We start from the raw sequence: 144179 nt of genomic DNA, 5'->3' as shown, positions 1-144179 counted from the left end.
GTAATCGGTTTTACGTCTTCTTCTTAAGTTCATCCTGAGTCTGTCCGACATTGTATTGGATAGAAACTTTGTAGTATCTAGAATGTGCTCATTAGTATTGGAATTAACAAACGAAATCGGAACAGACTCACCTGGAATTGCATACAATCAGCATGTTGGTTTTGTACTGAAATCATTAATATCTAGAATTTGAACACTATCCTCCCCCACGAAATAATGTTGGATCTTTATATCCCCAAGTTATGAATAATGTGACTTCGTCTAAAACATATTTCTCACATTGATTGGAGTATACATTGGAAGTGAATTTGTGATAAGGATTAACAGCAATTGATGTGAAATAATCTGAATTGTAATCAGAATGGAGCTCATTTAATACTCGTGCTTCGCATTGAACAAGCTTCCCACAAGAAACAAATGAATTATGGGGACAAATAATATTTGGTATGACATCAAGACTTGACTCTTCTGGAATAGTTTCCTCGAATTCATTAAGAATGTCATTGAAGATTAAAGGATCATTAGAAAAATCAGCATCTATCAAAAATACATCAGGTTTTCGATCATAATTATGTTCACTCAACATATTTTCTTCAGATTTGTAAGAAATTTCATCAGAAATATATGAATCATTAGGAAAAGCCATATTTGGTACAATGACATGAGAAATCTGATAAATCGATTGGTTAGAAACTGTTGTTTCGCAAGAATTCTGAATTTCATTTAACTCTGAACTACTTTGTGACTCTACATTGTCTGTTGTAATCGTTGACAAAGACAAATCATCATTATAAATACTCGACTCAGTAGAATCAGAATTACAAGTCTTAATCCCAAGCTGCCAACTTTGGGGAAAATTTGGTCCATTTTGGGGAAATTTCGGGGAGATTTTGGGGAAGCCGCTATAGTGAATTTTGGGGAAATTTAGGGAAATGAGACGAAAAACCCAAAATTTCCCCGACCTGGGAAATCCCCAAAGTGAACTGAAGTTATTGGGAATACAACTGACTACTGAATTTTGGTAAGTAGTATAAAACAATATACAAAAGAACAAAGAAACTACGGTTACGTCTGATAAAGCCTGCGAAGCCAGGTGAAAGGGAAACGGACACGATAAAAGTTATATCACTTTGGGGGTGGTTTACAACCGACAACTCTTTGTCTACTATCTGTTTGTTGATGTATTAAAACAAGACCTGAAATTCGATAGACTATCCCTCACCAAAAGTCTGTATTGAATTAAAATGTAAATTTATTTATTCAAATTTACTACTTTGAGGCTTATTTATATTATGTAGATGAAATGTTAGTGTGCAAAAATGCGCTACGAACATTTTGAGGATTTTTCCCAAAATTTCCCCAAAGCTGGCAGCTTGGGATATTAGTTGCAATAAGATGAACATAAGTATTACAGACTGACTGAATATGTCCAATATCACCACATTTAAAGCACTTGGAATTACGAAATTTGCATGAATTAAAAGAGTGGAACTTGCCACAGGACAAACACTGACTAAACTTGTGCCCATCTTCGTGAAATGCATTGCAACTCCTCAATGAATTGTCTGCATAATCTTGAGTATGAACTGGGTTGGGATGACGTAAGGTAGTGGAATTTTTATATCCTCATGAATCATTTTACGAAATCTTCCTCCTTTACTGCGTTCGAAATTTGTATACTTAACATAGTCTAGCAGCAGTTCCTTGAGAGTTGTATAGGGAAGCGAAATGGGCTTTTCTGGTAATGCCAGAGTTTTCATTAGGCTATATGCTTCTTTTCCGATGAATGTGAGGAAGTGTGCCACAATATTAACATCCTCATCGTCTTCCTTGTTCATAGCCCAGATTTCGAACCTTGCCAAGCTGCCAGCTTTGGGGAAATTTTGTGGAAGCCGCTATAGTAAATTTTGGGGAAATGAGACGAAAAATTCAAAATTTCCCCAAAACATTAGGGAAGGTTTTTCACTTGGGGTTTTCCCTGAATGTCCCCAAAATTTCCCCAAAATTGGCCAAATTTTCCCCAAAGTTGGCAGCTTGGGTTTCAAAGTAATCTTCAAAAGCTTCCGAAGTTGAATGAATATCTAACTTTTCCATTACAGGCTCCATCGAGACGCCAATATAACGCTTTGAATTATTTGAATTATAGCACGAACTAAGAGTCCCAGAATTAACGCAATTGAATTAAGAAGTGAGACACAAGCACAAACGAATGTATTGTATTTGGAATTCGAAATCAAGCATTCAACAAGTACAAACGTATCATTAGTTCATTCAAACACCACATCCGCCACAGCTTAAATAGGAGTAAAAGTATTTGTAATCGGTTTTACGTCTTCTTCTTAAGTTCATCCTGAGTCTGTCCGACATTGTATTGGATAGAAACTTTGTAGTATCTAGAATGTGCTCATTAGTATTGGAATTAACAAACGAAATCGGAACAGACTCACCTGGAATTGCATACAATCAGCATGTTGGTTTTGTACTGAAATCATTAATATCTAGAATTTGAACACTATCCTCCCCACGAAATAATGTTGGATCTTTATATCCCCAAGTTATGAATAATGTGACTTCGTCTAAAACATATTTCTCACATTGATTGGAGTATACATTGGAAGTGAATTTGTGATAAGGATTAACAGCAATTGATGTGAAATAATCTGAATTGTAATCAGAATGGAGCTCATTTAATACTCGTGCTTCGCATTGAACAAGCTTCCCACAAGAAACAAATGAATTATGGGGACAAATAATATTTGGTATGACATCAAGACTTGACTCTTCTGGAATAGTTTCCTCGAATTCATTAAGAATGTCATTGAAGATTAAAGGATCATTAGAAAAATCAGCATCTATCAAAAATACATCAGGTTTTCGATCATAATTATGTTCACTCAACATATTTTCTTCAGATTTGTAAGAAATTTCATCAGAAATATATGAATCATTAGGAAAAGCCATATTTGGTACAATGACATGAGAAATCTGATAAATCGATTGGTTAGAAACTGTTGTTTCGCAAGAATTCTGAATTTCATTTAACTCTGAACTACTTTGTGACTCTACATTGTCTGTTGTAATCGTTGACAAAGACAAATCATCATTATAAATACTCGACTCAGTAGAATCAGAATTACAAGTCTTAATCCCAAGCTGCCAACTTTGGGGAAAATTTGGTCCATTTTGGGGAAATTTCGGGGAGATTTTGGGGAAGCCGCTATAGTGAATTTTGGGGAAATTTAGGGAAATGAGACGAAAAACCCAAAATTTCCCCCGACCTGGGAAATCCCCAAAGTGAACTGAAGTTATTGGGAATACAACTGACTACTGAATTTTGGTAAGTAGTATAAAACAATATACAAAAGAACAAAGAAACTACGGTTACGTCTGATAAAGCCTGCGAAGCCAGGTGAAAGGGAAACGGACACGATAAAAGTTATATCACTTTGGGGGTGGTTTACAACCGACAACTCTTTGTCTACTATCTGTTTGTTGATGTATTAAAACAAGACCTGAAATTCGATAGACTATCCCTCACCAAAAGTCTGTATTGAATTAAAATGTAAATTTATTTATTCAAATTTACTACTTTGAGGCTTATTTATATTATGTAGATGAAATGTTAGTGTGCAAAAATGCGCTACGAACATTTTGAGGATTTTTCCCAAAATTTCCCCAAAGCTGGCAGCTTGGGATATTAGTTGCAATAAGATGAACATAAGTATTACAGACTGACTGAATATGTCCAATATCACCACATTTAAAGCACTTGGAATTACGAAATTTGCATGAATTAAAAGAGTGGAACTTGCCACAGGACAAACACTGACTAAACTTGTGCCCATCTTCGTGAAATGCATTGCAACTCCTCAATGAATTGTCTGCATAATCTTGAGTATGAACTGGGTTGGGATGACGTAAGGTAGTGGAATTTTTATATCCTCATGAATCATTTTACGAAATCTTCCTCCTTTACTGCGTTCGAAATTTGTATACTTAACATAGTCTAGCAGCAGTTCCTTGAGAGTTGTATAGGGAAGCGAAATGGGCTTTTCTGGTAATGCCAGAGTTTTCATTAGGCTATATGCTTCTTTTCCGATGAATGTGAGGAAGTGTGCCACAATATTAACATCCTCATCGTCTTCCTTGTTCATAGCCCAGATTTCGAACCTTGCCAAGCTGCCAGCTTTGGGGAAATTTTGTGGAAGCCGCTATAGTAAATTTTGGGGAAATGAGACGAAAAATTCAAAATTTCCCCAAAACATTAGGAAGGTTTTTCACTTGGGGTTTTCCCTGAATGTCCCCAAAATTTCCCCAAAATTGGCCAAATTTTCCCCAAAGTTGGCAGCTTGGGTTTCAAAGTAATCTTCAAAAGCTTCCGAAGTTGAATGAATATCTAACTTTTCCATTACAGGCTCCATCGAGACGCCAATATAACGCTTTGAATTATTTGAATTATAGCACGAACTAAGAGTCCCAGAATTAACGCAATTGAATTAAGAAGTGAGACACAAGCACAAACGAATGTATTGTATTTGGAATTCGAAATCAAGCATTCAACAAGTACAAACGTATCATTAGTTCATTCAAACACCACATCCGCCACAGCTTAAATAGGAGTAAAAGTATTTGTAATCGGTTTTACGTCTTCTTCTTAAGTTCATCCTGAGTCTGTCCGACATTGTATTGGATAGAAACTTTGTAGTATCTAGAATGTGCTCATTAGTATTGGAATTAACAAACGAAATCGGAACAGACTCACCTGGAATTGCATACAATCAGCATGTTGGTTTTGTACTGAAATCATTAATATCTAGAATTTGAACACTATCCTCCCCACGAAATAATGTTGGATCTTTATATCCCCAAGTTATGAATAATGTGACTTCGTCTAAAACATATTTCTCACATTGATTGGAGTATACATTGGAAGTGAATTTGTGATAAGGATTAACAGCAATTGATGTGAAATAATCTGAATTGTAATCAGAATGGAGCTCATTTAATACTCGTGCTTCGCATTGAACAAGCTTCCCACAAGAAACAAATGAATTATGGGGACAAATAATATTTGGTATGACATCAAGACTTGACTCTTCTGGAATAGTTTCCTCGAATTCATTAAGAATGTCATTGAAGATTAAAGGATCATTAGAAAAATCAGCATCTATCAAAAATACATCAGGTTTTCGATCATAATTATATTCACTCAACATATTTTCTTCAGATTTGTAAGAAATTTCATCAGAAATATATGAATCATTAGGAAAAGCCATATTTGGTACAATGACATGAGAAATCTGATAAATCGATTGGTTAGAAACTGTTGTTTCGCAAGAATTCTGAATTTCATTTAACTCTGAACTACTTTGTGACTCTACATTGTCTGTTGTAATCGTTGACAAAGACAAATCATCATTATAAATACTCGACTCAGTAGAATCAGAATTACAAGTCTTAATCCCAAGCTGCCAACTTTGGGGAAAATTTGGTCCATTTTGGGGAAATTTCGGGGAGATTTTGGGGAAGCCGCTATAGTGAATTTTGGGGAAATTTAGGGAAATGAGACGAAAAACCCAAAATTTCCCCCGACCTGGGGAAATCCCCAAAGTGAACTGAAGTTATTGGGAATACAACTGACTACTGAATTTTGGTAAGTAGTATAAAACAATATACAAAAGAACAAAGAAACTACGGTTACGTCTGATAAAGCCTGCGAAGCCAGGTGAAAGGGAAACGGACACGATAAAAGTTATATCACTTTGGGGGTGGTTTACAACCGACAACTCTTTGTCTACTATCTGTTTGTTGATGTATTAAAACAAGACCTGAAATTCGATAGACTATCCCTCACCAAAAGTCTGTATTGAATTAAAATGTAAATTTATTTATTCAAATTTACTACTTTGAGGCTTATTTATATTATGTAGATGAAATGTTAGTGTGCAAAAATGCGCTACGAACATTTTGAGGATTTTTCCCAAAATTTCCCCAAAGCTGGCAGCTTGGGATATTAGTTGCAATAAGATGAACATAAGTATTACAGACTGACTGAATATGTCCAATATCACCACATTTAAAGCACTTGGAATTACGAAATTTGCATGAATTAAAAGAGTGGAACTTGCCACAGGACAAACACTGACTAAACTTGTGCCCATCTTCGTGAAATGCATTGCAACTCCTCAATGAATTGTCTGCATAATCTTGAGTATGAACTGGGTTGGGATGACGTAAGGTAGTGGAATTTTTTATATCCTCATGAATCATTTTACGAAATCTTCCTCCTTTACTGCGTTCGAAATTTGTATACTTAACATAGTCTAGCAGCAGTTCCTTGAGAGTTGTATAGGGAAGCGAAATGGGCTTTTCTGGTAATGCCAGAGTTTTCATTAGGCTATATGCTTCTTTTCCGATGAATGTGAGGAAGTGTGCCACAATATTAACATCCTCATCGTCTTCCTTGTTCATAGCCCAGATTTCGAACCTTGCCAAGCTGCCAGCTTTGGGGAAATTTTGTGGAAGCCGCTATAGTAAATTTTGGGGAAATGAGACGAAAAATTCAAAATTTCCCCAAAACATTAGGGAAGGTTTTTCACTTGGGGTTTTCCCTGAATGTCCCCAAAATTTCCCCAAAATTGGCCAAATTTTCCCCAAAGTTGGCAGCTTGGGTTTCAAAGTAATCTTCAAAAGCTTCCGAAGTTGAATGAATATCTAACTTTTCCATTACAGGCTCCATCGAGACGCCAATATAACGCTTTGAATTATTTGAATTATAGCACGAACTAAGAGTCCCAGAATTAACGCAATTGAATTAAGAAGTGAGACACAAGCACAAACGAATGTATTGTATTTGGAATTCGAAATCAAGCATTCAACAAGTACAAACGTATCATTAGTTCATTCAAACACCACATCCGCCACAGCTTAAATAGGAGTAAAAGTATTTGTAATCGGTTTTACGTCTTCTTCTTAAGTTCATCCTGAGTCTGTCCGACATTGTATTGGATAGAAACTTTGTAATATCTAGAATGTGCTCATTAGTATTGGAATTAACAAACGAAATCGGAACAGACTCACCTGGAATTGCATACAATCAGCATGTTGGTTTTGTACTGAAATCATTAATATCTAGAATTTGAACACTATCCTCCCCACGAAATAATGTTGGATCTTTATATCCCCAAGTTATGAATAATGTGACTTCGTCTAAAACATATTTCTCACATTGATTGGAGTATACATTGGAAGTGAATTTGTGATAAGGATTAACAGCAATTGATGTGAAATAATCTGAATTGTAATCAGAATGGAGCTCATTTAATACTCGTGCTTCGCATTGAACAAGCTTCCCACAAGAAACAAATGAATTATGGGGACAAATAATATTTGGTATGACATCAAGACTTGACTCTTCTGGAATAGTTTCCTCGAATTCATTAAGAATGTCATTGAAGATTAAAGGATCATTAGAAAAATCAGCATCTATCAAAAATACATCAGGTTTTCGATCATAATTATGTTCACTCAACATATTTTCTTCAGATTTGTAAGAAATTTCATCAGAAATATATGAATCATTAGGAAAAGCCATATTTGGTACAATGACATGAGAAATCTGATAAATCGATTGGTTAGAAACTGTTGTTTCGCAAGAATTCTGAATTTCATTTAACTCTGAACTACTTTGTGACTCTACATTGTCTGTTGTAATCGTTGACAAAGACAAATCATCATTATAAATACTCGACTCAGTAGAATCAGAATTACAAGTCTTAATCCCAAGCTGCCAACTTTGGGGAAAATTTGGTCCATTTTGGGGAAATTTCGGGGAGATTTTGGGGAAGCCGCTATAGTGAATTTTGGGGAAATTTAGGGAAATGAGACGAAAAACCCAAAATTTCCCCCGACCTGGGAAATCCCCAAAGTGAACTGAAGTTATTGGGAATACAACTGACTACTGAATTTTGGTAAGTAGTATAAAACAATATACAAAAGAACAAAGAAACTACGGTTACGTCTGATAAAGCCTGCGAAGCCAGGTGAAAGGGAAACGGACACGATAAAAGTTATATCACTTTGGGGGTGGTTTACAACCGACAACTCTTTGTCTACTATCTGTTTGTTGATGTATTAAAACAAGACCTGAAATTCGATAGACTATCCCTCACCAAAAGTCTGTATTGAATTAAAATGTAAATTTATTTATTCAAATTTACTACTTTGAGGCTTATTTATATTATGTAGATGAAATGTTAGTGTGCAAAAATGCGCTACGAACATTTTGAGGATTTTTCCCAAAATTTCCCCAAAGCTGGCAGCTTGGGATATTAGTTGCAATAAGATGAACATTTGTATTACAGACTGACTGAATATGTCCAATATCACCACATTTAAAGCACTTAGAATTACGACATTTACATGAATTAAAGAGTGGAACTTGCCACAGGACAAACACTGACTAAACTTGTGCCCGTCTTCGTGAAATGCATTGCAACTCCTCAATGAATTGTCTGCATAATCTTGAGTATGAACTGGGTTGGGATGACGTAAGGTAGTGGAATTTTTATATCCTCATGAATCATTTTACGAAATCTTCCTCCTTTACTGCGTTCGAAATTTGTATACTTAACATAGTCTAGCAGCAGTTCCTTGAGAGTTGTATAGGGAAGCGAAATGGGCTTTTCTGGTAATGCCAGAGTTTTCATTAGGCTATATGCTTCTTTTCCGATGAATGTGAGGAAGTGTGCCACAATATTAACATCCTCATCGTCTTCCTTGTTCATAGCCCAGATTTCGAACCTTGCCAAGCTGCCAGCTTTGGGGAAATTTTGTGGAAGCCGCTATAGTAAATTTTGGGGAAATGAGACGAAAAATTCAAAATTTCCCCAAAACATTAGGGAAGGTTTTTCACTTGGGGTTTTCCCTGAATGTCCCCAAAATTTCCCCAAAATTGGCCAAATTTTCCCCAAAGTTGGCAGCTTGGGTTTCAAAGTAATCTTCAAAAGCTTCCGAAGTTGAATGAATATCTAACTTTTCCATTACAGGCTCCATCGAGACGCCAATATAACGCTTTGAATTATTTGAATTATAGCACGAACTAAGAGTCCCAGAATTAACGCAATTGAATTAAGAAGTGAGACACAAGCACAAACGAATGTATTGTATTTGGAATTCGAAATCAAGCATTCAACAAGTACAAACGTATCATTAGTTCATTCAAACACCACATCCGCCACAGCTTAAATAGGAGTAAAAGTATTTGTAATCGGTTTTACGTCTTCTTCTTAAGTTCATCCTGAGTCTGTCCGACATTGTATTGGATAGAAACTTTGTAATATCTAGAATGTGCTCATTAGTATTGGAATTAACAAACGAAATCGGAACAGACTCACCTGGAATTGCATACAATCAGCATGTTGGTTTTGTACTGAAATCATTAATATCTAGAATTTGAACACTATCCTCCCCACGAAATAATGTTGGATCTTTATATCCCCAAGTTATGAATAATGTGACTTCGTCTAAAACATATTTCTCACATTGATTGGAGTATACATTGGAAGTGAATTTGTGATAAGGATTAACAGCAATTGATGTGAAATAATCTGAATTGTAATCAGAATGGAGCTCATTTAATACTCGTGCTTCGCATTGAACAAGCTTCCCACAAGAAACAAATGAATTATGGGGACAAATAATATTTGGTATGACATCAAGACTTGACTCTTCTGGAATAGTTTCCTCGAATTCATTAAGAATGTCATTGAAGATTAAAGGATCATTAGAAAAATCAGCATCTATCAAAAATACATCAGGTTTTCGATCATAATTATATTCACTCAACATATTTTCTTCAGATTTGTAAGAAATTTCATCAGAAATATATGAATCATTAGGAAAAGCCATATTTGGTACAATGACATGAGAAATCTGATAAATCGATTGGTTAGAAACTGTTGTTTCGCAAGAATTCTGAATTTCATTTAACTCTGAACTACTTTGTGACTCTACATTGTCTGTTGTAATCGTTGACAAAGACAAATCATCATTATAAATACTCGACTCAGTAGAATCAGAATTACAAGTCTTAATCCCAAGCTGCCAACTTTGGGGAAAATTTGGTCCATTTTGGGGAAATTTCGGGGAGATTTTGGGGAAGCCGCTATAGTGAATTTTGGGGAAATTTAGGGAAATGAGACGAAAAACCCAAAATTTCCCCCGACCTGGGGAAATCCCCAAAGTGAACTGAAGTTATTGGGAATACAACTGACTACTGAATTTTGGTAAGTAGTATAAAACAATATACAAAAGAACAAAGAAACTACGGTTACGTCTGATAAAGCCTGCGAAGCCAGGTGAAAGGGAAACGGACACGATAAAAGTTATATCACTTTGGGGGTGGTTTACAACCGACAACTCTTTGTCTACTATCTGTTTGTTGATGTATTAAAACAAGACCTGAAATTCGATAGACTATCCCTCACCAAAAGTCTGTATTGAATTAAAATGTAAATTTATTTATTCAAATTTACTACTTTGAGGCTTATTTATATTATGTAGATGAAATGTTAGTGTGCAAAAATGCGCTACGAACATTTTGAGGATTTTTCCCAAAATTTCCCCAAAGCTGGCAGCTTGGGATATTAGTTGCAATAAGATGAACATAAGTATTACAGACTGACTGAATATGTCCAATATCACCACATTTAAAGCACTTGGAATTACGAAATTTGCATGAATTAAAAGAGTGGAACTTGCCACAGGACAAACACTGACTAAACTTGTGCCCATCTTCGTGAAATGCATTGCAACTCCTCAATGAATTGTCTGCATAATCTTGAGTATGAACTGGGTTGGGATGACGTAAGGTAGTGGAATTTTTATATCCTCATGAATCATTTTACGAAATCTTCCTCCTTTACTGCGTTCGAAATTTGTATACTTAACATAGTCTAGCAGCAGTTCCTTGAGAGTTGTATAGGGAAGCGAAATGGGCTTTTCTGGTAATGCCAGAGTTTTCATTAGGCTATATGCTTCTTTTCCGATGAATGTGAGGAAGTGTGCCACAATATTAACATCCTCATCGTCTTCCTTGTTCATAGCCCAGATTTCGAACCTTGCCAAGCTGCCAGCTTTGGGGAAATTTTGTGGAAGCCGCTATAGTAAATTTTGGGGAAATGAGACGAAAAATTCAAAATTTCCCCAAAACATTAGGGAAGGTTTTTCACTTGGGGTTTTCCCCTGAATGTCCCCAAAATTTCCCCAAAATTGGCCAAATTTTCCCCAAAGTTGGCAGCTTGGGTTTCAAAGTAATCTTCAAAAGCTTCCGAAGTTGAATGAATATCTAACTTTTCCATTACAGGCTCCATCGAGACGCCAATATAACGCTTTGAATTATTTGAATTATAGCACGAACTAAGAGTCCCAGAATTAACGCAATTGAATTAAGAAGTGAGACACAAGCACAAACGAATGTATTGTATTTGGAATTCGAAATCAAGCATTCAACAAGTACAAACGTATCATTAGTTCATTCAAACACCACATCCGCCACAGCTTAAATAGGAGTAAAAGTATTTGTAATCGGTTTTACGTCTTCTTCTTAAGTTCATCCTGAGTCTGTCCGACATTGTATTGGATAGAAACTTTGTAGTATCTAGAATGTGCTCATTAGTATTGGAATTAACAAACGAAATCGGAACAGACTCACCTGGAATTGCATACAATCAGCATGTTGGTTTTGTACTGAAATCATTAATATCTAGAATTTGAACACTATCCTCCCCACGAAATAATGTTGGATCTTTATATCCCCAAGTTATGAATAATGTGACTTCGTCTAAAACATATTTCTCACATTGATTGGAGTATACATTGGAAGTGAATTTGTGATAAGGATTAACAGCAATTGATGTGAAATAATCTGAATTGTAATCAGAATGGAGCTCATTTAATACTCGTGCTTCGCATTGAACAAGCTTCCCACAAGAAACAAATGAATTATGGGGACAAATAATATTTGGTATGACATCAAGACTTGACTCTTCTGGAATAGTTTCCTCGAATTCATTAAGAATGTCATTGAAGATTAAAGGATCATTAGAAAAATCAGCATCTATCAAAAATACATCAGGTTTTCGATCATAATTATGTTCACTCAACATATTTTCTTCAGATTTGTAAGAAATTTCATCAGAAATATATGAATCATTAGGAAAAGCCATATTTGGTACAATGACATGAGAAATCTGATAAATCGATTGGTTAGAAACTGTTGTTTCGCAAGAATTCTGAATTTCATTTAACTCTGAACTACTTTGTGACTCTACATTGTCTGTTGTAATCGTTGACAAAGACAAATCATCATTATAAATACTCGACTCAGTAGAATCAGAATTACAAGTCTTAATCCCAAGCTGCCAACTTTGGGGAAAATTTGGTCCATTTTGGGGAAATTTCGGGGAGATTTTGGGGAAGCCGCTATAGTGAATTTTGGGGAAATTTAGGGAAATGAGACGAAAAACCCAAAATTTCCCCGACCTGGGAAATCCCCAAAGTGAACTGAAGTTATTGGGAATACAACTGACTACTGAATTTTGGTAAGTAGTATAAAACAATATACAAAAGAACAAAGAAACTACGGTTACGTCTGATAAAGCCTGCGAAGCCAGGTGAAAGGGAAACGGACACGATAAAAGTTATATCACTTTGGGGGTGGTTTACAACCGACAACTCTTTGTCTACTATCTGTTTGTTGATGTATTAAAACAAGACCTGAAATTCGATAGACTATCCCTCACCAAAAGTCTGTATTGAATTAAAATGTAAATTTATTTATTCAAATTTACTACTTTGAGGCTTATTTATATTATGTAGATGAAATGTTAGTGTGCAAAAATGCGCTACGAACATTTTGAGGATTTTTCCCAAAATTTCCCCAAAGCTGGCAGCTTGGGATATTAGTTGCAATAAGATGAACATAAGTATTACAGACTGACTGAATATGTCCAATATCACCACATTTAAAGCACTTGGAATTACGAAATTTGCATGAATTAAAAGAGTGGAACTTGCCACAGGACAAACACTGACTAAACTTGTGCCCATCTTCGTGAAATGCATTGCAACTCCTCAATGAATTGTCTGCATAATCTTGAGTATGAACTGGGTTGGGATGACGTAAGGTAGTGGAATTTTTATATCCTCATGAATCATTTTACGAAATCTTCCTCCTTTACTGCGTTCGAAATTTGTATACTTAACATAGTCTAGCAGCAGTTCCTTGAGAGTTGTATAGGGAAGCGAAATGGGCTTTTCTGGTAATGCCAGAGTTTTCATTAGGCTATATGCTTCTTTTCCGATGAATGTGAGGAAGTGTGCCACAATATTAACATCCTCATCGTCTTCCTTGTTCATAGCCCAGATTTCGAACCTTGCCAAGCTGCCAGCTTTGGGGAAATTTTGTGGAAGCCGCTATAGTAAATTTTGGGGAAATGAGACGAAAAATTCAAAATTTCCCCAAAACATTAGGGAAGGTTTTTCACTTGGGGTTTTCCCTGAATGTCCCCAAAATTTCCCAAAATTGGCCAAATTTTCCCCAAAGTTGGCAGCTTGGGTTTCAAAGTAATCTTCAAAAGCTTCCGAAGTTGAATGAATATCTAACTTTTCCATTACAGGCTCCATCGAGACGCCAATATAACGCTTTGAATTATTTGAATTATAGCACGAACTAAGAGTCCCAGAATTAACGCAATTGAATTAAGAAGTGAGACACAAGCAAAAACGAATGTATTGTATTTGGAATTCGAAATCAAGCATTCAACAAGTACAAACGTATCATTAGTTCATTCAAACACCACATCCGCCACAGCTTAAATAGGAGTAAAAGTATTTGTAATCGGTTTTACGTCTTCTTCTTAAGTTCATCCTGAGTCTGTCCGACATTGTATTGGATAGAAACTTTGTAGTATCTAGAATGTGCTCATTAGTATTGGAATTAACAAACGAAATCGGAACAGACTCACCTGGAATTGCATACAATCAGCATGTTGGTTTTGTACTGAAATCATTAATATCTAGAATTTGAACACTATCCTCCCCACGAAATAATGTTGGATCTTTATATCCCCAAGTTATGAATAATGTGACTTCGTCTAAAACATATTTCTCACATTGATTGGAGTATACATTGGAAGTGAATTTGTGATAAGGATTAACAGCAATTGATGTGAAATAATCTGAATTGTAATCAGAATGGAGCTCATTTAATACTCGTGCTTCGCATTGAACAAGCTTCCCACAAGAAACAAATGAATTATGGGGACAAATAATATTTGGTATGACATCAAGACTTGACTCTTCTGGAATAGTTTCCTCGAATTCATTAAGAATGTCATTGAAGATTAAAGGATCATTAGAAAAATCAGCATCTATCAAAAATACATCAGGTTTTCGATCATAATTATGTTCACTCAACATATTTTCTTCAGATTTGTAAGAAATTTCATCAGAAATATATGAATCATTAGGAAAAGCCATATTTGGTACAATGACATGAGAAATCTGATAAATCGATTGGTTAGAAACTGTTGTTTCGCAAGAATTCTGAATTTCATTTAACTCTGAACTACTTTGTGACTCTACATTGTCTGTTGTAATCGTTGACAAAGACAAATCATCATTATAAATACTCGACTCAGTAGAATCAGAATTACAAGTCTTAATCCCAAGCTGCCAACTTTGGGGAAAATTTGGTCCATTTTGGGGAAATTTCGGGGAGATTTTGGGGAAGCCGCTATAGTGAATTTTGGGGAAATTTAGGGAAATGAGACGAAAAACCCAAAATTTCCCCCGACCTGGGAAATCCCCAAAGTGAACTGAAGTTATTGGGAATACAACTGACTACTGAATTTTGGTAAGTAGTATAAAACAATATACAAAAGAACAAAGAAACTACGGTTACGTCTGATAAAGCCTGCGAAGCCAGGTGAAAGGGAAACGGACACGATAAAAGTTATATCACTTTGGGGGTGGTTTACAACCGACAACTCTTTGTCTACTATCTGTTTGTTGATGTATTAAAACAAGACCTGAAATTCGATAGACTATCCCTCACCAAAAGTCTGTATTGAATTAAAATGTAAATTTATTTATTCAAATTTACTACTTTGAGGCTTATTTATATTATGTAGATGAAATGTTAGTGTGCAAAAATGCGCTACGAACATTTTGAGGATTTTTCCCAAAATTTCCCCAAAGCTGGCAGCTTGGGATATTAGTTGCAATAAGATGAACATAAGTATTACAGACTGACTGAATATGTCCAATATCACCACATTTAAAGCACTTGGAATTACGAAATTTGCATGAATTAAAAGAGTGGAACTTGCCACAGGACAAACACTGACTAAACTTGTGCCCATCTTCGTGAAATGCATTGCAACTCCTCAATGAATTGTCTGCATAATCTTGAGTATGAACTGGGTTGGGATGACGTAAGGTAGTGGAATTTTTATATCCTCATGAATCATTTTACGAAATCTTCCTCCTTTACTGCGTTCGAAATTTGTATACTTAACATAGTCTAGCAGCAGTTCCTTGAGAGTTGTATAGGGAAGCGAAATGGGCTTTTCTGGTAATGCCAGAGTTTTCATTAGGCTATATGCTTCTTTTCCGATGAATGTGAGGAAGTGTGCCACAATATTAACATCCTCATCGTCTTCCTTGTTCATAGCCCAGATTTCGAACCTTGCCAAGCTGCCAGCTTTGGGGAAATTTTGTGGAAGCCGCTATAGTAAATTTTGGGGAAATGAGACGAAAAATTCAAAATTTCCCCAAAACATTAGGGAAGGTTTTTCACTTGGGGTTTTCCCTGAATGTCCCCAAAATTTCCCCAAAATTGGCCAAATTTTCCCCAAAGTTGGCAGCTTGGGTTTCAAAGTAATCTTCAAAAGCTTCCGAAGTTGAATGAATATCTAACTTTTCCATTACAGGCTCCATCGAGACGCCAATATAACGCTTTGAATTATTTGAATTATAGCACGAACTAAGAGTCCCAGAATTAACGCAATTGAATTAAGAAGTGAGACACAAGCAAAACGAATGTATTGTATTTGGAATTCGAAATCAAGCATTCAACAAGTACAAACGTATCATTAGTTCATTCAAACACCACATCCGCCACAGCTTAAATAGGAGTAAAAGTATTTGTAATCGGTTTTACGTCTTCTTCTTAAGTTCATCCTGAGTCTGTCCGACATTGTATTGGATAGAAACTTTGTAGTATCTAGAATGTGCTCATTAGTATTGGAATTAACAAACGAAATCGGAACAGACTCACCTGGAATTGCATACAATCAGCATGTTGGTTTTGTACTGAAATCATTAATATCTAGAATTTGAACACTATCCTCCCCACGAAATAATGTTGGATCTTTATATCCCCAAGTTATGAATAATGTGACTTCGTCTAAAACATATTTCTCACATTGATTGGAGTATACATTGGAAGTGAATTTGTGATAAGGATTAACAGCAATTGATGTGAAATAATCTGAATTGTAATCAGAATGGAGCTCATTTAATACTCGTGCTTCGCATTGAACAAGCTTCCCACAAGAAACAAATGAATTATGGGGACAAATAATATTTGGTATGACATCAAGACTTGACTCTTCTGGAATAGTTTCCTCGAATTCATTAAGAATGTCATTGAAGATTAAAGGATCATTAGAAAAATCAGCATCTATCAAAAATACATCAGGTTTTCGATCATAATTATGTTCACTCAACATATTTTCTTCAGATTTGTAAGAAATTTCATCAGAAATATATGAATCATTAGGAAAAGCCATATTTGGTACAATGACATGAGAAATCTGATAAATCGATTGGTTAGAAACTGTTGTTTCGCAAGAATTCTGAATTTCATTTAACTCTGAACTACTTTGTGACTCTACATTGTCTGTTGTAATCGTTGACAAAGACAAATCATCATTATAAATACTCGACTCAGTAGAATCAGAATTACAAGTCTTAATCCCAAGCTGCCAACTTTGGGGAAAATTTGGTCCATTTTGGGGAAATTTCGGGGAGATTTTGGGGAAGCCGCTATAGTGAATTTTGGGGAAATTTAGGGAAATGAGACGAAAAACCCAAAATTTCCCCCGACCTGGGGAAATCCCCAAAGTGAACTGAAGTTATTGGGAATACAACTGACTACTGAATTTTGGTAAGTAGTATAAAACAATATACAAAAGAACAAAGAAACTACGGTTACGTCTGATAAAGCCTGCGAAGCCAGGTGAAAGGGAAACGGACACGATAAAAGTTATATCACTTTGGGGGTGGTTTACAACCGACAACTCTTTGTCTACTATCTGTTTGTTGATGTATTAAAACAAGACCTGAAATTCGATAGACTATCCCTCACCAAAAGTCTGTATTGAATTAAAATGTAAATTTATTTATTCAAATTTACTACTTTGAGGCTTATTTATATTATGTAGATGAAATGTTAGTGTGCAAAAATGCGCTACGAACATTTTGAGGATTTTTCCCAAAATTTCCCCAAAGCTGGCAGCTTGGGATATTAGTTGCAATAAGATGAACATAAGTATTACAGACTGACTGAATATGTCCAATATCACCACATTTAAAGCACTTGGAATTACGAAATTTGCATGAATTAAAAGAGTGGAACTTGCCACAGGACAAACACTGACTAAACTTGTGCCCATCTTCGTGAAATGCATTGCAACTCCTCAATGAATTGTCTGCATAATCTTGAGTATGAACTGGGTTGGGATGACGTAAGGTAGTGGAATTTTTTATATCCTCATGAATCATTTTACGAAATCTTCCTCCTTTACTGCGTTCGAAATTTGTATACTTAACATAGTCTAGCAGCAGTTCCTTGAGAGTTGTATAGGGAAGCGAAATGGGCTTTTCTGGTAATGCCAGAGTTTTCATTAGGCTATATGCTTCTTTTCCGATGAATGTGAGGAAGTGTGCCACAATATTAACATCCTCATCGTCTTCCTTGTTCATAGCCCAGATTTCGAACCTTGCCAAGCTGCCAGCTTTGGGGAAATTTTGGGGAATTCTTCAAAGTGAAAAACCTTCCCCAGTGTTTTGGGAAATTTAGGGTTTTTCGTCTGATTTCCCCAAAATTTCCACAAAATTTACTATTGCGGATTCCCCAACATTTCCCCATAATTTGCCCGAATTGACCAAATTTTCCCCAAAGTTGGCAGCTTGGGTTTCAAAGTAATCTTCAAAAGCTTCCGAAGTTGAATGAATATCTAACTTTTCCATTACAGGCTCCATCGAGACGCCAATATAACGCTTTGAATTATTTGAATTATAGCACGAACTAAGAGTCCCAGAATTAACGCAATTGAATTAAGAAGTGAGACACAAGCACAAACGAATGTATTGTATTTGGAATTCGAAATCAGGCATTCAACAAGTACAAACGTATCATTATTTCATTCAATGACGACATGAAGTCAAAACGAATGCATGAGCAACCGATCGGTTAATATATATGTGATAACTTCAAATTGTTTGGTTTTATTTTCAGCGCTGACTAGTTAATATTTACGTTCACATTTTTTAGATTTGGAGAAATCGCAAACCCAGAACAGTTTGGAGAAAACTCATTCTTACAAATTACATCAAAATTTACGACAATAACTGGTGGTTTACAGCTTACCTTATGTATAGTCAAATTATCTGTTTCTCAGATTAATAACAACCAAATAGAAGCGAAAATCAATGTCGTAGAATTGCTGATGTTGGCATTGCCTTTATTTTAAATTGAAAATTCAGTTAAAATCCAAACCGGTATGCCATCCGTATGTATTGATTTTCAATTACATACACTTGTGGAGATAGATCTGACAAGCTTATTTTGTAAGTAGTTTTTAATATTATTTGTATTTGTCAATTTCTCACCGCATGTACATTTATCATTAAATGATTGTACCTGTTGTTTTAGTAAGTGACCTTGAATAATTTTTCCGTTGTAATTCTAACATAGCGTGACACACTTTCGGTTGTTCGCAAATACACTACTACGCACATACCCATTGTTCTATTCTCGCTCGTTACCAAGTCAATTGCGTCCTAAACTGGATATTATCCACATTTTAGACTGCCGTGCCATTTCCATTATATCCTACGTCAAAGAAACTTATTGGCGTCATATTTACCTCTGTGGAATTATTACTCATTTATAATTGTGGATTTTTGGGACCAAAACTCGACAGAATACGCAACGACTAGCTGATTTAAGTAACGTCCCTGAACTTTTAATTTGTGTTGTTAATTTATAAATTATTATTGTTACATTAACTTTTGAACGTAATAACTTTATCGCTAATTTTTGGTTATTATACTTTTTGGTCCACCACAATTATTTGGTGAGCCTCGATTTTTTTTTATAGACATTTACCTTATATATCTACATATTTATTATTATTATTATTATTTGGCACGACACCATTTTTTGTTTTTGTCATTATGAACTCTCCCGGTAAACTTATTGATATAGATAGTTCACCGACCAACCTTCTAAACTCTCCACAACCAGAGGATAATGCTTTAAACTCGATCAACGCTATCTCAGAGTTAAGATTACCAACGTACTGTATTAATAATCCAAGAGTCTGGTTTGCTCAGATTGAAGCTTTATTCATGGCTAGAGGCATAAGATCTCAGGCATCAAAGTATGCATACGTAGTCGGCGCACTTCCTGTTGAGATTGCCGCTGAAGTTGGGGATTTAATCGATCACGTGCCAGAATCTGAACCATATGATAAGATAAAAGCAGCAGTTATTCAACGCACTACGGTCTCAGATGAGAAAAGGCTGCAACAATTGTTAACATCTTGTGACTTGGGAGATAAAAGACCCTCTCAACTTCTCCGCCACATGAAACAACTAGCCGGTCCATACAAGCTAGACGAAGCCCTCCTAAAGCAAAGGTGGTTTCAAAGATTATCACACAGCGTTAGACAAATTCTCAGTGTTTCAGGGAAATCCGTCGCACTTGATGACTTAGCCGACATGGCGGATAAAATGATGGAAGTCTACCATGATAGTCACGGTGTGAACTCATTGCAACCACCTGGACCAGTAGATATTAGCTGTTTAGCCTCCTTTCAAAAGCAGTTAACGCAATTAACAAGCCAGCTGGCGTCTCTGCAATCAACCATAGCAACCATCCAAGCTAGACAATCGAGATCCCCCTCCAAACGAAGATCTTTTTCCAGACAACGGTCTCGATCACCGAAGCGAACATCTGAAGTTTGTTGGTATCACCAAAAATACGGCACCAAAGCACGGCGTTGTACACGACCGTGCACATTTTCTGCGGCTGACAAAGAGAATCAGGGAAACGGCCCGGCCAGACAGTGTTGGCGGCGCCTGTTTCTGGCTACTACCCGAGCCGTCTATTTCATGTCAGGGATCGAATTTCGGGCTCAGATTTTTTGGTCGATACAGGAGCCGAAATCAGCATTATCCCATTACACCTCTCTCAACGACGGCACCCTCAGAGTACTAAATTGTCTCTAGTCGCAGCCAATAACACAGTCATTAAAACTTATGGCGAACAATCACTTATCTTAGATCTCGGTCTCCGAAGACGTTTCACATGGGTTTTCATCGTAGCTGAAATCAAACAACCCATTATCGGGGCCGATTTTCTCGGTGCTTACAACCTACTTGTAGATATGGCAAAAAAGAAACTAATTGACAAAAACACAAGCTTACAGGTCAGTGGCACAACTATCTCCAGTTACGAAATTCATGGAGTCCGTATGTTAAGACCTGAAAACAAAATTTTCACCGATATCCTGTCGAAGTATGAAAATATAACCAGAGCTGATTACCAAAACGAATGCTCCACACATCATGTCCAACACAGTATTACTACTACAGGACCACCTATTCGCGCCAGGGCGAGAAGACTCCCTCCAAACAAGTTGCAGTTCGCTAAGAGAGCATTCGAACATATGACGCAACTTGGGATAATCAGACAATCTAACAGTCCTTGGGCCTCGCCGCTGCATATGGTTCCCAAGAAAGATCAAGACTGGCGCCCATGTGGAGATTATCGCCGATTGAATAACCAGACTATCCCAGACCGGTATCCGATCCCTCATCTGCATGATTTTTCTTTAAATCTACATGGAAAACAGATTTTTTCAAAGTTAGATCTAGTCCGAGCATACCATCAAATACCGATGGCACCTGAGGATATCGAGAAAACAGCCGTAATCACACCTTTTGGCTTGTTTGAATTCTTGAGGATGCCTTTCGGACTAAAAAACGCCGCTCAAACCTTCCAGAGATTTATGGACGAAGTAACTAGAGGTTTGGATTTCGTATTTGTCTATATCGACGATGTTTTAATCGCTAGTTCTTCCATTGACGAACATGTTCAGCACCTGCACACGCTTTTTGAACGTTTCAAAAGTTATGGTGTTGTAATCAACCCTTCGAAGTGTATATTTGGCGCCTCATCTCTGGAATTCCTGGGACACCACATTGATTCCCAAGGAATTAAACCGCTCGAAGAGAAAGTCAAAGCCATCTCCAGCTATCCAGAACCAACCTCAGTAAAATCACTACATCGTTTTCTCGGAACATGTAATTTTTATCGACGATTTCTACCAAATTGTGCCGATGTACTACAGCCATTGACAGATTTACTAAAAAACGATAAACCAGGTACCAAGAAAGAAAAGAACCAAATATTCAAGTTACCTTCCGATGCCAAAATAGCATTTGAAAAAGCTAAATCCATGATTGCTAATGCTACCATGCTCCAACACCTAAATACTGACCCCACAACACTGTTGATCCTGTGCACGGATGCTTCACAAAAAGCCGTCGGGGCAGTATTACAACAGCGGGTAAACAACACGATAACCCTTATTGCCTTTTCTCCAAGAGATTATCGCCAGCACAAGAACGTTATAGTACTTTTGGACGCGAACTCTTAGCTATGTATTTAGCAGTAAAACATTTCAACTTTTTGCTACAGGGTCGTGATTTCATCACTATGACAGATCATAAACCCCTTTGCCATTCTTTTAGCACATCGTATGACAAACACTCCCCACGAGAAGCAAGACATCTTGATTATATCTCACAATTTACCACAGACATCAGGTTTATCAAAGGTCACTCGAACATTGTTGCAGACGCACTATCTAGGAGGGATATCAATACGATGGTACTCAATCATGACATCAGCCTTGAAACCTTGGCTAAATTACAAGCAGACGATGCAGAATTAAAAGTCTGCAAAGAAAAGTATAGCTTAGATCTCAAACCTGTACCAATTCCTCTTTCAGATGCATTCATCATGTGCGACACTTCAACAGGCAACAATCGTCCGTTTGTCCCACACGCTTGCCGACGAAAAATATTTCAGCACTTGCACGGTCTTTCACATCCAGGCATCAGAGCAACAACAAAGCTCATTACCGAACGTTTTGTGTGGCCTAAAATCAACTCGGATGTTAAACGATGGACACGTAGCTGCCTCCAGTGCCAACGCAGTAAAACGCAGAAACACATCTCCAGTCCAATTGGGAAGTTCTATATCCCTGACAAACGCTTTCAGCACGTGCATTTAGATTTAGTTGGGCCTCTGCCACCATCAAACTCTTTCACACATATACTCACAGCAATAGATAGGTTCACAAGATGGGCCATAGCATGCCCCATTAAAGACACATCGGCAGAGACAGTGACTTCAGTTTTCCTCGACCGCTGGATATCCAACTTTGGTGTACCATCAACAATCACAACAGATCGCTGTTCCCAATTCCAATCCGTCCTATTTAACGAGTTCACTAAACTTCTTGGAGTAAATCATGTTAAAACGTCAGCTTATCATCCGGCAGCTAATGGCATGGTCGAAAGATTCCATCGCCAACTAAAAAGCTCTCTGATGGCACAACCGGACTCTTCAAACTGGAGCGACGCTTTACCGCTCGTTCTCCTTGGGATTCGCTCGTCAGTAAAGGAAGACATCGGATGCACGGCCGCTGAACTAGTCTATGGCACGACATTAATGTTACCAGGACAACTGGTCAAGAATGAACCCACAACGCCAGGAGACCCTTCTCGTTTCGTAAGCAGATTACTACAAATGATGCAGAACATCAGAACAATACCACCTAGAGAACACAACAACCGAGTCCACCTCGATAAACATTTAGAAACGTGCAAATTTGTTTTTGTTCGAGTAGACGCGGTGAAAAAGCCACTGACACCACAATATGAAGGCCCTTATAAAGTAATAAAACGCACTCACAAATATTTCATTATCAATAAAAATGGGAACAAGGAGACAATTTCCATAGACCGAATAAAACCAGCTTTCTACGAAGTCCCTCAAGCCACAGAAGACAATGCTGCGAACAAACAATCACTCCCATCAATTGCTAAGAAACAAGAGGAAGAGGAAAAACTCAGCACTACACCCTCTTGTTTAACATGTTCTGGGAGACTTATAAAAAAACCAAAGCGTTACGTACATTTTGCAGTATAAAAAAACTAAAACAATCAAAGCAAACAATTATCGAGGACCTACACTATCAATCCCATCTGAAAAACAACTTTTTTTTAACAGTGTACATAATTAATCACATTTGTCCACAATTATTCGTTTTGTCACATTTTTTTAAAAAAAAATTGTTACAATAATAAACGGGTAAACTCTATTTAATTATTTCTTCATTATACACAAAAATAAACAGTTCAATTTTGTGTGTGTGTGTGTGTGTGTGGGTTATTAACAGTTTTACACATTATTACGATTGTTAGCCAAACAAGACATTAAATGACAGTATTTCTATTTTTTTTGTGTTCGTTATGCTATGCTACATCATTGCTATTCTCAAACGATAACACACTCCATCTTATTAACGTATATGTCATATCCATCTCTACAACTTTTGTTGGTTATAACTGTAAATATTATTTTTGTATATACATATATATCATATTCTTACATTTTTTTATTATAACCAGTGTTACCTCCGGACACTCTGGGGGGAGCTATGTGGAGATAGATCTGACAAGCTTATTTTGTAAGTAGTTTTTAATATTATTTGTATTTGTCAATTTCTCACCGCATGTACATTTATCATTAAATGATTGTACCTGTTGTTTTAGTAAGTGACCTTGAATAATTTTTCCGTTGTAATTCTAACATAGCGTGACACACTTTCGGTTGTTCGCAAATACACTACTACGCACATACCCATTGTTCTATTCTCGCTCGTTACCAAGTCAATTGCGTCCTAAACTGGATATTATCCACATTTTAGACTGCCGTGCCATTTCCATTATATCCTACGTCAAAGAAACTTATTGGCGTCATATTTACCTCTGTGGAATTATTACTCATTTATAATTGTGGATTTTTGGGACCAAAACTCGACAGAATACGCAACGACTAGCTGATTTAAGTAACGTCCCTGAACTTTTAATTTGTGTTGTTAATTTATAAATTATTATTGTTACATTAACTTTAGAACGTAATAACTTTATCGCTAATTTTTGGTTATTATACTTTTTGGTCCACTACACGCTCTAGTATGCTGAGGAAAAATAAGTAAGGAATTTCAGTTAGTGTTTCAGTCAGGTTGTCAAGCTTAATATGGTTTATTTAGTTATGGAGAGATTTTCTCGACCTCGTTATTCCTTGACCGTGGCAGGATTTAACAATACTACTAATACATATCAACCGTTGTCAACAATTCGTTTAGTACCTCAAAGTACTAATAATTGCGTGAATTTTGGTCAGATAACGGCAGTTCGTTGAAAGTGAGTGCATCTGTGATAGAATTCTGTAGTCTCAACGTTCTGATTTGAGATGAACTGGATACTTCAATCCATACATACTGGTTGGCAGTGCATATAAGTCAGTTGCGAGTATCAATTTTTAAGTAATACAGAGATCGATTTGTATGAGCTTGGGTGATTACGAGGTGTTGAAATCAACCAGGCATATGTGTCACAGATATAGATGACATGGTGTTGTAAGATGTTTTCGACTGAATAAATCTTTACAAGAGTATGAACAGTGAGTGCTGCTCACGTGATTATCAGGAAGGGCAGAAGTTGTGATCAAGGGAAGTGCGACTCCCAACTCATTTCCAGTACAACGACGTGAACCTTTGTTAGTGTTGGAATAAATTCGACAAATGTTGTCAATGTGCAAGAGATTTGCTTGACTGCTTACACTGACGATTTGCATGACATTGTAGTAACCTACTTTTATCAAGAGAATGAGATTGATGTAATGGAAACAATTATTATTATAACCAATTGTACCAGGGATTGTTTTGCCGTACTTGTTTGTTTAAATGTACCGAAATAAATACATTCTTCCTTTGATTGTGACCTTGCACGAATTTGGTTACGTTCAGTAACCACACTTGTACTCCTTTGGCACGATCTCGGTATTCTTTTGATACCACGAGATCGCTAACAAATACATCTCGACTGCAGCCATCAACTGCCTTCTGATATTTGGCCTACGGAGGATCTTATCGGTTAACTGGCACGTAGTCTTCCTGTAATGGTGATCATAGTAAACCGCGACCCGACGCCACACTACAAAGTATTGCGTCGCTAAGCCTTCAGTTATATTGACAAGGTTCTAAGACGTTTACTAAGTGAGTGACTGGCAGGATAACACACCGATGATAAATATAATTTATCGACGGAGTTTGTGCTATCAGCTTCGTCAATTTTATTAATCATATTACGTGACTATCAATCCATTACAATAATTAATGACGATATCTAGAAACCATCATGGATAACAAGTTGTGGTTTTGATTAGTTATCAGCTAGTGAAAGACAGATATTGCTGTTTTAGTTGCTTAATATTTTAGATGGTTCGAAATATGTCCATTTCTAATGGATCGGAAGTGTCAGCAATGTAAAATTGTCTGTGTGATACTAAAAAATCCGAGTTGCATGGTTATCTCTCAAACCATGACTTTCAAATACTCTTTAACTTGATATTTTGAGCACTTGTATTGCAGATAACTATGTTGTAGTTAAGTTACCACACTAGTTCAGTGCAGGAATATTTTGATGCGGTGATTTTGTAATCTATCGCCTATGGTCTTAACTTTGTCAAATATCTTGTTGAACAACCAAGGCGATAGCTGAATTCATAAACTCAAATACGTATGGTAATGATGACTATGATGGGTTTAGTAAAACATGTTAGAGGCAGTTCAAATGATAAACAAATTCGAATGGGATAAAGATAGTATATTATTACGTATGTGCATGCTAGGTTAGCGTGGACGGTGATGTGGAATATAAGAATAAGAAAAGCCTAGCAACAAATTTAGAGTCTGGAATATAACTTATGGCACTACATTTAGAAACATGACGTAGATAATATGAATTATTCATATGAGGTTTTTGTACTTGGCTTAGTAACATTCATGAATATATGGCAACGATAATCATAACCAATAGGTGTCAAATTAATGTTGAATTGTGGTACTTGAAGACCCACTTATAAAGAATTTCAAATATAATACGTTCATTGGTGCTCATCTAGTTCTAATTTAATGTGGTGTTTGTATGAACTAATGATTCTTTTGTACTTGATGTTATTTGAAGCCATTAGATATATTTAATGCTAAAAACAGTTTTGGGAGTGGTTTATATGAAACATATATGGCTAGTATAAGTAAAAATATAAACTTGTTAAAAATTACCATAAACACAGTAAATCATTTGGCGAAAGTGTGAAACGTTTCTGGATTACTTATGAAACTCAGATTATCCAGTAGACTTGGCAGAAAAAGTCATTTGTGGCAAGTAATACGAATAAAAGTGAACCAAACTAAACACCCAGCATTGTAACTGTTTGTTGGGTATGAGCGACGCTGTTGACTTTGTTACTTGGTTGGTTCAGTCCGAATCTAAATAGTCCTGACAAATAAATGGAACACAAAAAATGAACAATATGAAATAATTTTAGGACTACAGAAATTGTAATGGTCGAAAGATGCTAAGAGATAGTCCATAGTTTAAAACAAAGTAAAACGTTTAGTTAAGAAGAAATGTGAAGAATTAGATCCGGATAGTCACCCAGTCCTTGCTTACATCAATTGCCAGCCTGTGTACTCACGCGGATTAGGCGGTATATTTGTTAGTGACCGGTGTCTTAACAAACCTATTTTATTGAAGCAAGTGCTGCTAAAATATGTTAATGTATCATTATGACTAATCATTACTACAGTTGAACAGTTATTGGTATTGATGAAGCGAGTAAAGTGACTGTGAATACTAATCATCACTGAGATACGACAATGTATGCCCGCATATATGGCTTCAAGGATCATTTAGCTGAGAACCAAAAACACTGCATTTTCAAGTGAGGTTAAATATGCATGAGAAAGGATCTGAGTAGCTGATGAGTCTGCCGACTGAATGTCAGACCTGATTTCTAAGCTACCACTAATAAGTGCGGACTAAATATATGCAGCAATTTGAACACAAGAGAAAAGGTGCTAAGTGCGAAATTGGCATCGCGCCAAGATTAGGACATATATAGGAATTCGTGAACATTTAACTCACTTAACGTGACCTTGATGCTTTAGAAAGTATTATGAGTACGCTAAATATATCAGTTAGAATGTAATTATACAACCACAGCAATGGCGGGTGGTCTATCATCCCTCTAGAAGCTTCGAGGTGAATCCTGTTCACTCCTGGTTGGATGAAACTTTTACGAACGTTATAAAACAAAAAAGTGAAATCATTATGGTAAATTTTGACCAAATTTAGATGAGGAATACTGAGAAATATGGAACATGGTTGCAAGAGTCCTGAGTAAAGCTTGAGATAAAAGACAGAGCAAAGGAATGGAGAAATGACGAACACTTTGTGGAAGTTTCAGTTTTATTTTTTTACAGGTAGTCTGTTCTGAGTTAAGACACTTGACTTCGGTAGTGACTCAATGAAATGGGTACCAGTGGATAGTATCACAACAAAACCGGATAATAATTAGGACGATGGAGAAGAAACATTCAATCATTTATCACATTACTTCCACTACACAAAGTAATGTTCTCTTCTAAAATCTAGAGGGAAGTTATCGAGTTCTGGTAAATTTATGGATATTATGTTGTCATTTATCTTACACTTGTTGTTTGTAACTTCCCTTGTATTTGGTCAGTACATGGACTTAGATTTACAGTATGATTAAAAGCATGAAATTTGTTTTCAACTCTAGTAGCAGCTATTAGACTTAATGTGTTCTGTACTTCTAACTTACTATGCAAAATACCTCTGTAAATTGTGTTTGTGACGGTGAATCGGCATAACTTCCTACCGAGTAATCCTATTAAAAGTAAAACTAGGCAATTCGTTAAAAACAACGTCGGCTCACGACCCTATAAAATCTATAAAAATAAAAATGAGCTGAAATAGGTTTGACAAAAAGGAGGGTTTGCTATTTGTGTATCAGAATACTGTTTTCAGTACTATGTTTTAAAACAACACACAATCCTATAATTTTGGCTTCTTTCGAAACCAACTCCATTTATACAGTTCTTTATCTACTCATAGCTTATTTACGCTTGTTTTCTTTAATCTTTTAGAAAGCTCTTGCTTCAAAAGTACTTTAACAGAAGAGAATTAGACTAAGTAGTCATAACAAACTATTCCTCCACAAATGACTCAACTTCAGTAGGCATGAACATTGTCTGCTCTGCTTCTCGTCTTTTATTTTTCTTACTCTCATTTTCAACCCTCTCGAGATATGCCACTGAAAACACATATGGGACGCGTGACTTTGTATTGCGCCATCATTAAAGCCTCAGATATTCCAGAGGAATATAAGGTCACGGTCTCTAGAAACTCTTAACTTTTTGTGGATTTACTCTCGACCATCAGTTGAACGTCGCAACACAACTCCGTCATAATGACAATACGAGTCTTACTAACATTGTTTACATTCATATGTGAGAAGTGTTATTCCCCGTAATTCTATGGCCAATTTAGCTTATGAAATATCAACCTAACTGAGTAACCCCTTACAGTGAAGACTGTCACAATTTGATCTTGCTTGTAAATTGGCATGCCTCATGTAACAGACTGTCATTTGAGAATGAAGTATTATTGTTATTTGTTACACTTGCTGTGACGTGATCTTATTGCAGTAGAACTTATCATAAGAGTGATCATGCAACACAACAAGAATGGTAGATCACAGTTTACCACTTTACCCCTATGGATAAATTTGATAACCTCAGCAAATTTAATGCTACTCACGCAAGCATCATCAAGAAATTCATTATAGTAGTTCGTAGCTTTGAAATAACTGTAGAAATTTTCTTAGACATTTTTATAAACTGCAAGTAAAAAGACCAGCAGTAAAAATTATTTTCGGGCATGATATTCTGCTTTTTTGGGGATTTACCAGTTAGTAAGGCGTTTACACATTTGAACATATATGGCTCACCAATGACAAGATTCAAACACTTAAATTTAATTCGTTCATTCCCATCAGAAACTTTTAATTCATCCAATGCTCCTAGTCAATAAGAATCAAGCAGCCATCATGTAGTTATGACAAAAACATGTTAAAATGACATCACGAGTAAGGTTTTAGAATGTAATTTATCATCCGCACATTTTGAGTACATTCGCCTTTTCACTTGTTTGACTATATATCTAACATTTTACGATTTTTCACCGTTTTCCGGTTATCAGTTTTTATCTTTGCGTGATATGGTTCAGCAAAGAGGTTCATGCCATACTCTGTAAGAGTAGAATGGTAGATATTTAGGTTAGTGGGCACCGACGAGACAGAATCTCAACATCGTGGAGCTCAAAACATTTGTGCTTCAACCCTCCGCAAGTCCAGAAGGTTGTAGCAAGAAAAACTTGTTAAGGAGTCTACAGGATACCTTAAACGCTTATGCTTATACATTAACCAAAGGACTAAGAGGAGAGGAGATGTCCCAGCACTATGGGGAGACAGTAGTACTGCATTATTAGTGGAGGATGATTATGGTGGAGCTCAGGTATTCGCGAATTATCCTAGAGATACCTTCCCCTTCAGCTTATACAGCGCCTCACATACACTCTGGACACTGTGACCATTAAATAACTCGATGTATTGGGTCTGCCAAATGGGCTTGAAATAGGCAAATCCATAGGAGTTGATGAAATGCATAATATTTTACTTCAGGAACTAGCGAATGTTGTCGCAAATTTGTTAAGTATGTTTTAATCTATCCGCAACCCAGGTTAGAATACAAAAGGGCTGGAAGAATATCACAGTAAGTTTTATCTCTGAATCAGACACGTGACACAAACCTGATAACTACCAACCCGTACGTCTAACCAGTGTGGTTGTTAAAATTATAGAAAAGACTACTCGAAAGTGGTTGTTTGAATACCATTACGAAATCTGGATTCTTTCTGAAAAGCAGAGTGGCTTTAGAATAGGTTATTCGTGTCTCACAAACTTATTAGTAGCCCATGAAAGTTGGTGCACTCTTAAAGTTCAAAAGCTACCTGTCGATGTAGCCTACATTGAATTCACTAAGGCGGTTGGCAAAGTTCCTTACAACCGGCTGTTGTCTAAGTCAACTGATTTTAAAGTCATCCAGGCACATGTTCCATAAACCTTAATGTCAAACATTCCGATCAGTGCGGGAATTAGGAAACTATGTTCATCAGTAACAAAGGATACAAATGAAACGGGACGCAGGATTGACACCAATGCGGCCTTTAAGACGTTGTATAGCAGGTGCCAAAGACGAATTCTCAGGCTTATAGAACCTCGGCTACTCGTCAACTTAGACTTCCCTTATGTGTATAAAAGCAGTTCGTCGCATTTTTCAGATCAACTTCGTATTCTAATTGTTCTATCGAAATTGAGCTACCTGTTGTCCATAAACGCAGTGATCTAGGATCCATATCTAGCCAAGACCTAAAATCTATTACACATTGCAATTGGATAGCCACCAAAGGTTCTGTGAACTTATGGTCAATATGTTGAGCCTTTAGCCATGCTGACGCTAAAACCTTTTTGACTTTGTAAAGAGTATCCTTCGTCATAAACTCGAGTAATGCGTACAAATGGCTGATCCCTTCGTAAAAACAGACAGTGAGCCGTTAGAAACGGTCCAGAAAATCGCAACTAAGCCAATTCCCGGAATAGCAAAACTCAACTGGTTAAACTAAACCTATTTCTATTGTCATTTAGAAGAGTTAGAGGCGATGGGGTCAGTCTTTAAATTACTTGGAGGTAAATTTGTGTCCCATATTCCCTTATTTTCCCAGTCTTATAAAACAAAGAATTTATGGGGATACTCTAAAATGGTTCACAAGTCTATATCAAATTATTTATCATCTAATAATCAACGAATGGAATACACCAGCTTAAGACGCAATTGGTGCTCAATCTGCTGACAATTTCAAAAGAAAATTAGATCAAATGAGAGAGAGCTATTGTCAAGACTAAAACAGGCCACTCGAATTTCTGTCTTTTTGAAGTGAAATTGAAGTCAGCTTTAGTTCAATGTTTGTTTTTTCGTATCATTTTTCAACAGTAACTGATTGACACTCAGTTATGAAACTGCAGCCTCTTGCGTTATTTATTCCGGTCATGTAAATGAATATATGGTTGTATAACTCCGAATATTTCAGAAATATGGAAGGAGTATTTTAAATTGCTTTATAACTACTCGAAACCTCATGATGATTTTAACATCAGTGAGACTACAAGGGCAGAATTATTCTTGTGATAAAAAGGGTTTTGTAATTCCGTCATAGAAATTATGCAGCATGAAAGCAATACCAGTAATGTGGAACATCTAAAAACGTTTGACGTGAGCTCTTCAGAAATGAGATCAGCTAGCATGCATGAAATTGTAAACAGTTGTCCTTCTGTTCAGAGTGATCGAATTACAAGATATGCAAGCCCAAATCGGTTTGATATTCGTGATGCCCCAAGAAGTTTTTTAGATTCTTATAGGGCTTACAGGTATGGATATACAACATATTTCCATGAGCTATTGTTTTAGATATTCACAAAACCACGGAGTTAATTTGAGTAGATCGAAACTCCGTTCAACAATGCCAACAAGTTTTTCTTCGTATGCAGTCCCTTCACTGAATGAAGTTACATCTTCCATGTTTACCTCAAAATCCCTGGATATAAATGTTGTCAAGAATCAAGAAGAACTACCTCTTCAAGGTGGTGACAGATGCTGTGATAAATATATATCATCCATATGTGCCAAGAAAGTATCTACTAGAAATCAACCAGTGAGCTATGCGTAAGAAGAGTTTAATTTTTGCAAGTTATCTGATTGTCTGGTTACACTTTATAAATGCATAATGTACAGTTCCATTACACTGTGTTACAAGGTTTCCCTAACAAGCAGAGTCACATTGTGTCTTTGAATACCTTAATATTCTAAGGCATTTCAAAAAATATTGCATACAGACAGGATGTGTAGCAATTTTGGCCCGAATTCTGAGAGAATTTTGGATTTAGATGCTCATTAGATCGTTGTATGGTGAATTTTTATTAGATTTATAACTTTGTATCATTTATTTCCTTAAACTGGTTTTAATTTAGACTTGGTGGTTTTAAATACATTTTTGTTTGGGTCAGATCTTGCATTGCTTGCAAACGAATAGATAGAAAGAATTCATATTGTGGTTTATATGGCATATATATCCAGATTGACATGACACCGTTTTGCTTTGTCTGTAACTAGACAGATAAAAGTAGAGTCAAAAATATCAATCTTTTCAGGTTGTCACCATTTATATTATCATGGTCAGATGAGAGTAACGCGAAGAGATGCAACAAATAAAAATCAGTATTCAAAATAGCATTGTAGAATAAAAGTAAGAAAAAGACCAACGAAATCTGGACTACGGGATGAAGTGTTGTTGCATTCAAAATTTGAGGATAAAAAATTAATGCGTTTGAATTAGTCTGAATTAGTATTAATCCATGTCACCCAACTCGGTGATAAGTCTGAACTATTTCTAACAACCTGATGAGTTGAGAATACAGTAAGATCTTGGATCTGTTCTTGACGTTTGTTGGTTAAAATTAACAGGTTAGCTAGCGTGAAATACATATAAGTTAAAGTCATTTACGTATCACTTCCAGTGCAGACTAAACATTGTGTTCGAATGGCTATGTAATGATCAGAAGCATTGAAATTCAGTATAATGGCTAGTGATTCTCGGGACTGCCCAATATGTACTCTGATGGACCAGCCAACGAGCCGGCTCACAATTTGAAGAGAAAGCAGTGACCATATTTGAAGACACTGTGTTTTGCAAGTTGAATGGGACTTGGAGTGATGTAACCATCATTGGCTTGGCTTAAGAGCAGGAAAGCACAAAAGCTTGTAAATTTGACAGAAATGTGCATTGGCTAAATCCCTACTTCAGGTTAATACTGATATTATGGTTGACTGTTGGCAAAGTTAGAATAATACATAGATGTTCGTTTTAATCGGATTTATAAAAAATTTACAAGGATTAGTTACTAACTAAAAATTAGCCAAGTAGTTTTAAAACAATCTGACTACTGAAAGGAAAATATTTGCTTTTCAGTATGCAAAGCAGTATAATGAACCATGTAAAGGCTCTAGAACACTTCATTTTAAGTCTGTTTCTTTCGCAAAATAAACTTGCTTATGACATATATGTATGCATACTTTGTTTAACTTAATTCTTTAGTAAAATCTTGGTACTCATGATTGTAAAGTGGATGAATTCTGTGACAGCTTTCACTTTGAATGTTACTTCCATGGAGAATGTCAGTATCTTGTTTTCCTTTAGAACGATTAAAATTACAAAACTTTTGATCGTCTTGATAAATAATAAAATTTTATCTCATATATTTTGATAAGTTCTGATAGTCTCCCGCAGTTTAATGAAGCACGGATTTGAAATCATTTTTATGCACACAAAAGAAGGCTTTTGACACTAATACCAATATGTTCGGTTTTATGAAGATGAATTTCAAGGGAACAAGTGCATTTCAAACACATTTAAATATTTTTGTAGTCTATTAGTTACGTTTTACCATAATAACATATAGTGGCATTATAATTTTCGACATTGAAAGTTATCATCCTTCCGTCTTTCTTTTCAGATTGATCAGTTTTGTCTTGAATGATCTTGTTTTCACAATAACACGGAGATTTTTTATTTATTATTACCTATTGAATTATTTAACGGGTGACTGCCATGTTTTACTGATGTAGAGTCACTTCATCGTGTTAATATGTAGAGAAAATAATAGAACAGGCTCCTTTAAGATGGAGTTTTGAGTTCACAAATATTTATTTATGACGGTAAGCTAAAAATCAGTTATTTGTGGGATTTACAGTCTGAAGTTAAAAAGAAACATAGTCAAGCAAAAAGAAGTGCGAGGAGTCATTAGTTTACTCATTTGGAATCTAAGTGTTCAGATCTTAATAAATGATCAGCCTGATACTCTTGATTATTTAAGTAAAAAGGTAAATAACTTATGATATCAGATAATGTAATCAGCTTTAAATCCTTCGTGTTGACCAAAAGTGTTGATTAACAAAGTTGCTTTGACTAGATTCACATCATTAACATAAATAAAAGTAAAGATTATGATGGTATTTCAATAACAGTCACTGACATCTCACAGACTATTCGTTTTTTAAAAGTTCAAAATCTGAATTGCATCCGGTTTTTTGTTGTTTGATATGGAATCATTATATAACCGAAAAAAGAACAACTGACTAATATATTTTGTGTACCCGGTCAAAAGTTTGATTTAGGTTTGTGTATGTGATCCACGTCTCCCATTGGAAGCAGATCTAGTTTCAGATGGTATTTTACACGTTGTTTTGAACTAACTGTTATAGTACTACTAATCAAGTCAGGTTAGTTCTGTAGCAGTGAGTTAGAGTCGTCCAGTGAATTGAAGACTAAATCTCTGAAATTTTTACACAATCCCTTGTTATTTATCAGTCAGCTACCACATGATGTCCTCGCTGCTATTTTTCATAGTTATGCAGTCAGAATTATTTTAATTTATGATTAGCGCTGACAAGGTAAGTATAACATGTTGATTTATTTTGATTCCTCCTAACTAACATTAGTATGTAAGTTCGACATTAATAGGTGGATTATACAGATAAATTAGAGCACTAAACTGTTGTTCCAGATCTTATACTAATGTAAACGAACATTGATAACGTTTATTTTTAACTACGTGAATAATGTTGGTAGTTTAACAAATAGCCTTGAACAAAATCAATCTTATATCGGGTCAAGTTTATGTGGTACATACTCCTAGATTGTATTATTCCGACGTAATATTATTTCACTTACAAAAAATGTTGAGTGTCTACTAGTAATTTAGATCCGGTTGGTATTCTAGATAGCATATCGTAATTTTAATTTGACTTTATCACTTTTATTCCTTATCTTTTCTAACAAAAATGTGAAAGGATGATAGCCATTCTTTTATATTTCTACTTGTGGCCTTTGAACCATAATTTTCGATAAACTGGCGTCTGTTAAAGAACTAGTTAAAATTAGAGAGCATTGAACAATGGATTCCTCGTAGTTCCAAACCACTTAACAATGCTCGTTCATCACCCCCCTCCCACATATGCAGGCGTGAATCTTATAAACTTCATGTTTTGAGGATAATACGATTACCTAATACGACAGAGCATAATTATTAACTCTTCTTGCCTTATCAATTTGTAACCGTAATCAATGTCTTCTATTAGTACACCAATATCTCATTCCTAAAAATTGATTACTTTCGCAGATTGCCGCTTTCTAGATTGACATCAGTTCTTGCTGAAAACTAAATTTAATTCTTATATATCCGCAAAATCAATATGGTGAAAAATAAAAATATTTTCATAAAACGTCTATTGCTTTGATATTGACTTAAATATGATTAGTGAATTATTGCTAAAAAGACGTTTGACTATAACATCCAAATTATATTTTTAATGCATATTGTGTTTATTTAAATAAATATAAATTTAGGTTAATTGTTTCTGTGGGGTATAGTTTAATTTTCAAGTTATATTCATCACAGATTGCTGCCAGTCGGGGTATCATTAAACATCACGAGGCACCAAACTAACGTTTCGTTTCAACATAGGACTCCTCAGCAATTGGCAAATAAGTAAATAATTTCGATAGTTGAGATCATGAGTCGATTGAAGCTAGACCACTATGGAAAACGTGGAAGCACCGGAAGGTCCTTTCGTCCTATTGTGGGACTCCTCAGCAGTGTGCATCCACGATCCCGCCCCTCGAAATTCGAACTGAGGACCTATCAGTCTCGCTTGCGAGCGCTTAACCACTAGACCACTGATCCGGTCGGTATCCAACGGTGTTAATATCTAACTTTAACTAATCCACAAAATTGAGCTAAACATCCACCATTGTGAGACTGATAAGTTCTAGGTTAGAATCTCGCAAGGCAGGATCGTGGATGAACACTTCTGAGGAGTTCCACAATGGGAGGAAACGGCTGTCCAGTGCTTCCAGGTTTTACCATAGTGGTCTAGCTTCAATTGACTCATGATCTCAAATTACAATAATATTCACAAAAAACCCTTTTGATATAAATAAGTAAATAAATAAATTTATTGAATATATTTAATAACGAAAGAAGTAAATACTACCTTTTTGTAAACAAATCAACACTGATCATTTTTATTATTATTTTCAATTTATTTGTAGAACCAGTGATCAGTTAAACCGTATTGAAAGACATTCATCTGATCATATAACTACATGCAGTAGTACTCCTAATCATAATTCCAATCCATTTGTAAAAATTTCTCATCATCATACACCAATTACTACATCCCTAATTTGTTCCTCTTCTCCTTCTTCTACCATTTATACAAATGAACCATTGGTACATCGAAATTCTCATCCAGACCAACGTTACTCGTCATATTGTCAAGGTAAACCTTCTACATTCTTTTGTTTATGTACATCGTTTATGGGTTTATTTTGTTTAATATTAAGTCTCTACATTATTTCTTCTACTTTCTCACATGTATAGAGTTTGTTGTTTTAATATGCTTTTATCAATCACCTGTTCTCCTGTGTATACATAAACTATAATTTACTTCCTTCCCATCCATATTCTCTAATACCATTATTTCTCTGTCATCCTTATTTACAAAAAAAAAAAGAAATTCACTTAATCTGCAAAAACTAGTGAATATAAAGAGAAGAATCTTTCATTATTACTAAATGTTAAATAAAAATATAAGAAAAATGGAATGAGGAACATAGCAACAATAATAATAATACAAACAAACAAACAAACAAACAAATTACCACTTATAATATTTCATTGATAAATTATGATAGTACTAAAAGAAAATAGAACATTAGAAGATCATTATTTACAGTGGAGAGTGAAAAAAAATAGGCGAATGATGGAATAAGTAATTTTTCTGTGGTTATGCAAACACAGAAATAGTTGGTTGGAATGTTTACCTACAACAGAGATGGAATACAATGTATATATATATTAAAGAAAAGGAACATGAACATATTACCTCGATAAGGCCTTTCTATCTCATTTTTTTTTAAAAAAAAGAAGCAAAGAATGCATTTCTATATGTCAGTTAAATAATTATTAGAACTTATGAAGTAGCTAAATTGGACTGATTTATTTTGTTTATTAAATATTCATATTATGTGATGTATCTTTTCATTCGTATGAATATTATACTAGTTATAAACTATATGATGAGTATCTATTGTGATTAAGAGTTTTATTCAATGAATATCTTCATAAAATAGATGGTTTTTTTCATTGAATGAACTATGAATATTGTTTTATCAGACAGATTAAATACATTAGGTTAATATCTTAGTTAACCATTTTTCAATGTTTCCTCTGAAGTTAGTAATCACTCTAGATTTTTTTTGAAATTTTACTATAGATTAATTCTAGTTGCAAAGATAGAATCAAGTTCGATATACATAGAACAATATGTAGTTAATTAATCCCTTTTTTGCGTTGAAACATGAAATAACTTTATGTAAGTGAATTGCTACTTAGTCCTAATCATTGATTACATTTAAATATAGATTACTAAGAAGGATTTAATTGTTCAAATTGGTATTATTATATTAATGTCTTCAATGGATTCTTATTCACGTTAAATAAAGATATTCTAGTAGAAATGGATCAGTTTTAGTTTGATACACTTCTACTCGATATATATATATATTCTCCGCCTGGAATTCCTCTGGGGGCTACTGCCGGTCTCAAGCCCGGATAAAGGAGGAGGGTTGGGCATGGGGTTAGCTGCCCCATCCCTCAGAAAACCAACTCACTAAAGAAACGCTAACCAATAATAACAGGTTGAGTAAGATTATAGTGAAGATTAACAAGTGAGTTCTATGATAATAAGAATGAAATCATTAAAAGTTTTTATTTAGCAGATTTTCAATCTATTATTATAGAACATTTAACTTTCCTCCGAAAAAATATCTGATTTTATTGCCCAGAAATTACCTGATACAATAAATTTGAAGAAAGCTCGTATCTGTAATAACTTACTGATAATATTGTTAAGTTAGACTTGTGTAGGTACGAGTTATGTATTTTTTCCAAAGTCATAGACACCTTTACTGCCTCCAAATAATGAAGACTATATATATGTTTCTGATGATTAAAGATGTTTAATGAATCATCCGGTACGTCGTTCAGGTTTTCATTGGTGGTCTAGCTTAGGATGACTCATGAGTTCGACTATCAAAATTACTACATTCTTCATAAACTCCCATCCTAATAATAATAATGTACTCACTATTGACTAGCTTCAAGATGGATTTCATGGAGTCCTAGCGAGAAGTCGTGATCAGTGGAGATCAATCCGTGTCGGGTGAGAGACAGTTATCTACCCCAGACAATGGATGGGGGTTCCTCAAGATGATGGATTGATTGAAGTTGAAAATCACCACCTCTGGATGCCGGTTCAGTGGTCCACAGGTCAAGTGTTCACGTGTGAGATCTAAGGTTCCAGTTTTGAGTCCCTTTGGTGCGGCGACGTAGATTCGCTCTGTTGAGGAGTCCCATACTAGGACGAAACGATAGTCCAATGCTTTTAAGTTTTCAGTGGTGGTCTAGCTTAGATCGACTCATGAACTTTGAGAATCATATAAAATCAAATTCAATTGTATTTTAATAATAACAATAACTATTATTATGTTCACTTGATGTTGTTTTACTCGTATCTTCCCATTATTATTTAGGACTGAACTGATCAATCTCTTGTTAGCATATGTACATCCTGTGCTGATTGCCTCGATATAGCCCTAAGTCACAAGCTTTTTTAAGCAAAGATGGATAGTGGCTAACAGTGAAATCATAAATAACAATGGGAAGATACAAGTAAAACAACACCAAGTGAATTCGAACGTCACCCTATCGCACAAGCTAGTGGCTATCACGACTCAGTAGCTAAGTGGATAACATAGTCAGTCAGTCAGTCAGTAACAACGTAGAACTTCGTACGTACGTACATCAGTTCGAGTTGTCATACCACATTAGCACAGAGATGCAGTGGTCGATTCAAATCCCGTAGTGGTAGAGGTAATAAGAGTATAAGCAGTAATCGGTAAGATTAGGGTTTGGAGATGTTATTTAAAGAGTTTAATACAGTGAAATAAATTTGGGAAGAGAAAAAAAAGAGACAAGGAGGAATAAGGAAAATAGAATTTGGGAGAACGCATAGAGTGTATGCACCTGCGCCATTGCAAATGATTTTGAGCCATGTCATTCAGGGTCTCTAACCATCGGCTGCTATCATCTCGCGGTCCCCAACCCGTTTCCCAACAACTGCATTACTTACTCGATGGTCCCAGAATATGCGAGCAATGCTTCGACGATACCTATGATCGAATACTGGTAACCTACGAATATCCTCTACTCTTACCGGCCATGTTTCACTGCCATAAAGTAGGACGGAACGAACTGCTGCGCAGTAAACCTGTCCTTTATTTGACAGACGGATATCTCGCCTACGCCATAAATGACGCAAGTTGGTAAAAGCTAGTCGAGCCTTCTGTATCCGTGCTGAGATTTCGTCACACACCAGACCATAAGGGCTGATGAGACTTCCCAGACAAGTGAAGCGGTCGACACGCCCAATTACTTCACTCCCTATCATTAGTTCGGGTGTCAATGAAACCCAATCCTGAAGCAACATTTTGCATTTCGAGGGGGAGAATCGCATCCCGAACATGCTTGCATTATTGCTTAGAGTAGTCAGAAGACTCTGCATTTTGTCAGCGTCTTCACCAAATAGGACTATGTCATTGGCATATTCTAGGTCAAAAAGTGAACCTCTCGGTAGAAGTTCAACCCCTGGAAATCTAGACGATTGCGTTTGAAGCGAACGGCACTGGGTTCGAGTTCTGGAGTGAATACAGGTACGTTCAGATAACGAGTCCCGAATAGGACGAAATGCACATCCTGGATTCCACTGCTAGCCACTATCCATCCTGACTGTTATTATGGTTGGAAACTAAATTATTTATAGCAAATGAGATTTAACAATCTACCATGTCATTTAAATTGTTATGTAAGTATTTAATCCCCTGTAGATGTGGTAAATTAGAAGTGCGGATCAAGGAACATCATAAGGCGATAAACAGTAATGTTGTAAACCGACGTGTTTATTTATATGCTTGAATTTGAATTTTTATTTCGAAAAAAGATTTATAAGCGAAATTTACTTAATTTTATGTAAAATATGTTTCACTAAGTAGATTGTCCTTGTCAGCAATATTTATGGCAAACTGAATTTGACTGAAGGGTTTTTTGAAAACTCATATGGGATCATTCAAGAGTACACACTCCTGACTTCAAATGAGATCACATCTAGCGTTGAGCATGATCCTTTTATAAATAACTTACCCAGAAACTTAATTCATGATGTACATTGTTATTTATGAGTTACTATTTTACATTCGACTTGATTGATCATACAATTCACAACAGAACTTTAAAAACTTTATCTGATAGTTGAACACTAGTGATACGAATTGATTATTTCCAAATTAAATGGACCCTTCTTTTATATTTTCTAGAAATAATATTTATCATAAACTTTCATTAGCCAATGGAAAATTAGTAGCTTCACTGTTGATAAATTTTAAACCAGAATTTTGAAACAGTTGTTCTGTGCTCATTAATTTTCAATGTTTAATCAATCTTTATCATTTTGATAGTTATAAAAGTTACTTTCCTAGGATATACAAAGGTCTCTTCATAAAATATTTTTTTCATTTGATGATAACAACTAACAATTTTAATAGTCGAGATCATGGGTCAATTGACACTAGGCCACCATAGAAAACCTGGGAGCGCGAGACTGATAGGTTCTGGATTCGAATCTCACGAGGCGGGATCGTGGATGCACACTGTCACTGAGGATTCCTGCATTGGGATGAAACAGCCGTCCAGTGCTTCTAGGTTTTCCATAGTGGTCTAGCTTCAATTGACTCATGATCTCAACTATTAGAATTATTATAATATCCACAAAACCCCTTCTGAACCTAACAATTTGTCAGCCTTATTATTTCCGATTCTTTTTAAAAAAATGTTATCCGTCATTAATATTTTAACTAAATATTAAGAAAAAATATTTTTGTAATTGCTGTAGTCACTAGTAACATTAGTTTTCTGATGTACAATACAAATTTTAAAAGTTTTTGTTTTAATGCCTTGACATTAAAAGTGTCAAAACAGCTATAATTCTCTATGTGACATACTATGTATATACACATTTATACATGTAAATAAATTATATGATTTCAAGGTGAAAACACTATCCCTCCCCCAGTAATAAGTGTACAGTTATGGTTAATTCATGCCAAGAGAAAAAACAAATAAACAAACAAACAACCAAACATTTCATTTTATATTCTTATTTTGTTTCTTTTTAATATATATATATATATATATATATATATATATATATATATATATATATATGTTTTGATAGATCATGATTGCTTATATATAGTAGTTAGTTATCATTGAAAATATTCAAGTCATCACAATGTCAATTAGCTAGTCAGTCAGTCAGTCATAGATAATATAGAATGTATCATGAATATACGTATCAGTTTAAGTTGTCATACGTTGTAAATAATAAAATAATGAAGCGAAAAATTAATCCGAGAAAATAAGAACAGAAAAAAGTATATGGAAAACTCAAAAATATAAGAAGTATGTTACCAAAAGCACGATTAAGATTGTTGAATATTAGTAAACAATGATAATGAGTTCAAGATTTCTGATAAATATTAAATGTACTGTGATTTCACCATTGTTACAGATTTTGACTTATGTCACCTAATATCTAATAGTAATTTATATGTTTGTGATAGGTTCTACATTGCCTTACATATTGATGGACTAATATCTTCATTATGATATAAGCCTAATGAGACTAGATCGTTTGTAGGTGACTTAAAATTGGGGAGGTGTAAATGCTTAAGTAGCTGTTATTGTTTGAGAGATTGAATCGCTACGTCTAACTGATGTAACAAATGCAAATGTGCTCGTAGGGAAATAATCGATGATGTAATTTATTGAAAAATTCTAATCCAGGATGAAAGTTGTCACTAGCTATTCTTGGTTTTCTATAATTTCTGGGGTAATGTCAACAAGTAATCAGAATTATTGTTAAGTATATAGTCATCAAAATGTTTCACAGATTATACTAGTCAATTAGTTCGTCATCATCAACGTAGAGCTTCATATAGATGTTCATTACCTCAAGCTACTACAGCCTATTAGTACAACAAGAAAAAATTAATAAGGTGAATAACAAAAGAGATTGGAATAATGTAGTGACAGTGACGAGAGAGAGACTAAGCATTAAGAATGAGATTTAAAAAGATATATTGGCTAGATATATATAAAGTAATACTGGAATTCAAGTTTGAGAAAATAAACAGCAAAAACATTTGAGTTATTGTGAATGATTCTGAACCATGTCACTCGAAGTCTACGATCACTAATAGTAGTTATCATGAGACAGGCTTAAGTTTAAAATCAGTAACTAGTAGCCTACTGTATAAACATCATTCTATAGCATCTTTTATCCTACTTGAACAAAACGAAAGTAACGTCCTTCTTTCCAGTAAGGCTTAATCGATTGAAGTAGACGATTATGGAGGTATTACACATCCATATAAGATCATATTCTGGAACCGAATATTTTGATCATAAACATTCGGTCAATTAATAACTTTTTTTACACTTTACAATAATTTATGCTGATATCAAACTAATTTATCTGTGTGGATTGTGTATTATTCTTTCACTGTGTAAATTATTCTAAAATTGGTTTAGAATGAAAAAGAAGATCCCATAATATTCATCTAACAGTTATTTAACAAATAGCTAAACAGTTGGTCGTAGATTATATATAAATGTTAATCAGAAGTAATTATCTTTCAGTTCATGCTTGTCAGTAGGTACCAGGAATGAGTATTGGTAATTAGGGTAAGACAGTCATATTTTTTTCGTTTATATTTGAATCTCTTCTTCTCGTAGAAGCATTCAACAATATCATAGTTAATTTTCTTTACAAGATAGTTTAGACTTAATAATTGCCTTTGATATCATACTAAACTAATTATATCGCTGAGTAACTATTATCTACAGTAACATTCTCACCGCGCTGTTCATTCGTAACTACTCATTTTTTTTCTTCTCTTTTACTCCTTTAAAGCACCTTCAAACCATACTATGTCTACTTCTTTATCGTATTCAGAAATTTCCAAACTGAATTTATCATCTCAACAACATTCAGTTATATCTCAATCTATTAATAATGATAATAATAACAATACTGTATCTAATGACGCCAGCAGTAGCAATAATGATCGATTAGAATCTACAATTAATTGTCATATTGTTGCACAAAAAGAATTTGAACAAACATGGGACAAACATAATTCACATGTGAATTACGTAAGTTTTCTTTTGTTTGTTTTTCATCCTGCCAATTTGATTGCTATTGTTGTAAGTTTTTTTCTACAATTTCTTTAATACTAAATTGTCAAAGCAACTAAAAAAAACCCAACTCTTCTTCAAATGAAGCACTAACAAGTTGATTGGATTATATATAGTAACTAGAGGTTGAATTCAAGATATATATTTGGGGGCCTATTCAGAACTTGTTAGTTGAATGTATTTGTATTTCAATTTTAATGTTACTAATGAAACTTGAACATAGTAATCAACGTTTAGATGGTGTTATCCATAGAGTTGATAAATCGTGACAGTTTCCATTATCTTGTGAGTGTTTTTATTATACTGTTGTTGTTTAGGACCAAATCATTGAAGCTGTGATATTCATAACAATAGCTATTGGATTCGAGTCTTGATATGATTAGCAACCAGTATGTTCTAAACAAAATGAGATTTTTGTTTTTACTTTCAATGGTATGAAGATCCAGATTCCATTATGACGTATGACAGAAAACATTAGGGAAAGAGATGAACCTTTGTTGTGTTGGTGAAACAATCTCCATTGATTTCCTAATGAATTAACAATTTACGTAGATTTACATTTGATGAAATTATTTGATTCAATTATGTTTAAATAGAATGATCGCGCAATATTGTGAGTTGGTTGAAGCTAAACATTGGCACCCCTGGGTGCTGGTACAGTGGTCCAGGGGTTAGGCGTTTGCACGCGAGATCGAAGGTCCTGGTTTCGCGTCCCGTTTGCGCGATCGTGGATGCGCACGGACGAGGAATCCGATACTAGAACGAAACGGTCGTCCAGGGTCTCCAGGTTTTCAATGATGATCTAACATTGACCGGTTCACGATCTCAATTATAAGGAATAATTGTTTTTTTCAAGTATCTATAGCTCCCCTTAGAAATTTAGTTTACTTCATGATCAGTCATACCATTCTATCACTACATATTATCATCAAATAAAAATGCTTCTTATTATTTTACAAATGATCTGTACTTGATATACTAGATTTAGTGGACTTTGTGGACTCAAAACAAATGACTACTAATAAATAACATGCAAATTAATTCATATATATTTGCATATATGTAGCATGTTACAGTAAAAAGAGACAATCAATCATTTACTGACCTTGAGGGACATATGACTTACTAAATTCAATAGAAATGCAGTGGATTTTAATTTAATCCATGAATATGTATATACGTGGACTATTTTAGACGGTCTGAAGTTATGCTAATTATGTAGTGTCAATACATAATAACTACAAACGGATATATGAATTCATGTTTAATGAAATAACCTTGATGAGTTGTATAATTATAAATTTAGATGTTTCCTAAGCAAAAATATCAGTTATCAAACAATCGTATTTAATTGAAAAAATTCGCGTTTAAATGACTACCAGTCGTAATAGGTTTTGTTTATGGGATTTTATATATCTCCAAATGCCCTGGTACGGCCGAGAGTGGGGTGAGTCAGCTGTCCCTCTCGAAATGCTTTCAGATGACCATGTGCATACAACCACTGCCACAGAAGTCCTACTCACTGACTTCTCGCGGCGGGGATGTTGTTTGAGAAATTGAAAGGATGAAAAGCGAATGTCTGACGCTCTAACTGAGTTGGTGGATATGGAGGATCGGCCTAGGGGAGTTAGGAAACCCTTATTCCGAACCGATGGTGCACATGGGCTCCATGATCCCGAGGGAACAATTGACGTATGAACTAATTATTGGTCACCGGTTACCAAGGGACTGAATCTTCTGACGTCGCTCCACTGCCTTACGGATCAGACCTTTAGGTTAAAGTCTCCCGGTGTTGCCCACTATGAAAACCACCTGCTTCGGTTTGGGCACCCAGGAAGTATCCCAGCCCTCACACAAATTGAATGATTTATGTGGCGCATATCTATTTGATGCCTCCTTGTACCAATGTTTACGTGTTTAAATAAATAAATAAAATGGGATTTTATATAGATGAGATCATCTTTTCCATACAGTGACTAATTTTTTTTATTAAAAAGTGATAACTAATAGAGTTCAAATGTGTCAAAAATTAAGACAATAATCACCAATAAAAAAAATACATGTTGATATAATAAAGCTGAAAATATGTATATTCAAATTCTTAATCATTGGATTGAAGGTAATGTGCGTCATAACAAAACTTAAAGATTCTAAGTTCGAACTTATAAGAAAATTGGTAATGTTCATTATTGATTATTTCAAGGTTTTAGATAGATAGTTCTTCAATGTATATGAGTTTATGATATGAAATAGATTTTGAGCGAAAAATTTTGTTAGTGAATATTATATAGACTGAAATTAAATGTATTTTACTGTTAAAGGACTACTTTTAAACTTATTTCCTGATTGTTCTTAAACTATAATTGTTAGTCAGTACTTCTTTCATGGTAAATAATATTATTCATTGAATAACTGAAGACACTACCAGTGCGTAGTGTTATGAGATAATAGCTTTATTATTAGAGAGAAGTTGATTAGTTTGTTGTAACCATCTGAAGACTATTAATATAAAAACGAAATTAATAAAATAATCCTGGACATTTTTCATCTTCAGTAATAAAGAATGGAAGTTAAATCGATAATTCTTGTTAATTTGAACGCTTTATTCGATTCCTAATCTATTCTGTAACCCCCAAGCTAGAACTATACAGCAACCTGAACACGAGAGAGAAGACTCAAAGTATGCGAGAAGTACTTTACTCCAAGGTTCATTTTTGTACAGAAAAACACGGGTATTTATTGATGTTAACGTCTGTTAAATCAACATTAAATTCTGGGCAGTCCGCTAAAAGACATATTATACTACTGACCAATAGCAGTACGCCACGTTGATATTCTAGAAAGCTGCATCATGCTCTGATTGACTAGGACTCTTCAGCTCCTCTAGGGCCTCTGGAGGCTCCGTTGCAGTTCTCGGAAAGCCGACTCAACATAAATAGCTAATACTCATCTTGATACTTATCAATGAATGCAATAAAAAAGAGATATAAATATATAAATCAGTAACAAATTTTGATGATTCATTAATAAAGCAGATGCTCAATGTTTAAACCAAATTGGTAAGTAGAAAGAGTTTACTTGAATGAGTTGGGAAACGTTAATACTGAATTAGTGCTGCCAAAAAAACAACACAAAGATCTTAAGAGAATGATTGACTTACAAACCCACTTTGGTTACCAACTGCAACATGTTTGGCTGTTTCGACGAAATGCTGATACTCTATGGATTAGACATTTAGGTCAAGTACAAAACCAAATAATAATGAATTAATATTTTATTAATGTTTAAACCGTATTTATTTGAACTCTACTCTAGAAGTCTTTAAGTGTATACAACTATTTAACAAATTATAGCATAGATGTACCGTGATAAATCTTCTCAGAAAATAAAAAAAATTGTCTTAGTTTCATGAAGTTGGCGTCATGTGATTATTAGTCAATTCAATCTATATGGTTAAATAGTATTATGGTTACTAATATCACCTAAGGTCCTTATTTCAGTCCATTATGAAGTCGTGAGTTATTAATATTGTGGAGTTTCTAACAATTTATATATTACTTAAATAATCTTCTTCCCACCTCACTTTAAACATCAGTTATTCTAAAAATGTATATTATATACAAACCTGATATTAAATAATTGAAGATAGTTGACTGGAAATCATTATCCAGCTAGTAATAAAAATATAATACACTTAGTGGCTACACTGTAACTTGATCAATCATATCATATCAGTAATATGAACTCGACATCGGTTACCGATTAATAACTAATCTGAGAGGTAACCCAATAAAATATAGTTTATGATAAATTAAAATGGTGAATACACTACTGTTTTTCATGAATAAGTAGTGTATATTACTTATTTCGGAAGATTGTTTGTTTTAATTCATATGTTTTATTTATTTTGCTGCTAAAATAAAAGTTTTATTGAATGATGTAAATATATACATAAAAAGGTATTTGAATAGTTGTTTCACATAGATGTATATTATGTATTATTTGTTGTCCATTAGATATTAATAGCAAATCGTTATCGTGTCAATCATTATTATTCTTTATCTGAAGATTAGTTGAAATGTTTAATAATAGGCGGGTACTAAGATCATAGATTATTGCAATCAATAGTGTTTGACGTTATAAATGTTGAATAAGAATATAGTTTTCAGTTGTGTAAATTAACATTATGAACTCACTTTAGTTAGATAGCTATTGCAAATCAGAAAGCACTAAACAAAGGTTATGTGTTAGTATAAGACTCTTTTGAGGCGTCCACTCATCTAAAAAGATATTGATGTCACATCTAGCATACTGTGATTACTGTAGGGTCTCATAACAATACGAAATATTCGTCAAATTTTTCCTGGTTTTCATTAGTTATTTAATTAAAGTAAGCCGTTGTTATAGGACCAAGGTCAGAATTTTCAATACGAATGTCAAGACAGTTCTACTGTATGGGGCGGAAACTTGGAGAACTACGAAAGCCATCATCTAGAAGATACAAGTGTTTATTAACAGCTGGCTACACAAAATACTTGAGATCCGTCGGCCAGACACTATCAGCATCAACCAATAGAGTAGGAGAGAACAAACCATATTCCATTGGAGGAAGAAATCAAGAAGTAGATAGGACACACATTCATGAAAGTACCCAACTGTATCACAAGGCAAGCCCTCACTTGGAATCCTGAAGGCCAAAGGAAAAGAGGAAGACCAAAGAACACATTACGTCCAGAAATGGAGACAGACATGAAAAGAATGAACAACGCTTGGATAGAACTAGAAAGGAAGGCCGGGGACGCAGTGGGTTAGAGAATGCTGGTTGGCGGCCTATGCTACATTGGGAGTAACAGGTGTAAGTAAGCAATTAAGTTAAAGAACCACGAAATTCAACAACCCTTCTTATCTCCCTATAGCAGAAAATATTTCTCAGGTGCTTTTCGGTAATGAACATTCCAAGATTACATACATATTTAACCTCATATTGAACATTTTCACTTATTTATTTAGAAAAACTAGTTTAATTGAATAAGCTGACCCAACCTGTTCAAATGATGATGTGCGAATAAAATTACTAAAGAAATATCTTAAAAATCGTCCAAAAATTTAAATCTTTTATGATAAAATATGTTGATGAGTGACGTTAGTTAGGAAACTATTTAATAACTATGAATATTGATTGAACAGTTGTTAAGTTACAGTTCATAAGTCTGAATTCACAATCCCACGAAGAAATAAAATTGAAATCTTTGGTTCTGACAAAAAACATGACAATACTGAGCAAGTGATTCTGTGCACAATAGCTCACATGTTTAACTTGAATCAATTCACGAAAAGAAATATGACGATCAAGGGATATGATTAGTGACTAGCGGTCTTATTCATGATACAGTACTTCAACTGTTGTCATTCATCATAAACAATCTACGTGTATAGAAATTATTAACATTTCATTAATGCATATTCACTTTACTTATCTAGAATATTAGATCTAGTAATTTATTCTTATATATTTATCTTGTGAAAATTTGTTTTGTCATTGTGTATTTTTGACTACTTATTACATCACTATTGATATCAAGTAATGTATAAATAAGTAACTTAATTAATACATATTTGTAATATCCAAATGAGTAGAAAAATTACATTTTCTGACGTTTCGTAGCTCATTGTAAGCCACTTCTTCAGAGAATAAATAAATAACCAAATCAAAATCAATCTAAGTTTAAATAACATAAAGATAATATTCTTGTATTGTTCCTTTGTACTATTTAAACTTGAATTAATTTTGATTTAGTTATTTGTTTATTCTTTGAAGAAGTAGCTTACATTGAGTCACGAAACATCAGATCAATTAACTTTTCCTAATTATTGGGATATCTACAAATATATGATTATTTTTAGTGATAACAATCTACTCAATGTTCAATTTATTCGAAATTATCAAGTTGAACCTTGATAATAATGCCTATAGTGTATAAATAGTATTTAATTTACTATTAATAAACGAATTCATTCAAATCTTTATATAATAATGACTATCCAGGAAATTCAAGACAAGACATTGTGTTTTATTCTGTATAAAAATCTTTATAAAAAGTGTTATAATTTGTGGCCATGTACCCTCTTAATTTATAACGTAACGATACCGCCAATTAAAGAGCAGTGAATTATCGATTAGACCAATGACGCATAAAACACTTACGAGTAGTCTAGAGTCCTTATTGGTCCTGTTTCCCGCCTAGCTCTGCCTGTTCGAGTCCAGAACACCAATCTCAACCTCTGCAATATGAATCATTTATTTCAAACATACTCGGTTTATATACCAACCAGATAGACCACATCGTACCAATAAAATAGGAAACAACATTTATACAAGGTTTGGCCAAATGTGGCTGTGAATATGGGAGGCAGTAATTAATAGACAGGGCATAATTCAAGAATGGTAAATCGTATAATAATAGTTCAAAAGTCAAAATAAGGCTCATAATAAGAGGGACATGAATATGAATAGTTTAGTTATTTAACAATTATACGATAAAAATATACGTTTAGTACTGGTTCATAAATGGATCCCAGAAGTTACTATTCATTATGTTTATCGGGGCATAACAAAAAGATGATATAAATTGATTAATTTCTATGAAATTTTTTATTTTGAATACTATTGGTTCATTAAGATCTTCTGACTTGTCAAGGTATTTCTAAAATATTTACATCTTGAAAGAATTGTTGTTGTTGTTGATAATTCCCATTTAGAGATTGTACACTTGTTCAGTGCTTCCAGGTTTTCTATGGTGGTCTAACTTCAAATGACTCATGATCTCAACTATTAAAAATTACTATAATATGCACAGAAAAAACCACCTTCTGATATTAATCAGCATATGCTCACTAGTGACGGTCTCCGAGAGGTATTTCCTGGAGTTCTAGTGAAAAGCAGTGAACAGTGGAGTTCAACCAGGTTTGTTGTGAGATAGTAACTCACTGAGGACAATGGTGAATGTGTTGCTCAATTTCGTGGATTAGTTGAAGTTAGACATCAACACCGTTGGATGCCAGCAGGCTCAGTGGTCTAATGGTTAGACGCTCGCGAGCGAGACCGATCGGTCCTGAGTTGGAATCTCGAGAGGCGGGGTCGTGGATGGGCACTGCTGAGGAGTCCCACATTAGTACAAAACGGCCGTCCAGGTTTTCCATAGTGGCCTAGCTTTAATTAACTCATGATCTCAATTATTAAAATTACTTTTCATAAATAACAAATTAGTTTCATGAAGATTAAGAAAATATAGGGACCAAGAAATTAAAAGCAAGTAAGAAAGTATAATTTAATAGTTAAAATTTATGTTTGTTTCTTTTAATAAACTCTATAACTTTGTAATAATAACTAAAATTATTGAGTAATGAAATTTAAATAAAGAAATCTTATGCCAATATTTTAATTAATTCATTTAGTCTGCTTACATATCATAGAACTTATTTCTGTAATAAACAAAGCAGTTTTTAATAGAGTTTTGCTCTCTGAGCCGGACGGTTTAGTCATGGAGCTTTCATCATTCTTCTGAAAAAAATCATCAATTTTGCGACTAAACCATCCAGCTCAGAGAAAAAAACCTATCAAAATCATTCATCTGAGCTACAAATCTTCTAGACCATCTAAAAAAACAAAGTAGTTATTTTGATAGATTTTAATGTAAGGTCTTTAAAATAATAAATACAGTTCAAACAAGGACATTGATTGAAGTAGACTGTAACTTCAGTACTTCAGTATCATAAATAATGTATTCACCAGTTAATCACAATTTATTGATCACTGCGTGGTGATCAATGTCATGCGTGTCAAGTCCTTATTTTAGTGCAGATCGAATGCTATCGACCATGTTGCAATGTGGCCACCAGTCTAGGTGACTCGACACTGCGTGCACTATATATTGAGATTAGATGGTGGTTGGAGGTAGCCGACAGGAAACCCTGGACCCGGGTTTCGTGCTACTTGGCACTGGTCAGCAAGGTGTACCTATAATCTTGAGAGAACTGGTGCTCCCTGGCGGATAGCATTCGATCTGCACTAAAATAAAAACTTGACACTCATGACATTGGTCACCACACAGTGATCAACCAATTGTGATTACATCTTAGTCCTACAGGAGGTCAGTCGCGACCCGAATAGCTCAGTGGTAACGTCTCTGATTGTGAAGCTGGGTGATACGGGACCGAATCCGCCAGGGAGCATCAGTTCCCTCAAGATTATAGGTACACCTTGCTGACCAGTGCCAAGTAGCACGAAACCCGGGTCCAGGGTTTCCTGTCGACTACCTCCAACCACCATCTAATTCACTAGTTAAACATTATTAAGTTTTTACATGAAGAATGACTAGTTTTATCATAGAAAAAACAGTAGTGGGAAAATTAATTAGTGTATTGTGATACAGTGCAACCAATGTTTTATAGTTTGTTGCTTCCATTGAAAAACAGAAACATTAGTGATCTTTTTCATTTAGAAATAATCTGATTCTTCTATTTTATTGTTTATTAACACTTAAAGTCTTGATACAAGTTGAATAAGTTTCTAAATGATGAAAGAAATATGAAACACTAAACATTTCATCTTTTTCACTAATATAGATGATATAAAATGACTGTAATTGATCCAACTTGATGAATTTTACGCATTATTATCTTGAGTTTTCAACTGTTGATTATAAGTTATATGTAAGTCCTCACCTGGATACCTTAGTATTACCGGCATCAGTTAGGTTAATAATTAACAGTTTCAACGATTGACGGTATATTTTGTCCCGATTTCAGCCAACTTTTTTCATCTATATGAAGCGCTATTGGATAACAAGGTAGAAGGCAGTTAGATATACCTAAAATATGTCTTAACCACTTCTGCCAATGTACGTCCATAGCTTCAATAATCGATTTGAGTTTTTAGTCTATCCTATGCATAGCTTCACTGTAACTCAGTTAATAGTTCCACTCCAGGCAAGCAATCCTACAAAGGCTCTTGTGACCAAATATTCACAACTTACGTAAATTTTTTGCTTTCAGAAGCCATGTTTCACAATCATGTAATAATGCAAACTGGATTGTTATGTAGTACATTCACCTGTTGATTGAAGGACGGATGTATCTTCTAGATCACAGCTAGCGCAGGCTGACGAGGTGTAGGAAAATTTCTGAAACTCATGCCAAATTTTAAGTAATTTCAGTAAGGGGTTGTGAATATTGTTAAATTTTACTTAAATCATAAACCGATATATGTAAGATCATCATTGAAATCCTGGAAGCACTGGAATGAGGGACTCCTCAGCAGTGCGCATCCACAACACCACACATAGGACTTAGACCCAGGACCTTCGATCTCACGTGTCAACGCCCAACCTCTAAACTACTGAGCATTCTTCTTAAAATTCCTGACGGTATTTTATTCACCTGATGTTCCAATATTTCGTTGGTTTGATTAGCCCACGATTTCACATTTTACACTTTAAAAAAATATTGATTGAAGTGAAATATTATTGAATAATCGATATAGAAGTTTTATATAAAAATGATTGTGTAGTGCAAAATTGTTTATATATGATTTAACTCCTATTTACATGTAATTCATTTAGAAAAGTAGAATGTCAGTTTACCGAAAAGGCATTTATGTATTGACATCGATTTTTTAAGCATATCGTTAATATTGAAGTATTAGAGTAATTATTTCATGTTTGCAGTTATTTATATCATTAACAATAATTTCTATACTTAAAAACATTACTATATAAGGTTTTTATATGTTTTATTTAACGTTTCTATTTTGGCTAGTAGTTAAAATTGTTTAAGTTGGATGGTTTGTGAATATTTTTGTATTTTTCATAGGTAATTTACACTAGAAACGAGTGTTGGCTGGAGAAACATTAGGAACCAAAGAGCATTGAATGACTTGTTCCTAGCTGGGGGACTCTTTGGCAGTGCACAACCCCGACTGTACAAGGGATTGAACGCACAGCCTTCTAGCTTCGATACGAGTGAATCGTCTTTATACTACTGTTGTTCTACACTTTTAACTTAAGTTGGTTTATGCTATTAGAAAGTCATCAACCATTGCTGTCGATGATACCTGTCTCACATCTGACACAGAAAAACTTCACCAGTTATGGTTTCTGAGTAGAAATTCGGAATTTATCTCAAAGTTAGCCACTTTTGTGAGGTTATGCCTATCATTATTCCCCTGATCTTTACTAGTTGTGTAGTTCATGTTAGTCTGTGCAGTAAAAGATAATTCCTATTTTGCAGTTTATATAAAGACTGATTCTAGTTAAACAGCTGTTTAAGACTAGAAACAATTAAACAGTTATTTCGTCCTGGTATGTGACTCCTTGTCAGTGCGGATCGGCAACTCCACCAGGGATCGAACCTACGATCTTCAAGTTGCATGGCAAATACTTAGCCTTTAGGCCACAGAACCGAATTCCAATAGTTTACTGGTGGAATCCAGCCATTCCAGTCATAAACTAGTGACACACAAACAACATTGGATGATGATTGTACATTATCATAAATTAAATAATATTAAACATGCAGACCACTTGATACTGACTTTGTAATCTAAAGATTAAGCGTACACTACCAAAATTGGATGTTCTGAGCTCGATCCACAGTATCGTTACAGATTCTTACTGGTGCTAAGTCCCATATCAAGAGGAAACATCTTTCCAATACTTCCTGGTTATCAATGCTTATCTAACTAGGATTGGTTCATATTGTAAACTATAAGATCAAAAATCTTAAACTAATCATGTTTCTTATTGTTGTATCTACGATTGGTGGTTAAACGCTCGCAAGCGAGACTGATAAGTCCTGAGTTTGAATCTCGCGAGGTGAGATTGTGGATACTCACTGCTGAATAGTCTAACAACAAGATGAAACGGCCGTCCAATATTTCCAGGTTTTCCATAGTGGTCTAGCTTCAATTAACTCATGAATTCAACTATTAAATTATTATTTTAATATGTATTATGTTGAATTTTTATTTATCTTATTACTAATAGTATTACAGTTAGTTTCTATTTATCAATTATCTAAATATCATCTTTCCTTTTTTCTTCTTTCTTTTAAGTGACAAGATTGATTGAATAAAATTCTTATGGTTATTTATAATGTCAAACTATTCACATTATAATTTATAATCTGAGTAAAATCTAAATATCATATTTCAAATTCTTTAGTTGTTTTCTTTTCTTTTCTTTTTTTTCGCATAAACTTGTTAAGTGTAGTAAATTTGAATAGATTAGTTAGACTATCAGTTTTCTCATGAGTATGATATTTGGCAATTAATTTTTGTTAACTTATCAACTATCATCATCATCATCATCATCATCATCATGAACTTACATTTGGGCTTGTTATTACATAACAAGAAAAGATTCATAAAGATTATAAATATGAAAAATGAAATGACATTTAAAATACAAATAATACAGGGTGTACAGTGTATTTATAAAACAATTTAATTAATATATTTTTTTGATTGAGATCATGAACTGATTGATGTTAGACCACCATTGAAAACCTGAGAGCACTGCTGAGGAGTCCCACAATAGGACGAAGCAGCCGTCCAATGCTTCTAGGTTTTCAATGGTGGCCTAACATCAATCAGTTCATGATCTCAATCAAAAATTTAACAATCTCCACAAGCCCTAAACTGTTAATTAATATTATTAGTTTATTGGAAAAAAATTATATAGTGATATATCAGTAAGGATATAATTGTGATAAGTAAAATAGTTTTAAATAATTGAGGTTTTGATTTCATCATTTATTTTATAAGAATGAGATATTTACACAGATAACTTATACCATAAGTTGGTTGAAATTTGGAAGTGTAAACTAGTAAATAACAGTAAACTATGAAGCCTAAATTCCCTACTCTTGCTAAGGTGGTTAGCGTTCATTGCTAAGGAGTCTCGTAATTGGAAATAAAATAAGTATTTAGCACTCTATAGCTTTATATTATTGTTTAAAGAAATTCATTCTGTGATCAAAACTATTTTTATGCACGATTTTTAAACATAGATATTAGCGGACAATATTGTTTTCGATAAGATCCTTATCAAGCTTTACCCTAATATACAGTAATATTTATATGGATAAACGAAATTATTATTTAACATTGATTTAAACCTTTATTATTCTTATCAAAACTAGTACACCTGTCATCATACTATCAATCGGTACTTTTCTCTCATTATGTAACCTTTTCCATTGTTATAATCATTGACGCATAAACTACCTTGATTGGTTTAATCATTTCATATTTGTATATAAATACATTACTGTACATTAGAGTAAAGCCTAATGAGGATCTAATAGAAAACAATATTGTTCACTTATATCTATGTTGTACTAAACATACACGATTTGACATGAATTAACTTCATATAAAATCTTTCAATCGGTTTTAGTGTTAGAAAATAACTTTTGAGAACTATGTATTTAGTTAAAATATATATGATCAACTGATAGTAAATATCAGATGGGTTTTGTGGATATTATAGTAATTTCAGTGGTTAAGATCATGAGTCAGTTGAAGCTTCAAGAGGTATATCCTGGAGTTCTAGTGAAAAGTAGTGACCAGTGGAGTTCAACCAGGTTTGTTGTGAGATAGTAACTCACTGAGGACAATGGTGAATGTGTCGCTCAATTTCATGGATTAGTTGAAGTTAGACATTAACACCGTTGGATACCGGCCGGCTCAGTGGTCTAGTGGTTAAGTGCTTGCGCGCGAAACCAATAAATTCGAATGGATTCGAATCTCGCAGGGGGCGAGGTCGTGGATGCTCACTTTTGAGGAGTCCCATTATAGAATGAAACGGCCGTCCAGTGCTTCCAGGTTTTCCATGGTGGTCTAGCTTCAGCTGACTCATGATCTTAACCATTGATAATAAATACTTGATTATAGATGATACTAAATCTTTATCAAACAATACGGATATTTGATTAAATAACATGATTGGATAATTATCTTTGAATGTAATCTTTTCAAAAATATAGAAAGTAAATTGTATGATTAGCAAAAAAATTTAATCATAACTTTTTAATACTATAATTCTTCTAAACAGTAGTAATATCGTAAAGAAACTATTCACTTTAACTTTATTTAGGTTATGAATTGTGAATATCATTTATATACTTACTTACTTACGCCTGTTACGCTCAGTAGAGCATAGGCAGCCGATCAGCATTCTCTAACCCACTACGTCCTTCATTTCTAGTTCTATCCAACTGTTGTTCATTCTTCTCATGTCTTTCTCCATTTCTCGACGTAATGTGTTCTTTGATCTTCCTCTTCTCCTTTGACCTTGAGGATTCCTTGCGACGCAGTTGGGTGCTTTCTTCAATGTGTGTTCTATCCACTTCCAGCGATTCTTCCTGATTTCTTCCTCCACTGAGATTTGGATTGTTCTCTCTCACAGTAGTGGTTGTTGCTGGTAGTGTCTGGCTAACGGATCCAGAGTGTTTTGTGTAAACAGCTGTTAACAGACACCTGTATTTTCTGGATGATGGCTTTCGTAGTTCTTCAAGTTTTCACGCTACAGTAGAACTGTTTTGACATTTGTATTGAAAATTCTGACCTTGGAGTTGGTTGACAGTTGTTTTGAGTTCCAGATGTTCTTCAGTTGTAGAAATGCTGCTTTTGATTTGCCGATCCGTGCCTTCACATCTGCATTGGATCCACCGTGTTTATCAATGATGGTGCCCTAATATGTAAAGGTTTTTACATCTTCCAAATCTTCTCCGTGAAGTGTGATCCGATTGTTGCATGTTGTGTTGTATCGGAGGATCTTGCTTTTCTTTTCGTGTATGTTAAGACCTACTACTGAGGCTGCTGCTACACTGGTCGACTTCTCCTGCATTTGTTGTTGCGTGTGCGATAGAAGAGCCATATCATCTGCGAAGTCTAGATCGTCCAGCTGCATCCTAGATGTTCACTGTATCCTATGTTTACCCCCAGATGTTGAGGTCACCACTGAGCCGGCACTCAACGGTATTAATGTCTAACTTCAATCGATCCATGATCTTGCGTAACCCTTGATCCATTGTTTGAGGTGGATAACTGTCTCACATCTGACACGAACTGAGATTCACTGATCATGGCTTCTCATTAGAATTCCATAAAATCTATCTTGAAGCTAGTCACTAGTGAGCACATGATTACTTTTCGAACGGGAAGTTGTGAATTCACCTATTAAAATACTAAAATCTCCACGAACTCCCATGCTAATTAGTAACATTTAAAAAGATTAAAAAATAATATTCGTCAGAGTATTCGACTTTCAATGTGTCTAATTACAAGTTGGAACTCAATCTAGTTTAATATGGACAACAGGACAATATCTTCCTTAGTGTTCTGGAAAAATGTGCTCTGACTTTGTGGCGATAAATCAACAAAAACCGACAGTAAGCAGTGAATATAAAAACGAAGCTGAAAAAACTGCCAAACTCAGTAATTTTGAAGCAAGCAAGTCAAAACACAGTGTTTAGCGCAAATGGACTGATACAAACAGCTGACTTTTGTGCAAAGCAAGGGCTAGTTATGTTGTTTTTGAAGTTCCCGTCCTTATTTCTGGAGTGAATAACTCTAACACACCCAATACTTATGTGAACTAGACATTGAATTTTGTGATATAATGATACTATTTACCGTGTGATTTTTCTTGAAAGACACAGTCAGTGTTGTCTTTTACGTGTAGGTTTCCAAGGGTTTGAGATTGTGTGCGATGAAATTTATGTGATACTTATGAGTGACTAGGGCACCTGTACATTAATTAGCAATTATTTGCTAGTTCCTAGTCAGTAATACAATCACCAAGCTAGATTATCGTAGCTACTAATCACACAGACTCATCATATAATCAGGCAGAGGGACAACATGTAGACATAAAAAGTGGATAAATCAGAACCTTCCAAGCTACTTTGAAGTTATTTAAAAAAAACTTTTACTGCCACAAATCTGAAGTATTTTGAAGAAATAAGACTATTGTCGCCTCTGTTTTATAAAATAAAATTTCTACGACCAAAGTTTGCAAATTTCCTGAACAGACTACTTATATTGTAAATAGATGAATGAAGCTAGGTTGTTAATGACTATATGACTAATATTAAATGATTGGCTGATAGCAGTCATGTGGTGACTTTTAATCAATCAAATTTATCAAAATGTTTCATTAAAAGTAAAAGTTTCTTTAAAAAATAAGTGCTAAACCGCCTACATTTGATTCCTTTTGTCTTAGTTGGGTATTTTCGTTGGTAATAATGGCAATTGGAATGAATTTTTTCAACAATTCGTTGTAGAATACATATAAGGTCCTACATATGTTTTGAAGTTAGGTCATTATCATGATTATCTCACACATGCCCATTGTAACCGAGACTGTAAACTAATAAGTAATATAATTTATTATGATAAAATCCAGAGGTAAGAATGTTTTCTTAGTCAAAATACAGAAATACGGATTGACAAGAACTTACCTGGCTGACTGTTCATGCATATAACTAATAATTTGAATGAATTCCATAATTTTGTAAATCATGTATAATTTAGAAGTATTATTCATGTCATTAATAACGATTTCTCTCTTAGTTTAAAATGAAAAAGTAATAACTGACAGTTTTAATTTTTCTCTAAAGAAGGAGTGAAAACATAAGTTGTAACGATGACCATTTTCTTTTACTTCTTATTAAACTGATAAATACTTTTATAGCAAATCGGCCGTCTAATGGTACACAGTATTTTAATTGAAATATGATGTAGGTGTTACAATATCTTGTTCGACTGATCTGGTACAAGTTATCAAAAAAACTGTGTATATTGTATTTACTGTTGGCGGTTCATCAAAGACATAAACATAGCCCAGTAATTGACTACGTGTAACGTCCAGGTATCATTATTTGTCTGTGAACGGATCGATATGGATACTACATTTGTTTCGATTCATACTATAATTGATTTTCAATGTTATAGTAACTTGTGTGATTGTTACACTTACTATTATAAACATTCAAATTTAAGGATGAAACTTATTAAGATGTAGCTTAGTAATGAAGTAAAAATATATTATATAAAAAACCATAAAATTAAAGTGGATACAATTTTTTAAATGGTTCAGAAACTTGTCAAGGTTAGAAAGGGGTTCGAAGGTTCTGAAATCGTAATGCATACGGTAGAGAAACTCATCCATATAAATCCATAATAGTCGGCCTCTTGAGTCATGATAAGGTAGTAAAAACTCCTTCAGCCTCGAGCACATAGCTTCAATACTGTTAGTGTGCACTCCAGTTGTAGGGTTCACAAAATGGCGCTTGTGGGTTACGACATGATGCACATAACCAAGTCTATGCGGGCACCAATACGCTCTCCAATAATCTGTGTATATTATAGTGCCTGGTTGCACATATTCCGGTATAATTGGTATTATTGTCGTTGCCTGTCGGTTTCTGACCCTTTGGAAGTGTCCCTTTTGCGTTGACCTATCGCAAATTCCAAGGACGTGTGAGGTATATTTATGGAAGTGCTACTTACCCAGCCTTCTTTAGTACTACTTCCTTCATTAAATTATCACTTCCTGACTACTGTTTCGTCTATTAGTGGTCCCATTTGTTGTAGCCGCTCAATTATCACGTCTTCTCTAAAATCAGCATCAAGTACTGAAATTGGCACCATAACCTTGAAATCCCACTCACGCTTCTGATTGGCTTGTCCATAAATGATAGCCTCGTCATTTTAAAAGCTTCAAAAAACAATTTCTAATATTTTTTTTTCGTTTGTTTCTTTAGGACTCATGTATCAAAACACCAATAACTGATCCAAGAGATTATTTATCAACTAATGAACAAATTGAAATGAATAAGAATAAAACTAGTGAGAAAATGATCACTTTTATTAATCATCAAAAAAATCCATATATCAACCATAATATTAATCTAACTGAAGATAATGATGATAATACACCAATACAAAAACAAACTATTTATCCATTTAAAACAAATTCATTTCGTTCAGTTAAAAATAAACATAAAAATTCGAATAAAAATATGAATAGACAACAACAACAGCAACAAAAAATGAGATCAAATTATGAAAATGAGATTAATTTAAAACCAGAAATTAAATTAATTGATTCAAGACCAAGAACAAGATTATGTATTCAATCAGGAATAGAAACTCATGTGAGTTGATTGATTGATTAGTTAAATTGTGAGAAGAAAAATTATTATTTCATGAAAATCAAGATTCTTTTGAAAGTATTAAGTATCAGGAGTGTAGAGATTGTTAAGTTTTGATTGAGATCATGAATTGATCAATGTTAGAACACATTTGAAAACATGGAACAATTGGATGGCCATTTTGTCCCTGCAGTGCACATCCACGATTCCGCAACTAAGACTCAAACCAAGGACCTTCGGTCTCGCGCGTGGGTGCTTAACCTCTAGACCACTGAGTTGACATCCAACGGTGGTAATGTTTAACTTCAATCGATCCATGATCCTGCACAACTCTTCATCCATTGTTTGTGGTAGATAAGTGTCTCACACTCGACATGAATCGGACTCCACTGATCACGGCTTCTTATTGGAACCCTAGAAAATCCATCTTGAAAGTAACTGAAAATTAAGGATAAGGTATTAATACACTTTTCTAGTCATCACAAGATAGCAGTGATCGAATATACTAGTAACCGTTAGCTTATTAGTAAGTTGAATTGAATTAATGGATGAATGACTAAAGTTCCATGACAAGCCTCATTAAAACCTGATGTTAACTTATTTATTTAGTCAGCGCATAAATGAAATTCCTTATGTCTCATGATAGCTAAACCATATAAGAAATTGTTCATTCAATTCGAGGAAATCAGTAGGTTAAGACTACAACTTAGAAGTAAGATCAACTTTAGATAATCACTGGATTCTGAATAAACTTCGCTAGAATCCTCCTTCGAGATCATATACACAATTAGAGAAGTTGTTTCTAAAGGAATACAAACTAAAAACTCGTATACAACCAAGACTCTAGATATCCACCAATTCAAGACTAATCTAAGTGTACAAAGACAACATGCTCTTTCACTCTATTGTAGTCCCAGCCTTCCTTTCTATTTCCTATAACCCACCGTCTTTTACTACTCCTTTCTAATATCTTAGTTAACCATTATTACAACAGTTAATTATTCCATTCGTAAGATTTGTCAAGTGGGCAATTATCTTTATCCTAAAATTTTTTACTAACCATTGGATTATCACATAACTTCCTTTCAATTTCTGATTTTCGCGAACGACACCATTTTACCTTTATAAAATTACTCAACACCATTCTGTTTTTCCGCAGTCAGTCATTCAGTAACAACGTAGAACTTCGTACGTACATATATCAGTTCGAGTCGCCATACCACATCAGCACAGAGATGCAGTTGTCGATTCAAATCACATGGTGGTAGAGGTAGTAAAAGTATAAGCAATAATCCGAAAGATTAGGGTTTGAAGATGTTATTCAAGGAGTATAATCCAGTGAAGTAAATTTGGAAAGAGAAAAAAGGAAAGGGACATGAAGAATTCAGAAGATTAGAATTCGGGAGAACACAAAGAGTGGATGCACCTGCACCACTGCAAACCATTTTGAGCCATATCATTCAGGGTCTCTAACCATCGGTTGCTATCGTCTCGCGGATCCCAACGGGGTAGTCTGCAGACTATCTTTAGTAAACAACTTAGCTATAAATAAAATTTCAATGGCTGAAATTATGAGTCAACTGAAGCTAGACCACCATGGAAAACCTGGAAGCACTGGACGGCCATTTCGTCCTAGTATGGGACTCCTCAGCAGTAATTGTATAGATACAATTGTACAGTTTAAGTAAATGAAATCGTTAGTAAGAAATTTTTCATCGCTGAATTTTCTCTATCCTTCTCTAATGGCAAAATGGGTCTTTTTCGTTATTTGATATAACATCTGTATGAATACCAGTTAATTACACGACAACATTTTTGTAAATTTTTAAAGAGGTAAATGGGTTATTCCGAAATCTACTTGAAGCAACTCTATTTATTGACTACCATAAATAATTCTTAGTAAGTTCATTCAAAGCTTAGAATGCTCCTCCTAGAAAAGTTGAGATCTTCAGGAAAATCGAAATTTACATACACAACTCGTAAACAGGGTAAAATGGTAGACATCTTCTTCTAGTTAGCCTGCTTAAGGTAAGATGTTAGGTTGAAAAAAAACAAAGAAATATTTTACAATGTGTGGTGAATAACAGTTGTGTTGAGTGGTTACTTCAAATATATTTTGTAGATATTTTCCTAACAGGAATATTATTGATCATGTTATAAGGATAGTAAGACCGCGTGATCTTGCAATTCACGCTTGACCTACTGAATAGGGAGGAGCACCATGTGAATGACCCAGCTTTTCTTGATATTAGCGATAAAATATTTTACGGTCCCGGAAATTAGTAATTTTATACGGTTTATATATATTCTTTGTTTTTATTCAATAATATGCTTAATGGTTACCTGAGTTACAGTGAAATAAAAAAAGTATCACTCTTTACATTCGATAATAGACAGTTTAGCCTCCTATTCAGTGGATTAATTTTATTCTGTTTATGAATACGTTTTTGTAGTTCAATCTCTGAAAGATATTTAGAAGAGATATCCCAAAATGTGTTAAATAGTATCATTTTACTTATTATTGTGATTCATAAACCTACAAGTCAAGAATGAATTCAAGAAAGATATTTCACATGAAACTGCTCACTCTTAAGTAAACACAAATCTTTAATAATGCAATCGAATCCTTCAATATACTAACTGGATTCAAATTTTAGAGTACTAATTAGACGATATCCATGTAGTAGATATGTAACGGGATAAAATATATATTGTCATCGAAATTGTCTAGTTTCTTGATTTAACGATGTTTTTTTGGCAATTGCAAAAGCACATTTTAGCTATTTGTCATAGAATTTAGCTTATCCCATTGACTAGATATTGAAGAATGATGAAAATGCATGCCAAAAATAAATCGTGTATCCAAAATATCTATCTGTCTCAGCGATGTTTATTTTTCCTTCACTAACTACTATATCTTTTAATTTATCACTTAACTTGTAGATCTTGATTACTGACATGTTATAAAATAATGTTGTCTTTTTTAAAGATTGTAAAGGTCTCCACTGCATTAAAACATTCCTTCTCTTTTTATTTCAATTATATGACGTTACAAAGCGACTCGACAGTTGCCATCACGCAAATTGTTAGATCTCAGGGAGGCTGTATAAGTTGCATAATTGACAGATGATCGTTATTCCATTAAATGCTGAAAAAATATTATTTTCCCTCATAAGCTATATTTTTTTATTGGTTTTATACACTGTCTACACCATGTGATGCTATAGCGAACAAAAGACTTGGTATAGAAAACTAAGTTATTCTTTAATGCAAATTAATCAGTTGCTCAGTGAAATGTGAAAATCATACATTAACTACAACATTTTCACATCTTTGTGTTTTCCTTTACGTAATTCATTATTTCTCTAATCCTGTTGTTATTTCGATCGCTCTCCGATTTCCTTTCTCTTCCCTTCATTTCAATCTTTTGCTACCAGGAATTCGACTTCCGACTGGTGCTACACACTACTTATAACTGTCAGCATAATTGACGTACATCACAATGCCATCTCAGTCGTCCAGAAGTGGGGCACTCGATTCAAGATACCAAGTTCCTTGGTTCAATCCTCATTAGGGTAGTGGATGCGTAGTCTTGAAGAGTCTCATACCAGGATGGTACAGTTGTCCAATGATTCCTGGTTCTCACTAGTTATCTAACTTCGACTGGTCCATGGTCTCAATAACATTCAAAAATCTCCACAATCCCCTCATGGTGATGATTATATAAATTGTTTTCTTCAAAAACGTGAATAAATGCGAAACGACAACCGGAGTGGATTATAAGAGATTGATTATACTTCAGAGATTCTGGTTGATTGCCCATAACATTTTTGTGCTGAGAAAGGGAGTATTATTCCATAATCAAAAATAATGTCTTGGAATGACTGAAATGATAAGGGTTTTCAGTAATATATATATATATATATATATATATATATATATATATATGCTACGTGGTATCATAAGTTTATAAATCAGTTATTTAGGGTATATATCATGGAATATCCCTATTTGGGATATTATTTGGCACTGACGAGATGTCTTCTCGTAATATATCGAGTTACATTTCAATAAAATCTAAGAGTGTATTCATTTAAAGATAATTCATGAAATATAAATTCATTTAACAATCTGCTTCGGTTGTTGTTTCTGGTAGAGTTTTGTTCTTTGGGCTGGATGGTTTGGTTGTGGAGCTTTCATTATTCTTATGAAAAACATCACAAGAACAAAGTTTGAGTGAAAGTGGAGTTTTCAAATTTCTCTACATAGGACCTACAGCTTGTTTTGTCAACCTCAATCTTGAATGGTTATTATTTATCTTAAATTTCTGTTATATACTTCTTTATTTTGTCGATAGAACTCAACCAAAATCATCCGCTTGAACAATAAACCTCCACCATCTCAGTTGTTATTCATTCTCGCTTTTTCCATCGGCTTTTAATGGTGCAATTCTTGAGTCGATTTAAGCTATACCACCATTGAAAACCTGGAAGCACTGGGCCCCCGTTTCATCCTAGTATGGAACTCCTCTTCAGTGCTCATGTACGATCCCTGACGTGGCACTCGAACCCGGGACCTTCCGTTTCATGCATGTACGCTAAACCTGTAGCCCACTGAGCTGGCATCCAACAGTGTTAATGTCTAATTTAAATCGATCTATGAGCTTGCACAATCATACTAGGACAAAATGTCCATCCAGTGCTTCCAGGTTTTCAGTGATAGGTCTAGCTTAGAACAATTCATGAATTCATTTATTAAAATGACTACAATCTGTACAAACCCCCATTCTGATAATAATCATTGGTTTTTTCTAAATATATTGAATTTAGTGATTATAACTTTTCTAGGTTATAAAGTGTGTTAACTTACAAAAAAATTTACTTTATGAAAGATTTGTACCGTTTAATCTATCTGTCATATTATTTATCAAGAAGAAAATCTTAAAAGTAAACAAACAATAAAAGGGGGGGTAAGGGTTAAACATTAAAATCATTAAGATTGTTCATATTACATTGATTTATTTACTGAAAATTTTTTATTGAAATAGTTACTCTACCAACAACAACAAAAAATACCTTTCACTGTCAATTTATTTTCTTCGATCACATGTACATACAAACAAATATTCATAATAGTAATAATAATAATCATAATAATAGTAATAATAATAATTTTATACCCAATATTTACCATTCATACATTCTTATAAACTATCTTTTATAATTGATTTCAAATCATTTATCTTATTCAATTTATTTACTTGATGTTCTTTTTTTGTTGTTGTTGGTTCATTTATTTATTATTTATTGAAGAAAGTGAATTAATAGATAAATAGTTGCCTTCGAAACAATAATAATAATAATTTTTAACAGTTCTGTGTCAATCCATAATGACTGATGGATTATTATTTTTCAGTGTTTCCAACTTTTTTTTTCTTCTCAGTTTGACCAATATTTAGATTATTATACAATCCATAATTACTTTTAAACAAATTTATATATAAAGTAGGAACGAATCGAGCGAAGAAATTACTTTTTAATTATGTATATATATATGACTTACAATTATGAAATAATACTCATCGAGTGGATACGTTACGTAGTAACTATATAATCGATATGTCAATAAACAATTATTACATGACGTATCCACTCAATGAGTATTACATCATTATTGTTAATAATATATATACAATGTAGGTGTATATCTTGTGAATAACTCTACAATAATGTTCATTTTGATTAAGTGTTTTGAATGCATCTTATGTTTCATATTATTAACAATCCTGCCACAAATATTCAATGAAACTAATTTATGGATCTAAATAATATACTTATATTTTTCCTAGATAGTTTCTTGTCTACTTTTATACCACTCTTTAAATACAAATACAGTATGAATATTAACTACGTATTTAAGTATTAAGTAATGTAAATTTTTGCAAGTAATTGTATAAAGCTTGTTGATATTGGTCATTGAATTATATCCATAACCTAAAGGGTATATTAAATTCCTAAATTGATATAAGACTCAATCGAAAATAATTTCTTGTTGATTTAAAATAGATATCTACTGTGTGAGTACAGATTAGTTCAAATATAAATCTTATAGCTTTCTATCCGTCACTTTTAAAGAATTTCAATATTACATATATGTAATTGTATACGATTTAGTGGCCCGAGGATCTGACTCCAATGATTGTTATTGAAATATATATGTTGACTATCCTCGTATATAATCATCGACTTAAATCGCGTTAGTTAATAACGGAATTAAATAAGTCGAATGACGAGAATGGACTTTTAAATACATATATTTTGTATATGAAGCAAATGAAATAGAGCGAAGTGAAAAGACGCGCAGTGAAGATGGCGTGTAAGCCAATTCCCTTTACTCAAGCGTTAATCAATTTCTAATGATACACCAAAAATGTTTATTAATACACACAAGTTTTTCACTTTATCACTATCTGTTGAAATGATAATCAAACATCTACATTCTTTTTTCTTCTCAAATGTTAAAATTTAATTATATCACTGTATCCATTTTCTATCGTTGAAGCGATTACGAGTTCACCTGGTCTGCGAACGAAACGAAGAATCTGTGACAAAAGGTCAATAAGGTAGCTATTCTGATGCGTCCCAGCCCCGCTAACTAGAGAGAGAAGTCGAAGTTCAATATGGGGAAATATATTCCGCAATCAGCCAGAAGTGCTAGCAATCCCGACCATACCTCTCTACGATCAAGGGTGCTAAAGCAGTTCCACACTGGTCATCTTGGTATAAAATGAATGAAATCCATCGCCAGAAGCTATGTGTATTGACCTCTCATGGACCAACATATCATGGATTTAGTAGACAAATGCACGCAGTGTCAGCAAGCGGCGAAATGTATCGCGAAAGTTCCGCCTGTACCATGGCTACAGCCTGAGTATTCATGGTCTAGGATACATGTCGATTTTGCTGGTCCAATTAATGGAACCACCTGTCTAGTCGTGATTGATGCCTTTTCGAAATGGCTAGAAATTGTTCACATCACGCCACCAACGACTACCAAAACGATACAACTTTTGACGGAGATGTTCGCCCTTAACGGGTTACCGGACGTAATTGTATCAGAAAATGGTTCGCAGTTCACCTCAACTTAGTTCCAAGATTTTCGCCAACGGCTATCCATCAAGCATTCCCGCTCTCCACCCTACAACCCACAATCAAACGGCCAAGTAGAAATATTTGTGGATACATTCAAGAGAGCTCTAATCAAGTTCGAAACAGGGAACTATATTCCGTAAGCAGCCAGAAGCACGAGCAATCCTGATATAACACCATTATGATGTTGTTACTATAAATCCCTTAAGTTAGGTTAGATTGTGTCATCAATACAAACTATATTTGTTAGTTTAGTTCTAAAGAAGTCATTTCTCTTACATAATATTCTTTTCTTTTATTTTTTTCTTAGACAAAAACAATGACACTTCAAAGAAATTTAATAACCGATGATAGTTTAAATAGTAATGATTTAAATATGATCGGTTATATTTCATTACCTAATCAAAAAATATCAATAAGAAAAATAATCAATAAATTATCAACATCACCATCAATGCCATTACCAAATGTAATCTCTACTGATCATTGTATATATAATGTTAATTTATCTGAAATAGATCATTATAGTGAACCATATAATAGTAGTAGTACATGTGAATCATTAATTGAATATAAACAAACAGATAAATTAATCATGGATAATCAAAATGATCCAGAATTAACAGTGAAGCTTGATAGAATTGCTTGTGAAATTGGATTATTACATCATCAGAGAAGAATGGGACGTAAAAGTTCACTATCTTCACAATGTAATGTTGATGGTAAGTTAAATGTCCACTTATTTGCTTCTTGAATATATTTAAAGATCTTTCTAGTTCATATATATATTTTTTAAAAAACACTACTGTGTTAGGATCTATTGATTTGTGAATTTATTTGGAGTTTTGTAGTTTACCGCGTGAGTTGACCTTATTTAAACAACCAAGAAGTACTGGGCAACTGTTTCGTCCTTGAGTAGGCGTCCAATGACCTCACTTAGGATCGTAATGAGAAACATTAGGCATCTTGATAGAGGTTTGACGTTAAGACCACTGAATCGGTATCCTATGATTTCCATTTCTTGCTTTAGTCAGTTTTCGATTTTCTGTGAATATCATTCATTGAAAATAATTAGTAGATCCTCCTGAAAGTTTCATTTGAAATTATTTTGATTTTTGTATAGAATTTCTATAATTTGAAGATGATTTTTATGATAAAATGAGATCAGTAAAAAAAACTGTTGTAGACCAAAAATTATTTGAAATCTATTACATTCTAGTTTAGAACTCATTCCATAGTTAATCAAGAACAATTAAATTTTCATGTCATTCAGTAATCATAATATCATTCACCTAACATTCTTCTAACTATGGAAATTATCAGTATGTTTCATTTGTATTGTTTTACTTGGTGGATTGAAGGGATATGATTTTTTATGAGGAACAAGTAGCTTAACAGTAAATATCAAATGTTCTTGCTTCCTGTGTATAAATGTATGCTTTATTGAAATATGTTCTAATTAGTTGCTATGATAGTTATTGTCAGTAAATGTATTTAACTTTCATGTGTATCACCTTTAACTTGACTTTATTTTGATGATTGATATTTTTAACTTACCAATTACCAATTTATACAACATTTTAAATCATTTTACAAGTTGTATAGGAAGATATAGACTTTATGTGTAAAAGTCGTGTTATAATAGAAATTAGTAACTAAGTGTTTGTTCGGTTAAAATGTACAAGATTAAAAAAAAATAAAATGGTACTAAATAATGAAATGATTGTCCTTCATTTTTTAAAATAAAATTTCCATCATATGGAACTTAAAATATATGGATTAAAATGTTTTTGATTAAGGTCATGAACCGATTGATGTTAGATCACCATTAAAAACCTGGAAGTACTGAAGAGGCGTTTCGTCCTATTGTGGGGCTCCTCAGCAAAGCGCATCCACGATCTTGCAAGCAGGATCTCCACAACCGTATACGGTTAAAATATTTTATTTGAATAATCACATGGACTTATAATAATAGACAGTGATACGAAAAACAATTTATCCTTCATTTATATTAAACTTATTTTAGAATGTATGCCAATAATTTACTTTTTAAATGATTTCATAGGTTCAATATCAATAAATAGTCCATGTTCAGAATCAAATCTACCTAAAGCTGATTTGGATCAATTTTTAACATTGGAAATATCAACTATTGTTTCTAATCCAGCTTATGTTAGTTCATCTAAAAATGATACAACAACAACAACAACTCTTCAAACAAATTCAACATTTTTAAATAATTCAAAAATTACCGATTCAAGACACAGAACTCATTTATCGCGAGTTGATTCATCTTTAACTAATACTAATCAAATCAAATCACAAAATCGACCAAATAGTACAGGTAGTCCAATTATTAAAGAATTTCTACGTCATATATCACCAAAATTAAGACGTAGTTTGTCAAGAATTTCTAGTAGAAAAAAATCTGAAAATCAAAAACTAAATCAAGATGATAATCATGAAACAAATTTTGATAATCTTCAACCTTCTTCTAATTCATTTGAACGTTGTAAATCAGAACGTATCTATCCAAAAAAATCACTTCTTCGATTTATTCCACGTTGTTCAAGTCGTTCAAAAGAACGTAAAAAGAAACAGATTTCAACTACAGAAGGTAGTATGTTATTATTAAAATTATAAAATCTAATATTTTCTGTATAATTATCTAGATGCTGTTAAGACATGGTTTAATGTTACAAAGCTAGGTTTATGTTTATGCTAATTCAATAAATTTTGTGAATGATTGTAACTTCGGTATTAGAAACTCTGTGAAAATCAACACTAGTATACAGATGCAGTCAACTGACTCCTAAAAAGAACGAAACGCATGTTCAAAAATTCACTGTTGACGACAATTCGTCTAATCAAAAACAATTTGCAGTTGTATCCGCTGAGTAGCTCTATTAATCTAATTGTATTGTAAGATTTAATTTGATTTTAATCAGCCTACATTTTTCTTATATTCCTGCTGTACTTCACAAATTCAGCTACAATTTTGATTTTGGGCGAGACTCTAATTTATGGACGACCTTTGAACGAATCTTAAGTGACCTTGAGAAATATTAGCCAACCACAAAACAGTCAGTGCAGAATAAAAATATATTATACAAAACCAAGGAAGTAAAGTGGATACACTTCTTATACGTGGTTCAAAAACTTATCAAGGTTAGAGTGAGGTTCCGAGGTTGTAAGATCGTAAAGTATGCAGTAGAGGAAATCATCCATACGGCTACAGAATAGTCGGCCTCTGGAGCCATGATAAAGTCTCACGAACTCTTTCAGCCTCGACTACATAGTTCCAATATTGCTTATGTGTACTTCGGCCGCTGAGTACACAAAATGCTACTAGTGGATAACGACACGATGCATATAACTGAGCCTATGTAGGAGTCTGTACGCTCTCCAAACAACCGAATATATTGTAATAGCTGGCTGCAACCAGTGTTACTAGTGCTTTTATTATCCAGCCCGCGATAGTTGTCATAATTTGCTTTAGTTAGGAATTATATATGTGGTTTTAATCACGAACTGACATCAGCTATAATACCAGGGGTTTATCTAACCAAAAGGATGAAAGGCTTTCGCGTTAAATTCCGAGATCTATTATCTTATACCTGATTGATTCGTTCACAAATTGTAGTCTCGCCGTTTTATTTGTTATAGTCGCTCACTTATCACGTTTTGCGCAAAATTCCCTGTGAACCGATCGTACGTTAGCATTAAGCACTGAAGTTGGCGCCGCAGCCTTGAAATCTCTAAATCGCTTATAAATGGCTCGTCCATAAATTAGAGTCTCGCCATATAAGTGAAATGAAATTCCTTTTTTTTAAAAGTTAGTTTACATAACATAAAGTTATTAGCTAAATAACCAGGTAGCATTAAATAACTATTTCATCTTATTATAAAACTTCATCGTAGTAAATATCTAAGCGCGTTGTCAGGAAAAACTTAAAATTCACACTATTTATAATGATCGTGTTACATTTTTATCATTAAAATTAGAAATCCTAGAATTTCTAGTCAGATTCTGAGTGAAAAAACCTACTATCATAATACAAAAACTTATTTTGTTGCATTTGAATACCGAAGTTTTTATTGCTCATTCCTAATTGATCTTGATCATATTCTTGGAAAAAAAACACAACTATACAACTGGTATGCAATACAGTTGGTAAAACAAAGACAGAATAATGAAAATTTAAATACCAAAATAGACATATACAAGTAATAGATTGTAATAAATATCAGTTAAATAACTATGGTGAATTCTATTTAAAAGTCGCAACATTATCATACTATATTATTTCAGTGCATTAAATAAATAAATTTGTAAAACTACCATGAAGTCACAAAATATAAACAAGACTCAATGAAGAAGTCTTCCTTTTCCCAATATTAGTGTTTTGAAGGAGTATCATTCCAGATAATTGTAACATTTACTCCAGTAACGGAAAATGAAATTCATATTTTATTATGAACAACAATTAAAGTTTTAATAGTTAAATTCATTGGTCAATATAAGATAGAACCACCATTGAAAATCTGGAAGCACTGGACGGTCGTTTGGTCCTAGTATAGGACTCCTCAACAGTGCTCATGCACGATCCCTGATACGGGACTCAAACCCTGGACCTTCAGTCTTGCGCACATACGTCTAGCCTCTAGACCACTGAGGCTACTAAGGTTAGTAAGAATTAGGGGTTATTTAATATAAAAAGATATTTAAAGAAAATAGATGATCAAATACTAGCTTGTTAAAATAATAAGTTGAAAAACACTAGGTTACCAAGGTGACTTATTTAACAAGGTCGAACGAATTGGATGTAAACAAAAGTGAGAGTATAATGTGAGAAGATTAAAATATAAAACAATTTTTGGGTGTGTTGGGTTTCATTTCAATTTAATTAACTTCCTTTCTAAATATAGATTTCAAAGTTTAAAATATGAACTGAAGAGTTTTTAAAAGTTTGAAGGGACCCATCCTTTATAAAATTTGTATTTACTTCATAGTTAAGTTGCTTTTTTCATTCACTGAATAATCCGGAACGATTCAAGGTTTCAAGATGTAGCTATGTGATATCTTAACTTCAAGTCCTTAGAAATAAACGAGTATTTGTTTAGAATTGGTTTTAAAATGCTAACTCCAAGTATGTTGACAGATCTTAAAATGATTGACGACTCATGCATATTCAAAATTTTAAGGTATATAGTGAGTAGTATTTGATCCTCATTAGTAAAAAAGGGAAAAATGTAAACTAAACGTTTTGCAAATAATATTTTTCTAGGTATTAATAGCGAATTGATCTGTTGGAGTCTCAGTCTCATGTTCTGGATATTCAATTTCAGTAAATCCTACTATTTTATAACTTACCATATTATTGATCGTTTAAATAATTATTTTAAAATTAATGATCACTGTTTCAATCACATTTAGGTAATTCACAAACAATCACTAACATTGATTTATAACCTATTTAGTTTCCCAGGTATTGAAATAAATATTCTCTCATTTAGTGTTGAACTCATTCTTACTTATAATTCCTGGATGAATGAGTTCTGAATGCCGTTCAGGTTTTGAATGAATGAATAAATTTATGATATTTTCATCTCGTGTATCATCATGTCTGTGAAATTTCATTGTGAATCATTATAAAACTGAAATTTTTCCAAGAAACTGTTCAATCTACTTGTTTCTGACAATGGTGTTAACACTATAAACTTCCAATTTGTCTCATTAATGAAGTTAGTTGGCAAAATCTACAGTTTTACAGGGTTGTTGAAAAAGTTTTTGCAGGAATTAACTTTGCTGATCTGTTAGGGTAACTTCTACTAACGACGGGTGACCTTCCCACGTAACTTCTTTATGGACCAATATTTTTTAGCATAGAAATAGGCTATGAAGTAGCGTAGACTCAGAAGAATGATGTGAAAAACCGGTGAATAGGTTCGTTTGCGATCAGCAGAATTCAACTAAGTTGGCGAATATACCCTCGTTGTAGTCGCCGAAATGAAGATGTTCAGTTGTTAAAGACTTTAAGTGGTATTGTTAGAAGTTGGTTTTAGCCATGCGAATTCACATACTATTTACCTTTAACCAACATTGTAGCACGATATTACCCTAAAAACTTCTATTTTCTGATTTTAGTTAGTTCCTTCTAATCACGTTTACTCGTTTTCGTCATATTAATTTTTTTCGGTCATCGGTATTATTACACTGATTGCGTTGTCCCCATGTTTCATAATAAGTCAGTCGCAAGTGTGAAGGTATATGTCACTTTCCGGTCGCTCATATACTAGAAGGATAGTTTCTAAGCTATCTGAAACGAATTAGGGTTAGGAGAGGTCTTCAAAACATGGGAGGATCACTACAGAGCTCAAAAGACAACTACTTTGGATCCATCGTTTTGTGAGAAACATTTCATGTGTTAGTTGTGAAATTTAAAAATCTTACTGTAGGTAACTAAAATCTGTAGAGTAAGATGACGTAGGATACTTTTAGAGTCGACATTTTAACCTCGTTGCATTCTAGGAAAGTAGCACTATTGTTGTTACTGATTGTATGAATGAAACAACTCACTATTGTCACACCTATGTATATTTAGCAGTATAGCTTCGCCCTCGGATCTTAAATTAGAGCTTTGCATCCTACTATTTTTCACCTAAATTATCTGTTACGGTAGAATCTAAAGAAAACAAATTTTCCAGACAATACAACTCAACGGAGTCATCACGATATGAAGCCAGATCATCATGTCAAGGTAGCAGCTACGATTCAACTTAAACTGATCTATTAATATACCGTATCTCTATTCATTTAAGTTTCAATAACCGTTACAATACAATGAAAAAATTATTCATTCATTATTCTGAATTAACCTCTACCATAAATCAATCATAAACAATAAATAACCTGTTTACAATATTTGATTTAATCAATATTTACAACAGGATTTTCATTAGTTATTCTCAGTCTGAAACTAATAAACATGCTCTTTCTTGCGATATAAAAACAAGGTAAATGTGCACTTCAAAATGTTTGGAAAAATAGAGCTTCTCAAAGAATTTGTTTACATACTATTTTATTGATCGAAGGGGACCCAATATAACAATGTTTGAACTAGCTTTTAATAAATAAAAAAAAACATTGAGATAATGAATCATTTAACGAAGTGGTTTTTGGTTTTGTTTGGTTTCGTTTTGTGTTTATATATAAACTTAAAATGAATTGAAACTTAATTTACATTTCAGCTGAAATGTTTATTAAATTGTTTCTTCTTTTGAGTGATTTGTTTGAGATAAAAAAAGAGAAGAAAGCTTGTATCTTTTTCATTGAAAACTCTGCTCCATCCCCTATGAAAGTGATATACTTGAATAAACTGTATGATTTAATGCTTATCGACAATTCTGTCATTTCTTTTATGCATTGATTACATAACTTAGTGAATGATAGGCAAATACATTGTTGTGTTTATATATATATATATATATATATATATATATATATATATATATATATATATATATATATATATATGATATAATCTTGAATATGATCAAGTTTATGAATTCGGATATCAATCAATTTGTAGGTGTCATTATCATGGTTCAACTTGATAATTACGAATCATTTTAGTATTGGGTAGATAGTTCACAATTGAAAATGCTATAAAAATATTTGTAATATTTCAATCGGCAGAAAACTGAGTTTCTGGTGTTTCAGGGCTGACTAGAAATAGCTTATCCACTGTAGTATTATATATATATATAAAGAGAGAAAGAGAGAGAGTTAACATAAATTCGATATCCACCAAGCAATTACGGGTCAGCTAACAGTATATGTGCATATAATCTTCAAAGTAAATGTAAAAATCAGTCACTGAATTAATTGCATAAATATAAGAACAAAAATGAAAATGAAAAATACGCAATCAATATAGGGTTGTGGAGATTGTTGAGTTTTAATTAGCATCATGAACCGATCAATGTTAGACCACCAATAAAAATTTGGAAACATAAGGCGGTCATTTCGTACTAGTATACGACTCTTCAACACTGTGCATCCGCGATCTTGCACGCCAATGCTTAAACTCTAGACCACTAGGTTGGCATCCAACGGTGTTAATCTTCAATTTCAATCAATCCACAATATTGAGATACCAGTGAAAGATTGTACTCACTGTATATTGATCTACTTTAGGATATTATTGAGAGATAGGGAAGTGTACATGTGTTCCTTCTTATGTGAGATTCTTCAGAAGCAAACACGTCATAGTTAGTATATGTGAATAAATTATGTAATAAAACGAATGAGTTATTATGTAACAAACATGGAATATCATCAAAGACATCTTTATGCTAATTTAATGGGATAAGTTAATTAAACTATTGAACTATTACATGAAGAAAACTTTTTGTGTATTTTTGATTGTAAATGTGTAGCACTCATATAAATCGAAAAAAATTACTATATTCATTTGCTATCAGTATCCCAAATCTGATTAAGATAATTGACTAGATATAAATAGTTTGGTTATAACTATGATTATTTGACTATGCATTAATTACATTGAGCTTTATATGCTTAAGAAATAAAGAATTTGAAAGCATATCCACATGTATGTAAGATCTAAAATTTCAATCTCTCTTTGTAACACAAGTCAGTATTATATTGATTAACAATTTAATTCATTAATTAAGATTTCGAATTATCTCCATACTTCGATATTTCTCCCTAAACTTTTAATTTTTCTACTCAAGGTCAAGTACCTATCAATTATGTACTTACTTACTTACGCCTGTTACTCCTCGTGAAGGAGCATAGGCCGCTCACCAGCATTCTCCATCCAACCCTGTCCCAAGCAATCCTTTCTAGCTCCTTCCGGTTCTTATTCATCCTTTTCATATCTGCTTCTATTATCCGACGTAATGTGTTCTTTGGCCTTCCTCTTTTCCGCTTCCCTTCAGGATTCCAAGTTAGGGCTTGTCTCGTGATACAGTTTGACGATTTGCGTAATGTATGTCCTATCCATTTCCATCGTCTTTCCCTAATTTCTTCTTCAGCTGGAAGCTGGTTTGTTCTCTCCCACAGAAGGCTATTGCTGATGGTATCCGGCCAATGGATGTTGAGTATCTTGCGTAGACAGCTATTTATAAATACTTGTGCTTTCTTGATTGTGGTTGTTGTAGTTCTCCAAGTTTCAGATCCATACAGTAGAACTTCCTTGATGTTTGTATTGAAGATTCGCACTTTGATATTGGTTGAAAGTTGTTTTGAGTTCCATACGTTCTTCAACTGTAGGAATGCTGTCCTCGCTTTGCTAATCCTCGCCTTTACGTCTGCATCTGAACCTCCCTGTTCATCGATGATGTTTCCCAGGTATGTGAAGGATTCTACATCTTCCAGAGTTTCGCCATCAAGAGTGATTGGATTGCTGTTCTCCGTGTTGTTTTTGAGGACCTTGGTTTTTCTTTTGTGTATGCTGAAGCCTACTGATGCAGAGACTGCTGCTACACTGGCTGTCTTTATCAACTATGTAGTATATAAAAAAATGTATTAAATTTTCAATGTTTACATTTTGTTTTCTTATTCATTTCCAATCATCATTACTACAATATGATCAATTTATTTGATTGTGTTCATTATTATTATTATTATTATTATTATTTTAATGCTTTGGACTAAATTCGCCATTCCATTTTTTTGGTACAATTATGATAGTCAAAAATGAAGAATATTTGAGCGAACAATTGTTTTCAATAACTTCATCATCAGGCTCTACAATTATAAGTCAATAATTATGATATTTTTTACGAAGGCCAAAAATAAGGCATGGCATTAATGAATTTGACATTATTATGTGTTAGAAATGGTGTACGTTTGCATCTGTTACGATATATCTATACTTCAAAATTGTATTATTTACAATTTAGGAATGACATTCAATCAAGGTCAGGATGATTTGGAGTAAAGTGTCCAGTCACAATAAGTATAATAGTATTATAGCAAAAATGAAAATGCAAAAATATTGTGTGAATAAAATGCATAGTAGGAGAATTTAATCTTGTCAATTGAGATAATCATAATAAGATTGTTGTGTGAATATAATATGTAATAAGAAGGGTGCTATCAAGGTAATTACCATAAATGAATTGGGAATGATGGATGTGAAGATTAAGATAGAGATAATCAAAAATAATGATAATAAGGAAAAAAAATTAACTAAATAAAAAGAAAGGAAGGGGGTAAGAGGTTTATAATATTCAGTCTAGGTATTCAGTGATCCAGTCGTAAGCCAAGGTAACACGAAGAGGTTGGATATATTTTTTCTGGATACATAAATTTAGTCTTCTGGAGTTGATCCAAATATTATAATTATGCACTTATAACTGTACAGTCTGATGATAAAGTTATTGAAACACAATCGTTCGCTCAAATATTCTTCATTTTTGAATATTTTATGGGGATTTTTAAACTGCTGAAATTCTGATAGTAACCCTCAACAACAAAAATATATTAATTAAATTTTAGGAGAAAAAAAGTTATATACATTTTCTCCAAAAGTTTCCTAAATCTAGATTAGAGTATTCCAGTGTATTTCTAGGTTTATTAAAAATTAAAAAAAATTTTTTTTTTAATTTTCAATTTAGATTAACTAATTAAAAGAAAACTAATTTTTGGATAGATCAAGTATATCATCAATAAGTTGTTTTTTTTTTAATAAAAGAGAGAGAGAAACATCACTTAATTATCAATACAATTAAATAATGTAATGTATATGAAAGAAGTTTCATTGAATATGATCTTGTCAATTCATTATAATATATAGAACAATTAGATCCTCATTAGGCTTTACTCTATTATTTATATGCATATACGAAATGATCAAAACCAATCAAGGTAGTTTCTGAGTCAATGATGATAACAATGGAATAGATTATATAAATAAGTGAAAAGTACAAATTGATAGTATGATGACAAGTGTACTAGTTTTGATAAGAATAATGGGAAATAGATTAGTGATTTGAAACAATTTAGACACTAAAATAACATTCATAAAAACCATAAGATTACGTAATGAGAAGTGTTCAGATAATTGGACCGTGAATCGTATATTTTCAGAATGGGTTTTGTGGAGAGTTTTAGAAATTTCACAGGTTGAAATCATGAGTCGATTGAAGCTAGACCTGGAGTTCTAGTGAGAAGCCGTTACCAGTGGAGTTCAACCAGGTCTGTTGTGAGATAGTAACTCACTGAAGACAATGGAGTACGGTGGCGCAACTTCGTGGATTGGTTGAAGTTAGACATTAACACCGTTGGATGCCGGCTCAGTGGTCTAGTGGTTAAGTGCTCGCGCGCGAAACCGGTAGGTCCTGGGTTCGAGCCCCGCGTGGTGCGGGATCGTGGATGCGCACTGCTGAGGGGTCCCATGCTAGGACGAAACGGCCATCCAGTGCTTCCAGGTTTTCCATGGTGTTCTAGCTTCAATCGACTCATGATTTCAACCTGTGAAATCGTATATTTGATCGAAAATAAAATAAAATGGAAGAAGGGGGTAAAGAGAGAAATACTAATAAATGAAGAGAAAGTGTGGAAAGTAATAAAGCCATAAATAAAATCATTCATCGAGGCCAAGGGAGATATAAGGGTGTTACAAATTACTTATGAACACAATGACTTGGAATGTTGGCTCGAATTCCTATAGTTCCTGTTACGTGCAACTGACGAAATCGAATACCGTAAGGAAAACTATTAAGAATACGATAAATAACTTTATTTCTGTCTACTACATGACTGATGTCGATCAAGTTTGATAGAATTGAACTACATATTGACTTGATAGTACCTTTTCCTAATCACGAAAGAAGGTGTTCACTAACTCTTTGATTCAGTTATCTGGTAGTGCACCCAATATGATGTATCAAATCAAATTTTTGTTGTTGTTGAAATTACTTTTCCATTGAAAAACCCAAAAAAATGTTTAAATCGGAGGATTCTTTTTTGTAATGTGGATTTGGATTTTTAGAACCGAGTTTATATTGGTAGTTAGTAATTAATTATGTAATTTGTTCTGTTGAAATGAGTGTTAGCTATTTTTGAGTTGTATTGATTTATGAAGATATATAATCTTTCTTCTAAACAAAAAAAGCGTTTTGAAACAATGTGAATAAGATGTGTTATAGAATTTATCATTTCGCTATAGATTCAGATTGTTTCGGAATGTTGACAAACTATTTGATGAAATAATAATTTTACATTTTTACGTTGTATTGTTAAAAACTAGAAAGAACTCAACACTTAATTTATCTTAGAATGGGGATTCCACTATCCATTGCTATTCGTGATATTTATCTTACACCAGATATGAATAATCTCTACCAGTCACAATGTTAAGCGCTCATTATAAGACCTGAAAGGTCCTCAATATGATCATAGATGAGCACTACCGAGGATTCCTATATTAGGACGAAATACCTTTGCTGTGTTATCTGCTTCTCAATCTTTATCTGACAAAAGCTACTTTGTTCTATGTAAGGTTAAATTCAACAAGTTTTACAGCCCTCACTATAACAAGAAATGATAATCATTTCCTTAATGTTAACTATGCTGAAACCCAATATGTTATACAAAGAGCACGACACTGCAAAGTAATTATATTGAAATTTAGTGATTTTCAAATTCAGTGTTTAATCAGTTCACATTTTGGCACCCCTACTATCCAATATCAATACGATCTACTGTCTCACCTCTAGTTTATTTGATTTAACAAGTCAAAACATTTCAAATATAGAAGAAATGGGGTAGATATGATATCAACGATATTGGAAGATGACTAAACCATATCACAAATCGATCTAAGTTAAAAATCTTCACTATTTAATCTCTGCTTAGTGGTTCAAATATATCGTCTCGGGTTTGATCCAGTTTAAGTAGGTGTAAACTATCTATTATCTACAGAATTTGTCCATCCGAAGTCAGCCCGCGATAAAAAAACGATCTTTGGATTGATAAGTCTTGTACTTGAATCCATAGACACAAAATTCTCACTTGTATCTTAATTCCCAGAAGTCTTCAACATATGAACGCCGAACAAAAGTCAACAGGCGAGAAGTATGAATGGATCTATACATTAAACGTTAGACTGAGGATAATAAGGGGGAGTATTTATAGAATTGTATAACCTAGAGGTTGTAGAATCTCCTGAAAAACATACTAAAATTTCTAGCAGGTTCAATAATCAAACAATCAAAATAAGAGAAGCTTAATCAGTTATTTTCTAGGTTTATCTCTGTAGTTTGTTTAAGGCACTAATTAGTTGGAGGTTTTACCTCTTTTCCTGATTTCCTGAAACTTTTTCCAGGGAAAATAGATATAGACATCGATTTTTTTTAGATCAGTGTTGCGGCTGGTATTTATTACTACTCTACTTCATGAAAAACAATTACTGATGAATTTAACTTTTGTTATATCTTACGGATTTTTATTTTACAGCAAATACTCAAATCATTCCATCATATTCGCTGAATACTAATATTATGAGAAGTGATACAAATAAAACTACAACAGATGAAGATAAGAAATCTAACAATTCATCAGAGGTAATTACGGTTAGTTTAACGCTGTATAATCCATATCTTATGAATCATTACAAGAAAGTATTTTGTTCACATTAAATCACTGATGGTATGTAGTTTGTTCAGCTTAAAATTATTATTATTTATTATTTAAACACATAAACATTGGTACAAAGAGGCACCAAGTAGATATGAACCACGAAAATCACTCGATTTATGTGAGGGCTGGGATACTGCTCGGGTGCCCTAACCAAAGCACGTGGCGTTCTTAGGGGGCTACACCCTGAGCCCTCACTCTAAAGGTCTAATCCACAAGGCAGTGGAGTAACGTCTGGAGATGCAGTCCCATGGTAGCCGGTGACCAACGATTGGTTCATACGTCATTTGTTTCATCAGGATACGGAAACCTATATGCACCATTGGTTTGTAATCAGGGTTTTCCAACTCTCATAGATGGACTCTCCATGTTCTTATTCAGGATGATATATATATTGACATGTATTGTAATAGGATTATTTCGTAATGATGGTTGTGAAAAATGTTTTTTTGTCTTAAGTCGATCATCAAATATAGTTGAATTAATTAAGAACAATAGTAGATTATTTAATGGTTTGACTAGTTATTGAGAAAAGGAAATAACAAGAAATGTTGACAAAAATATTATTTAATTCTATTCGGTTTGTCATCTATTATCTTCACACAGAGATACACACATACACACATGTAATCATTTTCGATATACGTATTTTGGGTTAACTTCTTTTTGTGCTGATTTTGTTACAACATTCTTGACTTTATTCGAATTTTGTTATTTATTACACTTGTGATAGTCAATCTAAGTGACTTAATATAGATTGCATTATATAAAACGAAGTGAATATGAGTATAAATTTCACACAAATATTGCAGGTTCATGGTAGTAACAGGTGCTGAGGACACAAAACCTTGATTTAGAATTCATTTCGACTATCTATGACCATTAAGCATAATAATTAGTAATTACATAGTCATTAATGAATGATTTTCAAAACGAAGCTTTTAATAGGTCTAATTAGAAACTATGATTGATATATTATCAACAAAATTGAGGAAGGAACATTAACTCACTGAACAAATTAAGTGAAAATGAGTAGTAGGTAACACCAGTCAGAAGTGAAAAGCCCGGCAGCAGAAGGGTGGGGAGATCGAATGTAAGAGAACGGCAACGGAGAACAACTGTTACGGCAATGAAGAAACGACGACGTTTGGGAAAATTAATGGAGGATTTTCAAATGAAGTGTTGAACGTATGATTTACACATTTGACCAAAGAACGCTGTAATTTTGTATTAAAATAGATTAGTCGTCCTCACTTGAGTACTCGTTCATTAAAAGTCCATTCTCCTACTCGAAATGCTCTCATATGGCAACGTGTATATAAATACTTCCAAGTATCTTCTACTGATTACATTCTTGTGGCGGGGCTGCCTTGTAAAATAGGCCAATGGGTGAAGTTTTTGGGAAGTGGCCTGCTAAGAAAACCACTTGCTTCGGCTTAGGCGCCCAGGCAGTATTCCAGCCCGCATATAAACTGAATGGTTTGTGTGGCGCATTTATATTTTGATGCCTCATTATACCAACATTTATGCCTTTAAATACATAAATGAAAATAAACATTTGAAAATAAATTTCGTGACAGTAAAAGATTATGAATTTACCTTTCAGTTTTCTTTTAATTTTATGATTTTTGTCGTAACATCCATTGTGTGACACCTTTTTAGGCTTTATGCAATTTGAAGCATCATTGAATACCCTGAGTTGAAAGAATAGAAGATTCAAGTAGTTAACTAAGTATCGTCCAGTTTTTTCTCTTGAGATTGATCAGTTTTCCGAGCTTGATGTTCTAATCCCGTAGCTTTCATTATCATCTTATGCGAAATCTTCAGTGCCTACTTCATGTAGATATAGCACCTATACAATAGCTGGGATGTTTACTTCTACATTGAGCAGTATTAGAATTTAGGATACGCGTTTTAAAACCTATCATCTGAGAGTACCTGCATCTCAATGTTGAATTCCATGTTGAAAATTAAATCTTTTCACATCAGAAAATAAATTTTTATCGGTCAGAGTGCTAAGTTAAGGTAACATTTAACACTCTCAACAAGTGTGTAGGAGCCTCTGGACAGACTAATTTATCCATTCTTCTCATGCTACATTTTGATCTTTTCACTAGTTCGTTAATCAACCCCGATTATTTTTATATTATCGTATCTGTGTTAATTACTTACCTTACTCATTATGTATCTGTAACATATTTTTGTTTGGCTATAAATTTCAATTCACTCTTGGTTAAATCGAGTTAAGTCACTTGCCTTCACTGCGCATCATCTCGTTTTGCTTCACTCTCTTCTCCCCGCTTCCTTTGCTTCGTTTCTCTGATTGTCTGTCTGGATCAACAATTGTACGAAATATATGTATTCGGAATCCAATCTTATTTAATTCTGTTACTCACAAACGCGATTTAAGTCCATGACTATATTCGAGCGTTGAAGGCATGCATTATTCAATAGTGTATTGGAGCTTGAAGTGGTAGGTATTGGGTTCGAGTCTCAATCTGAACATCAATAGTGTGACATAGATACAAACAGTTTAATAGTCTCAAATAGAATAAAATATAAGCTTCTCTGGCTCAATGAAAAGCCATAACCAATGGTGTCCAATTTGTGTCGTTTGTGAGACAGTTATACACCGTAGGTAATGGATGAGGGGTCGTTCAAGATTATGGATTGATTGAAGTTAGACATTAGAACTGTTGGATGCCGGCACAGTGGTCTAGGAGTCGAGCGTTTCCACGCGAAACAGGTCTCGGGTTCGGTTTGCCATTGTGGGGTTATGGATAGCCACTTTTGGGAAGTCCTATATTAGGATGAGGTGGCTGTCCAGTGTTTCCAGATCGATTGTGAACACACCACGATTTTCAGAAATCCCACGTGCTAATAACTTTGTAAATGAGTTAAACTTATATATTCATAGGTTTGTTTTATTTTTAACTTATCTATACTTTAATCAAACAGATCGATCAACAATCTTATCCCTTGTCTCATGATCATCACCGAGATAAGTATTATTCACGTTATTATGAAAATTATTTTAACAAGCACCCACAGTCACGTCCTGTAAGTATCGCTTTGCCAGTTGACAAGGATAGAAATGATGAAATTACATCTTCACCGTATAATCAATTACAAACTAATTGTCAGCTTAATCAGAATAGCACTCTGAAAACTAAAGAATTTGATCATTTGACTTTTGATGATCGTCCAGGTAAATATATTTTTCATATATAAAAGAAATATTATTCATATATTGTCAATGTTGGTTGATAGTTTTAAAACTTCACATGATAAATTTTTATTTACACACTGTATTTTTGTGTTATCATGAAGATTGCAAAGAAACTGAATAAATACTGGTATAACTAATAGTTGTATTTACTTTAAGTTCGTCATTTGTTACATTTCATGTAAACACAAGGTGAGATGGATTTTAAAAGATAAGAAATAAAAGAGAGGAATTGATTTGAGCTCCATCGAAAAATTAATTTTATAATATATTTCATGAAGTTACCTTAAATCTCTTTGCATACTTATGTATCATAAAATATTTATCTGTAAAACAGTTGGCTGATTATTGTTAAATTTCAACTAAGAAATGTCTTGTAGTGACTGTGCTTCGTTAACCAATCACCCTCATAACCGTTACCATATAATCCTCAACGGTATTTGAAATCAGAAGGCAAAGAGAAGCAGTGACTACAGTTTTATTAGCAGATAACTCAGATCACAGAGCAGTGAGGCGAATTAGTGAGTCGGCGAACCGAGAGTGTGTGTAGAGTGTAAATGTACATGTATATATATGGGAAAATGAATAGATCATCGAATCAATTAAGCAGCTAATAATAAAACTAGCAGAATGAATATGTGCGTAGCTGGTAAGTAATGTTCAAGCATGCATATTTCATACAAGTACGATAATAATAATAAAGGTACAATAAATTGTTATAGTGCGGATGACTTTGTCCGCTAAATAAGTTAGCAGAAGGGCTTAACTGAGTTAAATGCGGATAAACTCAATTGCATGTGAGGTGCTATAGTGTTGGCTTGTTCTGTTCTTTCGATGTTTACGTCCCATAGTTTATGCGAGGTAAATTGTTGTGGAACTTTAGTATTCAACTTTATACGAATTCATTCTAATGTACTTCTGCCTTGTTCTTTCATTGAATTAACCGAGAAAAAAATCAAGTGTAAATTGGATGCTTTCTATTTGATAAAATAGTACTGATTATTATTTTTTGTGTGGATTTTAAACATGTACTCACAGCCATATTTAAACCAGGTAAAATACCTCATTTACCAGCCTTATAAATAGTCTTCTGTAGCCTAGGCAATGTAGCATTATCTTTTTATTTTTCGAAATTTTGAGAAAATATTATCAAAAATAATTTGGAGGAATAAGTAAATATCTATGAAACTTCGAAAATCTCCACAAACCCCTTCTGATAATAATCATCTGCTCACTAGTGACTGACTTCAAGAGATCCTCCTGAAGTTCTAGTGAGAAGCCGTTACCAGTGGAGTTCAACCAGGTCTGTTGTGAGATAGTAACTCATTGAAGACAATGGAGTACGGTGGCGCAACTTCGTGGATTGGTTGAAGTTAGACATTAACACCGTTGGATGCCGGCTCAGTGATCTAGTTGGTTAAGCGCCTGGCGCGAGTCTGATAGGTCTTGGGTTCGAATCCCGCGGGATCGTGGATGCGCACTGCTGAGGAGTCCTATACTAGGACGAAACGGCCATCCAGTGCTTCTAGGTTTCCCATGGTGTTCTAGCTTCAATTGACTCATGATTTCAATTTGTGAAATTACTAAAATCTTCACAAACCCCTTTTGAAAACAAGTAAATAATAGAATAACTAAAAACCTTTAGAATACAGCTATATTAATTTTCAAATTTTATCAAGTAAGTTATTATTTTATAGTGTATAATATTTCTAATAAGTATAGTTATTCTCATAGAACACATGTTTACTTACATTTTCAACTTTAGAACCGACTTACCTTAATGCTGCTTTAAATGCATTTGGTTATGGTTGTAAACCAGATTGGAAACATTTTTGTGTTTCCCCATCAGCTAGACGTTTGGCTCATGCAAGACAGTCAATGAAAGTAAAACAAATTGAAAGTGATTCATGTAATACAACTTTATCCAACAATAATACAGAATATGATGAAATTTCAAACAATAAAAAAAAGGATTATGATGATCATGAAAATGCGAATAAAATAACAAATGAGAAATGTACTGATAGTAAACTTAAACAAACTATTGAATATTCATGTGATGTAAGTAAGTGTGAAAGAAAGTTATTGACAGTATTAATTTATTTTTGTATTATTTATTAGAATCATCCCATTGATGTTTACGTCTGAAATTGATCAGTCTCTTGTTGGCGTATGTGCATACTGTGCGTAATGCCTCAATATTACCTTAAGCAAAAGTGGATAATGGTTAGCAGTAGAATCTAGAACGCGCGTTTCATCGTATTTGGGACTCGTCAGCTGAATGTACCTGCATTCCAGAGTTAATTTTCACCCTAGGACTCGAAACCAATATCGTCTGTTTCTAAGGCCATCGAGTTATCCACCTAGCTACTGAGTCCTGATAGCCACTAGCTTGTGAAATATTATCGACAATATTGTTTTTTTTATGATCTACTTTTAGGTCGAAATATCTTGTTATAATACTTAGTCTTTCGTGAGATATTTAGTGGGAAAACCTGAGTTTATATAGTTCTTTTCAGAAATTTTTTTATCAACAATTCAGTTACATTGTTCAATAAAAGTTTATAATTTTTATGAGGTGAATGAGCTAACCGAAAATAAGAATATACATTCAGGTTTTCTTTTTATATCCCTACATAAATTTGAAAATGATAACTTAATCGTTGACCACTGTATTGTAAGTTTAAAGTTCGTTCAAACTACTTTATTTAAACAAATGGGTACTGTGGTGTGTGCTACTGATGTCAACAGATATAAGTAGGATGTGTCATTAACCGAAAGTGGAATGTTTGGTGGTAGAAGGTTGAGGAAATCGAAGAAAAGAGAATAAGAACAGAGAGTGATTGGTGTGGAAACGAAGGAACAACAAAGTCTAACACAATTTATTGACATTTTGCAAATGAAATATCTACTGTATGATTCTCAGCTTTTATGAAGATATACTGTTATGTTTAACTAAGATACACTTGGTTGTCCGCGCCTTTGTTCTTGTTCATAACGGTATAGTTGTTAGCTTGTAGAAAAAAATGTATAGCTTAAAGCTGAGTGAATAAAATTATAATCTTGTTTAATGAGTTAGACTGACATTTGTCAACTGCCCTAATTCAAATAATTTTCAAATTAATTATGTTTTCTGAAATATCATATTGTTGCTAAACATTATACTTACGTGAACTTGAACGTACCTAGCAGTATCGTATTTATTGAAATGCTAAATAGCTTATCACTACTGTTACGAATAAGGATTTGTTGGTTTAACTCCGCGGCGGCCTATGCTGCATTAGGAGTAACAGGCGTAAGTAAGTAAGTAATTTATTGGTTCGATGATACTGATGTGATGAAGCTGAGAAATGATTTCTCATGATATGGGGTTATTAATTCAAACACCTGAATAAAATTATATGAAATAGACGAACAGGATTTCTTCTAATAAAGCAACATGTTTATATACAAAGTGGTAGATGAGTGCCAATAGACTTAAGACCTAGCAATCACGCTTAATTCTCGTTGAAGAGAGATGGGTTTAAATTAATCAACAGTTTGAAATAAACGGATGAAACTATGATAATTCGTGATCTCGTACTCACTTTATCAAACTTAAATACAAGATTTAGTTATTTATACCAGGTGATTGGCATTTTTCATATCATTCGACTGAGTGATAACTTGAAAACAAATATTGATTGAACCAAATGACTTCATTTTGTTTGATTGACCAAAAGCAGTGTTATAGGTATATTTCAAAAGCATAGCATGTATCTGTATCAAAAGCTTCTAGTTCCTTACCAAGTGAAGGATGATGTCAAATTCGACACAGGATTCAGTCATTAATAGTTGAAAATTATATTTCGAAACGCAGTTTATAACTTAGAAAGCCAAACAAAAGAAGAATCAAATGAGAAAACAGTTAAAGCAATAGGAAACTAGGGTGAGCTACTTGGAGCTCAAATTCTGTTAAAGGTTTGTTAATTACTGACATATCTCGCCGTGCTGGCTAGAAGTCTAACAACGTGGATATGTGTGTATTTGTGTCGACCTCCAAGATGCCTCTCTCTCTCCATATATATATAAACCATTTCAGGTTTTATCTTTAAAATGACGTAAAATGTTATTAATATCCTAACAGAAAAGAATAATTATTTCTGTTATTTTTTTATTTTTAAAAAAGTAACCAACATTTCTTTTTATCATTAATTCATATTAACCACTAAATCAATATTGTCTACTTATTTCAATTGTCGCCATATTGTTTTAATAAATATCGACATCTACTGATTACTATGACGTTTTTACCCGTATATGTATATATTTTTTGTCTCCAACTGTGATATTGCTGAGTATAGAAAAATATTAAACAAATTTATTCATTACTTATTATACTATACATTGTATTTTGTTCAAGCATGTAAATCATATAGAGTTTATGAATTCCATTTTATTGTGAAGGGTTAAAAATGTACTAGTTTGACTTTTTTATTCCAACTTCGTTTAAAATAATGTTTTAATTAAAAAAGAAGGATTATTAGTTATCTCAATAGTTGAAATCATCAGTCAATTGAATCTAGACCACCATGGAAAATCTGGAAGCACTGGACGACATTTTCGTCCTAGTATGGGACTCCTCAGCAGTGCGCATCCACGATCCCACCCCCCTCCGTGAGATTCGAACCCAGAAACTATCAGTCTTGCACGCGAGCGCTCAACCATTAGACCACTGAGCCGGTATCCAACGGTGTTAATGCCTAAGATTCGATTATTTCAGAAAATCCTGTATATTAATAATAATTGTAGGCCTAAAGCTAACTGATTTCACGAGATAATGTTTGAATCTTCAGTAAGGAACCTTGATCAGTGAAGTTCAATCATACCAGGTGTGAGCTAGTTACTTACCATTTGGATTGAAAGAAGAATGTATATCATGGAGAATTGATTGACGTTTAAAATATATTCCAAAATATATCAACTTGATGACCTTAAGTTTAAGAACCTATCATGAGACACAAAGTTCATGGGTTTAATTCTCAGTCAATTCCTTTAGTACCCAATCCTGAATAGTGTATAGTGTTTCTTAGTTTTCAATAATCGTTTAGCTAAAGCCAGTCTGTGATAGAAATTGTAGAATGTAACTCACTCTACAAAGTTACTATATACTGATAAAAAACTGTTAGTATTGGTCAGTTGTTTATATAGATTAACTAATACAGAAATAACGGAAGTTTAGTTTTAATGTATATTATAAATTAAAAAGAGCTTCCTAATTCCTCCACTTAATCTATCCATCTTCAAAGTTTGAAATAAGGTAAATATAAAAATATTAAAAAAAATACAACCAATAAGTAGGCTGGATAGTCTATTTAATTGAATTAATATGTTTTAAAGAAACAAATGACTTTCATCAGAAGTACAAAGAAAAAAATTAGTAAGCATATAAATAACTGTGAAGATGTATTAAAACAAATCATTTTGTTTATATGATAATGAATTAATAACAAATTTAGTGTAGGCCTATGAACTAAAAAAAACATCGTATCAATCCATGAAATCATTGATAGTTAACTTGTATAATAACTGTTAATATGTTCATATATTTTAATCACAATCTTAAAAAATCTGTAGGAAAGTTATGAAATCCAAACTACTTTATATACTCTGTGTAGGATCGTGGAGATTGTTGACTTTTGATTAAGATGATGAATTGACCAATGTTAGACCATTATTAAAAACCTAAAAGTACTGGACAACCGTTTTATTCTAGTATGAAACTTCCTAACAGTGTGCATCTACCATCTCGCACCCGGATTTGAGGCATTTATCAACCGAAGACAGAAGATGGTTACACAATATTGGAGACTGGTTGAAGTTAGTTATTAGCATCAATGAATGCCAGTTCATTAATCTAGATGTAAAATGTTCACATGAGAGATAGACAGTCTCGGATTCGAGTCCTGCATGCATGATCATAGATACGCACTGATGAAGGATCTCATCCTTTTCATTCATTGATTAACTTAGATAGAAATAATTCTAAATCATCAAGTCTTTGCTCCTTTGTTGAACTTTGTTATGGATACATTTTCTATTTTATTTTCTGTGAGTTTAATTATCATAGATTTAATCTAAAATGTAAACAATTTTATTTTTCATATATATATATATATATATATATATATATATAATATCAAAGTAAATATACACATACACACATTGTTTATGGATCCTATCAGGTAAACAAATAAATCATTTGAATGACAGTATATACTTCACTGAATCATATCTCTTCAATTTTGTATTATTTCTTCTGTTTTGATTTTCATTTCATTATCTTTTCTTCATCTAATAATGTGTGATTAAGTACATTGATAGATTGAATAAAAGGAACACCATATTTAGTAGTTTGATTTAATGATAAATACATCATTTGTATATCATTCATTAATTGTCACTCTTGCAAACGTCATCGTTCTTTCATTTGTATTGTCATTACAATTATTCTCTCTTTAATATTACTGTTCTTCTCATTCTTCTGATGCCAAGGCATTCCCTTTTCTGATTTGTGTCATATACTACTTATATCTGTCAACAAAAGTAGCATTCATCATATATACACCAATTTTAAGAGATATTTTCTGGTTGAAATAAATAAAGTATCAGCATTCTTTAGAAGTACTTTACTTAAAAAGGTGTGATTCATAAATGATTTTGATTAAAAATTGTAATGTGATGCGTAAGATCAGATGTGATGTCATTTTAGAGTAAGAAGTTATTTAAAAGATTCACAGCATAATAGTTATAAATCCTGTAATTATAGAATTATCTTGTACAATAAGTGTTTTTTTAAGGGCATAAATACTATATAGAGATGGGATGGGCACAACTTCATACATGTTTTGAAATGATAGATGTCACATTCAAGTCATGCAAGGTGCATGCTGTTGGTTCACAAGACAGTTTACCTAATCATTTATAACTAGAAAAAAGGTAAAGAAACGAAAAAAAACTATTGTGGTCAGTTTTTCCTTGTATGTGTTGTTGTTTGTATCAAAACGTACTGATTTAAATTGGTTTTCTAAAGTAATCCATTATTTTATACACTTTCTTATAATAACGAATTAAAATGATAATGTTAATAAGGTAAAATGTTTCATCAATCAGGTATAATGTAAAACACTCGTAATATCAAGTTTCTATGACGTAATGTCAGTGAATTTACTCGACAATTTATATCGTTGTAATTCCATCAGTGAACTGTAGTGTAACCATTGATTGGCTGATTTATCTTACGTTTTGTTACCTTTCATTTAAATAACTGTTTAGAGTCTCTAGTGTATTCTACTTCTCATTTTATTTTATTTTCTCAAATATCTATTTTTATTACCCGACCGTTGTTGCTACCTTGATGTGGCGATCGGGCTTGTCTACCGTGATGAACCAATCGAGCTATACTGGCTGGAACAATCGTCGCTCAAGGTCCTACCATGCCAGACAAGTCAGTTAAAGAACGGTAAGACTAAAGGCAACAAACTCAAGGTCTGATAGCGAAGCCGTACTGCTGACTGTACAGAGGTGTGACAGCAGTAAGGTGTTTCCTTCAGACAACCAGCGTAACGGCAATGCTGCCTTCCCACAAGGAGGTGTGGGGTTAGAAAATGTCGGCCTTAAAAATGCACACCTCGCCTTATCTCACGGATATCCGTCTCCGGCGGTAAGGTCTCAAGAAGTACGAAGCTAACATGAAAATTACTCACAAAAAGGTCGTATGTGACCGACCTCAAGCAGTTGACCCTTAGGCACTGCGGTCGCGCCTTCAGGTCACTAAGACCACCTTTAATCCAATTTCTTTTTCGGATACCTTCAGAACAACCCTTCCACGGTGTGGGCATCCGGGAAGTGATAACCGCCCTCATACCTCTAACAGCACTCAAGACCACTGTATTCATAATCAACCTCCCTCTAAATTGATTGGCTAAACAAAATCCTAAGTAGTGATTGAGTAATTCGTCGGTTAAAGTAATCAATTTTAAACTACTTGATCGCATGTTTATACCTCACTCCACATATTTCGGTCTACACAAGTTTGTCATATCATTTGCCTCTATATAATAAGCCTTCAAGTATCAAACTCATGGTCATTAATAAGTTCATAACCATTTTATATATTACTGATGACCAATATTTTTTATAATTTCTTTAATTCACTGCCAATTATGATTGTAAATACACACTCATCGTAACTGTAAAGTTAGCTGTTTATGTTAACCACTCTTGAACTTTTTGTCTAAATTAGATAACTTCTAAAGCAAAAAATGCATTAATAAACACTATTTATTGTGACTTTGGGATTGCAGAGATTATTGAATTTCATCAAAATCATGAAGTGATCTAATTTGGACGACCATTGAGAACTGAAAGCACTGAAAGGTCGTTTCATCCTAGTATAGAACTTTTCAACAATGTGCGTTCACGATCCCACACGTGGGATCCGAACACAGGATCTTCGGTCACGCGCTTGAACACCCCACTCCTTGACTACTGAATCGGCATCCAACGGTGTTAATGTTTAACTTCAACCAATCCACAATGACGCGAGAAGATCTCCTATTACCTTCAGTGTGAAGCAGTTACTCATTGAAGACAATAATAGATAGTCGCGTAACATCGTAGATTGTTTGAAGTTAAACAATAACACTATTGGATTCAGTCACAGTAGTCAAGAGATTTAGCCTTTACACGAGAGACCTAAGATTCTGGGTTCAAATCTCGTGCTCTTGATCATGGATATCTACTGATGAATAGTCTTACACTATCTCTTGTATTGATAAAAAACTTGATAAATTTTGATAATGAAATATCAAAACATTTTAAAGTATCTTCTAACATTTTATATTCACTTTGATCTAATATACTAAAATTGTGTAAAGAAAAAAAGAACAACTAAAGGATAAAGAACCTAATATTAAAGAAAATACATATATATATAGTTTATCTTTTTATGTAATTAGGTGTTATTTCACAGTTCATAAAACATTTCATAATCTGTTTATATCTAAATAATAAATCTAATATGAATAAGATGTTTTTAATATAGTAAAATGTAGTTATGTTTTATACTACTACTACTACTACTACTATTAATAATAATAATAATAATAATAATAATTTCAGAGTATGTTCACTGTAACTTAGTTCAATCACCATGGATACAGTGATGTTTTTGTAAAATAAGTAAATGAAATTTTCCAGAATATTCTCATTTATATAACCATAGGTACATTTGATATTCTTAATGTTTTTTTCTATTTCTATTTCTATATATTTAAACTTTATACAAGATATAACAACACCTGTTATATCATTTATTGAAATTGTCTAATAAATGATTCTTTGTAAATCATTTTGTTGTTTATGTAAATAACTAAAAAGTAAATAATCCTGTTTTATTTATTTATTTATGTATTAAGTTAGATAATGAATAGTAAGTAGTGTAGTTTAGAAAATAGGTTTTGTGTTATTTAGGACTGATCCATTGGATCTATGCACATTTCAATATTGATATTCACATTCATTATCTTTCGTCTTAAACAATAATAGATTAATATCAGAAGGGGATTTGTAGAGATTGTAGTAATTTCAATAGTTGAAATCATGAGTTAATTGAAGCTAGAACACCATGGAAAATCTAGAAGCACTAGACAGCCTATTCATCCTATTGTGGGACTCCTCGGCAGTGCGAATAGACAATCAAGCCTGACGGGATTCGAATCCAGGACCTATCAGTCTCACACGCGAGCGCTTAACAACTAGACCATTAATACATTGATCCATTAAGTTACTGATACCTAGATATTTATTATTCTATGCACTTTTGTATCAGTTTCGTTTGTAAAATCAACAAATTCTTACATGAAAGAATCTTATTTACTGCTACACTGCATAGTACATAGTCTAACAGTTATGTCTTCATAAATGATCAGATTTTGTTCTATACTTTAGATATACTGTATAGATTTTCACTATATATATATATATATATATATATATATATATATATATATATATATTTGAGTTGTATGAAGATTTTCTAAACCCAAGTTTACATAACATCTGTTACGAAAGTGACTTTTTTTAGTATAATAAATATGTAAATGTTCTGAAAATAATAATTACTGATTTCATGCCAGTTTACAGGTATGATATAAATATCAGGTATGTGGTATTAGATTGTTTAAAGTGTTTTCTAGTTTAGAAATTATTTAGGTAGCACATTTTAAACGTGTATTATGACAGTGAAAGGGAATAACCATGAACTTTTAATTCTTTTTAAATGGATATTCTATTAATGAATGAATGGTATATTCAAGGTCATTTCCTGAACCAAAACAAATTGATTATAATAATCTATAACTAAAGAAAATAAAATCAAAACAGAGAGCATGGGACTACAAAACACAATGATTAATAGAACTCAATCAGGTCAACCAAAATCTCCACGAAACCCCTTCTGATATTAATCATCTGCTCACTAGTGACTGACTTCAAGAGGCATTTCTTGGAGTTCTAGTGTGAAGTCGTTACCAGTGGAGTTCAGCCAGGTCTGTGGTGAGATATCAGCTCACTCAAGACAATGGTGTACGGTGGCGCAATTTCATGGATTGGTTGAAGTTAGATATTAACATCGTTGGGTGCTGGCTCAGTGGTCTAGTGGTTAAGCGCTCACGCGCGAGATCGATAGGTCTTGGGTTCGAATCTCGCGGAGGGGGTGGGATCGTGGATGTGCACTGCCACTGAGGAGGCCCATACTATAACAAAACGACTGTTCTGTGCTTCTAGGTTTCCCATGGTGGTCTAGCTTTAATTGACTCATGATCTCAACTGTTGAAATTACTATAATATCCACAAAGCCCCTTCTGATGTTAATCATGTATATGGACTATTACATCACTAAATATATATTAATTATTATAATTACAATATATTATAGAATAATATTAATACATTTGTACATTTAATGTTTTTACAACAACAACAACCAAAAAAATCAATCAAATAATTGTATAGTTCCTGTCTAAAAGGAAATATTTGTCATGTTTTATAAATGTAATTATCATGTATTCATTTACTGAATTATTTGATTCTAAGACTGTTACCATAAGTGCATGAATATTCTATGTAGAATATTTAGTGTATAATGATTTAAAACTCATTCTAACTCGTTTAAAGTTTACATATAACCCCTTGGTATATATTGATTGTTCTCATGGTAGTGCTTAAAAGTGTCAGCGTAATTTCAACATTAGAAGTCTACTTGATCATTGTGAGGACTTGGATGTGTGAATGAAGAAATAAACATAATTTAACAACTTTATTAGTGTAAATGTAGGGTGTGTGTTTATGAAATTTATCAACAGTGGTTGACAATTCGTGCTACCGAGAATATATAAAGGTAAACCAATTTTCTGAACTAGAGATATTTTCTAACATTTTAATGTTCTACTTTTATCTGAACAATTTCTCATAAGTCATTTGTCGATTTCATGCATTTTCGTTAGGATAAATACATTTTCTTTTATTTGCTTGAGTTATACTATTATAGGAAGTTCACATAAATATCCTGTTATATGAAATAGTTTCTAAATTATAGCGACTATTTCATTCATTGAAATGGAACACAAAGGAACACACACCAATATTCATTGAATTAAATAAATATCAAAATTTCATTAGTTATGATTATGAGTTAATTAAATCTAGAACACCATGAAAAACCTGAAAGCACTGGATGGCCGTTTCATCCTATTGTAGGACTCCTCAACAGTGAGCACCCACGATTCCGCCTCGCGAGGTTCGAACCCAGAATCTATCGGTTTCGTGCGTGAATGCTTAACCTCTAAACTACTAAATCGACCAGCATCCAATGGTGTTAATGTTCAAATCCAACTAAGTCACGAAAAATCAATCAAATAATTTTATAATTCCTGTCTACAGGGAAATATTTTTCATGTTTTACAAATGTAATTGTTATTTCTTTTATATACATTATATTGTATATCACTTAGAGTATGATAAAATATACATGATATTAACTTTATTTGGCTTATATAAACTGTTAAAAACCAATAATTTTTAGATGGTGGTTGGAGGTAGTCAACAGGAGACCCTGGACCCAGGTTTCGGGCTACTTGACAGTCGTCAGCAAAGTGTACCTATAATCTTGAGGGAATTGGTGCTTTAGGACAAAATATGAGTTTTGGGGATCTAACGACCACAATAGAATTGTTTTGCAATAGTTTGGATTTTAAAAAAACAACTATTGGTCAAATTTGATTGATCACTGGGTGATAATCAATGTCATGTGTGTCAAGTCATTCCTAGTGCAGATTAAATGCTATCGACTATGTTGCAATGTGGTCACTAGTTCAGGTGACTCGACATTGTGTGCACTATGTTAAGATAAGATAGTGGTTGTAAGTAGTCAACAGGAAACCCTGGACCCAGGTTTCGTGTTACTCAGCACTCGTCAGCAAGGTGTACCTGTAATCTTTAGGGAACTGGTCTATAGCATTCGATCTGCACTGAGAAGGAATTGACACACATGACATTGATCATCACCCAGTGATCAATCAATTATGACCAATAGTTGTTTTTTAAAATCCAAACTATTGTAAAACAATTCTATTGTGGTCGTTAGATCCCCAAAACTCATATTTTGTAATTTCATCTTTGTGGAGCTTGTATGCAGATGTATGCTTAGGCATTTCTTACCATCCGCGCACGTAGTCGATTGACGAACTTATCGATTAAATGTTTAAAAACTTCCATGGCAATATCGATTATATATATTTTGTATGAATACGCTTGATTTATGTGCTTGGTGGACCTGGTATCTTCTGGGTGTCTGTAGAATACACTTTCTACATCTTACCAAGACTTCTGGATCGAGTTAACTGAGTTGGGGACAGCGGACCAGTATAGCCTATTGAGTCTCTGAATCCTTGGTTCTTCGTTCTGTTCCGAGTAAAACGAATCAGTAGTAGCATTCAAGTTCACGAACATAACAAATTCAATAGAATATTAAGAAGTAAGAACGTATTTTATAAAATCTTATCAAATAACTCTGAAATATATCCAACATTTCACCCTAATATAATCTAGTTCAAACTTTTTTAAATGTATTCTAATCATCAACATTATAAATACCGTAATTCATTATAGTTAATAGTTTTATATCAATTCGACGCCCAAATACTATGAAATACTATCTGATGAAAGTTTTTTTAGTCGAAAATTCTTATAATGGAATGTTTTAAAAGAAATATCTGTATCTATGTGGTTACAATGATTATGAATATCACAAATGTTTAGACCTAAAGAGAATACCCTTAGTTTTTCATTATCTAATATCGATACTAGATATTCACATTATGAAATAACTAATATGATCTTTTTCTGGTTATATGATAGTATATTTTCCTTTCATTTGTTAATATAATACTAAAGATAAAAGTAATTCAAAAAAAAAACGATTAATCCCATCTCTACCATCTCAAAACTATCTTAAGACAATATCATAGTACTGCTTTGTTTTAATCTATTGAAATAAACCTTAATGATTAATGTAAAGTATTTACATGTTTTCATTATTGTTAGACTAAGGAAAATGATTATTAAAAAATAATAATCACTTTATCATGTATCCAACTTAATAGAAACAATCAGGTTTCTTCAAAATGTTTCTAATGTATATTTGTATTTAGATATGTAAACTATTTATTCGAATTACTGAATATATATGTTTAATATGTATTGGAAAGACAATAGGTATGTGATTATTATTATATATGATATCAGTAAAACATTAAGAAAAGAAAACGAAGCATTGGATATCTAACTTTCTATGCAACTATTCAGCTGTGTACAATCACCATCTCTCTAGATATGAAATTCATAAACCGTTAGGTCTAATGGTAAAGACCTAATTGTTAGATCAACAGGCTGCTTAATACATAATAGTTATATGTCATCATTTTAATAGATATAAATTAATTATCTCAATAAGCTGTATCAAATGTTGTTACTTACATATCTATTGAACATAATTAGTGAGAATCTCCAAGTCAAACTTATCTATTTTTTACGGATTATAATTGAATGTTTATGAACATTGTTTATAAAATTAGGATTGGACCATATGATTGAGATTTGTCAATTATAATTAACTACCAATTAATAACATTCTGTAATATAACTATAATTATAGTTTTCACTGAATGAATTAAATGTACAGTCATTTAATTCACGGATGTACTGAAGACAATGGTGGACGGTCGCATAATATTGTTGAATGATTAAAGTTAGACATTAACACAGTTGGATGCTGGCTGGCTCGGTGGTCTATAGGTTAAGTGTTCGCACCCAAGATCAAAGATTCCGAGTACGAATCCCACGTACGGCATCGCAGATGCTCACTACTACTAAGGAGTCCTATACTAGGACGAAACAATTGTACAGTGCTACAGGTTCCCCATATTGATCTGGTTTCAATGGATTCATGAATTCAATCATTAAAAATGAATTAACTTTTTTTCATTTGAATTAATCTATCTATTGAGAATAACCCAATAATTCCATTATTTTTATGTAGTAATTAAATTATAAATTAATAATGAAGATATCATAAAATTAATTATTTGTTTATGGTTATTATGTAATATGATAGTAGTATAACAATCTCTAAATGATTACTTCCATTAGTTTGTTTTTTATAATCAATTAGATGCTCTACCTCCCTCCCTCCCTCCCCCTCTCCCCTCTCCCTCCCTCTCTCTCTCTATATATATATATATCCATTAGAAACGACACATGGTAACAATTGACATATTTTAATAAAAACATATTCATAGTATTAGTAAAAGAGATGATTAGAAATGATAAATTTATTCATAATTAATTTTTATTGAATAGTAAGTAGTTAAGTGCATTGATGTTATTATGACTATAGATTTACATTTAAAATAATTAGGCAAAAAGGACTATTTAGTTAGTTGATAAGACCTTTTTGAATATATAGACAATTTCAATCTTGTTTCATTCGAATATATTTTTACTGGATGCTTTAAAAAAAAAACAACAACAACCAGAACATAGAAATATTCTAAAGAGAAAGAATATGTATTTGTAAAATCTCAGCGAATGAATTTGAAGTAAATCTAGAGTTTCACCTGGCAATCTGATCCAAGCTTTTTCAAAGAAATATAATCAAACAACAAAGTTATCGAATATAAATAGGTACCATGGTTCTCCGATTTACTGTATACTGAATAAGCCATCCAATCAACGTTTACAATGGCTTATTCAGTATACAGTAAACCGAAGAACCATGGTACCTACTTATATTCGATAATTTTGTTGTTTGATTATATTTCTTTGAAAAAGCTTGGATCAGATTGCCAGGTGAAACGCTAGATTTACTTCAAATTCATTCGCTGAGATTTTACAAATACATATTCTTTCTCTTTAGAATATTTCTATATATATACTTCCAGATCATAAATAATGCCCTTATAATACAAAAGTATTTTGCCTGAATTTTCCGACTGAATAGTTTAGTAAGATTGTTGGATTGGTGTCTTTGTAGTGGCTTCGCCGCTCGACTGATGCTGAGAAAATGACCTAATTTGACTATTTAGAGGAAATAAAAGAAGTCTTAACAAGGTTTTCGTATGTGAATCTGAGCAAAGATCATTATCATGACCTAAAAATGTGTAATGAAGCATGTACCTTGCTTTGCGCTGGAATGCACGTATCCTGGCTTAGTAGTATTTACTTTAGACTTCATCGGTTGCTTAATTACTTACGCCTGTTACACCTTGTCGAGTAGCATAGGCCGACCACCACCAATCTCCATTCAACCATGTCCTGGGCAATCATTTCCAGATCATTCCAGTTGCTATTCATCCTTTTCATATCTGCTTCTATTTTCCAAAGTAATGTGTTGTTTGGCCTTCCTCTTTTCCTCTTCCCTTCACGATTCGAAGTTAGAGCTTGACTTGTGATGCAGTTTGATGAGTTCCATAATGCATGTCTTATCTACTTTCATCCTCTTTTCCTAATTTCCTCTTCAGTTATAATTTGGTTTATTCTCTCTCACAGTAGGCTATTGTTGATGGTATCCAGCCAATAGACGTTGAGTATCTTACTTTGCCAATCGTCACCTTTACGTTTACTAACCAAACTCCAACAATTATTATTATGATTATTATCTAAACCAATTCATGAATTCAATCAATTATATAAATATTTTCAATAATTGATACCAATCACGTATTTTCGATTAATATATACATATAAATAATTTATTTATCGAAATATCTTGTGTACATATTTAATGTATCATATCAAATGAAGATATATTGATGTTCAATGGTATTTTACTGTATAGAAATAAATTCTTATGGAAGTAATTAAAAAGAAGTGTTTATAATAATATAAAATAAACTTCACCAATATATTAAGATAAATTATGTAATAATTAGTGTGAATTTATTCAACTAACTACATGTTAAGTATCAGAAGGGGTTTTGTGGAGATTGTAGTAATTTCAATAATTGAAATCATGAGTCAATTGAAGCTAGAGCATAATGGAAAACCTAGAAGCACTGGAAGGCCGTTTCATTCTATAATGAGACTTCTCAATGGCAGTGCCCATCCACGATCATGCCTCGCAAGATTCGAACCAAGGGCCTGTCGATCTCGCGCGCGAGAGATGACTACAATCTCCACAAAACACCCGATATGAACCAATATATACTCACTAGTGACTAGCTTCATGAAGTATTTCCTAGAGTTCTAGTGAGAAGCCATGAACAGTGGAGTTCAACCGGGTCATTTGTGAGATAGTAACTCACTGAAGACAATGGTGGACAGTAGCACAATATCGTGTATTGATTGAAGTTAGACATTAACAATATTGGATACTGTTCGACTCAGTGGTCTAGCGGTTAGGCGTTCGTGTGCGAGACTATTAGTTTGTGGGTTCTAATCTCGCGGGGCGCGATCGTGAATGCGCACTACTGAGAAGCCCCACAATAGAACGAAACGACCGTCCAGTGCTTCTAGGTTTTTCATGGTGGTCTAACCTCAATTGGCTCATGATCTCAACTATTGAAATAACTCCATGTTTGTTTTTTTTCTTATTCAAATCTTTCATATATAAATACAACGACTAGAATATCTTATTTTCAACTTGACATTAATTGTTTATAGAGATCTTGTTCAGTCTAAAGAAAACTTTCATTTCATTGACTGGCATTCTATTGAAATGACTATTTTACAGTATACATCGTAAATTGAGCTTAACCTTTTCGTCCCTATATATAGCTCATCAGTAGTGCATATTAATAACTTTTCTAGGGTTTCCTATTCTTGTGCCAGATTCCTGAAGAGTTTCATGCCGAAATGGTAAATCTGTTCAAAGTTTCATGACTTTCAGTATATGCCTAACTAAAATCATTTTGTGATGTACACCATAAAATGCAATTATGTCCACGAGTGGGTTACGCTAAAAAATCCGATTAACAGACATTTACATCTAAAAATTATCCAGTTCATCGATTAGAAGCAAGAAAAATATTAAGCTGAGTATGCAAATTAAGTTACGGGAGCTGAGTGCTATTAACCGCTGGGTTCGCTATCCTTTCTAATTCAAATGAAATCGGAAATCTTGATTATTTGATCTTAACTCATCATTTAAGGTTACAGGTATCATGCACGCAACGAGATCTACTAACCTTATGTCCATAGTTTTATGCTAATTTTATGTAAATATATTCTGTTGTGGTGTACGTTACTTATGTTTGAAGATATAAGTAGTATATAACACCAGTGAGAAATGGAATGTTTTCGAGCAGGAGATTAAGAAAATTGAAATGAAGAGAAGAAAGAAGGGAATTAAATGTAATCATGTGAAAACAGGAATGAAGAAACAATAAATCTTATAATAGATAATGCGAAAAAGATGAATAAATAATGTATCTGATGTATGATTTTTACATTTTATTAAAATACTGTATGATTGTACATTAAACAGTAAATAGGTCTTCCTCCCCTCCCCCTCAGCTGTGTACTCGTTCATTACACTATGAACTATTCCACAGATTTTCAAGTGTATTTTGATAAATAGTTATTTATTGAAAAGCTGATCTAAATAATTGAGAACTGATAGGCTAATTGTAAGCACTCTTTGGTCATTATTATTATGTAATCATCTTTACTTAATAATATATTATCTAGTCAAAAGAATTACCTTCAATACTTCCCGACGGTAGCTGCTACCTTGAAGCGTTGGTCAGGCTTGCCTATTGTGATGACCCAACCGAGCTCCATTGGCTGGAACACATGTTCCTGTAAGTTTTACCATGCCAGGCAGGTCAATTGGAGAACGGTAAGACTAAAAGCAGCAACTCAAGGTCTGAGGGCGAAGTCGTACTGCTGACTGTAGAGGGGTGTGACAGCAGTAAGGTGTTTCCCTCGGACAACCAGCATCCGCAGCGATGCTGCCTTCTCACAAGGAAGGAAGGGGTTAGAAAAGGTCGGCCCTAAAAATGTCACACCTCACCTTACCTCACAGATTTCCGTCTCCGGCGGTAAGGCTCTTTGAAGAACGGAGCTAACACATTAAAGACCTCCCACAAAAAGGCCGTGCGCGACCAGCCTCAAGCAGTTGTCCCCAGGGCTCTGCGGTCACACGCTCAAGGCGTTAAGGCCGATATTAATCCGAATTCCTTTTTAGATTCCTCAAGAAATACCCTTCCACGGTGTGGGCAGCCGGGAAGTGACACCAACCCTCATACCCGTAACAGCGCACTAGACCAAGTTGGTCGCATTCATATCCTTCCTACACCTCTTAATACCACTGTTATCTCCCCGACTAACCGTTTTCACGTCCTTTTTTCACCTCGTACCGCTAGGGCAAACGATTCGAGTACGCGGAACGTTATTCCTGGTCTCCTGAAACCACTCTCTAAACTACATATAGGAGCTTTTAACGTCCGAACACTGTGCCAAATAGGACAACAGGCTTCCTTAACTAACACTTTTGAATCTCGCGCCATCGATGTGTGCTGCGTCTCCGAAACGCGCATACAGGATCCGAGTAGTGACTGACCTTCAATACTTTATTTAAACAAAATAAGAAATTCTTACCTCTTTCTTTTTTCTCATTTAAACAGAATGAAACAATGAAACATGTAAATGTACCAATAAACAAAATACAATCAATTGAAAAATGTACAATAATTGATAATGAAACTATATTGGATACAGATCATTGTAAAGTGTTTATTGAACAACAGAATAATCAATATAATATACAACACAAAGATGATCCAATAATTTTATGCAGATATGTACTTGATAAATCTAGAATAGATCAAAATAGAAATAATGAATTATTTGATAAATCTACTAAATTAAAAGACAATACTACTTATAAATCAGATCAATTGTTAATAAGTCTTACGACAGATGATATGCATGAACAGAATGATGATGATAATAATAATAATAAAATGAATTCAAATAATATTATATTAGCTATTAAATCTAAAACACCACCAATAAAGCGTAGAAACACTGCATTTGCTATTAAAGCTAAATCTGCCAGATTAAAACAACCTTTGAATATATTTATACCAGCAAACATTCGTTGTCATAATAAATTATCAGCAGCAATATCTAAAACCAATGAAACTGATTGTATTCAATTGAAAAAGAAAGAAGAACTTACAACTTTATTTGAAGATGAACAATCATTAAAGAATCAAGACATTACTGCTACTACTAATACTACTAATACTACTGATACTACTACTACAATTAATAATAATAATACACCATCAGATAATTTATCAACATTATTCTATTCATCACTATCTAGATCATCAAGTTTGAATGAAATTAATGAATTAATAAAAAGGCATTCATCTTCTTCAAATGAATTATACAATCATTCAGACACTGTTCATAACAATAATAATAATAATAATAGTCCATTTGAACATCTTAAAAATACTGAGATTAATAATAATTCTTATTTAGAATTATCAACAAATAATGATATAGATTATGTAATTCATCTACTGAAATATATACAAACATTTGAATATCAATTAATGAATGTGATTAATTTAGCAAGAAATACAATTGATCAGAATAATCATTCTATAAATGATGATGATGATGTATTAAAATTGATAAATGAAAACTTAAGTAAGTGTGTAGATTGTTTATTTATATCACAGAAGGGTTTTTGTAGATCTTATAGTAATTTCAGTGGTTGAGATCATGAATCAATTGAAGTTAGATCACCATGGAAAACCTGGAAGCAATGGACGACCGCTTTATCCCATTGTGGGACTTCTCAGTGGCAGTGCTCATCCACGATCATACCTCGCAAGATTCGGACCCAGAAACTATCAGTCTCGAACGCGAACGCTTAACCGCTAGACCACTGAGTCGACCGGTATCTAATAGTGTTAATGTCTAACTTCAACTAATCCAAGAAATTGAGTGATAGATCCACCATTGTCTTCATTGAGTTACTATCTCACAACTGACCCGATTGAACTCCACTGTTCATGGCTTCTCACTAGAACTCTAGGAAATACCTCTTGAAGCTTTTTACTAATGAGCATATATTGATTCATATCAGTGGTTTTGTGGATATTATTGTCATCTCAATGGTTGAGATCATTGTTTATTTCCTTCTTAAAATATTATTTTACATGTAAAAATTTCTTTTTTTTTCATTCGAAGTTTCATTATTTTCGATTTGTGAATAAAGCATTAAATTTTCAAAGTTAACAGAAATAGTTCATTGGACAGTATATTAAATTAGATATTTCATACACATAGTTCCTTTTATCATTTTGAAAAGAACAAGAACAAAGATTTTAGCAGAATAGTATGAATTCATTTTATTTCGTTGGTTCTCGTTAATTTGTAATTTGGTAATTTCATCTCCTTGGGTAGTAACATACCTTCAGATATAAAATATCAATTCAAGACTGATCCATATAAACTCTTGAAATGATATTGTTAAACTTACTGATTATGTCATTTATCTTGGAAGTTTTATCAATTCTAGTAAGTTTATATTTGACAGAATGTCGGCTTAGATATGGAAAGCTCGTGTAGGCTTTGTTTACTTGAGTCAATTATGACACAGGAGAGAAGGTTGTCTACTAACAACGAGGCAAATATACTTCTCAGCAGTTCATTTTGTTTTTCTTTAACTCTGTCAAACGTGTACTTTAAAAGTAGAGGATTTTCAAAAGTTACTAGTGTAGTGTGTGCTACTTATATTGACATAAGTAGTATATGATGTTAGTCGTCAACAGAAGGCCTGGCAGCAGAGACACAAGAGGATAGAACAGTAAAGAATGGGAACAGAATGCCATTTGTATGAAAATGTAAGAACAATGATGTCTGAGTCATTTTGAGACAATCGATGGACATTTTACGAACTAAGCATTTACTTTATGATTGCTAGATTTTAACAAATCCTGTAATTTTGTGTTAAATACATTCGATTGTCCCCACTAGTGTTCTTGTTCACTTTACTGGTATTTTCCCATATATATAATACGTCGGTTATCATAATATTTTTACACTCTTCCTCAAAAGTCATTTATGTTGAATCTTTTATCTAAACTCTGTATATTTGATGAATTACATCAATGAAATATCGAGTACAGTCGATCCAAGTTTATTTCACTGAATTATACTCTTTAAATAACATCTTCAAACTCTAATCTTTCCGATTACTGCTTATACTTTTACTTATCGACAATTGCATCTCTGTGCTAATGTGGTGTGGCAACTTGAACTGATGTACGTACGTACGAAGTTCTACTTTGTTAATGACTGACTGACTGATCTTGTATTCATATGATAGTCACCTTGCATTATAGTGTATTCATTCTATGGTTCTTTATTTTTACCTTTTTTTTTCTGATTTCCTTGTACATTATATTTATCTGAGCAACTTTGATGAGTACATGGTAGATACTATTTTCATTGTAACTAATCAACTTTATTATAAATTTTTAATTATTTTCTTTTAGATAATGATGAATTATTAACAGGTATTGGTCATATACAAATGTTAATAAATGGAAATCTTACAATGTTACGTAAATTATGCAAAGTTTACTTAGAAACTAATTCACAAATAAAAAAACAACAATCAATGAATTACATTCCATTAAAAAGTGATTTAGAAGGTTATTGGAATTTAATATTATTACAGTATAGACGTTTTGAATCACAATTTCCAATATTAATTAATTGGATTTCAAATGATTTTCGTAATGAATTACAAATACTTATTAAAGAATCTCTTGGTGATCTACCTAGTTGTTCATATGAATTCATTAGTTCTTCATATATGAATAAAGATTGTAAGAAGAACTCTACTAAAAAAACAAATATAGCTTCATATAAAAAGGTAGGTTATCTATAATGTACGCGTTTTTTTTCCTTGGAAATAAGTGATGATGAAGATAGTATCCGATATCTAGTTGGAACAATCGTTTTAGGAATATATATAACACCTCTATCGATAAATATACCTTCTTGGTGAAAAACCTAGAACACTCTAACAGGTTGTATTAATACAAAAAACAATGATAAGTCAGCTAAGCGCTCATGAAAGGTCTTTCTCATTTATCGTATGATTATAAAATGAGGTGCCTTAATCTATTCGCGCTATTTTACGCTACATTAAGAGGTGATGTAATATTAGCTTATCGCATCTTAAACAATGATTTTGATATTATTATAATTTTTTATCTTCTTCTATCTAGGAAAAGTAATTTAAAACGACACTATCAATAAGTTTAATAGGCAAGATTAAATCGTTTTTATTTGAGGATCGTTTCCGGCGTCATGTTGTGATTTACTTGAATTCTTCTTATAGAGCACGTTCATAACATTGTTTGCTGATAGGTTCAAAGAGAGATTATATCTTTATAAAAAAATCATGTAAATAAACATAAGTTTCTCAACTTTTTATCCTTTTCACTGGAGAGTGAAGATAGAAAACAATATAGAATTTACTGCTATAGGATATTAGTTCTTTTTATGAAACGTGAGAACAATATCGTAGCAATTATTGATCATTTATAAAATAGAGTTGTACAAACAATGTTGATTTTATCCCTATAAAACATGTTAAGGTTAAGATTCTAAGAAAAATATCCATTTTTGGTGTTGTTGGTTGGAATTATGAGGAAAAGCATGGAACACAATGGACAGATTGTATACAGTTAGATGATTTGGACTTCGCAAGTGACCTAGTTCTTCTACCCTATACACATCAACAAATTCAGATGAAGCTAACTAGTGTAGCAGCAGTCTCTGAATCAGTAGGCTTTAACATACACTAAGGAGAAACCAAGATCCTCAAATGCAACACACAGAACATCAATCAAACCAATCCCACTTGATAAAGAAACTTTGGAAGATGTGAAATCTTTCACGTATCTGCAAATCATCATCGATGAACAAGGGGGATCCGATGCAGTCGTAAAGGCTAGGATTGGAAAAGCAAGTGCTGCATCCCTACAGTTAAAGATATATGGAACTCAAAACAACTGTCTGTCAACCAATATCAAAGCGGGAATCTTCAATACGAACATCAAGACAGTTCTACTGTACGGAGCTGAAACGTGAAGAACTACTACAACCATCATCAAACATGTACAAGTATTTATAAATACTTGTCTTCGCAAGATACTTAATGTCCGTTGATCAGATATCATTAGCAATAGCCTTTTGTGGGAGAGGACAAACCAACTTCCATCTCAAGAGGAAATTAGGAAAAGATGTTGGAAGTGGATAGGACATACATTGCGCAAATCATCAAACTACATCACGAGGCAAGCCCTAACTTGGAATCCTGAATAGAAGCAAAAATGAAGTAGAGCAATAAACACGTTGGAAACAAACATCATATGAATGTATAGCAACTGGTGCCAACTGAAAAAGATTATTCGGAATAGAGTGGAATAAAGAATATTGATGGGTGACATACTCTTCGACGAAGAATAATAGACATTCATAAATAAGTAACTAGGAAACCATAGACTAACTAGAAAAATTTTTATAATTAAAAAAGTATTTTTTTCTATTTTCTCAAATAATTACCTTTATACAGATTGAAATCATGAGTCAGTTGAAGCTAGACAACCATGGAAAACCTGAAAGCACTGGACAGCCGTTTCGTCCTGGTATGATACTCCTCAGCAGTGCGCATCCACGATCCCGCACTCCGCGAGATTCGAACCTCAGTACCTATTGGTCTCGCGCCAAGCGCTTAACCAACTAGCTTCAATTGACTCATGATTTCAGTCTGTGAAATTTCTAAAATCCCCGCAAATCCCTTCTGATAATTACCTTTATAATCGATTATTATTTAATAATAAATCAATATTTATTTTTTTTAACTTTTTTTCTAATATTATTGAATAAAAGAAATTATCTGGAATCAATAAAAATCATGATAAATCGATACAATTACATAGAACAATTCAACAACGTATTAATAATGCACGTAAACAATTATTAGAAAAACAAAAAATTCTACATGAAAAACATGATATGACTATGATTACAAATGAAAATGATACTGGTGATAATTCTACATGTAAAAATACATATTTTTATACAATTGAATATTAATGAAAAAACATGGTTAAGGTATACATTTTATCATATATATATATATATTCTCTGAAGAAGTGACTTACACTAAGTCACGAAACGTCAGAAAATCTAATTTTCTACTCATTGGGATATTATATATATATAATGTCTATGTAATATGGATACATCAATAGGCTTCTAAAGTATAAATTCTTTAGTTGTCAACATGAATCGAGTATATATTCTTCATAGGAATTATTACATGTACGGTGCATATCTGTGCATATAATTTTTGTAAATAATTTTGATTATATATAATTCATTTCTTCTACTCAAAACTGTTCTGTATTGATGATGATGTAATACAGATGAGAAATATTTTTTTTTCTTCATGTATCACTTGTTCGTCATATACATAAACAATATTGTACACTATTTCATTTTATCCCTTTTTTCTTAATTGTCTAATGTCTATAGCAATAGTAGTAGTAGTAGTAGTAGTCGTGGTGGTGGTGGTGGTAGTAGTAGTACTAGTAGTACTATTTTCAATCTATGTATCCATGGAAATTAATTTTCTCATTAATTTCAATGTTTATTTTTTTGTTTTTTAAATTAAATGAAACTTCTAAATTTATCATCATTATTTAGGATAAGGTAAAAGAATATTCTACAATAGAAATGAAGATTTATCATGTTTTTTTAATGTTTTTCTTTTTTCTTTTCTTTTCTTTTTTTAAAAAAAACAAAAGTTATTTTTATCACAATTCTTTTTTTTCTTGTGTTGTTTATTTTGATTGGCCAATATATAAATATTTTTCTTTATTTATATTTATAATAAATAGAATTACTTTTATTCATATGTGTATGCATTGAATAGGTTTTTGTCAATGAATTGTTCTTAGAGTAATGAACAATGTGATTTTTGTTTAATACTTTAATATGGATTACATTGTATCTATGATGTTGTAGTATGATTATTAATCTGTGTAGAAATCACATGCATCATGTTACAATTTTAGATGATTGAAAGAAGGTCTACAGGACGCTCTGAATCTTGTTATTCAGGACTCGTCAGAAAGGGATACCTCGCTGTAACGACCTACATCGTTCGTTGGTAACATTTAAGACTGTGACGTTGAGTAGTATGGGTTTGAAGTCCACAAGGAGGTATTTCTTGCTAAAGTGTGGTAGATATCACGAAACGTAAGCCCAGAGTTAGATGAATATAACACTGGTTACCATTTATTAGTTTATCAGAATAAATATATTTTAGTGGCCCGTGGATCTGACGCCCAGTTGGACGAACTAATGGATATGACATGAACATTAATCTTCTGTTTGGTTTTGTTTAAGCGGTTATAGTAATAAGGACCCAAATATGGATGAAGTTGAATAAATTTATTTCATGTATTGGTTTAATCAGACAGATATTAAGAACGAGAAGCAGGAAAGTGAAGCAGAAAAGTAAGTGTGCCAACTCCACTTGATATAGCGTGTGATGAATGAAGTTGATCAACCCCGTCTTCTCATTGTTCTATCGAAATTTATAAAAGGGAGTAATTGCTATGAATGAAGTAATCAATATACACACACACACTATCAAATAAAAATATTAAAGGTTATAAACGAATAATTAATAAGGTCAAAGGAAAGTAAATTATTTGGTATGTCCGAAAGTTAGTACAACCCATGTGGACGGCATATAGTAACAAAATTTAAAAAATAGAACCTACAAGCCTGTTTAGCCAAAATGGCTCAGTGGTAATGTCCTTAACAGTGGTATTGTGTTGAATAGGTTCACACTGCATGAAGAACACCATTCTTCTCTTAAATATGGATACGCTTTGGTATCGAGTACTTACCAGAGCAAACCCTGTTTAGACTGAGATTACTGTTGTTTTAGTCCAGCCACCTAACAGCACTTGTAAAGGTGTCTAGTATCTGTAAGGACACTAAAGTATTAGGTTCTCAACTTACAACAAAAACAGTCAGAAATACTTCAGACGTCTCAGATATATTCAAAAGCATGAGTGACACGCAGTGTGATCGAAGGGATGTATATGAAGAGAAAATTCTTGCATTTATTAAGCTAAGAGATAAATGAAATGAAAATACAAATATTCATTGCAAAAATACTATCTATTAAGACTATTTTAATCAGTATGGCCTATTGATAAAGTTATGAATAGCTGTATTGGTGTTATTTTATTAAATACTTTATGTTTAAAGGTAATGAACTGTAATCTTTCAGTAAGAAAGGGATTAAATGAAAATGGGAATAGCCAGAAAAAATATATGGGGTAAGGAATACCACTTGTTTGTTTCGACGAGTGTCCGATACTGTTATTATCTTGAACAAATAAAATTTTTAAATTTACCACGAGAATATTTGAGATGAATGGCGTTCAAATGTGTTGAACAGTCGTTAGCTAATAGATTTTTTAAGTATAAAGGGTAATGTTACTTTATAAACTGAACAGGTTCTAGATCAAGTGGTTTAACTATAGCACTTCCACTTAAAGCTGTGATAGTCTTGAGTTCAATCCTATGTAAGATTGTTAATAGATACTATTGATTTCCCAAAACTACAACTAATATTAGCTCATACTAAATAAATCTATTTAAATAATACTATATTCATCATTTTTACAGTGTACACACTAGTTCAAGTACTGTACTGTTCAAGCGTTCCAACAAAATCGATAGTTACAAATAATGACCATATTCTAGTCATTAAATGAATGAGTATGATTGTCATTAGTTTATTGTATACAACTATGTTTGTTTGATCTTTTTTTTCTGGAACGTTTTTCATAAAGTATAGGTTTACTACGAATTAGATTGTTTAACATTGTTGACAATGCTATAAAGAAATGACTACATAAATACATACATATACATTGTATAGTAATGATTTATTATCTAAAGGATAAACAATGAAAATTAGTTATTTTCTCTGTTCAATTGTCATTATGAATTCATACTTTATGATGTTATATTGTTGAATATTGTCAGTTTTTGTATTTCACTTTAATGAGATTGCCGCTTAGTTAGTTTGTTTTGATTTATTGTAGACAATTCTCCCTCTTTCTCTCTTCCTCTCTAAAACAAAGTTTATCGATTGTTAAGAGAATATATAATTTAGATTGTATGTTTAAACAATTTATGAAGTTTGGTTTTAGTAAGGGATTGATATAAACTAGAGTGATTGAATTTCATGGAGTTGTCATGTCCTTGTATGCTGTTGGGATATTCAGAAAAATATCCCAACAATTATCCTGTTAAGTCTAATACTATCTTTGGACTTGGAATGGTATCATTTTCCTATTGGTCAATACTTATTTCACGTGTCGTTTCCCTACTGGTACGATGTGATCTGTTTGATTGGTATATAAACAGAGTATGTTTGATATATAATGATTCATATCTCAGAGGCTGAGACTTGCGTTCTGGACTAAACTGGCTGGGCTGGACAGGAAAGCAGGACCAATCAGGACTCTAGGCCGTTCTTACGTGTTTTACTCGTCTTTGTTCCGATCGATAATTCGCTGCCATCTAATCTGCTGTCACAAGTTATAACATATGCTATTTTTTAGTAGTATGCATTCATGACCTCACTAGATGACAATATCTATCTTTGCTTATAATACATTTGAATTAAGGCAATATCGAAGTGATACACACAGTACGCATATATGCCAATAAGAGATTGATCAATTGTATTCTTAAACATTAATGGGAAGATTCAAGTAAACAATAATGCTAAGTGAATTTAACATTACACTTTTCTCAAAAACATTACCTTCTTAATGTCAAAAACTCCGTCTGTAGCTCTTATAGAGTTATTGCCGGTCCCTTAGCGCGGGTAAAAGAAGAGAGTTGGGCATGGGGTTAGCCACCCAATCCCGTAGAAAACTAACTCGCTAAAAAAGGCTAACCAAAAAAATAATTCGAACCATTTAAACTCTGCCCTGGGAGTTAGAACAAGGCTGTCTACTCTATCCCTTCCTCTTTCTTCTGGTGGTCGACTGGATTATGAAGACCTCGACATCTGAGGGAAAACATGGAATACAATGGACAGCTCAGAACCAATTAGACGACTTGGACTTCGCAGATGACCTAGCCGCCCTATCGCATACACACGAACAAATACAGATAAAGACAGCCAGTGTAGCAGCGGTTTGTGCATCAGTAGGCCTCAACATACACGCAAGGTACTCAACATCCATTGGCCCGATACCATTAGCAACAGCCTTCTGTTTGAGAGAACAAACCAGCTTCCAACTGAAGAGGAAATTAGGAAAAGACAATGGAAATGGATAGGACATACATTACGCAAATCATCAAACTGCATCACGAGGTAAGCCCTAACTTGGGAAGCGGAAAAGAAGGCAAAAGAATACAATTCGTCGGAAAATAGAAGCAGAAATGAAAAGGATGAATAACAACAGGAAGGAGCTGGGAGAGATTGCCCTGAGCAGGGATGGATGGCGAATGCTGGTGAGCGGCCTATGTTCCTTCACGAGGAGTAACAGGCGTAAGTAAAGTAAAAGGTTAATGTCAAAGTCATTATCTAGAGTACGATCTATTTTTTAAAATACTCGATTGTGATCTATTCAGTGTATATTTCAAATGAAACATCATCCAAACGTATTTGATGCTTGTAAAAATAGATTAAGTATAGGAATTATAACTAATTAATGATTTTATATATGAGATATGGACTATTATGAAAAGTTATCAAACATAAACGAATTGTAATTTAAATGGTTAATGTCATTCACATCAGTACGATCTGAAGACTTACTTACTTACGCTTGTTACTTACAATGGAACATAGTCCATCGACAAGCATTCTCCAACCCACTCTGTCCTGGGCCTTCCTTTCTACTTCTATCCAAGTGTTGTTCATTCTTCTCACGTCTGTCTCCATTTCTCGATGTAATGTGTTCTTTGGTTTTCCTATTCTCCTTTGGCTTTGAAGACTTCAAGTGAGGGCTTACCTTGTAACGTAATTGGGTGCTTTCCTCAATGTATGTCATATCCATTTCCACCACTTCTTCCTGATTTTTTCCTCTGCTGGGATCTGATTTGTTCTCTCCCATAGTAGGTTGTTGTTGATAGTGTCTGGCCAACGGATCCGAAGTACTTTGCGTAAACAAGTGTTAATAAACACTTGTATGTTCTGGATGATGGCTTTTGTAGTTCTGATGACTAATATTTAGTATTTCATTATGTAGTGAAAGAGAACACAAGTAAGGACAATCGAACATATTAAAATATAAAATTACAAAGCATCTTAGTAAAATCTAAGAACCATAAAATAAATACTTCATTAGCAAAATGTCAATCAATTATCTTGGACTTCACTGTTCCTTCATTTCCATACCAATCATTCTTTGTTCTCATTCTCTTTACTTTGATCTTAACTTTCTACTATCAGTTATTTTACAGTTAGTTATATAATATACCCTTGTGGGCCAGGGTAATTTTACATTGGTTTTCGGGAGAGCCAGACACCATAGGGACTTTCACGTGACAAACCCAACAGTACAGCTCAATCCCGTTTGACAGGAGAACCAGACCACGTATAGACTTTAACGCTACAAACTGAATAGTACAGCTCAATCCTGTGGTACAACCACACAGGTACCATGCACCCTGGTGGACCATTCACACCATTCATATACACATTCACATTACATGTACAGTTTTTCCGATCAATGATCGCGTGAATCAATTATGCACAGCACGAACAGGCCAAAGTTGACCTATCCCGCTTACATGACAGTCAAACTCGTCAATGTTAGCAATGATGACATGCTTTACAATGTCCCAATGACAATGGCCCTAGGGAACACTGAAAGGAAACCACCAGTATGAATGAAATCGGTTAACCAGCAAACCAATTTTTTGCATGAACAGTCAGCAAAAATTGCCAAAGCAATGCTGAACCATCCACAATACCAATGGCGAACCTTCAGCCTCATATGAGACCTTCAGCTCTACATAGTCGGATATTTCACTTTCTATTAATGATACATATTATTTATATCGATTAACATCAGTAGTAAACACCACAATTCTACTTATTTTCATGTTTCAAGTTTCTTAAATCTGAGTTATACGTCTTTTTCTTGATAGTTAAATAATTAATTTGTATAGTTACTAAGTGATTCATTAAAAAAAGAGAAGTAAACATATTCCATGAAATTACTAAAACTTGTATAATATTTTCATGTTGAAACTTGTTCCTTTTTAACATTGTACTGGTTTATTGGTTATGTTTATGGCTTTTATAAGTTGTAGGTGTTTATTCAATCGATTTTTAAAAGGTCATATATTATCTCATATTATTGTTACTGATCTTTACAAGTTAATCAGTACATGTTTATAGAACAATTTAGTGTATAAATGTTACTACATTTTATGATAATCATTATTATAAAGGAACTTGACTTTCACTATGAGACGTCATAATTATTCTAAATGAAGACCTCCTAACTCTCAGGGCAAAGTTTAAATCGTTTGAATTATTTTCGTTTTTTGGTTAGCGTTTTTTTCCAGAGAATTAGTTTTCTACGGGATGGGGTGGCTAAGCCCATGCCCAATCCTCTTCCTTTACCCGGGCTTGGGACCGGCAGTAACTCTAGAAGAGCTACAAGTGCATGGAGAGTGCTGGTGTGCGGACTATGCATCCACTCTTTGTGCTTCCACAAATTCCAATCTTCTGAATTCTTCTTGTCCCTTATTTTCTTTCCACATTTATGTTACTGTATTATACTCCTTGAATAAAATCTTCAAACCCTAATCTTTCCGATCACTGCTTATACTCTTACTAACTCTACCACTACGTAATTTGAGTCGACAACTGCATCTCTGTGCTAATGTGGTATGGCAACTCGAACTGATGTACGTACGTACGAAGTTCTACTTTGTTACTGACTGACTATGCTCCTCCACGAAGAGTAACAGGCGTAAGTAAGCAATTATTATAAGGTTTATTTGAAGATGGTTGAAGTTTAATTGCTTACATTATGAACTTTCATATCTACTTACTTACTTCGTAGTCTCATACAGTTGTCATATTTTTTCACTTGCAGCTTTTTCCATTGTCTTTGATAGATCTTCTATGGATTTCTGTTTGTCAGCTCTAATGCTCTTCTTCACTTGATTGTTTGGTTCTGTGTATTCGACTTATGCCATGACTTTCTGTGCTCTTGTTAAGCTGTTGTTAATTGTTGTCTGATATGATGAAATGAAAAAGCAAAATTACATTATTTTACTTGTTGCGATTTTTGTACAGCATTACTTCCTTTTATATCCAATGTGCTAATTACTCATTGTAGTTTTGTTTTGCTTCCTAATGTGGTATTTTAGTTGGTATAATATTAGTTTATTCAGGTGGGATATTTATTCAAGTTACGATATTCATGTATTAAATTAACATGAACTACACTCGGCATGACATGTAGCATGTGATGTTGTTATGACTCTAAGTACTTTTTGTATATGGGATTTCATCCTAATTAATAATCAAAATGAATGTACAATCAATGTATAAATGAGTGTATTTTCGACTAGGTTTGTCGTCATGTCTTGGGTTTAATAAATCTTCGCTTGTACTAGTTTTGGTGTTCTTACTTTGCGTTGTAGGAATTGCAGTGGTTCCTTGTTTTACAAGTATAAGTAATAAGTGATTCAGACATAACAGTCAGCGACGACTAGACATAAAAGTTGGCGACACAGTTATAACAATTAACGATTAGTCATCACACTGTCTTCTCGTTCTTCCTTTCTTGAATCCTGCCTAGGGTCCTCGTTCCTTTCTCCCAGTCTGTCCATGTCGTCCCATGATATTTTGATACCCGGTGTTGTCTATTCTGACTTTGGTGTTCAGGCCTCCCATCAGGGTGGTTGGATCCTTTCCTGAACACTTCGCTATGATTGATTGAAGCCTGTCGTAAAACTAATTTTTATCGTCGCCGTTCTTATCATTGGTGGGTGCTTAACACTGGAAAATATTCATTGTGTTTCCCTCCTTCTTTGTTTTGAATGATTCTTTGATTTTGGATCCATGAGATTCCCATCCAATAAGTGCATTTTGTGCTTCTTTGGACAACATCAGAACAACTCTGTGACTGTGTGGATCATTTTCTTCTTCGTGACCAGAGTATATCAGCATCTTTTTCGATTATAGCCTTTTCTGTTCGGCTTGGGTTCAATAGGTTTCACTTAATCCGAGTGTAATAAGTTAATAAATGTAAATTGCTAATCTTGAAAGAAAAGTTCCTATTTCATTTTCATTGGCTGTTTAGATATTCCCAATGGTGTTCTTAGGGCTATAATTGATCAGTTTCTTTTGGCATACGTGCATCCTGTGAGAATAGCTTCAATTTTGTCCTAAAATTCACAAGGATTATAATCAGAAATGGAGTAAACATCAACTCTGAGATTTAGGTTCATCAACTTGAAGAGACCCAAATAGGACTTTAGTTTCATGAGAGCTATCAAATAAGTTGATATATTGATACTATTGAGGAATGTCAAGTTACATTGGTTTCATTTCTTCTAGAGTCCACAACGCCTCTCTGGCTGAAAAAGATCTCATCAGGACGAAATGGCCATTCAGTGTTTATAAGTTCTCTGTGGTAGTCTAACATCGATCGATTCATGATCTCAATCAAAAAATAATGAATCTGATGTCAAACATATTATCTGCTAAAATAATTTATCACTATACAAAATTACCAAACATATTAGTTCAGGCACTTTAAGGTAATAGATTTTATCCATAAAACCTATTTATGGCTGCTAGTAGAACTTTCTAAGCGGTTGAATTAGAGAGATTCCTTTGGTAAAATTGTTTTACTTATCATCCATTTCTTCACTTAAATTAATGACAGTCGCTAGACGGATACTAATGCTTATTAATGAATAAATGATGGAATGAACAGAATGAAAAAACTTTTCAGACTTGTTATTTAACTATTTGCTTAGCATGATGACGGTGTGCTTTGAAGACAACAATTTAAAGTGGAATATTTGTCGATACATCAGACGAGTTTGAAGTGTAGTTACTCAAATTCATTCAGATGTCTTGAAATTGATTAGTATAAACTAGGTAACTAAATATACAATTATGAGATGGTTTAAATTATATTTGACTAAATAACATAAGATGTGTAAATCGGTGAATAATTCACATTTTCAACAATAGTACCATATTACCTAGTCAGCTACAACGAAGGACCAGGCATATATATGCATCGGTCCAAGTTGCCATACTGCATTAACACAACAAGATGGACACCGGATTCATAAAAGTAGTTAATGCAGAGGTGGTAATATATAAAAGAAAGATTGCATATAAGGATATAGTACAGGAAGAAAGAATTAGTTCGTAGAAAGAAAGATATGAAGCGATTTTGATCTCTTAGTTTAAGGGAAGACAGAGAGTGTATACACCGACGCCATTGTGATCGATTCTGAGCCATGTCACCAAGAGTCTCCAAGTATTGGTTACGATAGTCACGCGGACCCCAACAAAGTAGTCTGCATCTACCAACATGGCTCAGACTAGAAGTTAGTGACTTTAAGCATTGATGCTACGTTTTGGTTTGGCCGCCTCAAACAATGTTACCCAATAATATTTACACTCATTCTATCCACTTGATTCTCTTAACTGGATTGAGATGATACATTTTACAATGTATTACTTATCTTTATTGATTTACAATGAAAGCACTCTATTAGATAATCTGAAATGCTTTAATGCAAGACTGAAATTATAAGTCTGAAATAGTTGATATTATTCAGAATTATATGTGTGTAATTATAAAAAAGTCTACTCAGAGAGTCACCACGTAATGCAGCATTTTAAAAACTCTACATTGAAATTGCTAATGACCCACTGAATATGTAGTGAACGTAAACTTGGTAAGGATGACCAATTTATTGTTTAATATCTTGGTAAAATATGAGAACCATGCATTAAATACTTCATTTGCAAACCTTCCACCAATTGTCATTCACATTCTCTATAATTCTCCCAATTCATAAGTTATTTCTATTTCCCCTTCTCTTTTTTTCAACTTAATCTTCTTAGCTTTCTGCTGTCATGCATTCCATTTCTGATAAATGTTACCTACTTACGCCTGTTACTTCCAATAAAGCATAGGCCGCAGACAAGCATTCTCTAACCCGTTCTGTCCTGCGCCTTCCATTCTACTTCTGTCCAACTGTTGTTCACTCTTCTCCTGTCTGTCTCCATTTTCCGATGTTATGTGTTCTTTAGTCTTGCCCTTTTACTTTGGTCTTGAGGATTCTAAGTGAGGGCTTGTTATGAGACTCAATTGGGAGCTTACTTCAATGTGTGTCCTATCCACTCCAGCACTTCTTCCTCCAATGGGATCTAGTTTGTTCTCTCCCACTGTAGTGATTGACGCTGATATTGTCTGACCAGCGGATTCGAAGTATGTTGTGTAGAAACTATTGATATACACTTGTATCTTCTGGATGATGGCTTTCGTAGTTCTCTAAGTTTTCACCCCATACAGTAGAACTGTTTTGACATTTGTACCGGAAATTCAGAGTTTGTCGTTGGTTGATAATTATTTTGAATTCTAGATGTTCTTTAGTTGTAGATCTACTGTTCTTGCTTTGATGATCCGCGCCTTCACATGCTGCCCAGAAATGCAAAGGTTTTTACATCCTTCAAAGCTTATCCATCACGTGTGATTTGATCGGTGCATGTTATGTTGTATCGGAGAATCTTGTTTTTCTCTTAGTGTATGTTGAAACCTACTACTACTGAGGCTGTTGCTACACTGGTCGTCTTCTCCTACATTTGTCGTTGCATGTGTGATAGAAGAGCCAGATCATCGTCAAAATCTAGATCGTCCAGCTGCATCCTTCTGATTGATGTTACATACTACTTATGTCGATAAAAATAAGTAGCGTACACTTCAAGTATATATAATTAGATGTTACAATTTCATTCACAGCAATAGTTATAATAATGAACTTGATTCTATTCAACTTTTACTGTTCAATTCATATTCCATAGTTACTATATATGGATTTGAATAAATCATTATGATTATTTTTCATAATACCATTTCAAAGAATGTTCATTTCAATTGAAAGTTTCCTATGTACTATGTATTTTTTGGTTTATGTTTAATCAACAATTTAAAGAAACAAAGTATGAGAACAATTAGCTGGATCTTTTTTGGCGGGGGGGAGGGATAGGGGTTAGGGAAATGAATAATCTACTATGAAAACTTGAATTAATTGATATGAATAAAAAAAACAGACGTTACATATGAGTAAAGTAGCATGCTGTCGGGATTCGGACCCAGGACCTTCGGTCTCGCGCGCGAACGCCTAACCCACCCGACCACTGAGCCGGCATCCAATGGTGATAGTGTCTTACATCAACCAATCCACAAAACTACGCGACCATCTTCCATTGTACTGAGGTAAATACCTATCTCTACCCGACATGGATTAGCTCCACTGGTCACTCCGAGAATTCCCTCACAAAGCTAATCACTAGTGAGCACATATTGATTTGTTTTTTTTGTTTGGTACTTTCATTTTGGGACTGGATGATGAAATGATTGCTTATTTACTTACACCTCGTCGAAGAGCATAGGCTGCCCATCAGCATTCTCCATTCATCTTTGTCCTGAGCAATTCTTTTTTTAGTTGTTTCTAGTTGCTATTTATCTTTTTCATATCTGATTCTATTTCCCAACGTAATGTGTTCTTCGGTCTTCCTCTTTTCCGTTTCTCTTAAAGATTCCAGATTAGGGTTTGCCTTGTGATGCATTTTGGTGATTTTCGTAATGTATGTCGTATCTGCTTCCAACGTCTTTTCCTAATTTCCTTTTGAGATGGAAGTTGGTTTGTACTTCCCCACAGAATGCTGTTGTTGGTGGTGTCTGATCAACGGACATTGAGTACCTTGAGTAGACAACTATTTATGGATACTTGTACATATTTGATGACGGTTGCGGTAGTAGAACTGTATTGACGTTCGTATTGAAGACTGTGACTTTGATAGTCGTTGACAGACAGTTGTTTTGAGTTCCATATATTTTGTAACTGTAGGGATGCTGTCCTTGCTTTGCCAATCCTCACCTTCACATCTGCATCAGATCCTTCTTGTTCATCGACGATGATTCCCAAACACGTGAGTTTTTCCACCTCTTCCAGAATTTCTCCATCAAGTGTGATTTGTTTGATTGATGTTCTCTGTGTTGTATTTGAGGATCTTACTTTTTCCTTAGTGTATGTTGGGGTGTACTGCTTCAGAGGCTACTGTCACACTAGTTGTCTCCATCTGCATTTGTTAGTAACTATAGGATAGCAGAGCCATATCACCTGTGAAGTCTAAATCAACTAGTTGTTTGCAATCTATCCATCGTATTCCCTGCTTCTCCTCAGATGTAGAGGTCTTCATAATCCAGTCGAATGTATGTAGCATAAAATTACAGAGTTACTTGGAAGACGAGAAAAACCATATGGTAAATCGTTAATTTGCAAAATACCAATCCATCATATCAAACTGGACTGTTCCTGTTGCAAACATGAATCCATTGTCTCACATTTCATTGTTCATGCGTTTTCATACAAATTGAATTGTGTTCTTGCTCTTCCTTTCTTGATCTTTCCCCATATTCTGCTGCCAGACATTACAATCCTAACTCACGTCATATACTAGTTATAACAATATAAGTAGCACGCAACACAGTATCAGCTTGTAACATATTGCAACTTGATCGATAGGACATGACATTGATCACTACACAGTGATCAATCAATTGTGAAAACCAGCATATGTATTCTTTTGATTATTCTCTTCCATGATATTTATATACCTTTAATCTACAAATAAATAAACGTTCGAATAATTTATACTTCTTTTAAAATTATTTTCGCTTATGAAAGCATGAGTAAAGGCGATTGTGGTGGTCGGTATTCAATATAATTCATAAATTTCATATACAGTTCGTCTTGATAACCGTTGCTAGATAACGCTCAAACGGTGTATTAATCAGAAGACGAATACGAAGTGTTGAATACGTTTATTATAGGAACACACACAGATAATCAATATTACAGGTACGCTAAACAAGCATAAAAGAGTAGTGCCGAAAATCCAACAGGTAAGCGAGTGTGCGAGCTAGTAGAATGAGAGAGTCGGCGAGTCAATGAACAGGATTAAAATGTACATATATATACAGGGAAATTAATGAATAATCGAATCAATTAAGTGACTAATAGTAAAACTAGGAGAATGAATAGATGCGTAGGCAGTAAGCAATGATCAAGCATACATATTCATACAAGTGCAACAATAATAAAGGTACAATGGTATAGATAAGTTGTTAATGTACAAATGTCGGTTAAATAAATAAACGGAAGGGTTTAAACTCAAATGTACGTGAGCTGCTATACGATTTTTGGTTAGCGCTGAAATCTAGAACGTCTGTGTTGGGTCGGCTTCCGGAGAACTTCAACGGAGCCTCCAGAGGCCCACAAGGAGCCGAAGAGTCCTGGCCAATCAGAGTGTGATGGAACGTTCTAGAATTCCAACGTGGCGTGCTACTATTGGTCGGTAGCATAATGTGTTGTTATCGGATTGGCTGTAAAATGATGTTGATTTAACAGACGCCAAAATCTATAAATATCCATGATTTTCTGTACAAAAATGAACCTTGGAATAAAGTGCTTTCTCTCATTCTTGTGTCTTCTCTCTGGAGTTCAAGTCGCTGTGTAGTTCTAGACTGCGGGTTATCGGAATAGCTTAGGAATCGTATATAGCGTTCAACCTACACGACTTATCAGTGGCGACGGGGATGAAAACTTCAATGAATATTTCCTTGGAGCAATTAGAAGCTTATATGGTGCGTCAAGAAAAAAAGGTTTGAAGAGTCCCATATTAGAATCATGGAAACCCTGATGCAGAAATTCTGCCTGTCCGAGAAAAACCCTGCTTCTAGTGAATCTCAAGTATCACATACTGATTCAGTCATTAACGCCATCCATGAATTTAATTTTGATGGTGTAGCAGGTGTAACTTTCGAGTCGTGGTTTAGGAAGTATGAAGACTTGTTTTATATTGATCTTTGCAAACTGGATGATGCTTCAAAAGTCAGAATACTTCTTAGAAAACTTGGGACTATGGAACATGAACGCTATAGCAACTTCATTCTTCCGAAGAACCCACGAGATTTTAGTTTTGATGATACAGTCAAAACCCTATCCCAAATCTTCGGAGAACAATCATCTCTATTTAATATCCGTTGCCAGTGCTTAAAGTTAACGAAAGAACCAGGAGATGACTGGGTGAAGCATGCAGGAACTGTGAACCGAGAATGTGAGAGATTTAGATTGTCGTCCATGTCTGAAGATCAGTTTAAATGCTTAGTATTTATCTGCAGCCTGCGTTCACCCGAAGATGCCGATATCCGAACCAGAATCCTAAGCAAACTCGAACACTGCCCTAACATGACCCTGCAAGAAGTGACTACTGAGTGCCAAAGGTTAGTAAACTTAAAGCATGATACCTCAATGGTAGAAAACGGTAACTGTTTCCATAACGTCAATGCAGTCAAGAGAAAAGTCTTTCAAGGTTCCAGTACCCATAATTTTCAAAATAACAGCGACAAACCATCTCCATGCTGGGCATGTGGAGGTTGGCACTATAAGAGGTTTTGCCCATATAAAGAACATCGTTGCAGCAAATGTCATCGGAAGGGGCATAAAGAAAACCTCTGCAGGAGAAGAGACTATAGATAACATTCCTTGAAATCTTACTCAAAGAAATACAGATATAGTGCTCCAACCAATAAGATATTGGTATCACATAACACGGCACGAAGTTGCCGCCGAAGAAAGTACGTAACCTTGGATATTAATAAACACGGTACCCGCCTTCAGCTGGACACAGCTTCTGATATTACTTTAATCAGCCCAGAAACGTGGAAGAACATTGGGAGACCCACAGTTTTCCCAACAACACAGCTGGCACACAGTGCATCCGGGGGGAAGTTGAATATTGTTGGAGAAGTGCCATGCACTGTTTCTAAAGGTACGGTAACAAAAAATGCAACATTGTATCTTACTGAGAAGCCAGCACTAGACTTAATGGGGTTGGACCTTATAGAAACACTTAAACTAGCAGATCATTCTATCAACAGTGTCTGCAGACGAGTAAGTACAGACAACACCCCAGAATGGAATCAGAAAAACGCCATGCTACAAAGACATCAAAACGTGTTTAGAGAAGGATTGGGAGAATGTACGAAATCCAAAGCACTGTTAACTCTAAAGCCTGCAGCTACTCCCGTTTTTCGACCAAGGAGACCCGTACCATATGCTGCTCTACCAGTGGTTGAACAAGAACTAGAACGACTTCAGAAACTAGGTGTCATTGAACCAGTGAATTTCTCAGAATGGGCTGCACCGATAGTAGTAGTAAAGAAGACTAATGGTAGCGTTCGTTTATGTGCCGATTACTCAATCGGGTTGAATGAAGCCTTAGAAACTCATCAGTACCCATTACCCTTACCTGAAGATCTTTTTGCTAAACTGAACGGAGGTAAGCTTTTTGCAAAGTTGGATTTATCAGAAGCTTATTTACAAATCCCTGTTGCTGACGAGTCTAAAAAACCTGCTTACCATAAACACATACAAGGGTCTATTCCGGTATAATCGATTACCCTTTGGAGTCAAGACGGCCCCATCCATATTTCAGCAAATAATGGATACTATGCTACAAGATGTTTCAGGTGCTGCAGCTTACCTAGATGATATAATAATTATGGGAGTAGATCGAGTAGACTTAGAAAAGAAGCTTGACCAGGTGCTGACATGAATAGCCGAATATGGACTTCGACTTCGTCCAGAGAAATGTGACTTCTGTATGCAAAAAGTACGTTACCTTGGGTTTATAATCGACAAAGATGGAAGAAGACCAGATCCGGAGAATACCCAGGCAGTGAAAACTATGCCCAGACCGACGGATGTCACCACACTACGATCCTTCTTGGGACTAGTTAGCCATTATGGAGCTTTTATCCCAAACCTTCATCAATTACGTGCCCCCCTGAATAACCTTCTGGTGAAGAATGTAAAATGGAGTTGGTCTGCAACTTGCCAAGCTGCTTTCGATGAAATCAAGAAAGTACTAGTCTCGGATCTGCTGCTCACCCATTACGATCCATCCTTACCCATTGTAGTGGCATCAGACGCATCAAACTACGGCATGGGAGCAGTTATTTCTCACATCATGCCAGATGGATCCGAGAAAGCGATATCACATGCGGCTAGATCGTTAACGTCAGCAGAACGTAACTATAGCCAGATCGAGAAGGAAGCATTGTCGATTATCTTCGCTGTCAAGAAGTTTCACAAGATGATATTTGGACGTCAGTTCACCCTATTAACTGACCATAAACCATTACTAGCCATCTTTGGGTCGAAGAAAGGTATACCGGTATACACAGCAAACAGACTGCAACGTTGGGGGACCACACTTCTGGGTTACGACTTCAAGATCAAGTATCAGTCTACTACCGCTTTCGGGCAAGCTGATGCATTGTCGAGATTAATAGGCTCCCAATCGAAAACCCCGGAGGAGACTCTTGTAGCAAATATAAAAGCCGAGGAAGAAGTTCATCGCGTGTTGGATGACGCAGTTAATGGACTCCCAGTAACCTTTGGAACTATCAAGAAGATAACTGAAAGTGATAAGATACTGAGCTCAGTTAAATGCTATCTCTTGACCAAATGGCCAAACAATCGCCTCGACGGAGAACTTTTGCAATATTTTCGTCGACGGGACTCTCTAATGGTTGTTGACTCCTGTATTATGTTCGGTGATTGCATTGTTATTCCGAAGTTATTACGTCACAAGGTCCTCAAGCAGTTTCACAGTGGCCATCCTGGAATCAGTAAAATGAAATCTTTGGCTCGTAGCTATGCTTATTGGCCGTCAATGGACAAAGATATCGAGAATAAATGCCGTAACTGTTCATCATGTATTCAAGCCGCTAAAAATCCTTCGAAATGCGAACCTCAGTGTTGGCCTATGCCCGCGGGACCCTGGGTAAGACTTCACGCAGATTTTGCCGGTCCAATCCAAGGGAAAATGTTTCTAATTATCGTAGATGCATTCACTAAATGGCCGGAAGTATACATCATGCCAAATTGTACAACGTCAGAAACGATCCTCAAGTTGTCTACCTTATTTAGCAGTTTCGGAGTACCAGAGACCTTAGTGACGGATAACGGCTCTCAGTTTGCCGCAGAATCGTTTAAACATTTCTGTAGAACAAACGGAATAAATCATCTTCGTTCTCCACTCTATCATCCACAATCAAACGGACAAGCAGAGCGCTTTGTGGACACTTTTAAACGAGCATTACTGAAAGGGGGAGGAGAAGGGACGACTGAGCAGGTGATCACAAAATTTTTAACATCATACAGATCCGCCCCAAACCCAAATGTTCAAGACGGCAAATCTCCCGCGGAAGCCATGTTTGGAAGGCGTATTCGAACAGTCTTCGATGCCATGTTGCCATCCAAACTAGTGGATGAGCGTAGTCGCGATCCAAGTATCCGGAACTTCAGTATTGGCGACAAAGTCTACATTAAATCCTACATCGGGAAGAACCGATGGGAGCCGGGCGAAGTGGTGCAAAAACTGGGAAGAGTACTGTACAAAGTTCGAGGAGCTTTTGGGACATGTATACGTCACACAAATCAAATCCTTAAGGACAAAAGAACGGTGCAGACGCGAAGTAACCGGCCGACTTTCTCTTTAGATTTAATCTTAGACGCACCAATGCCACAAACGCCCAGGAACACTGAAAAGTCTTGGACAAGAAAGACGACAAGAATAATGTGACGCCGTCGCAATCCAGTTATCAAACTACAAGTGGACCCCAGAAAGAAATCTTATTCGGGGGAGGTGTTGGGTCGGCTTCCGGAGAACTTCAACGGAGCCTCCAGAGGCCCACAAGGAGCCGAAGAGTCCTGGCCAATCAGAGTGTGATGGAACGTTCTAGAATTCCAACGTGGCGTGCTACTATTGGTCGGTAGCATAATGTGTTGTTATCGGATTGGCTGTAAAATGATGTTGATTTAACAGACGCCAAAATCTATAAATATCCATGATTTTCTGTACAAAAATGAACCTTGGAATAAAGTGCTTTCTCTCATTCTTGTGTCTTCTCTCTGGAGTTCAAGTCGCTGTGTAGTTCTAGACTGCGGGTTATCGGAATAGCTTAGGAATCGTATATAGCGTTCAACCTACACGACTTATCAATCTGTTTCATATTAACTGCAGTTCGTCATCTATATTTATTAGAATCTCAGTGTTAATGCTCACTTTGGTAATCGACCACAATACATTTCTCTTCAAGCAGCCAGAATGTTATTCACTGAGCTATTGAGTTTTAATAACCACTAGCTAGAGCAATAAAGATGTACAGGTTTAAAAAAAGAGATGAATCGAAATTCAATCCATAATATCAACCACTGGAAGATTTAAAAACTTATAAATAAAAGAAGAAATGACATTGTGTTATAAGTTGTGGCCTGTGTGTCCTAATAATGCATGATGAAATGATACCTCCAATTAGAGAGCAGTAATTTCTCGATCGGACCAATGACGCATAAAAACCTTACGAGTAGTTTAGAGTCTTTATCGGTCCTTCTTCCCGCCTAGCCCTGCCTACTCGAGTCCAGAACACCAATCTCAGCCTCTGCAATATGAATCATGTATTTCAAACATACTGGATGTATATACCAACCAGAGAGACTACATCGTACCAATAAAATAAGAAACAACATTTATACAAGATTTGGCCAAATGTGGCTGTGAATATGGGAGGCAGTAATTAATAGACAGGGCATAATTCAAGAATGGTAAATCGTATAATAATAGTTCAAAAGTCAAAATAAGGCTCATAATAAGAGGGACATGAATGTGTATAGCTTAGTTATTTAACAACTATACAATAAAAATATACGTATAGTATTGGTCCATAAATGGATCCCAAAAGTTACCACTCATTATGCTTATCAAAGAATAACACATTGTTTTTATTAGTTTTGTACAAACTGATTGACTGGTATTGATACTCTGGAATCCTATATCTTTTCGGTATCGAAATTCATTAATCCCATTTTGACCGTTTATCTATAAAATAGGACAATATTAAATGCAATACATTAATTTGATTAATCTAAGCCAGTTCATTATTTTCCTACTTATATACACTAATGTAATCCACTACTATAGAGGCTTTCCAGTAGTATTGTTTTGAATGAGAATACAGGTGGGTCCGATCAGTTTTATTGTAATAAGAAATTATACGATGTCTCCACAAAATATGAGAACCATACATTTAATACTTTATTTTTTGCAAATTTCCATCATTTATCCTTCACAATCTGTATGATTATTCAAGTTCACAATTCCTCTCTATTTTCGTTTCTATTCTCTTCAAATCGATTTTCTTAACCTTCTAATGTCAAGTTTTCCATTTCCAATTAGTGTTACGTACTACTTATGTCAGTCGACATAAGTAGTATTTACCAAAGTATAAAGTAAAGGTTCTTTAGGATATGTTTATTATTTCATTTTTAGGATTATATATATGGCAGAAATACTGTTACTTCGTTGTAATTGACTTCAGTATATTTATGATCAAATTATATTTTAATGAATTGTAGTATCGGTTACTACGTTAAGCCCACCTGACTTATTCTAACTTCAAGGCAGGCCAGTTTATCCATTCTTTTTGAGTCACAACGTTATGACCTTGTTAATTGTTAACTTATCAACCCTGACTGATTTTTATATGTGCGTATGTGTGTGTACAACTTATCCTATTCATCACATGCCTGTAGCTTATTTTCATGTGACTATAAATATTGGTTAACGCCTGGTTAAATGAAGTTGGCTCACACGCCATCTCCACTACGCGCCATCTCGCTCCAATCCTTTGATTGTCTTTTCCGATCAACGAGTGTACAAAATATATGTATTCAAACATCATCCTTGTATTTGATTTATTTAATTCCATTATATAATAATACGATTCAAGTCGATGATTTTATAGGAGGATTGACGACAATGTATATTTCTATAACAATCATTCATACAATCTACTTGAAGTCAGATATTCGAAGGGCCATTAAATGTCATTGATATACATAAATTTCATTCAATTGATTAATAAACTAATCATATGATCAATGTTCCCTATAGTATTTTGTCACTAAATCCACACACAAAAAAGAAAACTATTACGTCATGATAGTCAACTGTATGGTTCAAAAGTATTTCATGGTATGAGTGTTGACAAGTAGAATCAACACAGATATAATTGAATTATTACATAACAATGATTTACACATTATTAAAATGTAAAAAAAAACTAGACTGAAATATACAGTTTTTCAATTATTTTGTTCTTGCCTCATATTTTTAAATAGTTTCTAATCTAATAATCATGTAGTTAACATATTCCCATTGTTAACAGTGATCTTGAGTGATATTAGAGGTAATATATGCCTGGTCTTACGTTGTTGCTAACTGACTGTCTGACTGAATAACTGATATTCCCATCCCAACTTCATTATTATTCTTACATTCTTACATTACTGGAATTTCATTTACATTCGTATTATTATTGTTATTGTTGTTGTTAGTGTTTTTGTTTAAAGCGACATTTTCAACTATTACAGTGTTTTCCGTATAGATATATGAAGAATCACAATAATTTCCCCCCTCTCCCCCCCTAAATATGTAATTGAATGATCTATTAAACTATGTCACAAAATATGTTTTTTTTGTGTGTGGTGTTTACTATAAATCAGTATAGTTCAGGATGATAACTATACTGTATTGGTATCCTATTTACTTTCTTATATAATCGAATACATTTATACATAATTATATACAACTAATGTAAAGGTGTTTGTAACTATGTAACCTTTTTATCAAGTCAGAAAATTGTGATTCAAATGTTTTAAGAAGAATGTGAAAATAGAAAATAAATATAAATTCAATAAATTTTTAAATTAAATGGTTGAAATGGTTGTGGACGGAATAGAAGAAGCTTTTGCTTAACAGGCTTCTGTGTCTAGTAGCAGGGGATCACCAAAATCTCCAGGCAGGAACCTAGGTATGTTAACAATAAAAGAGGTAAAAGAAATTGGTAAATCATAGTATGATACTATCCTTAATCCTTAAGGATAGATCAAGTTGCCTCTTAAAGGACTCCTGGGAAATCGCTTGGACTAGCTCGGCCGGCAGCGAATTCTAGCATTTGACAACTCTTAATGAGTAGAAGTTGTGTCTACAGTCCGTTCTGCTATGTGGAGTTATGGAGATCATGAATCGATTGATGATGTTAGGCCACCATTAAAAACCTGGAAGCGCTGTACGGGCGTTTTGTCTTATTGTGAGACTTTTCGGCAGTGCAGATCCACGATCGTGCACGCAGGATTCGAGCCCAGGGCCTTCGACCTTTAAACCATTCTACTATATCTTTATTGTATTAACGTTTGACTACATTTTATAATATGTTGTAAAATATGAATCGAAATATTCCCATCATGAGGGTTTTTGTTAAATCTCTATACGTAGGAACATAATTAATAGTGCTTTAGTGAACAAAGAAGTCAAGTGGAGAAGTCCTATTAATTTGATTATGCTGGATTACAAAGTGATTTCGTAAAATATGCAAGCCATACATTAAATACATCATTTGTAAATCTTTCATCTGTCGTTTCTTACAAACTTCATCGTTCCTTTATTCTCGTTATCATTATAATTACTCCCTGTTTACGTTCTCTTTAACTGAATCTTCTGTTACTAGGCATTCTACTTCTGATTGTTGTTATATACTGCTTATATCTGCCAATAATAAGTAGTATGTACCACAGTACAATAATCGGAGTTGTATTCTGTAGCTGATATAAAGTGTTATTATTAAGACAAAAACTGAAAACCTGGAAGTATTTCCTTTCTGGTATGGATCCCCTCAGTGGTGTACATTCAACAATACATCAGTAGTCCAACCTAGTGTATTGGGATCACGAGATGAGTACTTACCTTTCAGACCACCCAGTTGATGGTTTTTGGTTTACTTGGATGAAATCGATACATTCATAATATTGTGAAGCCATTATCCACTGCCTCTCAAATTATTCAATAATCAACATACTAATATATTAACTGCAAAGCATTTGTAGAGAATGTTGAATTCTGTAGTTTATATCAAGGATTCACCTATGTTAGAAAACCATTGCAAACCAGGAAGCAATGGACAGCTAATCTTCATTCATTCAGAGGTGTTGTTCAACTGGAGTTACTCTCTTTAGACAGTGAAGAACAAGCAAAGTTATAGAATTCGATAAAGTCACTATTCTATTTCAAGACATCAAATGAGCTAAGATCTATGTATGAATAAAAATAAAATTATGTAGTCAACCAAATTACTTGTTTACCATAATCCTCGTCATTGGAAACAGATTTATCACGTTTGCTTTACATTTTAGTGACTAGGTTAAATAAGCTAGCATATCTAAATCTGTGCATACATGTCTTAGCTTTATGTACTCTAATTTCGGTTTACTTATCATGAGATTTTACCATAGTCATTTAATTCTTTATGTAGTTAAGCAAGGAGCTCTTGTTCTAATTGGGTCATTTATTATTGTATTATTTTGATTTGACTTTCAATTAGCTATTTTTCAAGTTTCTATATCAACTTGTATATCATGTGTGCTGCGAAGTTTGTAGTAGGAAGCTAAATTAATGAGAGATTTGAGTAATTATTTTAATTGTATCGATACTTACAGTTCCACATTTTGTACCTTTTGAAACGTTCGAAACCTTTAGGATGCTTTTGTTATTTTGTATTTACTTCTGGTGGTTGACCGGATTATGAAGACTTCGACATCTGAGGGAAAACACGGAGTACAGTTGACAGCTCAAAACTAATTAGACGATTTGGACATCGCACATGACATAGACCTCCTATCCCATACACACGAGAAATGGCAGATGAAGACAATTAGTGTAGCAGCAGCCTCTGTATCAGTAGGCCTCATCATAAATACAAGGAAAAAGCAAGATCCCCAAATATAACAAAGAACACCAAACAAACAAATCACACTTGTTGGAGAAACTCTGGAAGAGATGAAAACACTCACGTATCTACGTAACATCATCGATGAACAAGGAGGATCTAATGCAGACGTAAAGGCGAGGATTAGCAAAGCAAGGACAGTATCCTACAGTTGCAGAACATATGAAACTCAAAACAGCTGTCAACCAATATCAAAGTGAGGATCTTCAATATGAACGTCAAGATAGTTTCACTGTAAGAAGCTGAAACGTGGAGAACTATCACAACCATCATCAAGACGGTACAAGTGTTTATAAACAACTGTCTATGCAAGAGACTCAACATACATTGGCCGGATACCATCAGCAACAGCCTATTATGTGAGAGAACGAACCAATTTCCAGATGAAGAGGAAATTAGGAAAAAATGATAGAATTGGACAGGACATACATTGAGGAAGTCATCAAACTGCATCACAAGGCAAGCGCTAACTTGGAATCGTGAAGGAATGAGGGAAAGAGGAAGGTCAAAGAACACATTACATCGGGAAATAGAATCAGATATGAAAAGGATGAATAACAACTAGAAAGAGCTGGAAAGGATTGCCTAGTACAGAGATGGATGTAGAATGCTGATGAGTGGCTTATGCTCCTCCACAACAGGTAACAGGAGTAAGTATGTAAGTACGTTTGATAAATATTAGTTTCTTGTACTTCCATTTTAAATCACCACACATCACGTCATATGTCTTGGTAGCTCTAAAACTGTTTCAAATGCATAATCATTACCATTTGTTATCTACAAATCTGTTCATCTATTCATCATTTAAAAGTTTTATTAAACTTAATATTGAATTCATTAAAACTAATAAGAATAAATGAATTCATTTAATGAAAATGTCATTAAATGTAATTGAATTCAGTTAACTGAATAGCTCTAGTTTATTAATCCGCAAATTTTTATTCTTACACTTTACAACTAATTTTTTCACTTATTTATTTTTTCCATGGTTTTCAAATATAAATTTTATCATTTTCAACCATAATTTTGAACTAACTCTTACATCTGCACATTAAAATAAAGATGATGAAACGTTTGATGGATTGATCAGATTACATCGTAATACATGAATTGAATATTTGTTAAATCCATTCTAGACAAATAACACGTAACATTATGATTTTCGATGTACGTGGAAAAGGTATGAAGATTATTGAAAGTATTATAACCTTACCTTGAACTTAGGTAATAGTCAAACATGACATGGTATCTAACTCAGTAGAATGCAAGATGGTCGTGGATTGGTTGAGGTTAGACATTAACACTGTTGTATGCCAGCCGGCTCAATGGTCTAGAGGTTAAGCGTTCGCGAGCGAGACTGATAGGTCATAGATTGGAATCCCCCGAGAGGGATCATGGATGCGCACTGCTGAGGAGTCCCACAATAGGTGAAAGGGCCCTCCACTGGTTCCGGGTTTTCAGTGAGGGTCTATATTATAATTAGAAGTATTTGAATTATAGTATGAACTAAGAATCCCAGAAATAACGTTATCGGATCAAGAAGTACGAGAGAACCATAACCGATTGTACTGTGTTTAGAATTCGAAATCAAGCATTTAACAAGTAAAAAGTAATCATTAGTTCATTCAAACACCACAGTCTAACATCAGTCAGTTCATAATCTCAATCAAATTCTTTCAACCACCTAACATGAAATCACCTTTACAACCCTTGGAGATTTCATTCTTACTGGAACTATCTAAAAAACGCTAAAATGAGACATTTTGCAAACAGACAAGCAAACCATTATAAACAAAGGTGGTTGGTGGCTTGTAGTGAAATTTAAGACACCGTTTCATTTTATCGAGGACTCATCAGTTCTATTTACTTGATTATAATGCATATGACTTAAGATAATATCGAGGCAATCCGTACAGGATGCACATATGCTAATAAGTGACTGATCAATCGCAGTATTTAACGTCGATTACTTACTCATGCCTCTTAAGGGTCGTGGAGGAACATAGGCCACTCATCAGCATTCTACATCCATCTCTGTACTAGGCAATCCTTTCCAGCTCTTTCTAGTTGTTATTCATCCTTTTCATATCTGATTCTATTTCCCGATGTAATGTGTTCTTTGACCTTCCTCTTTCCCTCATTCCTTCACGATTCCAAGTTAGCGCTTGCCTTGTGATGCAGTTTGATGACTTCCTCAATGTATGTCCTGTCCAATTCTATCATTTTTTCCTAATTTCCTCTTCATCTGGAAATTGGTTCGTTCTCTCACATAATAGGCTGTTGCTGATGGTATCCGGCCAATGTATGTTGAGTCTCTTGCATAGACAATTGTTTATAAACACTTGTACCGTCTTGATGATGGTTGTGATAGTTCTCCACGTTTCAGCTTCTTACAGTGAAACTATCTTGACGTTCATATTGAAAATTCTCACTTTAATATCACAAACTTCAATCCATACAAAGATTTAAACAATCAAAATCTTACAGATAAAATAAAATAAAAGTTTCAAATTTATAAGAAAAAAAGAATAATAAAGACAATCTTCTACAGATAGAAATCATGAGTCAATTGAAGCTAGACCACCATGGAAAGCCTGGAAGCACAGGACAGCTGTTTCTTCCCAGTATGGAACTCCTCAGCAGTACGCATCCACGATCCCGCACCTCGCGAGATTTGAACCCATGACCTACAATGTCTATCAGTGTCACTTTATATATTCATTATTTATTCTAATTGTTTTTCTTCTTTATTCTCTTTCCTTCTTTCTTCTCATTTGTCAATCAATATTTTTTTATTAGTAAAGTGATAATTTTTAAAAGTATCCTAATTTATTTTAATTTAGAATTAAACACAGCAGGTTAAAACTTGTTTAAATAGTTTCAGTATTCAATTGTTATTTCTTTACCTCCTATTGATTAACGACCATCAAGAAAATTTAAAAAAAAACAACAACCATAACAACAGATGAGAATGAGTAACATTGTGTGTTGTGGGTACAGTTGATTTTCTATATTTTTATGTTTAAAGACATTGAGTGAACATCAATTCTGAGATGCAGCTACATCTAATTGATGAGTCTTGAATAGGACGAAACATGCGTCAAACTAGATTTCATTGCTAACCACTGTTCATCTTTAAATTCACTTGCCGTTGTTTTACTTGTATCTTCTAATTGTTATTTAGGACTGTAATAGATCCGTCTCATGTTGGCATATGTACATCCTGGGAGGATTGCCACGATATAGCCTTAAGTCACAAGCTTTTTAAGCAAAGATTGATAGTTGCTAGCAGTGAAATCCAGTTTGACGCGCGTTTCGTCCTATTTGGGACTCGTCCGATGGATGTGCCTGGATCACAGAGTTGATGTTCACTCAGATTCTCGAACCCAGTAACGTTCGATTCAAACTCCATCGCGTTATCCACTTAATTACTGCAGGTGCATCCAGCTGACGAGTCCCAAATAGGACGAGACACGTATCCTGCAGTCCGTTGCTAACCGCCATCTATCTTTGCCTATAAAGCTTGTGAATTAAGGCAATATTGAGGCGATCCTCACAGGATGCACATATACCAATAAGAGACTGATCAATTAAGGTCCTACACAAAAATGGGAAGATATGTAGAATTATGGGCTCACCAATGTAGAATTATGGTCTACTTCGTTATTAGTACCGCTCCATAAACAGACTTAATTTCAAAATTGTAGATTTATCATGATGCAACTGCCTAATCTTTAAGATCTTATGTGGACGTCACATTATCATCTACACCATCTCACCGGATCGTAACAATCATCAATATATGATGTATAACCCACTTAGGCTAGAGATAGAGCAATATATTTGATATGAATAAAAGATATATAACAACACTAAACAATAACCATGCCTGCAAGGCCGTGCCATGCCATCTGATCAGTTCGAATTAACTGAATTAATTCTTCCTGCCTTCTCCATCGTTGGGTTTCTCTCTGTGTTAAATGTTGAATATCCATTTTCCCAGTTGTCTCTTATTCAGCTTTGAGGATTGTGTGGGTCCAATACCACTACAGATACTAGTAAAAGATAGTAAACTTCACCTCATTGCACAAGCAAGTGGCTATCAGTTCTCAGTGGCTAATCGGAACGTCAATACAGTTCTACTATACGGAACAGAAGCTTGGAGAACTACTAAACCAGAAGATATTCAACATCCATTGGCCGGATACCATTAGCAACAGCCTTCTATGGGAAAGGACATACCACATTCCATACGAAGAGAAAATTAAGAAAAGACATTGGAAGTAGATAAGACACACATTATGGAAATCACCAAACTGCACCACGAGACAATCGCTAACTTATAATCGTGAAGGGAAACGGAAAAGTGGAAAACCAAAGAACACATTATGTATAGTAACTGGAAAGGATTGCCCAGGACAGAGTTTGATGTAGAATGCTGGTGAGTGGCTTATGCTCCTCCACGAAGGGTAACAAGCGTAAATAAGTAAGTATAGACTCGACCTGATGTAATAATGTAAATAAAAGTATTTCTAACAGAAGAATACCTAAACAATTTGTTTAAAACATATATGAAAACGCAATAATTTACTGCGTTTAATCACTTACATTCAAACTTGAATAATAACTGTAATTTATTTCACATACTTATGGTTAAAAAAAGTTGTGAACGGTTGTTCATACATTTTTACCACGAAATCTCATTGAAATGTAATCATCACCATGTTGTAAATGTTCAAATCTATTCTTATACTACTTAAATTTATTTGATCAGCTAAATGGGTATGATTCAAAAAAAAGAAACGGAATGATTTTGATAATCAACTTATTTGATTATTTTTTTAATATCAGAATAGGTTTTGTAGAGATTTTAGAAATTTCACTGATTGAAATCATGAGTCAACTGAAGTTAGATCACCATGGAAAACCTAGAAGCAGTGGATGGCCGTTTCGTCCTATTGTGGGACTTGTAAAGTGTGTTAACTTTAACTATATTTCAGAAACATTGCATAGATAGTTCTTTATAAGCTTGGAACTTATCAGTAACTTTCATTCAACTGTGGATTGAACCTAGAGTGTATAACAAATCGGCGGCCTGTTTGAACATTTGTGCTGTCTATTTGTGCCGTCTAGATATTCCAATAAGTTAACTGTTTTCTTGTTTGTTTTAACACATCATTATGCCAATTAATTGAATAATCTATTTAAGTGCGTTTCTGAAAAGTGTAAAACCTTTTGTTGTAGAAGTTACAAGAGGCTCAATCAGAGAAAACTTGTTTGCTGACAATATGCAGCGAAATATGAAAACAATTACCGCTTATTAAATGCGAGATTCATTCTGATAAATCACATTATCAATATTGAAGATTACAGAAATATATGACCTTTATTGAAGCATTGTAAACCATATTTCTCACATAAATACATTGTGGCATGAAATTTCACATAGTTCTTTCTAAATATTTCAATTCATATTGAATACAACAAAAGATATAATTGAGAAAACGGAAGTAGTTGATTGATTCATTAAAAGAATGAAGAAGATTCAATGAAGAGAATTTCGTTTACGATGATATCATTTTCTGAAACATTCTCCCATATTGTACAAACATTCCATGTATTTAAATGAATGGTTACTCAGGTTGTCAGAAGAGGAATGAGGCTCGTGACTTCAGAAGGAACTCGACTTTCATCATGAGACGTCACAACTCGTTTAAATGAAGACTCGCAGGGTAGAGTTTAGATGGTTTGAATTTTTTTCTGTTTGGAGTATTTTTTTCAGCGAGTTAGTTTTCTACAGGATGAGGTCGCTAACCCCATACCCAACCCTCCTCCTTTATTCTGGCTTGGGACCGGCAGTAGCCCTAGGGGAGCTGTAGGCAGATTTAGCTTACTGAACGGAAGGGTGTTATTTCAATATAATTAAAACTTCCAAATATTGAATGAAAAAATGGATTACATCATTTAGCAATGTGATCAAAAAATCATCATGAGCTTACGCGATGTAATAGTTTTGGAAGTAACAAGAAGTAATAATCTATAGAATTTATGATAATTATCAGAAAGGGTTTAGTGAAGATTTTAATAATTTTATAGTTGAATTCATGAGTCTATTGAAGCTAGACCACCATAACAAAGAAAGCCTGAAGGCACTGGACGGCCGTTTCGTTCCGGTATGGCAGTTCGCAACAGTGCGCATCCATGATCACACCTCGTTAGATTCGAACCCAGAATCTATCAATCTTGCACGCGAACGCCTTACCCCTAGACCAGTGAGCCGGCTAGCATTCAATGGTGTTAGTTTTTAACTTTAATCAATCTAAAAAATTGAGCCACCGTCTAATTAGTTTTCATTTTGATGTAAATGGATATGTGAAGACAAAAAATGTTTTATTTTGATATGAATATTTAACCTTGTTTTGAATGAAATATTCAGTATAAGTTTTGTTCATACATTCACCACTCACTAACTAAATAAACGAGAAAATGCCTGAAAATGCTTGCTATCGCACACATAATGAGTGTTAACAAATTGATATGCTCTACTAGTCACGCCTTGTCACTAGAACATTAGTCAAGATTCCACAAAGTGGGATGGAGAATGCTGGTAGGCGGCCTATGCTTCATTTGGAGTAACAAGCGCAAGTAAGTAAGAAAGTAAGTAAGTAAATTAAAGTAAGTTAGTTAGTTAGTAAGTAAGTAAGTAAGTAAGTAAGTACGTACGTACGTACGTACGTTAGTATGTAAATAAGTTAGTAAGTAGATAAATAATTAAATAAGTAGGTAAATACTTTAGTATGTAAATAAGTAATTAAGTAAGTAAGTAATTACGTAACTAAGCAAGTAAATAAGTAAGTAAGTAAGTAAGTAAGTAAGTAAGTAAGTTATTTCATACTTTGGAAATAATTCGATGATATGACAGTCTGTATTATACTCAATAGCCAGTGTGTTGTTAAAAGACAAATGTTAAACCTAACAGTTAGAAATTAATTATCTTAGAGGTTGAGTAGTTTGTAGTTGTCATATTCACTAATTAGTTATTAGTAAATGGCTTCTATTCATATTTACTTTTATATTTAACATTTTATGTGTAATTAATTCGAAGAAATCTTATTTTAAGATGGTTGTTGGAGATAGTTGACAGAAAATCCTGGACCCAGGTTTCGTGCTATTTGGCACTCGTCAGTAAGGTGTACCTGCAATATTGAGGGAACTGATTGTCCCTGACGGATTTGACCTCATGTTACCCAGTTTCATAGTCAGAGACGTTAGAACTGGGCTATCCGGGCCGCGACTTACAGGATTTGGTCTGCACTGAAAAGGACCTGACACACATGACATTGTTCACTGCCAAGTGACCAGTCAATTGTAAAACTTATTCCACTCGGCAATTATATTGTCTTTTGATATTGAGAAATTATCATCAATTGACTTTCTTCACTCGGTGTTGTTTGGTTGTATCTTCTCATTATTGTTTAGAACTACAATTGATCAGTCTCGTGTTGACATATGTGCATCCTGCACAGATTATCTTGATACTGTCTCACGTCAAAAGCTTTTTAAGCAAAGATGGATAGTGGCTGGCAATGGAATCCAGGATGCACGTGTGCCAACAAGAGAGTGATCAACGACAATCCTAAATAACAATGGGAAGATACAAGCAGTCAACATCAAGTGAATTTAAAATTTCAACTCATTGCACAAGCAAGTGGCTATCAGGACTCAGTAGCTAAGTGGATTACACGATGGTGTTTGAAGCGAACGGTACGGAGTTCGATTCCCCGAGTGAACATAAACTGGGAGATGCAGGTACATCCAGCTGACTAGTCTCATATAGGAAGAAACGCGTGAACTGGATTCCACTGCTAGCCGCTATACACCTTTGTTTGAAAGTGACTTTCTATTCGTTTATCTCCACAACTACAAACTCTATTTATTTCTTGATTGTTAAGTCATAACTTTCTATCGCACACGCAACAAAAAATGCAGCGGAAGACGACCAGTGTAGCAGCAGCCTCAGCAGCAGTAGGTCTCAACATACACAAAGGGAAAAGCAAGATTCTCCGATACAACACAACATGCAACAATCGAATCACAATTGACGGAGAAGATTTGGAAGATATAAAACCCTTTACATATCTGGGAAGCATCATTGATGAACAGTGTGGATCTGATGCAGATGTGAATGCGCGGATCAGCAAATCAAGAGCAGCATATATACAACTGAAGAACATCTGAATCTCAAAACAATTGTCAACTAACACCAAGGTCAGAATTTTCAATACAAATGTCAAGACAGTTCCACTGTATGGGGCGGAAACCTGGAGAACTACGAAAGCCACCATACAGAAGATAAAAGTATTTATTAACAGTTATCTACGCAAAATACTTCAGATCCGTTGGCCAGACACTATCAACAACCACTACTGTGAGAGAGAACAAACCAGATTCCAGCAGAGGAAGAAATCAGGAAGAATTGCTGGAAGTGGATAGGATCCACATTGAGGAAAGCACCCAACTGTGTCACAAGGCGATCCCTCACTCGGAACCCTCAAGGTCAATGGAAAAGAGGAGGATCGAGGAACACATTTAGCCGAGAAATGGAGACGGACATGAGGAGAATAAACAACAATTGGATAGAAGTGGAAAGGAAGGACCAGTACAGACTCGGTTGGAGATTTCTGATCAGTAGCCTATGCTCTATTGGTAGTAACAGGCATAAATAAGTAAGTAAATAAGTCATAACAGAATGATAATAGATAAATGTTATTAAAAATGATAAAGAATATGTCTTCATGACTTTTAGAATGCAGAAAATATCATTTAAGTTTGCAATAATTATCCTAAGTGTGTGCTATAACGCAGATGTTCTTTAAAAACCTAAAACCGACATATTGAGTGTTGTAAAGCAATATTTCTACTTTAATGGAATGTTCGCTTAAAATACTATATAACTGAAAGTTTTTGTAATGGATAACTGACTTCCTGCTTTAATATTAATTGAATTAGATAACATTTGTAAAAGCGAACAGGTTGTTCAATTGACTAATTCAATGTTAAGGTAATGGTTGGAAGTAGTTGACCTAGGTTTTGTGTCATTCGACACTGGTCAGTAAGGTGTAGTAGTGATTTTGTGGTAACTAAAGGTCCCTGGTGGACTCGTTCCCGTGTCACTAAGCTTTACAATCAAAGGTGGTACTATGGTGTGAGCTGCTTATATCAACACAAATAGTATATAACGATAATCAGGAATGGAATGTCTAGAGGCAGAAGATTGAGAAGGAAAGAACGGAAACGGAAAGCAATTGGTATGAAAATGCAGAAACAATGAAATCTGTGGCGGTTGACTGATATTTACGAAAGGAACAGTCAATTTTCAGACAATTGATTGATATTTCGCAAATTAACTATTTATGGTATGGATCTCAGATTTTAGTAGGACGTTCTGTAATGGATAACCAGATACATTCGATTGACCCCACTCGTGTTTTTGTCCACTACAGTTCCACTGAGCCACCCCAACCGTGATCAACTTGTTGTAGGACTGAGATGCGTTTATGATCGATTGATTTGGGTAGTGAGCAATGTTATTTATGTCAACTCCTCCTTAGTGCTCAAAATTATAGATATACACTCCGAAAAGACAGTTCCGTATAAGTTTTCAGGAGAATTAGTCGACAACTAGACGTTTACACGACCTGAACAGCACAGTTCGATCCTGTGGCGCAACCATACAGGTACTTAGAACCCTTACTGATCACCAAGAAGAACTTGACTTATGTAAAAACTATCACCACTCAGTGATCAGTCAATCGTAAATTTAAGGTAAACTCTCCTATGTCACTTGTTAGCATCATGACTTCCTGGCCAGTATGAATAATACGGTTGCTTAAATGTGATAGATACTAAGTTGTTGTCTCATTATGATCATCATAACTGGGTTACAATTACGTCTAATTACATTTATCCAAATGTTTCTTGTGTTATTCTACCTAACACGCTTGAACATAAACATTTTTGTATAAGTCTGCATGATTTTAGATGACAGCACAGTATGTTAATCTAAACATTGTTTATTGTAAAATTGTACATACATATTTCAATGTGTACGTAACACTGAAGTATTCATCAATAATGTATTTCCTTAATATTAAGACCTATTAAAACATGAAATTCCTTTTTATACTATACAAAAATACATGCATTATAACCAAAGATGGATAGTGGCTAGCAGTGGAATCCAGGACGCGCGTTTCGTCCTGTTTGGGACTCGTCAGCTGGATGTACCTGCATCTCAGACTTGATGTTCATTCTGGGACTCGAACTCAGAACCGTTCGCTAAAAACATCAATGGGAAGATTTATGTAAAAACAATATCAAGTGAGTTATACAAAAATACCTTTCACATTTCCACTGTTTATTTATTTGAATGCATAAACATTGGTACAAGTAGGCACCAAATAGATATGCGCCAGATAGATCGTTCGATTTGTGTGAGGAATAGGATATTGCCCAGGTGCCCAAATCGAAGCAGACGGTTTTCTTAGGGGACCACACCTGGAGCCTTTGATCTAAAGGTCTAATCCACAAGACAGTGAAGCAACTTTAGGAGATGCAGTCCCATTGTAACCGGTGGCCAACAATAGGTTCACGCGCCATTTGTTCCTTCAGGATCCTGGAGCCCATGTGCACCATTGGTTTGCAGTCACCGTTTTCCAATTAGTATAGGTGGATCGTCCGTATCCACCAAACCAGATGGAGCGCCGGACATTCGCTTTTCGTTCTCTCAAATTCGTAAACAACAGTAATGCCGCGAGAAGTTAGTGAGTAGAACTTCCCTTATAGTGGCTGTATACGCATAGCCATGTGAGAGTATTCAGAGAGATAGAGAAAGCTGACTCTCCCC

At 34.1% G+C, this 144179-nt stretch overlaps 2 protein-coding genes across 2 annotated transcripts; both read left to right on the top strand.

Moving 5' to 3' along the window:
- Positions 1-48152: 48152 nt before the first annotated feature.
- Positions 48153-110059, top strand: MS3_00006070 (uncharacterized protein). The gene is made up of 10 exons (XM_051214169.1): positions 48153-48983; positions 60956-61348; positions 68804-69215; positions 70559-71110; positions 81986-82092; positions 85124-85373; positions 87157-87456; positions 104615-105653; positions 107510-107892; positions 109920-110059. The coding sequence occupies exons 2-8, from the start codon at positions 61022-61024 to the stop codon at positions 104617-104619; spliced, it is 1953 nt and encodes a 650-aa protein (XP_051067319.1). The 5' UTR covers positions 48153-48983; positions 60956-61021; the 3' UTR covers positions 104620-105653; positions 107510-107892; positions 109920-110059.
- A 13114-nt stretch (positions 110060-123173) lies between these two features.
- On the top strand, positions 123174-129545 carry MS3_00006069 (uncharacterized protein). Its single transcript, XM_051214168.1, has one exon. The coding sequence runs from the start codon at positions 126028-126030 to the stop codon at positions 128011-128013; it is 1986 nt and encodes a 661-aa protein (XP_051067318.1). The 5' UTR covers positions 123174-126027; the 3' UTR covers positions 128014-129545.
- The last annotated feature ends 14634 nt before the right edge of the window (positions 129546-144179 follow it).

The sequence above is a fragment of the Schistosoma haematobium genome, chromosome 2, assembly GCF_000699445.3.
Source record: "Schistosoma haematobium chromosome 2, whole genome shotgun sequence".
In the NCBI taxonomy this organism is placed as follows: Eukaryota; Metazoa; Platyhelminthes; class Trematoda; order Strigeidida; family Schistosomatidae; genus Schistosoma; species Schistosoma haematobium.
This window is presented reverse-complemented; position numbering and strand designations above follow the sequence as displayed.

Excerpts from the sequence above, each read along its gene's own strand:
- MS3_00006070 (XM_051214169.1), top strand. The coding sequence starts at position 61,022 with ATGAATAAGAATAAAACTAGTGAGAAAATGATCACTTTTATTAATCAT. Across the intron at positions 61,349-68,803 it reads AATCAGGAATAGAAACTCAT|ACAAAAACAATGACACTTCA; the intron begins GTGAGTTGATTG and ends TTTTTTTCTTAG. Across the intron at positions 71,111-81,985 it reads ACAGATTTCAACTACAGAAG|CAAATACTCAAATCATTCCA; the intron begins GTAGTATGTTAT and ends TTTATTTTACAG.
- MS3_00006069 (XM_051214168.1), top strand. The coding sequence starts at position 126,028 with ATGCAAAAAGTACGTTACCTTGGGTTTATAATCGACAAAGATGGAAGA.